Consider the following 121,896-nt stretch of genomic DNA (forward strand, 5'->3'; position numbering starts at 1 on the left):
TTGCAAGAAGGTTACAGGGAACGAGACAGAGGGCCTTCTCAGTAGTGGTGCCCACCCTGTGGAACGCCCTCCCATCAGATGTCAAGGAAATAAGCAGCTAGCCTATTTTTAAAAGACACCTGAAAGCAGCCCTGTTTTGGGAAGTTTTTAATATTTAATGCTGTATTGTTTTTAACACTCGACTGGGAGCCGCCCAGGGTGGCTGGAAAACGCAACCAGATGGGCGGGGTATAATTAATAAATTATTATTATTATATTATATAACCCCATTGTGTTTGCTTTGTACAAGCAAGTCTGGCTCAGCAATTTAGTCAAATTGAGTCCACATTTCAACGCACAGGATTTGTGTTCCCCAGTAATTTGTAGAGCAGTAATGAGACCACAGCACAGGACTAAAAGGAAGCTCAGTTAAGACGCAGGAGAGAAAGGGGGGGGGAGGACAAAAAGCATTAACAGAGTCGTACAAGACATCTATCACTTCATTCTCCCTTAAATTCAAGCCTCTCCCACCTCAGCAGAAAGGGCACAGGAATATAAAAAGTTTTGTTGGTAAGTCCACCAGGTCACAATGATTTAAAGTAAGCAAATGGTAATTTTTTAAAGAGTCTCTCAAGCAGCCAAGAGAAAGAATAGTTACTCTAGAACAGTTGTCCTCAAACCAGACCTTCAAAAATGCCAGAGGGTTGCTGCATGAACACATTTGTGAACCCAACCAATAATGTTTTACACATGTTTTAATAGTACCAAGTTTCCCTTTTACAGATCAGTTACATTTATGTTGGAGTGAGCTGAATAAAATCAGCATTTTCCAGATAGTTGTGTTAAGCTTCCGATGCAGTTATTGGCAGGCTTCCCATTTACATAAATATGATGCTGCGAACAGGATTAAGGCTGTCAGAGCTCTATTTACATGTTCATGATACTCCTCACTATACCATCCAGAACTCTGCACAAGTCTTCTAACTAAGCCAATACTGGACAGTCTTCTTCCCACTTCAACTTACTGAGAAAGAATCCCTTCTTTGGGAGACAGTGAGAACTTGGTTTCTATATCCTTGGCTGCAGATAGCAGGCAGAGCTGAGAACTGAGACTGGAGCCTCAGAGATAGAAGAGGTGTGTTTTGCTTGGCTACTGGTGATCAGAGAACAAGGCAGCACAGTAGCAACTGCAGCAAGGACTAAAATGATTCAATCAGAGAAAACAATAAAGTAAAGGTAGCTGTGTAGCCAACAATAAAAGCGCCAAACTATTAGGGGGAAACCTTTGTATTTAGCTGACTGCAGCCTCTGGGAGCTCCTGACAAGGACTTGTAAAACAGGGTTGTTTGTGAGGATGGCCCGGAGTTCAGTATTGTGCTGTCTGTAGGACCAAGAGACATGGTCGGTGGAGAAGCTGCTGCAGCGACCTGCCATGTTTGTCTTCCTGCTCAAGAATGTGCAAAATAATTACACCTGCAGCAAGTGCAAGCTTAGAGCAGAGTAGACCGTCATGGAACAGCGACACAGATGGGGTGCCCCCAGAGAGGAGGAAGATTGCGCACTGCAGGAGACAAACCCCTGGAGGAACATGACACACAGAAGCAGGACTTGTTAGGAGTCATGCTGTGCCACTGGAGCTGCAAAATTGATTCCATGCCCTCACCTCGGACAGATTCTGGGCCAGAAGAGCAAGGATAGCAGTTGCAGAACTCAGATTACACCAAGGTGGCTGTGGAAGGTACAGCATACAGAACAATTCCTGCCACTCCCCAGAGTAGGTAGAGACCTGTGGTGGTAGTAAGTAAGGACGTCACAGGAGGTGTCCTGTCTTCCAGGTGCAAAGGTTCATGTGACCGAAGTTGCCAAGTCTTATAAAGCCCACGACCATAACCTCTTCTTTCTGATTCTTGTGGATACAAACGATATTGCCGGACACAGCCTTTGACGTAAACCAAGGAACTATGAGACTGAGCAGGAAGCTGAAAACCCTTAAGAGTACAGTGTGATATGGCAGGGGGGGGAATCTAATGTTATTCTAGGCAGCTTCAGATCAAGGGAAGTACCAGAACTTAGTCCTGCTCTCTTCGTTCTTGGTCGGACCACACTGTGTCCAGTTCTGGGCTCCACAATTTAAGGATACTGACAAGCTAGAACTTGTGCAGAGGAGAGCACTACCAAGATGAAGAAGGGTCTTGAAACCAAGCCTTATGAGGAATGGGTATGTTTAGCTTGAACAGGAGACAGGATATGAGAACCATCTTCAAATATCTAAAGGGCTGTCACATGGAGCATGCTTGTTTTCTCCTGTTCCAGAGGGCAGAAACCAAACCAATGTCTTCCAAAATGCCAGGCGATTCCAACCAAAGATCAGGAAGAACTTTCTGATGGTATGAGCTGCTTGACAGTGGAACGGACTCCCTTGGAAGATGGAAGACTTTCCTTCAATGGAGGTTTCTAAGCAGAAATCGGATGGCCATTTGTCATGGATGCTATGGTCGAGATTCCTGCACTGCAGGGGGTTGGACTAGACGACACTCATTGTCCCTTCCAATTCTACAATTTTAGGCTTCTATGAGCAGCTAAAACAGCATGAGTTTAATATTCTATCAACCATGAAGTTCACTGGGTGACCTAGGGTTGGTCACACACAGCATAGTGGATGTCACAGGGTTTTTTGTTTGTTTGTTTGTTTGTTTTTGAAGATAAGAAATAAAAGTCAGCACCATTCTGTGCTTCTTGAAGAAACAAGATAAAAATATAACAAAATGTTGGTGCATAATTCTCTGCCAGCTGCCAATGGTATTATTGATATAGGAATTAAAAATATGAGCAGGGGCATATATGAAGTATAAAATTTCTTTACTACCATAAGTATAGGTCAAGAAATGCTATATTTGTGTAGGCCCAAAATTAAGTCTACTCAAGGGATTATGTTGGTATCAAGGATCCATATATTCACACCAACTTATATTGGTAATTATGTTTCATTCTGCCAAGTGTTGTGTTTCTGTTTCTCAATGCTAGAAACTCAGATATACAATCTAATCACCAAATGGCACCTTTAACCTAGGTTATGGCTGCCACAATGGAATGTCCATGCGCCATTTCCCCCTGCCACATGGAATAATAATTATTTGTATCTTCTCAAAGCTGTTTACAACACATTAAAACAACAAATGAAACAATCCAGAATGAAACAAATTCAAGCTTCAAGGAAAATATTTCAGATCCATATCTAAGTGACATTTTGCTTTCCCCGTATTTATTGATCTACTTGATTGATATAGCTGTCCCATAGCAGACATACTCTAGGAAGCTAATGTAGTGTAGTGGTTAGTGTGTCAGAGTAGGACCTGTGAGATCAGAGTTCAAATCTCCACAGTCATGAAGCTCACTGGGTGACCTTGAGCCAGTCGCAGCCTCCTAACCTACCTCAGAGGGTCGTTATGGAATTTACTGGTGGGGGGTGTGAACCATGTACTCCTTGGAGAAAAGCCCAGTATTTAACTGCAGTAAATAAGCTCTTCTGCTTACCTGCTTTAGAAAGCTGAAGGGGCCAGCCAAATGGAGATGTCAATTGCCAACCTGGCATACAGAGATCTCCACATGGTCTTAAATTGGACCCACGAGAGTCACAAAACATGTCTGGGGGATTTCTGACACTGCGCCTTCTGTGTGTGAAGCAGCATGTGGACACCCTCCTACATGTTTTCTTCAAAAGCACAGAGCAATGAAATGTGCCCTTACTGATGCTACACTGATTCTCAAAAGATACTTGCAACACTTCTTGCTGTTTGAGTCTTAGCGCAATAGGGATATAAGCTCCCATCTCTCTTCTAAGCTGCGGAGAAAGGCATAGGCTCACTTGTTGCATTTTAGCTCAGCATTTATGCCGGAAGACACAGTTCTCCCCCTCTTGGGCAGTAGGCAGTCATTCAAATTAACATTTTAATAGACTAACAAAGCCAGCCAAGATTTCTTGACCATAGGTAGGCAATATTGAGGACTTTTTGAAGCAGGAGGTGGTGGCCAGCAACACTGCTGTGGATTATCTGCAGTAGACACTTCCTGGTGCTGCAGAAGCGTTGCATTTTCGCAATGGAAAGTTGTGAGCATGGTATGTCCAAAATACAATGCAAAGGTTACCCAGGATAAGCCTCCCTAGGGACATAGGAAGCTGCCTTATGCCAGATCAGACTATTTGTCCATCTAGCTCAGTGTTGTCTACTCTGCCAGATCTTCAGAGCCTCAGACAGATTTTCCCTATCATCCGCTGCCTGATCCTTTTAACTGGAGATACTAAGGATTGAACGGGGTGTCCTACGCAGAAAAAAAGTGAGTGCTCTACTATTACTACTAAGCTGTGGTCCTGCTATGTAAAGATTAAGAACAGACAATTGATGGCGCAGGAAGTAGGGAGCTAAATCCAGCCTGCCCCTCCTCTGTTAAGCACATGAGCTTCTTTTTCCAGACTAGCAAGCAGAGAAAGGAGTATAGATTTTCTTTTAACGTAGTCCAGTGTTAACTGCAAGACACTTTTGACACAAGTTCTCTCCTTAAGCACCTTACTTGTTCGTTTCCATTTGCCTAGATTTGTGGTGGTGTGTGGAAATCCACTGCCTCAAGTTAAAGAATCTGTTGCTGGTCAAGCAGCAGAGGAAAATATTAAAGAGCCCTTTGCCTGTCTCTGCAGAAGAATATTCAGGTGAATCCAGATTGCTTGCCCTTCATTCCATGCAATATTCAAAATATGTTCTTGCAAAAAAATGAGTTGCTGACCTAAACTAGACACTACCTAGGATGTATGGTTTCTTTATCACCATGAGACTGGCTTAAATTAAAACCAAGTAGGAATTCTGTCTTAAATTAAACTGGCTTAAATTAAAACTAAGAAGGAATTCAGAAAACCTAGCCTAAGTTCAGGTTCAAAACACAACTGCTTACTGTCAATCGAAGTGTTATTAATTCAGAAACACATTGCTTTTGATAAACAGATCTGAGGGACTAGGACTCTGCTTCAGCCAGCTACTGTTTCAACAAGATGCACATCAGAGTATTAATCCTATACTAGGGAACTGGAGAGGAGACAGAGCCTGATATTTAGCTAAACGCAGAAGACAGCAGTTCACAATTGAGTGCATATCAAATCTATAAAGAACGCAGAATCAGTCCTCAATCACACTTTATGTGGGCTGATGCAAGAGGCAGGAACAGTGCAAGACTTAGCAGGATGGAGGACCTTTAAAGGAGAGACATACAAGCTGAAGGAGGTGGGGCTACATTCCAACTGCCTGCAAGGTAAGGGAAGCCAGACAGCATACAAAGCTATACAAGAGAACAATGGCTGGCTGCTGCAGACAGCCATCTCCCTCCTGAATCAAGCACAGCAAGATCAGGTATCAGATAAGCTGCACTAAAAAAGTTTATTTTCCCCTCCCCCAAATACTCCTCTTGCTTGGCTGCTGGGCTTTAGTATTAAGACACACAAGGGATTTCTTAGCCTTGGACAAGAAAACATAAGGCTAACATCTGGTCTACCATATTTCTTTAATTAAGAGAATACGTAGCTCCAAGAAGCTGGTGGGGAATTGAAGTAGAATGGAGTATACATGCAGCTCACTGCCCCCCCCCCCCAGTGCAGCCAGGTAGTCAGCTATTAAACCCTGCACATCCCAGCCAGGTTTTTCAAGCTCTTTTCTTCGGCTCTAGCAGCAGAGAAACATATCAGCAGCTGACTATGAAGGGCAAGGCCATAACAAAACACATGCAATTCTGCCCATCTACAAGGCCTGCCTTGTTTCCTCAACCTAGAGACTTGGACAGTTTGTAGCCAGGTCACAACTAACCATCTCAGCCGAATCAGGGTAGAATCAGTCCCCTACCAAACACTTGTCAGTTGCACACAATCTTAAGCTCTAACTTCTACATCATGTTCCAGAGAATACCATGCCTTATGAAAGATGTGGACAGCCCAGCACTGGCATCCAAGATGTTCTAAGCCCAAACAAATGCAAGGAACGAACAAACCCGTTTTCTTTACAGGTGTTGGGAAAAGAAAAGAAAAAACCAAGGAGTGAAGCCTCCAAACAAAATGGAATAAGCAGGGAGGAAGGGAATTCCCTTTGTGAGAAGAAAGGCTTTCAGAGACCTTACTATGAGAAAGCTGTCTTCAGCGTGATATAACTGTCTCTTGCCAAGAAAGAAAAGGGGTGAAGCTGGGGCCACCCCAAGGCATGACCCACAAGCTAAATGCCTGTGCCACCTAGTGTGCCAATCACCAGCAACAACCTACAATCCCCTTTTCCATTTACAGATTCCAAAAGCTGGAGAAATTGAAAATAACACAACAAAATGCTTTAGGGGATAGGAGGAGGAAAAGCAGCCCCTCAGACATCAGCTGCAGGAACCTAGGTCACTTTCATCATTATCAAAGGCCCCAGAGAAGCTTTCTAGGCCCATGCTATTAAAGTTTAGAAGGGGCACCCCAACCCATTAAGTGAAGGGGAAACATGGAGACATTTCCTTGGCTCTCAAAAGTAGTGAGGTGAGAAAGAAAATAGGAACCACACATCTTCCCCAAGTCAAAGACATGAGGGCCTCCAGGTGAATAAAGTAGTGCCCTTACATACTTGGCATTTTACAGGAGACTAGACATTCTCATTTCTACTCAGTTATTCATGCAAAGTCTTGAAAAATGACAAGATATGACGGGAAGAGAAAATGACGATCCAGAGACCACAAGTGGATGAAATAAAGCTGCAAAGACCATCTTTTCCCAAGCATACCCTCAGACCTGGATTTTGAGGCACACTTTTCCAGACTAAGTCCAGTTTGACCAAACTGCAGGAGGCAGTGGAAGACAGGAGTGCCTGGCGTGCTCTGGTCCATGGGGTCACAAAGAGCTGGACATGACTAAACAATAACAAAACCTACATATAGAAGCTACAAAGGCTGCAGAACACATTCTCCTCCTGGTAATGTGGGTTTTCCATAAAATGTTCACTCCTCATTTACCTATGCCCTAAACCAATCTGAATCAGATTAAACATGTGTAGATGATGTGTACTTTCCTTCCAGCAATTTACAGATAACCAGAACATGAGAATGGGTATTGCACATGGATTTTTCCCCCAAACCGGCCCTGCTTCCTGATGAAGTTTCACAACACTGAAACTGTGTAATATAGCTGGCATCAAATTTCTCCTATCTATTCTCACAAAGCACCACATTTTTAAAAATGGGAAATTTTTCCACAGAAAAATATAGGAACAGAAAATTTTCCACACCACAGCTGCTTCCCATAAAGTGAGCTTGGAGGACTGGAAAAAGGCAGCAGCCAAAGTTATTCAGAGAGTATGCAACTTAAGGCCTCCAGTTTGTACATCTTTCTCTTCAAAGTCAGCAGGACGCCTATGCAAGTAGAATTAAGCTCGCCTACTCTTCTGTGAGAAACAGCAAGAGGTAGGAAGTGTGTCGTAAGGAGTTGCAGCATCTACAAAGGCTGTTTTTATAGAGCAGACTTTCTCAACCTTCGGTCGCCAGATATTGTTGGACTACAAACCCCATCATCCCTGGTCACTGGTCCCTTCTAGCTAGGGATGATGGGAGTTGTAGTCCCAAGGTTGAGAAACGCTGTCCTATAGGGGTAAAGATGCAGGTATCCCAAGATATATTCCTTACTTGTATTAAAGAACAAAGCATGCAAGAAGACCCTTTTTCTACCTAGGCACAAGTCTAGCCAAGAGCCTGGGAAAGATGCGTGCGCACACACACACACTGTTTAAAAAGAAAGAAAAAACCCACAAGGCCCTCATGAGCAAGGCACCTCTTCCCTTGTCCAGACATCCACCCCCCTGCACTGTCTGGCTTGCAATTTGCAATCTTCCCCACTAATGGCAAAGTATATAAATATCAACTCTACATTCTTTTCTCTTTTAGCACCACGGGGTTTGCAAGAAAAGAAAAGGCAGTACTGCAAGCAAGCCATTTACAGCCTCTCCGTGGGGAGACGGCGGGGGGGGGGGGGCGAATGGGGAGGGAAAGAAGCAAAGACTGTTTGCAAAGGAGGCTGAAGCGTTGCTCCCCCCCCCCCAATGCCTACCTCTCCTTCCAGCTTCCCACCAGGCCCTTCAACCTCAATTTCAAGAGCAGCAGCAACAGCAGCAGCAGCAGCTCCTCCATCTATGAGTAGCCATGTTTTTCTGGGTTGCTGTTTTTCTTTCCCCTCTCCCATTTTTTTTTTTAAAAAAACCCCACTGCCGAGCAAATAAATTAGGACTATTTGGGAAGCACACGCCCCCTTTAAAGCTCAGCTGCCTCCCTCCTTCCCCCCGCTGAAGGCAGACAACAAACCGCACCCCCTGCAAATGAAAGAAAGGAAAACGCTGGAGGAGGGAGGAGGAAGGGAGGGAGGGGGGAAAGGGAAAAGAAAGGAATTCGAGGTAACGCGACTTTTCCGACGTCGGACCCGTTTCTCTCCTGGGGGGGGAGAGCAAGAGGATGGGGGCCCCACCCACCGCCTCTCCTGGCGCCCCCCAACCCACCCCCACCCCCTTTTATTCCTTCTCTCCCTCACGCCCACCCGCGCACACGGGCACGCGCGCTCGCCCCCCCCCCGCGGCTTGTGAGAGGGGTCTTCGTCGGCCCCCTACCCACCCTTGGCCAAGGCGACGGTGGAGTTGTCGGTGTCGATGGTGTAGAGGATGCCCTCGTAGCGGATCTGCGCCTTGGAGATGAGGCTGATTTTGCTCCCGATGTACGGCGTCCCCGAGCTCATGGCGTCGCCGGGCTGGGCGGCCGCGGGCCTCGGTGGGGGGAGCGCCGCAGGGCAGGCGCGGGAGAAGTCTGGGCTTGAGGGCGGCCGGGCCGACACCCCGCCAGGGACCAGCACTCTCGCTCACAAGACCGGCTGGCTTAGCCAAGGCCCAGCAGCCAGGCTCGAGTTAGCACGGCGTCGGCGTCTTTATTGTTTACCGCAGCTCGACCTCTTTTTTTTCCTCTCTCTCTCTCTCTTTCTCAATTCCTCTCCTCAGCAACGCCCGAGCCACTCGCCGCTGCGGCGGACTGAGGAAGGAAACCCCGGCCGGCCGCTCCTTTTATAGCCCCGGAGGCAAGGCGGCGATTGGGGGAGAGGGGCGCGCGCGCGAGGCAGGCGGGCGGTGTGAGGGGAGGGGGGAGAGAGAGAGAGAGAGAGAGAGAGAGAGAGAGAGAGGGAGGGGGGGAAAGAGAGAGCGTGCGGAGGTGGGTGGAGAGGGGTGAGTGAAGGGCGGAGCCGCGCAAGCGCACTTGGCAATGCGCGCGCGCCGGACGATTCGCGAGGGAAACGGGGGGGGGGAGGCGGTGAGGGCGGAGAAGGTCAGAGGGAGGGAAATGGGAGGGGAACGCGCAGGGAGGGTGGGGCGCGCGGCTCGGGCGTCACGTGACGGGCGGCCTGTTCCTCCCTCACGCGCACGTTATAAAACGAGCGCCCGTCAGTTATTGGACGGAGGAGTAAAACTTCGACGCTGCGGTTGTTGTTGTTCCTCCTCCTCCTCCTGTTTTTGAATAAAGGGCTTTACAGTATGGCCGACCCAAAAATATTTGTGCTGTGTTGGCTGAAGAGCAGCAGTATTTGCAAATGGTGCCCTCAGTGACCAAAAAAGCTCTCAGGGCACTAGGTTAAGGCATGCAGCAACCCTCCCCCCGCGTCCCTGACAGTAAAAATATATAATAATAAGTAAAGGATGCAATGTATCACCTTTCTCAGGAATGTTATGAGGCCAGCATCTGCCGGCTGTTTGGTCATGTGATGGTTTGTTTACATAACCCGTTTTAACCAAAGGCTCTCAAAGTGGTGAATGGCACAGTAATACAAATATATATATATATATATATATATATATATATATACACACAGTATTTTTCGCACCATAGGGCGCACCGGACCATAGGGCGCATCTAGTTTTGGGAGGCAGAAAACAAGAAAAAATTATCCTGAACCCCAGAAGCCAGAACAGCAAGAGGGATCTGGCTTCTGGGATACCGTGTGGCTGTTCTGGCTTCTGGGGTAACCGCGCCAAGCCTCCTCAGGGCAGCGGGATGAAGGCTCCCCCTGCCCAAAGAGGCTGCGCAGGGCTAAAGCAGAAGCCAGGACAGACGCGTCGCTGAAGGGGCACTGTGCCTTCTCTCTCTCTGTGCAGCGCCCCTCCTTCACAGGAAAGGTGCTGCGCAGAGAGGGAGAAGGCGCAGCACCCTTCAGCGAAGCTGGAGAAGGAACAGAAGAAGACCCTTCTGTTCCTCCTCCGGCTTCGCTTGATAGGCGCATTGCTCAAGGGGCACTGCGCCTTCTCTCTCTCTCTGAGCAGCGCCTCTCCTTCACAGGACAGAAGCCAGGACAGACGCGTCGCTGAAGGGGCACTGTGCCTTCTCTCTCTCTGTGCAGCGCCCCTCCTTCACAGGAGAGGCGCTGCGCAGAGAGGGAGAAGGCACAGCGCCCTTCAGCGAAGCTGGAGAAGGAACAGAAGGAGACCCTTCTGTTCCTCCTCCGGCTTCCAGGACAGGCACGTTGCCGCAAAGCCAAGGAGCCTGCATTCGCTCCATAGGACGCACACACATTTCCCCTTCATTTTTGGAGGGGAAAAAGTGCGTCCTATAGAGCGAAAAATACGGTATATATATATGCAATCAATCAACATGAAATAGCAAAATGACAATATGTCCAGCAGTCAAACAGGACATGTATTCTCAAGCTGCATTTGTGCTCTTGCTCGAAAGCCAGATTCCTCCCAGCTGTAAGCGCATCTGGAACCGATTTGCCCACATTCTCGCAGTGGGCAGCCAGATGCCAATGCAAGGCCTGCAAGCACGAGGGTACTCTCCACACCTGCAATTCCCAGCAAACTGGCATTCAGAGAAGCATGCAATTTGCAGTATAATAGCCATCACGGCTGGTAGCCATCGATGGTCTCACTCTCACCCACTACGGATTTGTGTATTCAAAGCCATCCCGATTGTGGCAATTGCTACATCTTGTGCTAGCGAGTTCCATAGCTTGAACCATGAGCTCTGTGAAGACCTTGAATGACATCCCCAAACGGCTGCCTCACTCTGCCAAGTGGTAGGGCCAAGCCTGAAATGCTTGTAGAGGCATAGTCAACGTCCGTTTCTGTGGTTGGTCAGATGGTTATGCACTGCTTAAGAATTACCCACAGGTTCTCTCCCTCTGCGATTGCTCTTTCTTGATTTGTTATCGAAACATGAGCATTCTGCTCGCTGATATTTTGGTTTATGCTAAGAGATAGAAGTCGCATCCACATTGCGCATTTAAAGCATTCAAAAGATGCTGGGAATTGTAGTTCTGTGAGGGGACCTACCAAACAAATCTCAACACCCTGGCAAATTATTTGCACCAAAGATAGCATACTGTGGCATAGCCCACTATAAAATTAATATTTAAAGGAGGGATGGGGAACTTGTGGCTATGCAGATGTTGCTAGATGGTAATTCAAAACATCCTCAAACAATTGGTCATGCTGACTGATGTTGATCAGAGTTCGAATCTTAACACGGACTGAAGGGCCACAGGTTCCTAACCCCTGATTTACTGCTAGCAATGGCAGCAGATAAAGCTTTCTCTTCCATCACCCTAGATGTTAAGTGACAGAGGGAAAAAGGTCTTGTTCAGAGTATTGTCTCTCCCTGATAAATTCCGTAGACCGTGCCTTGGGCAACTAACATCTCATGTTAAGCATGACTTGCTGGTCTTCTTTTGGCTAAAAACTCAGGGTAAGGAAAGCTCTCTCATGTCCAGTTTATATCAATAGTTGCCTACTGATCCATATATTTACTGATTTGGAAAAACTGGGGCAGCTTAGAGTTGGATCGGTGCTTAAAATAGCTGGTAAAAACCAGTAAGGTTAATATAGGACTACTTGTGGATCCTGAGGATCTTGATATGTATTGTCTGGTCCTGGGTCCCGTTGACGCTAGCAACTACCTAAGACGAGCCTGCAGGATCAGGCCAAAGGTCAGTCAAGTCTAGCACTCTGTTCTCACAGTGGCTGACCAAATTCCAAGCAGTACTTGAGCATCACAGCACTCTTCCCACCTGCCATTCTCAGTAATGGGTATTCAAAGGCATATCGCTTCTGACCGTGGAGACGGATTCGAGCATAGTCATTGCGCTACGAGCAAGCAACTGATAACTTTATCCTCCGTTAATGGGTCTGATGCACTTTTAAAGTTGGAGGCCATCACTCCCGTTTGTGGGAGAGAATTCCATAGTTTAACTAAGTGTGCGTGTGGAAAAGGTATTTTCTTTTGGCTGTCCTGAATCTTAACTACCAATCATCCATTTGGGGAGAGGGGTAGTAGAACATGTTGTTCATTTCACAGCTCACTTAGACCACATCGGTTTCCATGCTGAAAGAGATGGTCTGGTATACTTTGGTGCCTGAGAACATTCCAGTGGCATCACTGTGGTTAAAAAATAATATGGTAAGTGAAACAAATGATTTAATTTTTTTGGTCCTTTAAGGATGCCTCAAATATGCTACCTGAAGCGGGCTACCTCTCTCAACCTAATGGTAGGGCTGGGCTAGCCCAGTTTTCCAGAATTGCATTAGCTCTGGCATGGTGCAGATATTTTCTGTGACTGTGTTGATTAACTACATCTGGAAACGAATGATGGAATTCTACAATCATGCTAGGCAGGGATCTTTGATACCAATGATCATGAGGTGTTAGTGATGCACCAGGAAAGCATAATCAGAACTACTCCCCTCCCCTCCCCTCCCCTGCACCAGGGTATCTAGAGAAAAGAGGGCCTGAACGAGGTTCCTGCCCTCCTGCCCGCAATTGCCATAATAATTGAGAATATGCATGCATGTTTATATAAGCTCCCATTTTCTTTTGTGTGGCGTCTTCTGCGTAAAGTATGCATGCAATTTTTCTTCATACGGCATCCTGGGTTGCCCCAGGTGATGCAGGTGGTGTATGCGTTGCCATGGGGACCAAAGCCTGTATCACTAGGTGTCATCATCGTTGTGGGTATTTTCCATCCACGTCCCAGTGGATGCTCTTGTGTATGTGCTGCATTCGCATGGCTTTGTTGTGGGTGCTTTTAGTGGTGTCGCTGGTGAGGCCTAATCTAATTCAATCTGAGGATTTTGCAACTCCCCTACAAATTATGTAAAACAGAAAATGAAGGGGAAATATTGCTCTAGTGGCCTCTGATATACAGGGTATTTCTCTTCTCTATCTCACATTTAAGAAGCATGTCAGTGGTTTGAATTTCACTACAAGTAAGATAATTAGTTATTAATTATACCCCCCCATAATAAGATTTTCAAAACTAGATTTGGCTTGATATTATTAAAAATAATCTGTATTGTGTTTTTTAAAAGCATTCTTAATTATATTTCCAATCTTACTACTTTCATAAACGTTATTTCCTGTATTAAGTGACAGCTGAAATTCCTACAGATTTGACTTCTAAGCTATTTTTATTATAAAAACTATTCCTAATATTTATTGCAGTAAACCCCAAGAAATCAGAAGAACAGACCAAGGTTTTTCACGCTAGATATTGTACACAGCAAAGCACACCAACAGGGAACAATGGTTAACTTTTATTCTTTTTTTTTAAAAAAATGAACAAAAAACAATGCTTTTTTTACATCTCACCCAGCCATGTAATGCTCTGCAGCTGGAAGCAGTTATGGCAAATCAGAGACCTGTATCCAAAAAAATAAATAAGGAGGTTCTGCATAACGATGCATAAGCAGTTTGTTGGGAGACCAGGAATGGAGGTAAGTTCTAACTGTTCAAGCAAGTACAGTAAGATAATATTATATAAAATTATACTTCTGCAGCAATTTAATTTTGTAAGTTTAATTATATAATTTTGTCAGCTTAGTATGTCTAATACTTCAGCCTTGATTAGTGAAGACAATAGGAAAATATCATTTGTGATCGTTCTTAGACTCAGCTTTAGGTCAGGGTGATATTTTTCAGGATCCTCAGATCAACTTTGTTTTTTTACTGCAACCTCAAGATCTAGCAACCAGAGCCAGGTGCAAAAAGCTACATAATTAGAATTAAAGGGCAATGCTCCACTGAGGACATTCTGAGTCTGTGTCCACACTTACCCATTTGCAGCGCAAAGAATAGCTTTCCTCAATACGGAATAATACTTGTTTGTCCTCAGTATTCCACTTTAAGTCCAGATTGATTCTGGATCCTTTTATTTGGTTAATTGATATGCATTTTAAACCTCTCCACTTAATTAGGTTATCTATGCCTCCCTCCACACTCCACATGCCCACAGCTAATTAAGAAGGAGGTGGTGATTGTGATTCTGGGAGCGGGTGCCGAGACCACATAACACTGGTCTTGAAAGACCTACATTGGCTCCCAGTACGTTTCCGAGCACAATTCAAAGTGTTGGTGCTGACCTTTAAAGCCCTAAACGGCCTCAGCCCAGTATACCTGAAGGAGCATCTCCACCTCAATCGTTCTGCCCAGACACTGAGGTCCAGTGCCGAGGGCCTTCTGGCGGTTCCCTCGCTGCGAGAAGCCAAGTTACAGGGAACCAGGCAGAGGGCCTTCTCGGTAGTGGCACCCGTCCTGTGGAACGCCCTTCCACCCGATGTCAAAGAGAAAAACAACTACCAAACTTTTAGAAGACATCTGAAGGCAGCCCTGTTTAGGGAAGCTTTTAATGTTTAATAGACTATTGTATTTTAATACTCTGTCAGAAGCCGCCCAAAGTGGCTGGGGAAACCCAGCCAGATAGGCAGGGTATAAATAATAAATTATTATTATTATTTGTAGACTTCCCATAGGCATCTGGTTGGCCACTGTGAGAACAGGATGTTGGACTAGATGTGTCATTGGCCTGATCTAGCAGACTTATTTATGTTCCAGGTACAATGGATAATAAAACAACTGGGTGAGGATTACTATTCTGATCACCTGGTTGATGGCTGGAGGCCAGCCATCATGTCCTAGCTGCACTTGTAGCATCTGCTTGATGCTCACATCTTGATTGCGGAGATTGGTCCATGAGGGTGAACCGCCCCCCAGCCAGCCTTCCTACTTGCAACCAGCCCAGTAAGTGGAACCTTCCTCCTCTGTAATGGTTGCCCATGTAGAACTCAGCTGGGAGGAGGATGGAGATGATAGACACCCAAAAGTTTCCATGGCATATAGTGTAAAATACGCTACTTACAAAGTCTGAAATATTGGACATTTTTAGGTCTAATAGTTGAAGTACACACTTCATAATAGGAAGCCAGTATTCTGGCACACAGCCAATCAAAACACATCTACTTATGAACAATAGTTTACAGTACTGTATTAGGATAGTGCATTAAAATTGTGGGTTGAACCCCCGGCTGGGGGTGATGTAAGCGAGGAGTCTATGTATGAAAGGTCAGCTGGAAAGGAAGGCTACTAAGAGTCAGAGAGCTGAGTTTTAGAACTCGGGAAAAGACTAACAACATCTTGAGATGTTGGCTGTAACCCTGAAGATATGATGGGGGCACAGCAGATTTTTGGGTGCTTGTTGGAGTGCTATACTGTGAGTTTCCACCAGTGCTTAATCTGTATATGTTGTGTAAAAACACTATCCTCACATGTGATTCCAGCAACAAATAATCAGAAGTATACTGTCTCTGACAGCACAGGTGTAACATAGCCTTATCCCCCATTAATTTGTCTAATTAATTGGAAAGCCATGTAAGTTAGCGGCAACCACTATGTCTTGTGCAACTGAATTCCATAGTTTAATTATGCACTGTGCAAATCACTCCTTTTACCCTGCAGATTTGTCTGTTGCTTTATGTTGGGTTTCTTCCTTGCACTTTTATTACTTTATGTTTTTACTGTAAACTAGCCTGGGTAATCTTTGTTTGAAGGGGCTCTGCGGAAATCAATGAAGCAAACATACAAACAAAACGAAAGGTTCCTAAGAGGTCCCTGAAACAATTGAATTCTAAGGACAAAACTAGATATTACATCTTTGTAAGTTAAGTGTCCCGGCACTGGAAAAATGCAAATAGCATGGGCGAGGGGGTGGGGCATGATAACAATCAGGATCATAGCAGTTGTGGAGGGGGGAATTAACCCTTTCCTTCCACACTGGGGCCCTGAGAAAAATCCCTCTTCCAAAGCTTGCATTTGCCTGTGGAGGGGGGGAATCCCCAATTTGGTGCCAATGGGGGATTTCCTCTCCTTGTAAATTGCAACCATCATTAGATTTCCCACTTTGCTGCAGTCCTGAGGAAAAAGAATGAAATTGCTCTTCTACGCCTGCTGTGAATCTGATAATTACCACCCACTCCCCAGCTGATGCTATTTGCTTGTTTAAAATTCTGCATGTTAAAGGCAAAGAGACATTAATGTCAAGTAGAGATTCACTCTCACCTCATCAGAGCTGGGCTCAGGCAGTCCTACTTAGGTGAAGTATTGCTGTGAGTTTGGGGAGTGGGGAGGACATAGGTTGTACGTGAGATCCTTCTAACCTCTGGATCCAGCAAGCCTTAAAATATAAGCCAGACTAGCTTCCTGTGTTGAGGTGATAGCTTGGGTGATGGGCCTTTAAAAGACACAAAGAAAAGGGTCTTTGTGTGAAATGGCAAATGGGTGTCCCCACCCCCAGCAAGCTCATGGCTAGTTAGAAGGACGAAGCCAAAGTCTGGAGTTGAAAATGCAGTGATGTGACCTGGAAGTAAGGTAGCAAGCTGGAGTGAGTGTCAGAGAAATGTTTGATTTGTGTTTGCTGTGGTTATGGGAGAAACAAGACCAAGCCAGGGTAGGTATTTGGAGCCCCTGGAATCTCTCACCGCTCAGAGACTGGGGTGGCAGGTAACATCATTCCAAAAAAATGTCTCTGTGATTGAACTGGACAGAAGTGAGAGGCTGTCTCTTTTATTGGCTGTAGCCTCTGCTCCTCCTCGTGATCTCCTCCCTCCATGAAGCTTTTAAAATATGTGTTTTCATTTTTAAGGGGAACTTTCACAGCCAGTCTCTTTGGATGCTTACTGATGGGTGGCTTCTGGCAAAACCCATTTATTGCTTTCCCATTGTAACCTACAATCAGAATTGCATCTGAATCTCTACACCAGATGTGTGAGGAGGGGGGATCAGTAGCCCTTCAGATGTTGCTGAACTCCCATCGTCCCTGGCCATTGGCCATTCTTCCTAGGACTGATGGGGATTGAAGTTGAGCAACTACAACTGGAGGGCCAAAGGTTCCCCACTCCTCCTCTACACTAGCTTGAGTAGTACTGTACTTTTTCTCTGTGTACATCCAGCTAAGTTCCTTCCGGGTAGAAGCTGTGCAAATTCAACAGTACGGGCAGTGTCCAATGTAGTTTGTCCATTAGTGCATGGGTTACTATTTGCACAACAGAACTTCCCCTCTCCTGGAGGGCTGGAGGAAACCCCAGAACAGATCGAAGTGGTAATACATAAGGAAATGAGAAGGAAAGGAATTTAGACAGCACAGCTGGAAGTCCTTGCACTTAAGTTAGGTACAGTCGTACCTTGGTTTTCAAACAGCTTAGTTCTCAAACGTTTTGGCTCCTAAACACCGCAAACCCGGAAGTGACTGTTCCGGTTTGTGAACTATTTTTGGAAGCCAAATGTCCGATGGGGCTTCCATGGCTTCGGATTGGCTACAGGAGCTTCCTGCAGCCAATCAGAAGCCGCACTTTGGTTTCTGAACATTTTGGAAGCTGAACAGACTTCTGGAATGGATTCCATTCAACTTCCAAGGTACAACTGCACTTCCTTGGATAGCACCCCATGGGGTTTTTTTTGGGGGGGGGCAGAATGTGTGCATTAAATACCCAAGCCTTAAATTGTGAGGAGGAAGTATGTGGATCGCTCTCGTCTGGCACATTCATTACATATCTTTAGGCACCTGGTAAAAATGTTTCTCTTCAACCATGACTTTGGCTGATTACAAAATTGATGGCTTTTAAAATGGGGGGGGGGGGTGAGGGTTACTTTTTTGCTGTCGTGTTATACATTTTGTGTGTTGGTTTTGGCTTTTGAAGGTCGTAAACTGCCCTGTGATCTTTGGGCGAGGGGCGGAATAGAAATTTAATAAATAATAATAGTGTGAGAATGGGAACGGCATAAGGATTTGTACTATAAAAGTGACACTGTTGCAGACAAAAGAGAAAGAAATTTAATACAATAGGAAGGCTGTTTTTACAGTGTCACAAATTTCTCTTTCTGCTGCTACAGAAAGCTACCCTCTAGAATCTGGATACTGTGCGTTGCATTTTTTTAAAAGGGATAAACTTGGCAGGTGAGAGTAAAAACAAAGGAATGAGTTGGAGTGCATGCGTACACGTGTACGTTAACCATTTTCTTTTCAAAAGAGGATCCTGAATGGCAGTGGTGTGTAATTATAATTACAGTTTTAAAGGGGCAGTGGATAATGACAGGCATTTTAAGGACGGTAATTATTGTGTTAGGCTTCCTAGTGAGACAGTGTGTTTCGAGAGCAGCTTCTCAGTGCCAAGGCAAACCTGAATTACGGTTTGACCCCCAATCAGATATTGCACAGATGCACCATGTGTTAGTATTCTGGTGGTGAGTGTTTCCATATAGCAATTGCCAGGGCTTTTTTTCAGCCAGAACTCGGGTCCAGCACCTCTCAGGTGGGCGCCATTGCCATTGTAAGAGAACAAGTGAGGTGTTCATGGTGAGTTCTGGCACCTCTTTTTATAGAAAAATAGCACTGGCGATTGCAGCCACTTTCTCACTGGTTTAAGGTTACGCATCACCATGCTGGCACTTAAGAGCAGCAATCTCAAAGTAATATCAAAAGTTGCATGTGGTATTATGATTTCAGGCTGTGAGGATAATAACCATTCACTCAGCCAACGCTGACATTGCAGGTCCAGAATCGCCACACAGGAACGATTGGTATACCATTACCAAGTGTCTTTGATTAGGAACGGAAGTCTTTACTTTCTGGGGAAGGGGACGCATTTATTGGCCATGAAACTGTAGCAGCTGTTCTATCCTCTTAATTTCGAATAAGCTGATGCTACGGAGTCAAAAACCCATATTCCAAACCAGCCTAGTAATCTGTAGAACTATGCAGCATAAAATTGTTTATGTTTTTATTATGCATTTGCTGTTTTTTTTTTAATACTGTGGTACCTCGGTTTAAGAACAGCCCTGTTTACGAACTATTCGGTATACAAACCGGAAGTAGTGTCCCGGTTTACAAACTTTACCTCAGTCTAAGAACAGAATCCGAATGGTGGAAGGGCACTGGCGGTGGGAGGCCTCATTAGGGAAGGCGCCTTGGTTTAAGAATGGTTTCGGTTTAATAACAGACTTGCAGAACAGATTAAGTTTGTAAACCAAGGTACCACTGTATTGTGATTTTATGTTGTGAATCACCCAGAGATTTATGGGTTTAGGGCAGTATAGCAGCAGCAGCAGCAACGTATAGCTGGATTATAGTGGTACCTCAGGTTAAGTACTTAATTCGTTCCGGAGGTCCATACTTAACCTGAAACTGTTCTTAACCCGAAGCACCACTTTAGTTAATGGGGCCTCCTGCTGCTGCCACGCTGCCAGAGCACAATTTCTGTTCTCATCCTGAAGCAAAGTTCTTAACCCAAGGTAATATTTCTGGGTTAGCGGAGTCTGTAACCTGAAGCATATGTAACCTGAGGTACCACTGTATAGCTTTCAGGCTTGGCAGGGTCTAAAGGTAAAGGTAAAGGGGACCCCTGACCATTAGGTCCAGTTGTGGCCGACTCTGGGGTTGCGGCGCTCATCTCGCTTTATTGGCCGAGGGAGCCGGCGTACAGCTTCCAGGTCATTTGGCCAGTATGACTAAGCTGCAGTATGACTAACCAGAGCACCGCATGGAGACACCGTTTACCTTCCTGCCAGAGAGGTAACTATTTATCTACTTGCACTTTGATGTGCTTTCAAACTGCTAGGTTGGCAGGAGCAGGGACCGAGCAATGGGAGCTCACTCCATTGCAGGGATTCGAACCACTGACCATCTGATCGGCAAGTCCTAGGCTCTGTGGCTTAACCCACAGCGCCACCCGCATCCCTTGGCAGGGTCTACATTTTGTTAAAGTGCGGTGAAAATGTGCTTTAGGATTAACTGAGCTCACAACTCTTTCTGACCCAAATCCCCTCTTAGTTGCCCCCTGGACCTTTCTTTATTTCAGTTGTCTGATTTAGAAGAGGGAGGGAAGCTTTTTTGTTATTGTTAAATAATTGGGTGCCAGAAACCCTTTGATGATTTGCTGCAAATTGGAAATAAAAACAAGTAATGGATATGAATCTATCTACTGCCCACCCGCTCCTCTTGAAGTATGGTATAGCAAAATTTCCCAGTTTACAAGAGGTTATTTTTCCATTGCTAGCAGTGGTTTCTTTTCATCTCATTCTCTCTCATTAGCTATTGACTTATGGCACTGTGTGGTTGTCAGTCAACTATTAGCACAGGCCCAGTTCAATAATATGAGATTTAATCACAACATATACAGACTGATCCTAAACATATTTACTTAGAAGCAAGCCGCACTCAGTTCAAAAGGACATAAAGGGCAATCCTAGGCATGTTTACTTAGAAGTAAGGCTCACTGGGCTCACTAGGGCTTGCTCCCAAGTAAGTGTTTATATAGAATTGCAGCAGAGATTCCTTGTAAGTATACTTAGGACTGCTGCTAAAGGTAAAGGTAAAGGGGACCCCTGACCATTAGGTCCAGTCGTGACCGACTCTGTGGTTGCAGTGCTCATCTCGCTTTATTGGCTGAGGGAGCCGGCGTACAGCTTCCGGGTCATGTGGCCAGCATGACTAAGCCGCTTCTGGCGAACCAGAGCAGCACATGGAAACGCTGTTTACCTTCCCGCCGGAGTGGTACCTATTTATCTACTTGCACTTTGACGTGCTTTCGAACTGCTAGGTTGGCAGGAGCAGGGACCGAGCAATGGGAGCTCACCCCGTCGTAGGGATTCGAACCGCCGACCTTCTGATCGGCAAGTCCTAGGCTCTGTGGTTTAACCTACAGCGCCACCCGTATCCCTAGGACTGCTGCTCGCAGCAGTTAAAAAACCAAGCCAAAGATACGTGGGATGAGCTTTACTTCCACAAGACCACTGAAATTAATGAGGATACCCAAAGTAATATCTTAAGCATAGGTGTTGAAGGATCACGAATTTAGCTTTCCAGCGAACCCCCACCATGCATTCTTAAGACTCTACAAGAAATTTAGCAAAATGTTACTTCCTTTCATGCAGGCCTTGCCTTGGCTTATAGACAGTCCCTCCATGCTAGTTATAAGTCACCACTAAACAAAGATTCTCAAACAAAGGCTGACCCTTAGGTAGGGATGCTGTAAGAATGGGAGTGTAAATTGCCACAAACTGCATGTTCATAGGAAGTCTGGAATGGAAATCATGCAAGCAAATAGCAGTGGTATTGGCTATGGTGTTTTTCCTTTAAATCTGCATCATTAGGTAAATAATTATTGTCATGTTCTGATGTTTCCTTTCCATTCATACATGATGAATTACATCAGTTCTGGCATCGACATAGGTTTTAGAAGAAGCAAAACTGTAGCAGAATGGCAACAGTGCTGATTGCGATGAACGAAGGGCAGTAATCACTGCCTCCTTAAGTCCCAGGCCTTAGAACACATTTGCATACCAACTCTGCCTCCATACCTGTGCAGGGCAAACTGTAGGAGTGAATAGTATCAGTAGTACTATTAAGGACTTCTTTGTTATTGTGAATATTCAGTTTTGGGCTGGTTTACACTTTGTGCGTTGTACTTCGGCTCTGTATACCTGAAGGAGAATCTCCACCCCCATCATTCAGCCCGGACACTGAAATCCAGCTCTGAGGGCCTTCTGGCGGTTCCCTCATTGTGGGAAGTAAAGCTACAAGGAACCAGGCAGAGGGCCTTCTCCGTAGTCGCGCTCACCCTGTGGAACACCCTTCCGTCATATGTCTAGGAAACAAACTGACTCTTAGGAGACATCTGAAGGCAGTCCTGTATAGGGAAGTTTTTAATGTTTGATGTTCTACTCCTACTGTGGAGGTAAAACATACCTGTATGGTTAGTATCTGTTGACAGCCTTATCGAAGCTTCTGAGGGTGCTGGAACAACCAAGAGGGCACCCTCCACCCATCTTAGCACCAGAGAGGGTCTGTAGGGAAGGAGGCGGTCGTTTGGCCAGACACTGCCAGTACAGATCCCATGAGTGTATATGCAAAATTAAGATTCTTTTTGTCCCAATGTGCCTCACTTTACACTTGCTTGCATTAACGTGCTGTTGCGATTTTACATTCATTCACTCAGTTTGGAGAAGCCTTTTGGAGGTCTTTACAATCCCTTGTAACTTGACTACTTCACTGCTTACCCTTAATCTAAATCAGCTTGCCGAACTTTTCATGTTGGTGACACACTTTTTCGACATGCATCATTTCGCGATACAGTAATTCAGTTTTACTAGCAAACTGGACGTTAAATTAACCCCTTTCCAGCCATTGGAGGAGCACAAGGAGCGTTCACGTGACACACCTACACACTGTAGCCGACACACTAATGTGTTGCAATACATAGTTTTAAAAGCTCTGGTCTAGATCAACAAGCTGAAAAGGACTCCACTTTCTACATCCCTCTGGTTGGAGAAATATCCATTTATTCCTACTCTCTTCCTGTTTCTGCAACAGTTACTGATCCATAAGAGGAGAGTTCATTTTCTCCCATGACTGCTAAGCTTACTCAGGCGTCTTTGGTACGGAGTTGATTACAGGACATCAACTTTTAAAAGCTTGAATCGGATCCCTTTCAAAACAAAAGACAATAATTGGGACCTGTTTATATTGGCAAACACAAAGCCATTATATCTACAAGAATTTTTAAGGACACAAGAATCAGGAAAACCACTTAGATGATGAAACCAATATTCTTAAATGGCTGAAGATGAATTTTTTTTAAAAAAATTATTTAGTTTGTTTTTTATTGGACAGTATGCTGAAAAGTTTCAATAAAACTTTTTCAAAGAAGAAAATACCCAGCAGTAAGGGATAGGTTGCTATTAAATGAGCTGCGGTTTTGGGGCAGGAAGTAATGCAAAATCAACAAGCACATTTGAAGAATAAAAATTGGAATAGTGTAAATGCAGCAAACATGCTTGCAAACACTTTAAGTACCAGAAACTTCTCCAAAAGTTAATCACTTCTGTATCCTGGAATGGCACAAGAGGGGAGGAAAATGGGTGTAAATTTTACACACCCAACATGGTTGGCTGTTAGTAACACAAGGCCCTCAAAAAGGTGAGATTCAATATGGAATTGGGAGCCAAGGTGGATAACTTTTTTAGACTATCCCATTCCATTTTTGATTGGGCATTGTTTAAATGACTTTAAAAGTAAAAAGCTGAACTGTTTATCTGAGGCCCTTCTTTGTGTGCCTACATGAGAGGTCCGAAAGGTGGCAACACAAGAATGGACCTTTTCTGCAATGGCTCCATTTGTGAAATGCTCTCCCAAGGGAAGTTTACATATATTTAGGCACCAGGGCAAATGTTTTTCTTCAATCAGGTGTTGATTGAACATCCCATGGCTTTTTTTTAATGTGTTGGGCGCTATTGGTTTTTATTATGTATATTGTATTCTCATTTTGTATTTTTCTGTTGTGAACTGCCCTGGGACCTTCAGATGAAGGGTGGTGTACAAATTTTAAAAAGTAAATAAAAATTAATGTGTTGAGGGCAATAAGAGTCAAAATATGAGAACTCAAGTTTTTTTAGGTATGTGTATTTGGTGCAAGAACCCAATTTGGCATTGGATAGTGACAGCTGGTAGTATCAGCAGCAATCTAGGCTACGGGCTGGATTCAGCTACTTGGTCTTGTTAGTGGAAGCCAGCACGACGACTCCAGTAGGGCTTTCCCCACCCTTTCCTCCCATGTACCTCACAAATCTGTTCGGGGGGGGGGGGTCAGAAACTCCAGAACAGTTTGTGGGGAGAGGAGAGGAGATGGTTCTATCATGCAACCAAAAATGCTTATGCTTACTGAACAACCTCCTTAGTGCCATGCTGATTTCTACCCAAAGTGTTTATCTATAGATCAAGTATAAGTTTGATTCATTGTAATTGTGGTCACAAAGTGTTTGCAGTGACTTAAAGAACTGTGTAACCTGGCAATGTATCTTCAAGACAGCTGGAAGCAGCAGCAACCAAAACCATACATAAACTGTTGTTCAGAAACTGGCTGCTGTAGAAAAGTAGCAGCTGTGTTGAGAAGTCCACTAGGCTCAATGGCTTGAGACTTAAGATGCAATGCTTTCTCCTAGACCAGGCATGGCCAGACTTGACCCTCCAGATGCTTTGGGACTACAATTCCCACCACCCCTGACCACTGGTCTTGTTAGCTAGGGATGATGGGAGTTGTAGTCCCAAAACATCTGGAGGGCCAAGTTTGGCCATGCCTGTCATAAACTCTTTCAAACAGACAAAATGGCACAGTTGTAATAAAGTTACATGGAAGCAACATGGGGACAATACAGTTTTACTTGATTTGTTATATTAATATCCAGTAGCTCTTTCCTCCCAAGTGTTGCATGACAAGTGGAATGTGAAGTCTATGAAACCCGCAAAATTCAGTATGCGGTGTCTACGTTGCAATTCAATTCACATTTTTCCCATGCTGCAACTCAAACTTGTCACCAACATTCATGTGAACCTGCACAAAAATCTGAACATTTCCATTCCAATAGAAATGGAAAATTCAGCCATAAGTAGAACTTGAAAGCTGGAGTCAAATTTCAAATCTGGATTTGGAATTTCAAAATTAGAATTTTGCATTTTAAATGATCATGCGCATATTTGAACAAACACTTTGAAATTCATTTCAGTGCTACTATTGCTTTAAAAATCCTTCATTCATCCCTACCCTTGCCCAAGTTCTGTTCCTTGAAACAATAAAACTGCTTTTTTAAAAAAGGAAATATATTAATTGAACTCAGGAAACACTTCTTACGAATCAAAGGACTTGAGCAGTCCCATTTCCCCCTAAGGAATATTCCTTATCCAAACATACAAGCATTGAATATGAACGTAAACAGTCTTCATTTATTTATTGCTTATACCATGTGCTTCCTCTAAAGACCTCAAAGCAACTTACAGATGGTTCCCAGGTGGTCTCCCATCCAACACAGCTTTCAGAGCCAGATTATAGCATTTATTCTATCCAATGTTAGGGAAGGATAGCAGCTTTACTTAATAAAAAATAAGAAATCAACAGCCTACTTGAGGTTTTCAGAGAATGTAGTGAGAACTTATGATGACACAATATCTCCTCCCCCTTAAATTCAATAACTGCAGGATTTAATTGTAATTCAGGAGGTACTTTCTGCATTGCCTGCTCCAATGTCTTCTTTAAAGGGCTTTTCTGGATACTACACCTTCAGGCAAATGTACTGGAAGTTATTGGGCTTATGATGAAAAATAGGCGAGGCAAAGTTGAATGCACTTTTGAGACAACTTTAAAAGAACTAGGCAACAAGGCCTGAGGTTGTAGAATGCATAAACTGGTCTTTATAACATTTTTTTTCCAGAACCAGCTCAACCACATGAAGAAACGGGCTTTTTGTGCCTCCATTGCTCTTGGAATCTACTGTATACTGAGATGATTCAGGCAAAGATGTCTGCAATGAAGCATCTTGTGACTCCTTAAAAAACTAACACACCAATATTGTGCATAAAGGTATTCTAGCCTAGAGTTCTCTTCCACAGACGCGTGAAGTGTTGTTCTCAGATGGCTGATAACTGCCAACTGAGGATAACATTTCATGCATCTAATGAAGTGGGATCTAAAAGCCTATGTCAAAACACCCAATTTGCACATAAGGAAATTTAGCACCAAGGCTGAATCTATATTATTATGATTAACCACCCTTCACCCTAAGGTCCCAGGGCATGTCACAGCATAAAAACTATTTAAAACAACTATAGTTTTGGGTGCCATTAGATCTGTGATGGCTGTATTATGCATACAAACCACCCATTTTATTATGGTCACCAGGTGATGAAAATGTGTGCAGGAACTCGACTTTGGACAACAGGCAGAAAAAGCGTGTTGAAAGCCAACCTTTTATTTTGCTGTAAAGATATCTGCATTACAAGTATAAAGGTTAGAAATTATGGTGAACATATTTGAAACTACCATCTCCCCCAGTACTGTTAAACAGCTGTGGTTCTGCCGTGCCTTGCATCTCCTTGTCTTGCTGCCCAAGATCTATTTAGGCGGTGGCACGGGTTCTTTGTGGGACCCTGTGCATGCATGTGCTCTACATCTCAGAACTCAATTCCTCCTCTAAATGGCTGGCAGATCATCAGCTATTTACCCAAATACGTATTGGTGTGGTTAACTATTAAAATAAAAGACCACAGGCTAAAGCAAAAAAACCCAACCAAACCCCACAAATACAAAACATCTAGCTTTAAAATATATTTCATCACAATAAGAACCAATTAAAGACCAACCCGCAGGTTAAAGGGCAATATTGAGTTCACCTCAGACCAAAGGTTTGCCCCCAAAACAAAACTGTTATAGAACTCAAAATTCTTGTATGTGAGGCGATTCATGTGTTACTTTCACCGCCTTCATGCTTGGCTGCGGAAATTTCTGGAGCAAGAAGATATACCTGTCAGTAAAGCCGTACACACTTTAACTGCTTGTAGCACAAAAATGTAGTGTTTCTCAATCCAGAAGCATTCATGCTTGTATTCAACATGCTGCTTTCCATTTAGATTGATTCTAGATCTTGCTATACCTAAGGGTGGATGTAGCTACTTGAAACATGTTCTAAAGCCCCACCCTTTCATTAGGTTTCCCATGCCTTTTGCTCTTTCACATGACTCAAGCAAATGAAGTGGTGATTGTGGCTTTTGTATATGCCCACCTACAATGTAACTGGGGCAGGTGTGGCTATGCCCCCCACTGACAGGGCCCTCAACATCTGCTTTCAAATGGATACATTTGGGGGTAGGGCAGACTCAATCTGCAATGAGCTTTTATTTTTAGAATGAATCCGGTTTCTCTAAAAGTGCTTTTCGTGGGGGGGGGGGGAATAGGGAGAAGATCTGGATTTTGTGTGTATAATACACAGGGATAAATGTACTCAAGTCTCTACTGATTCTATAATAAAATGTGTGCATGCAGCTGAAAAATGTCATGTGTACGCAGCCTAGAAAGTTGTCTAGGTTTGCAAGGTTATAACAGACACAAAACACTAGCACAAAATGCCCCTATGTAAGAAAGCCACAAAAACAGCCCACAATTCAATTCAGCATGGAACAAGTTTAACTCTGCTTATTTTGATAAGGTTAAGCAAACTTCAATAAGTTTCAGCTTATTGAAACTTAAACTCTATTGATGTATGGAAGTGAGAGCTGGACCATAAAGAAGGCTGATCGCTGAAGAATTGATGCGTTAGAATTCTGGTGCTGGAGGAGACTCTTGAGAGTCCCATGGACTGCAAGAAGATCAAACCTCTCCATTCTTAAGGAAATGAGTCCTGAGTGCTCACTGGAAGGACAGATCGCGAAGCTGAGGCTCCAATACTTTGGCCACCTCATGAGAAGAGAAGACTCCCTGGAAAAGACCCTGATGTTGGGAAAGATGGAGGGCACAAGGAGAAGGGGATGACAGAGGACAACATGGTTGGACAGTTGAAGCTACCAGCATGAGTTTGACCAAACTGCGGGAGGCAGTGGAAGACAGGAGTGCCTGGCGTGCTCTGGTCCATGGGGTCACAAAGAGTCGGACACAACTAAATGACTAAACAACAAGCAAACTTTAATGTTAAGATTATGGCTAGTGTGTAAATTGGCACTTCGCAAAAAAATTCTTAGAGATAGAGATTCCCCCCCATTATGGTTCAATGAAGATGCTGCTATGACCTAATGTAAGGGAATCCATAGGGAAGTCAAAAAATCGAAACTGGAAAGAACTAAATTATGGCCTCTTATTTTCAGCTTTTTGTCAGCTTGCAAGTGAAATGAGGTTCCAAAGCTTTGGACTGTATCACTTCTGGCTTCATGTTGGGGGTTGCATATTTTAAAATAATTATTTCCCCATATATAACTTTCCTTGCATATACCATTGTATCAGAGATATCCTTTGATGTGCTACATACAGGAGTCTTGTGTGAAAAAGCATTTAACAACTATGACTCTCCCCATACCTACACTCTGAAATGCAACAGTCCAAAATTTTACCCTCTTTATTTTGCATGAGGATATAAACTTTCCCCACTTATACTGAGAGCACGGGACCAAATACAGCAGGCTCCACAAACCGGATGCCTGCCAAATGTCTAAAGACAATTCCCAAGAGTCTCAGCCAGCAAAGGGGGCAGCAGGTGGGTGAAGGCTGCACTTCAGCATGGCTCCTTCGTGTGACGCTGGTACAGTATAACACAGCATGTCCTGACCTATATAGGAGAAGCTCAGGGTGTAAAGTGCAGCAGCTGGATTTCTTCCATATATCTCAGGGTGTTTGTATGGGAGCAAGCTATGTGGCAGCAACGCACTACCAACATTAACAGAGGGCCTCAGAAGCCATGTTGCCCACCACTCTTTAAAATATTGCAGATTAAATATTTATCTTACTGGATTATCCTCAATTTGCAAAAAAAAGTTTAAAGTAATTTTATGATGCAGCAAGATTATTTTAACTCAGCATATTCTTCTTTGCGAATACACAGGAAACCAGATTTGTTAACACATTTACTGTATTTACATTTTTAGGTAAAACATCTTATGTGAACATCTGCACATGTGAAGTAGCCTGTAAACCTTGAATTGAGTATTATTTAGAACAGCCTACTTGTACTTTTAGGGACGTGGGTGGCACTGTGGTCTAAACCACTGAGCCTTGGACTTGCCGATCAGAAGGTCGGCAGTTCGAATCCCCACAACAAGGTGAGCTCCCGTTGCTTGGTCTCAGCTCTTGCCAACCTAGCAGTTCGAAAGCATGTCAGTGTGCAAGTAGATAAATAGGTACCACTCTGGCCAGAAGGTAAACGGCGTTTCCGTGCGCTGCTCTGGTTCACCAGAAGCGGCTTAGTCATGCTGGCCACATGACCTGGAAGCTATCTGTGGACAAACGCTGGCTTCCTTGGCCAGTAAAGCAAGATGAGCGCTGCAACCACAGAGTCGTCCGCAACTGGACTTAATGGTCAGGGGTCCCTTTACCTTACTTGTACTTTTAGGAAACTGCCTCAGACTAAGCCAGGGATAGGCTGACTGTGGTTATATGTGGTCTACCGGGGTGTGAGGTGAGTGTGTGTGTGAAGAATACATTTATTAAGGGAGCAAACAAAACAATTAATTAAAAAGCCCCTCTAAAAACAATTATATAAACTCATAGTTAATATTTGTAAGGTTGCTGGGATCAACATATTTCAGCCTGGGTGAAGAATCTTGTTTTTAATTTCCTCCCAAATGTTAAAGGGGGACAGATATATCTCACCAATGTGGGCATTCAGTAAATACGGAATTGCAACCAAGGCGACCCTTTCACGTGTGAACACCTACAGTATTTCACAGCCCCCGGGAGGAGTACCACCAACGGCCTCACCTGCAGATTCTAGGGCCCAAAATGGTTGATGATGAGGGAGATGTTGATTTAGGAACTTGGGCCCCAAGCTGTTTAGGGCATTGTACACAAATGCTAACATTGAATTGGGCCTCGTAGCTCACTGGCAGCTAGTGCGGTGCTTTCAGGACCAAGTTACACATGGTTCCACTGGGCTGTAAATGTAGCAGCAATATATTTTGCTAGCAGCAGCTTCTGGACTGTTTTCAAGCGCAGCTCCTACGTAGAGTAAATTGGAGTAGTCCAGATGGGTAGTCAACAGAGCATGGACAACTGAGTCCAAGCCATCCGAGTCCAGGAATGGCCGTAACTAGCAAACCAACCCAAGCTGGTCAGGTTGGCCTGGGCAGTTTTGGTGCGAAAAGCAGACCTGAAACCAGTTTGAGTCTAGATAATCTGCTTCTTCCAGGCATACCTGATGCCAGATGGCCACCTTGCCCAGGAAGGGAATATTAGAAACTGGTAGTTTCCTCAAAAAACTGTATCTCAGGAAGATCTTTTCAGGCGGGGAATGGGCATTCTTCCCATTCATTTAACCATCTCATACTATATTTTGCTAGTCAAATGAGTTGGGATCAAGAGGACTATAGTCAGTCTCACTGCTGCAAGTGTTCCCTACACTTCTTCAGGCTATACAACAATGGAAATAGACCCCACGGGCTGTAACAATATGATGGTCTAGAACCTCCAATGGAACTGCACTAATTGTGGCATCAAGTTCGGCACAGATCCGAGCAATTTTGATCTCAAAGTGCTTCACATACCTCTCACAGCTGGCTGAGTGGTTGGTTGTTAATTATGAGATACTGATCTGAGCCAGCCAACTTACTGTTTTACAAAGCAAGAGCACACTTAAGAAGGGCCTTGCAGCATGTTATTAAGGTCCACCTAGTCCAGGCTTCCTCAAACTCGGCCCTCCAGATGTTTTGAGACTACAATTCCCATCACCCCTGACCACTGGTCTTGCTAGCTGGGGATCATGGGAGTTGTAGGCAAAAAACATCTGGAGGGCCGAGTTTGAGGAAGCCTGACCTAGTCCATCAAGAATCCCAGGAACGAGCAGGCACTAAGCACTGTTATCAGATACTGGTTAGCGGTCCACTGACAAGACCATATACTACCTTGTTCCCATCTCTGGACTAAGCCATACTGGAAGTGGCTTGCACTCTTGGACAGCAGTTCTAAGCATACACACTGGCAAGTACAGTAAAAGCCACTTAAATCAATGGTACTGCTTTGTAAACATGGCTATGATTGGTCTGTTTGTAAAGTAGTTTGCGTCACATAAACAGTGCATTTTTCCTCCTTGAGGAACTGTTTAAGATTTTAGTGCAAACTATTCTACTTGCTGCACAGATCATAGAAGTGGCAAGGTTTTTCCCCTCCCTCAGAGGTGATTAGGCTCACTAGTAATTTTGCTGCAAGAGAGATAGACAGGGCAAAGGTAAAAGGAAGCAGAAGCACGACATAATAGGCAAGAATGACTAGCAACTTGTAACTATTGCTTCCTGACAACCTGGACTTTGGTAAGTAACATGCCACCCCTTATTGCCATTGCTGTCTTAGAGGCGTTGGGTGTTATGATTTAAAATATTAAGTCTTTTCTGTTTTGTAAGCTGCTTTAAGTTCTTTTTTTTAAAAAGGCAAGGTATGTTGTACATTTCTGACCTGGCTCTTTCCATTTATTTTACTAAACAAAAAACCTCTACTACCTGTTGTGAAGGCAGCGATTACCAAGCAGTATGTGTTGCTATCCAAAAGACAGGCAGGATTTAGGGTAGGGTAGGGTAGTGTAAAATGGCCAGATTAAAAGGACAAAGGGACAATTATATGACGGACATTAAGTTAATTCATATTAAGAGTCTTACGTTCAAACTTGGGAAAACTGGGTGTCTGAAATGTGTAAGGGAAGCTGGTATGTCTCAGACACCATCTCTTGCAGTGGTGATCAGAATCAAGGGCATGGCATGTGTTCCCTCTGTCAAGAGAAAGGAAAGCATGAAGCAGATTTATTTAGGTTCTTTTTTTCTAGCCTATGTAAAGGTTTACAGCTTTTCCTGAGACATGAGGGGTTAATGACTTAGTTATGATGCTCTCAAGCCATCCTTTCCCCCTGCCTTTTGATGCTGAACTTTGAAGGGCAGTCTGAATAGCTACTGATCATCCCCCCTCTTTTCTTTTTCTCCCAAGGCTTTAATATAAAAAACCCTTTCTCTGTGTATTTACGTAGCTTGCATAAAGAATGGGGCTATCAGTTTGCAAAGTTTTCTAAATTCAAAATCAAGAATTTCATTCTTTTTTTTTAAGAAATTCTTGACATAGGTTAGCAGCTTCCATGTATGCTACCCATTTTCAGCACTTCCTCAGCTAATCCTTAATTGGGAACGAAACCAGTTACCTGCTGCAAGGAGTGCAAGACCCCCTCCAGTTGCCCAGAGAGGCACCTGAAATACCTGCCGGGCACCGACACTGACTGATAACAGGAAAGCTTAGCCTTCTTAACTCCTTAAAACTGAGATGAAATATGCTGTAAAGCAAAACATAACCCCTCTGTCTTAAAACCGGGAGTTGTTCAAGAGCTTGACGCCTGGTATTAAAAGCCTTGGTATTGGTGGATTCTTTTAATTGTCAGGTTTAAGTAGATGTTTCCATCCCCTCTAATTTTCACCATTCTAAAAGTCTCATTAGAAGTATAAATTATAGAATAAAGTACTGCCACCCATCCTGAACCCTCAGGATGGGGTGGGCTAAGCACAGAAATAATTAATAAAGGGCAACAGCAGCATAAGGTATCTCGGCAAGGGAGACGGTGACTAGCACAGCCTGACAGTACATGCTTTCCAGATTAAATTGGTTAAAGAAGGCAGGGAGAGGAACACAAAGAGAATTCTGAATGATTCCATTTACAACTGACTGGCGATAAATTGTGATACGTAGCGGCACACATAGCCTGCACCTCTGCCAGTCTGAGGAAGGAGAGCTCAGAGATCTTCACAGGCAGCTTTACGCTGCAGCCCAACCACACTATGACAAGGGCGGCACTAACAAATGTGACTTTGCAATGCAAAAGGACCACTATTGGAAGCTTTGGTGAGTTGTTTTGACCAAAAAACCACACCAAAATCTGATTACAAGTGACTTTAAGCCATGTAAAAGGGGGGGGGGGGAGATTTTAAGAACATTAAGGATAGCATTGTGGCGGGTTGGACTAGATGACCCTTGGGGGTCCCCTTCCAGCTCTATGAAGTGACACCGAAAGAGGAATTGTACCCATCCCCAGATTTGGGGGTGAGGTCCTACATTCCTTCAGTCTCTGCACTTTAAAGCCTCTCTGCTACCCTTCTCCTTTCAACTTACTTTAGAAACAGGAGTTGTCTCCTTCAGAGAAATTCTTTACATGCAAAGTGGAGATCTCTCCTCTCTCTCTTAAATAGCAACTTAGAAACTGGAAGGTATGACGACATGGCTGCGATGTGAGCAGCCAGCTGCTCTCAGGACAGCATGAAATAAGAAAAAAAATAACGTCTGCGAGGATCAATTATACTAGAGAATTTCCTAAATGGAAAGGCGGCGGCTTGACGCGGTGGGGGAAAAAAAGATTCCTTGCCGGCCTCGCAGAGAGAGAGAGAGAGTTAAGGAAGCGATTTGAAAAATAAAGGCGGGAGAGGAGGAGGGCGCCGATTTTGACACTGAAGAGGACTCTTTAAAAATATTTTTAACAATAGGGAGGGAGCGCATTTCAACTGGGGCGGGGAAGCCTATGCGTGTGTCTGCAAAACGGGGAGCCCCATGACAAGGATTGGGGGGTGTCGAGAGGGTCCCCCCCTGGGTTGCCGTGTGAGAGATCTCAAACTCTGTTAGAAACCAAGGCTGAGGGTAGGAAAGAGGCGGCAGCCGGCATGGCCAGGAAGCGAGCGCGGGCCCTTCTTCCCCCAAGGCCGAGGCGAGCGGGCGAGACCTCCCGTCTCCTCAGCTAAGAGGCGAGGCCGGCGGGCTTCCCCGGCGGGCCGAGGCCCTTCTCACCCACAGGCAGGCGGGCCGCCGCCGGGTCGAGCCCGGCCCTCTTCCTCTCCCCTCCCCGCCGCCCCTTCCCGCGGGTGTATCGGTTACAGCAGCTGGCACAGGTGCGGCGGGGTTGCCCTTCAGACCCGCTCCGCCGAGGGAAACCTCAGGGGCGCGCAGGCAGGGAGGGAGAAGAGCGGGAGCCGCCGCCGCCGCGGAACATGCAGCCATTTTGGGCTTCGCCAGACAAAGAACTGCGACGGCGGCTGCTCGCCTCTGAGGCGGCGGCGGCGGCTGTCAACAGTGCCGCCTCCGCCACGCTCGCAAACCCCTCTCCGCCAACCGCGCGCGCACCCGCCGCTCCTCCCTTCCCCCTCCCTCCCTCCCTCTCCTCCTCCTTCCCCCCCTTCGCTAGGCCGCAGCCGGGCCCGCCGCCGCCCGTCCCCTCACTAAGCACTCGCAGCCATTTGCCCGAGCTTTTATAGCGACCGGCCGTCCAATCGGGAGCCGGCGGAATCCCTCTCCGGCCGCTGATGTGATGCCTCGGCTGCCGGCCCGCCCCTCCCCTCTTCCCCCCCTCCCTCGCGCGCATGCCCAGTGCGGGAAGGCCGGGGCGGGAGGGGAGCTGGGTGTATGTGTAAAATGAGTGAGTGAGGGAGAGAGGGGAGGGGTGGCGAGCGCGAGGAGGGCGGGGGGAGGGAGGAGTGAGAGAGGAGGAGGAGGAGGAGGGGGGCCGGCAGGCGGTCGGTCGGGCGGGAGCCTCTCACAGGAACCCTCCAAAAAAAAGATGGCGGCGGGCTCGGATCTGCTGGATGAGGTTTTCCTGAACCCTGATGTGGACGAGAAGGTGGTGAGCGACCTGGTGGGCTCCCTGGAGTCTCAGCTGGCGGCCTCGAGCCACCACCACCAGCACCACAGGGCGCAGGAGCCCCTCAGGGCCGCTGGGGGGCTGCTGGGGAACCATGTTGTGAGCAGCAGCAGCAGTAGCAGCAGCCCGAGCCCGAGCCCTGGAGGAGTAGGAGGAGGTGGCGGCGGCGGAGGAGGAGGCGGAGGAGGAGGAGGAGGAGGCGGCGGCAGCAGCAGTGCTCATGTCCACACCGAGAGCCCCGGCAGCGGCACCGGCACCACCACCGGCGGCGGCGGAGGCAGCGGCAGCAGCAGCGCCGCCGCCGCCACCAGCGCCGCCAAGATGGGACTCAGTGGCCCCGAGATCACCAAGCCAGGTAACCTGGCGAGGCGACGGGGGGTGGGGGTGGGAAGGGGCTGCCCCCTTTCCTCAGGGGGCAGAGGGGGCTCCCCTTCTCCCCTCCCCCCTGCTGCCCCCTTCCTTCCCCCCTCCTGCCTCTTCCCCCCTAAACCGGGACTGCTGGCTCCCCTCCTTGCTCTTTTCTCTTTCCTTTTCCTCTTTCCCATTCTCTCTCTCCTCCCCCCCCCCCCAGTTGTTGTTATGATAGGAATTGGAGTGTGCAAGGGGGTGGCTGGGTGGAGAGGGTCGGGGGCGAGGGAGGCCTTCCTAGAATGCCAACCTCTCAACCTCCAACCCCCCCCTCGCTCCCCTCCCCGCAACATACTATTTTTGGCTGGGACTGGCCTCTCCTCCCCCCCTTCCTACTACATCTAGAGTGGAAATGGATTATTAAGGGGTTTTGTTGTGGTTGTATATGTGTGTATGTATGGCAGTTCTCCTCTTTAACACCGTCTCCACCCCCCTCCTTTTTAATTATGTCATCCCTTCCCCCCCCCACTTCAATCTCCTGGTAGCTGGGGTATTTGGGGTGCTCCTGATTGATCGGGAGGGGAGACCCTTGGCATTTGACTTCTGCGCCTCCTCCCCTCCCCCCTACCCACTGCCTTGTCAAAGAAATAAGAAATTGTGTTGTTTACAGGGGAGATTCTCCCGTCCTCTCTCTCCCTCTCCCTCTGTATATATATATATAATGCTCTTCTGGAGCTGTCTGAATTGTTCCTTGCCCTCCCCACTCTCTGTAGCTGAAGTGCAAGGATTTTTGTGGGGGGGGGGCATTGTTATTAATCATGACACCAGCTTCCCTTGAGAAGAGGAAGTGATGGGGGGACGTCGGGGTCAGGAACCCTTTTTAAATATACCTCTTTGCAAAGGCCGGTCTGTTTGGCTGCTTCTCCTTCCGTTGTCGTCGGGGTTATACCTCAACCTTTTGAGTATCTTCTTTCTCCTTAAACAATATGCCAGGCTGTGTGGTTTGCTTCGAATCTGAGGACAAGCCCCTCTTGCCCGTGGGGTTGGGAGAGATGACAGCCCATCTGTGAATGTTTTCCCCTTTATAGCAAGACAGTGGACTGTGAGGGGTATCATAACATTTGGTCCTGTCTTTCATTGCATGGCTAGAGGAGCATTGTAAGGGAAAGAAAACAGTGCTTCTCTCCCCTTCCACCACCATGATTTACACTCCCCTCCCCCTCTATATATTTTTCCCTCGCTTTTGTGTGACTGAAATATTACAGGGATGCTGTTGCACGTAGGACTCCAGGTTAGTAAAGGGGGATCTTGGAGGAAGAACCCTCCGGTAGCCCTGATTTGTGTGACATTATCTATCTGATTACAGTCCTCCTACTTGTGTCTTCTAAATACGGGGCCTGTAAAGTCAGGGATGGTGTAACACATAATGCCAGACTTTGCTAGGGTCAGTGGGTTTTCTGGGTGCAAAAGAAGCATCTTTGCTAGTATTTGTTTTCCTTTGTAGGAGCGGCAATCAAAGCAGCAGGGTTTAATGTGTGTATGTTTAAGAGGGAGGGTGAAGTCCTCTAACACTGCCTTGCAACCTCTTGCCTTCTATCATCTCTCTGACAGCTGCTGTTCAGTCCCACTTTTCCACGTTGTTCCATTCAACAGGAAACATTTAGCCACTAGGTTTTCCTATAGCAGATGAGGGGATTGTATGGAGGGGGTTGAAGCCTCTGGGCTGCCCCCTATTTACTTTTCTCTTTTTTTCTCCCTGCAACTGCTAGAGCAGGCTTGCAGTAGAGTATTATCAAACACAGTGCTATAGTGTCCAAAGAAGGAAAAAGAAACACATAATCAATCCCCTTAGGAGCTGATTTATTGTGTGTGTCATATATATATATATGGCTTTGGTTAATTATTAAGTTTACCGTTTGTGGGGGGATGGGAACAGTGAGATGATTTTTTTATTTTCCGCTCTGGAAATATTTTCACCTTTTTCATGTCCTTCAATATAGAGAGTTTAAGACAAAGGAGAAGAGTCCCACTGTTTTAGCAGAGTTTGGCAGATGTTTTCTTCTTGGCTTCTCTAGTCAAAAGACTTCTTGGCTTCTCTCTTATTTTTGTATGTTCTTGTCATTTAATCGCCTTTGTTTTATTTGCAGGAGCTGGTGGAGTGCAAGGGAGTGTTATCAATCATAACGCCAGGTCCCAGGGTTCTACTTTGGACGGGGCCACCACAACCAGCACCAGCACCACTGCACCTGTCCAAGGCGGATCTGAAGCTGCTGTCACCCCAGGGACCCTTAGCCAGGGTAAATCAGTGGTAATCAGCACCATGGCAACAGCTTTATCTACCAGGAATGGTAAAATTGGGACCACGACAGTGCAGACCTTGAATGGGAGTAACGTAGTGATGAATTCTCACGCTGCTTTCTCGGCCACGCCTGTAACGGCAAACCCTACCGTAATCCCTGCTGTCACCCCTCTTGTTAACAATGGACCTGGAAATGTGGGGAAAGTCAGTACCGTTAACGCCGTCTTGCCATCCGCTTCAAATACCGTCATCCAGACTTCTTTCCTTGGCACTGGGGTGTCCTCCGCCTCTTCGCCCTCCCCAACGGTGATCTCCTCACAGCAGCCCCCAAGTATTGGAGCTGGGGGACCAACTGTAGCATTGGTGAGGCCACCCATTCACACGGCAGGACCCTCCGTGGCTGCAGCCACCCAGAACGGGAGCAATACTGTGATCAATTCGACCATCAACGTGGGGAGTTTTCCTCCCGCGGCTGTCGCTGCAGCCACCGTGGGGTCTGGTGTTTCCCTCCAGACCACCCTCGTGAACAGCCAGCCAGGTTCTGGGGTACCGGCTGCACCCACCACGCAGGTCATCAAATCGGAGTCTCCTAAAACTATTGTGCAGACGGTAACTCAACAGCAGACTCTGGCTGCTGGTGGCCAGCCCAGTACTACAGGGGGTAATATGATAATCGGGCAAACTATGCAAGCTGGCCTGCCCAACGTGGCCCCTAATCCTGGTGGGGTTCCTCCTGCGCCTCCAGGCACCCCCACAGGCCTGGCTAAGGGTGCAGCCAACACAGTGGCGCAGAGCCTACCAAGGACTCCGACGGCAACTACAAGTGGAATCAGAGCAACTTTGACTCCCACTGTTTTAGCACCTCGTCTGCCTCAGCCTCCTCAGAATCCAACAAATATTCAGAACTTTCAGTTGCCACCAGGTAAGGAAAGGCTTGAAGGAGTCCCCCCTCTTTCTTTTTCTGCGCTATTGGTGCCTATCGCTTAAAAAGAAGCAAATGTTCCGGATTTTACTGTAAATGCAGGGTCGGACAGATTGTACTGTGAAGGTCTCTTTGGACATGGAGTTACATGTGCTCTGTTCTTCATATCCCAATTCGTTGTAATTGGCATTATGCAGGTAGCTGTTCAGGAACCAGTTGATGGACATTTTGCAGCATCTGTAAATTTGGAATTGTTCTGGGTAGATTGCGCTGCTCTGATTGCATCTAGTCTGTTAGCAGCTTTTCCTTCAGGCTTTCCTCTGCCACCATGAGGGCTAGAAACACAACTTTGCTAAAAGAAGCAAAATCTGAGATTCTTTGGATTCCAGCAGAAGGTTTATGAGTTGCACAGCTTTAAATCATATTGATGTTTTCCCCAGAGTAGTACATTACATCCACATGGAGTTTGGTGTTTCAAAGGACCAGAGCATGCTGGTATTGAACTCTAGGAGAGAATGCACTGCTAGGTAAATTTTTACTTGAGCATTAAGTGAGCAAAGCAGTAAACCTGCAGTACAGCAAAGTGCTTTACTACTGTGCTAAGCAAAGGAGATATGTCCTAGCATATTCCTACTTCTCCTCCTCTGTTTCAGCCTGCCACTGTTGTCACAGAAGCAGCAAAAAGCAAGTACAATTTGGGAGCAGATCTGCTTTCTTTTTTCTCTTGATTAAAATGACACAAAAATGCTGTGCTTATGGCCCTTGATGGTTTTTAAAACTGGCATGTCTGGAATAGCATTCCAGCCTCATTCTGTCCTCACATCACCCTGTTGTGGGTAGTGCTGAAGCACATGTAGTAGCTAAGATCATGTTTTGGTACTAAGAGGTAACGTGGGAAGGAGCTTCTCTGGTCCAAGACCTAATACAAGGCTGGATTAATTTCATTCTGCTTTTCCTTCCTTATGATCCCAAAGTAGTATATCCTAAGGCTTCAATAGCTTCAGTTTGTGACTTTAATTGAGATGTTTTAAATAATTAGTAAAAATGGTGTGTCTAGCTTTCTCTTCTTACTGAGTATTACATGGGCAACATTCTCTTCCAGATGTTGCCAGCCTTTCACAGTGATGCACCTTTTCCCTGACATTCTTTTGTGGTGTAGAAATATGACAGCAGTAATCTGAACTGGCTGTTTCAGACCTTTACACCTGTCAATTCCACCTGAATTCCACATGCCTATGAGAATTAAAGGTAAAGGTACCCCTGCCCGTACGGGCCAGTCGTGTCTGACTCTGGGGTTGCGTGCTCATCTCGCTCTAGAGGCCGTGAGCCGGCGCCGTCCGAAGACACTTCCGGGTCACGTGGGCCTATGAGAATATGCAGCTCTAATTGACACTTACAGTTGAATATTAGTATTCCCCCCAAAATAGTATTTCTTATAGCAAGGTGGTATTGCTACTGCACAAAGCACATCTAATTATTATTATTTCCTATTGCTACCTAATGAAACAGTGTGGTGCATGTGTTCTGTGTGCTTCATTTCAGTGGATCTCTGAATAGCAAAGCCAATATGTTGGTTGAAACATACTTGGCGAACTGCTTAGATTGATATGTTTATCACATAAGAGAGACCAGCGGCCCTATTATATTGCTGTACTGTACTTTTCTTCTACAGTAGCATTTTGTATGCAGCAGCTGATGCTCTTGCTCAGTTCACTGAAGGCTGCCTGTTAGATCCTCTATAGAGGCTGGCTAGATATTCAGAAAACTTAGGGTATTTGCATTGGACAGAAAGATACTGCATAGTAAGCTTAATTATGTCCACGGTTCAAGGCAGTCTTGAACTGTGCAAGAAAGCTTTCCACACCATGTAATTGCTGTTCTTCATTGCATTCTTAATTTGAAAGGGGGTGGGGGAGTATTCACCCTGCCTCTCCAAAAGTTCTGTCTTCATTTTCTTTCACCTTATAAATGGCTTGTATAGAACAAGTGTGCTTAGCTGCTAAAAGAAGCAAAGTTCCATTCTGATAACAGAATTGCCGGGGTACAGTATAGAAGGTAGGGAACATAGGAAGCTGCCTTGTACAGAGTCAGACCATTGGTCAATCTAGCCGAGTGTGGTCTACACTGACTGGCAGCAGCTCCAGGATTTCAGACAGGTGACGCTTGCAGCCCTACCTAGAGATTCAGGGGATCAATCCTGGGCTATTCTGTATGTGAAGCAGACACTGTACCATGGTGCTATGGCCTGTCCCTGTTCCAGTCTTCCCAGTCAATGTGTTCCAGACCAAATGTATCCCTATATTTCTGGCCCCACACAAAACCAGATAAACCTGGGCCTTTGTATTGGGGATGAACAATGCATCATGAATGTATTGATTTTACTGCCACAAGATGTGGAGACAGCCACTAGGTTTCATAAGGCATAGATATACACAGGTTTTAGCCACGTGGTTCTGAATCTATATTCATTTTCATTTGTTTTATCTAGCCACTTTGATTAGTGCCTTTCAGAGGGGAAAAGCGAGATTTTTTTGGTACTATATAAATTTAAAAAATGGGGACAAGAAGCAGGGTGTGATTGCTATCTTCATGCCCAGCTCTGGGGGTGGAATCTAACTGACCACTGTTGGAAACAGATTGCTAGACTAAGTGGGCCTTGGTGTGATCCACTTGTTGTGCTGCTATTATGTTCTCATGCATGCCAAAGGCACAAACCCATTTTTCCTAAAAAGAGGGTGGCTCATTGAACATCATTTCATTTGACGTCATTTTCCTAGTTAGTAGGAGTTGCAAACATATTGCAACAAATGCCCTCAAAACACAACAGCTTTTTCTTAACTGAAATCTTCAAGGGCAGGCCTTTGAAGCTTTGCTGAGGACTTTGCTGCCACTCTTTTTAGTTGCCTATTGAAATGTGAAAAGCTGCCCCTGTGGGGCTACTAGTGTTGCAGAAAGAAAATCTTATCTAAAAACAACTGTTGTGTACCTTTTTGATACATCCGTTTTGCGATTTTAAAAAGGCTGTCCATTTGCAAAAAATACACGTGCTCCAAATCATGACAAGTGTGGCTTGTTCTCTAGAAGATTTGGACTTGTGGTTACAGCAAAATCCAAAAGTGCCATGCCACGCCTGTCTTGTGGGAGGAAAATTATGACTTCAGTTCTATGCACCCTTACTTGGAAGTAATCTCTATTGTACTCAATGGGTTTACTGCTGTATAAACACCCACAGGACCAGGCTGCAAATCACTGAGATGCAGTTCTTATACTGTACTCATGATTTTTATAGTGTAAAAAAATACTTTGTACGCATACCGTACAAAGAGGCAGTCAGTTTCATTGCTTAAATTATTTACAATATTTAATCATCACTTTTTAATGAAAATGCCCAAAGTGACATATAACCAAAGATTAGAATACAACAGTATGCAAGCACTTAAAAAGATAGAACCATTAAAAAGTTGCAATAAAACACAATTGCTGCTAAAAGTCAGATGGAATTAAGTCACCAAAATGTTTTTCAGCAACTGCCAGGAAGCATATTAACCCCCCAACCCTACTCTGCTAAGCAAGAAAGCCCTAAAGTTTGGGGGTTTGCCCATAGCTCAGTGTCAGAGAGCATATGCTTTTCATGCCCAAGGTCCCAGGTTAAATTCTTTGCACTAACAGTTAAAAGATCTCAGGTGGAAGGGCTTTGAGTTTAGAAACTAATGTCAGAAATGGGTAATGGTGTTTTTTTCTTCTTTGGTGCTTGTGCATATGCAATCATGAAGGGGAATCCTGTTGTCCTTTAGGACCATAAGGGCTGATGTACTGAGAGACGGGGGGGGGGGGGTATGTAATGCAAGTTGCAGTATCAAGAGCCTATGGCAAGTTTGCTCCCAGGTAGAGGAATCTTCAGTATTTTATATATTTATTTGTTGCATTATTTGTTGCATTTAAATCCCACCTTTTCCTCCAAGGAGCTCAAGGTGGTGTACTCTGTCCTTATTTAATCGCCACAACAGCCCTGTGAGGTAGGTAAGACTGAGAGGCAATGACTGGCCCAAGGCCAATTAGCAAGCATTGTTAGAAACTCCAAAATAGCCCTTAAACTAAGGTTACGGTTGCCTAAGACGGCTCTAAAGTCTTATTTTTCAAATGATGGACTGACTGTGATTGGTTATCTGTTAAACATCTAGCTAGTTCAGATGACAACCTTGAGCTAGGTAAAGGGCTTTGAGAACTTAAAAAAAAAAAGGTCACTTGATCCAGGGACAGTCCACATATATATTGGCCTTTTCCTGCCTCTTTTTTCTTAATAGTGATAGCTGCTGCTCAGGCTGCACAGAAAAAGCGTTTTGGTTCCTGAAATTCATTCCAGTTACACAGATGAAACATAACAGAGAGAATTCTGCAGGATGTGGTATTTGTGTGTGAAAATGCGCCCGATCCAATGATCCCAAGACATGCACCTCCAGATGGTGGAGATGTCAGGCATCATCCTGGCTCGTGGGCATCTTCACTTGGTCGCAAGTGGTTGATATCCAGGTGCAGAACATGCCTGGCTAATTTCGAACACTGCAAGTGAGGATTTGAACCCAGGTCTCTCACGTGTCCTAGTCTGATGCTCTGCTACCATTATAACATACTGTCCCTGGTACATCCTCTGACATGGCCGTTTAGTGTGCTGAATACAGGATTCCTCAGCCAGGTGCTCTTTTGATGTTTTGGACTACAATTCCCATCAGCCCCAGCCAGCATGGTGAGCAGAGTTGTGGTCCAAGTCCTTGGGAGGGGTACCAGGTTGAGGATGGCTAGCCTGAAATCATAAATGGCATAATTACCATATTACCAAGCAGAGAGGCTCCCTTTAATGAGAACATGAATTATTACTAAGTTCCATATTGTGAAGCACCTGCTCCCAAGGAAGGCACTGAAAATCTAGCTGGAGTGGGATTCAGAAAAGGGGAAAATGTAGCTGTTTTGCCTACCTGCCTACTACAATGTGCTCGCTAAGTGTAGCAGTGCTCCTTGATGTGGGAGATAATGGGCCCAGAGCTACTTGGAGCTGAGTAGAGTGCATTGCAGGGTAGGTGGCACACTTCTTTCCCCCAAATGGAACAGGTACTTAAACACCCTGAAGAAATTATGTGCTGGGAAAACAATAATGCTGATAACTTTTTCACTAGTTGTCCAGAAAAGCTGCATTCTTAGGGTTCATTCCCCCCCCCCCACCAAAGGGCACGTCAAGCTAAGGAATACTAGCTACTAAGCATCAATAAATCTAAAATGCAAATTGGAAGTTATTTCTGGAGGCTAGAAATTTTAAACTCCTGGAATACTATCCCCAGAGCAGATCCAGGTAGACAGAGATAAATCATACATATATAGAATAGTTTTTTCCCCCAAATGGCACCTCCCCTTTTGCTTGGAAAGATTTCCCCGCTCCCAAAAAAACACCTTTGAGTATTTTTATCTTTACTACATCTTGAACTATTGGATAGAATAGGCTTGTAGCTGAGATAGTGTTTTCTTGGCGAGGTTGGGAGGTTTCATTTTGCTTTATATGGTACCTAACTGGTCATGAGATCAGAACTGTCAGTTAGTGTGTGGTTTGTTTGAAGTCTTGCCTGGACCAGAGGATTTAGCTGATTGGCTCATGCTATTTGCATTTTGATTTATCAGAGACTGGTGTGAAGTCTTGGTTCCTGTACATTGTGTGGTACACAATGTGGGTTCTGGGTTAATATTTGGAGTGGCTCTGTTTTGCAGATGAATTTTTATCTAATTCTGAATCTTGTAGGGGGTTGGACTTTCATTCTTTACTGAGTTTTTGTGAAGTGCAAAACCGCAAGATACTTGGGGTGGCACATAATACTATAAATCTCCGGAGCTTCTGCATAATGCCTCACTTATGCAAGATATAGCCATAAATCTGCACAAAGCAGTGTTAAGGTTTTCTTTCTGAAAAAGCTGTCACTCACTTCTAGGGCTGTCTTTTGAGTGTCCTCTAGTCTCTTCTGAGAGTACAATAAATTTAGGGGCTTAGGTTCATTATTAACATAACAACTAACATTATGCATATTCCACTGAAGAAAGCATTTTTTGAAGTAGCAAGAAATTCTGAAAGATTGGACCCTGAAATATTTTAACATGGGTCAGTGAAGTTAGTAGAATGTTTATTTGCTCATTTTTTATCGGGAGCACTCATCTCTTACAGTAGTTGCTCCATGCAATTATATTTTCATATAAAAGTAGGCCCTAATAATATCCCATCTTTCTGTCCCCATTTGTCGCCATACCCTTGCCTCCTCCAATACTTATCAGACCTAGGCCTCATTTAAAAGTGATGTCCAAAGTAATAATGCAACCAGGGCACCAGCTGCTACGTGTGCAGATTTGGCCTACAGGTGTTATTCCTGTCTGGATTGTGGATTCCTCTTGTGCTAGCACAGTGCATGTGTAGGTAAGGATGTGAAGATCAAACACCACATTTCTTCCACGAAGCCTTTGACTTAACCCTCTTGACCCATATTTAACCCCCAGTTGAAAAAATACCTACCGGTATGTACATGTAATTGAATTTGTAGGTATTAATTTCTGTTTATTTTCTCTCTGTTCTTCCCTTCCCTCTGTAGTCTTCATCACTGTCAACACTGTAAGCTATATAGTTTCAAATTTGCCTTTTCCTCCTATTTATTCTGTAAAACATTGTTTGTGACTCTGTATATTATTATTAGCAGTCATTCTCTTCCCCGCCTCCCATAACGAATTAACAATCTTTAGCTCTTTTCTCCAAAAGAATTGGGGTTAGTTTTTAATATCAAATGCAGGTGTACGGAGAGATTAAGTGCCTGGTCTCTTGGGCTGCAAGAGGTTTCATGCTATGGTCTAGCAGTTGTTAATATTTTAATCAACTCAGTGAAGCGTTGGCTCCTAAAAATTTCAGAGTGGCTGCTAGGTATTGAATATATGTTTTCAGCCCCGAACAAAGAATGATTGTGAATATAATGTCTTTGGGGAGTTAGAGAAGAAAAGATTGTTAAAAGATTTGTCAGGTTACGCCAAGTAGAAACCCATTGTCTCATTTAGATGGCTTAAGTTGCATGGTGGAGTTCTGATGCACAAAAGGTATCGTGTTAAACAATGGTCCCAAACTGGAACATGCAAGACAAAGTTCAGACTTTTTGTGAGAGAGGATTCTATGTAAACTGGACACTTTCTATGGCTTCCTCAGCAGCACCTCTCTGTCTGTCTGTCTGTCTCTCTCCACCTAGCCAGGTCTTCCAACTGTCCTTGCCTCAGCTGAATCACCAAACTGCTTCTACAGATTCTTCGATGTAAAGAGCAATTTGTGTGTGCTTGGTATGGCGAGGGAAACTATGAATATGGGCAAGGAAGTTATATTTTGTTTCTAGCAAACTGTAAGCAGCATCTCACTTGGTGAACCTTTTAGTGATTTCTCTTACACTCATTGCTCCCAACTCCCCAAGTCTTGCCACTTCCCTGAGAAATTAGATGATTGCTCCAGTACTGTATGCTATTTCTTGGACGCTGTACTTAACATGTGCTTATGGTTGACACTGCCCTGGTTGCTGTTCATGCTATTCCTGGGTCACACGGAGGCTTCTGACCACATGGTTCTTTCTAATGGTGTGTTAAGCAATACACAGGTGAGAATCTTTGTTCACACTGGACTCTGCATGGGCGCAACCATTAAAGAGATGCTGATCATGGTGGTACCGTGCAGGAATGCATAAAGTGAGTCTAAGGTGCCCCTGCTGCATTTGTCTCTTGATAGTAGGAAGTCTACGACAGACTAGTGGTTGAATTAAATGAGAACTTGCTGGTTGACAGCTGCCTGCCTCTAGCTTAAAGAGGGATCTGCAAGAAACACTTTGAGGTCAAATTAATATACCCCAAGTAGGAAATGCTATGCAAATAATTTGCATAAAAGTCCTTGTAGTTGGTTCTCTGGTAAGGTAAAGCTAAAGGGACCCCTGACCGTTAGGTCCAGTTGCGGGCGACTGGGGTTGTGACACTCATCTCGCTTTACTGGCCAAGGAAGCCAGCGTACAGCTTCCAGGTCATGTGGCCAGCATGACTAAGCTGCTTCTGGCGAACCAGAGCAGCGCACAGAAATGCCGTTTACCTTCCCGCCAGAGTGGTACCTATTTATCTACTTGCACTTTGATGTGCTTTCAAACTGCTAGGTTGGCAGGAGCAGGGACCGAGCAATGGGAGCTCACCCCATTGCGGGGATTCGAACCGCTGACCTTCTGATTGGCAAGCCCTAGGCTCTGTGGTTTAACCCACAGTTCCACCCGCATCCCTTTGGTTCTCTGGTAGATTTTACTTAAACCTCATGGTAGTAGTAGGCCTGGTTTGTAAAAGGTGTGGATCAAACAAGAGTGTGTGGGGGATAGCAATTTTCTTAACTCTATATTGAAGGGTTTAATTTTACACCATAGCTCATTGATTTCTGAAATGATGAGGCATGGTAATGTTTAAAGTGTAGCATGTTGGGTTTTGAAATTATTCCTATGATGCATGTTATTGGATCAATTGTCTTGGACGGAATGAGTGATGAGTTGTCAAGTTGCATAGAACTCTGCTTTTCTGATGCGCAGGAATATGTTGCTGTTCAGCTTCAGAAAAAGTGTGTCTCAGACAAGCAGTATAAAAGGTATTAGAACTCCTTTGAGCCCTATTTACTTTTCTGTGGGTACCATTCAGCAGTCATACTTACAATTGCCGTGTTTGGTTTGGTTAGCAAGCTGATACTTCAATCCCACATTTTCCTCAAGAGAGTTCAAAGTGGCATAGGTGATCTTCCCCTTTAATCTTGACAACAGCCCTGTGAGGTAGTTCAGGTTGAGAAAGTGACTGACCCTATGCCACTCAGAGTTTGGTGGTTGGGTAGGGGTTTGGGACTCGGTACCTTCCCAGTCCGAGCCTGATACTCTAACCACTGTGTGACACTGGCTCTCATCTGTGAGAAAGCAGCTTTCTGAGTTTTGCCACCTTCTATGCACACACTTGGCTTCACCATTTGTAGTTTGTATCCTCCACTTAAAAAAAGCAAAGCAAAGCAAATTGAGGTATTAAATTGTTGTTTCTAGAGGCCTGGAGTTTGCTTAGCAAAATAATCTTTTTTAGTACTAGATTCACACTCTGAAAGACATGCAGATACACAAATTTACAAGCCAATCATTACCTCAACAATATGGGGACTAGCATCCTTGTGAGTTTCCCACCTGCTGGCTGTATCCTGAGGCAAAACTCAGTTGTAAGTTTGAGACCATTGTACAAGGAGTTTTCCCAGTTCTGATCCACACTAGGAGTGATCATCAATAGGGGCAGGGAAAAATCAAAAGGTGCGAAATCTGCTTCATGAAGATTCATCTTGTATCAAGTTTCCCCCCCCCATTTCTAGGTTCTAAGTAACCGTTAGCTCTTCTGGAACTTATACAGTGGTGCCCCGCAAGACGAATGCCTCGCAAGACGAAAAACTCGCTAGACGAAAGAGTTTTCCGTTTTTTGAGTCGTTCCGCAAGACGAATTTCCCTATGGGCTTGCTTCGCAAGACGAAACGTCTTGCGAGTTCTTGCGAGTTTGTTTCCTTTTTCTTAAAGCCGCTAAGCCGTTAATAGCTGCTAAGCCGCTAAGCCGCTAATAGCCGTGCTTCGCAAGACGAAGAGACTCGCGGGACGGATTAATTTCGTCTTGCGAGGCACCACTGTATACCAGAGGCGAACAACTTTTTCAGCATTCAGGCTTCTCAGAATTGTGCCTTAAGATGATTGCAATTTGAGTATTTGCCAAACATTAGACTTTGCAAATCATTTTTATGATTGGATGTGTCAAGTTTTAGACATATTGCCCATATCATAAGCTATATTTGTTTAAGTGGGGCATAAATGGGAGGGCAGGAGAGAACCCTACCTGAATAAAAAAAATAATGATAGTGAGGTGTGGAAGGATTCAGAATGGCTTTGATGTGGCAGCTGTTATGCGAATTGCCTTTAAAACATTGTTGTGGTAGAAATTACAAGGTGTGAGAAGGGCAGCTTGTTTGTCTTGCCTGTCTGATACTTGGTACTTACCGTATTTTTCGTTCTATAGGACGCACCGGTCCATAGGACGCACCTCGCTTTTTTGGGGGGGGGGGAAATGAATAAAAAAATTTATTCCCCCCCCCCGCGGCTGCCGCCCCAAGCCTCGCGTGCTTCGGGCTGCAGGCTACCGCCCCAAGCCTCGCACGCTCGGCGGGACCTCCCACCGGGCGCGCGAGGCTTGCAGACACTCGCCCGAAGCACGGGGAGCCCTCCGGAGGGCTCCCCGTGCTTCGGGCGACAAGCTGCAGCCCCAAGCCTTGCGCGCTGGGCGGGACCTCCTGCCGGGCGCGCAAGGCTTGCAGACACTCACCCGAAGCACGGGGAGCCCTCCGGAGGGCTCCCCGTGCTTCGGGCGACAAGCTGCAGCCCCAAGCCTCGCGCGCTGGGCGGGACCTCCTGCCGGGCACGCAAGGCTTGCAGACACTCGCCCGAAGCAAGGGGAGCCCTCCGGAGGGCTCCCCGTGCTTCGGGCGACAAGCTGCAGCCCCAAGCCTCGCGCGCTGGGCGGGACCTCCTGCCGGGCGCGCAAGGCTTGCAGACACTCGCCCGAAGCACGGGGAGCCCTCCGGAGGGCTCCCCGTGCTTCGGGCGACAAGCTGCAGCCCCAAGCCTCGCGCGCTGGGCGGGACCTCCTGCCGGGCGCGCAAGGCTTGCAGACACTCGCCCGAAGCACGGGGAGCCCTCCGGAGGGCTCCCCGTGCTTCGGGCGACAAGCTGCAGCCCCAAGCCTCGCGCGCTGGGCGGGACCTCCTGCCGGGCGCGCAAGGCTTGCAGACACTCGCCCGAAGCACGGGGAGCCCTCCGGAGGGCTCCCCGTGCTTCGGGCGACAAGCTGCAGCCCCAAGCCTCGCGCGCTGGGCGGGACCTCCTGCCGGGCGCGCAAGGCTTGCAGACACTCGCCCGAAGCACGGGGAGCCCTCCGGAGGGCTCCCTGTGCTTCGGGCGACAAGCTGCAGCCCGAAGCCTCGCGCGCTCGGCGGGACCTCCTGCCGGGCGCGCAAGGCTTGCAGACACTCGCCCGAAGCACGGGGAGCCCTCCGGAGGGCTCCCCGTGCTTCGGGCGACAAGCTGCCGCCCGAAGCCTCGCGCGCTCGGCGGGACCTCCTGCCGGGCGCGCAAGGCTTGCAGACACTCGCCCGAAGCACGGGGAGCCCTCCAGAGGGCTCCCCGTGCTTCGGGCGACAGGCTGCTGCCCCAAGCCTCGCGCGCTGGGCGGGACCTCCTGCCGGGCGCGCAAGGCTTGCGGACACTCGCCGGGGCTGCAGGCTGCTGCCTGCAAGCCTTGTGAGCCCGCGGGAACTCCCACCGGGCTTGCAAGGCTTGCGGATAGCTTCCTGAAGCCTGGAGAGCGAGAGGGGTCGGTGCGCACCGATGCCTCTCGCTCTCCAGGCTTCAGCGAAAGCCTGCATTCGCTCCATAGGACGCACACACATTTCCCCTTCATTTTTGGAGGGGAAAAAGTGCGTCCTATGGAGCGAAAAATACGGTAACTCATGATACTAAATAGTGCAGGGACACTCTTTGGTTAAAGTGGAAGCTGGGCATACCTCTTGTAGGCAGGAGATTCTGCAATTCTGCAGCACCTTGATGAGCGTGCCTTGAAGAGTGTACAGGAAACCACCCATGCAATGCCCCTGGCAGATGCTCCAGATCATCATCTGCCTGCAAGGAGCTACCCAGGTAGTGGAAAGACCACCAGCATTCCTAAGAGAGTGGCCACCTTTGGATGATCAAATCTCTGCTTATAAGCGCGAACATAATACACCCTTCACTCCCTACCTTGCTGTGTGAGTGGTTTTGCCTTTGAAGCAGGAAACTGTGATGATGAATGGTTTCTAAACAAGCCAGATTATATGAAGCCAAAAGGTTTAGAGTTGCTTTTAAGAAGCCGGCTTGTTTGGAAGCCATTAACTATTGCTCCTTTTTCAGATATGATGGGAAGCTATGGTCGATGGCAGCTTCCTGACATGTTTGCTTGCTTGTGCAAAGGGAAGAGTGAGGTGGGAGCAAAGGAGCTGGGTTTTTATTAAGATGAGCTTTGATTGTCAGAACGTGGTCATTGCGTCAGGTGTGGAGGTGCCCGGGGGGAAAGAGGTTGGTAGCTAAAAGTCAGTATAATCCCAGGCATGCACCTGAAAATCCTGGTAATTTACCCTGACCTTCACAGGATATTATTTACATTCATTGCTGTTCAGTGGTTTTGGTTCAGAAGGTGTCATCCTTTCTCAGAAAGAGATGCAGTATTGTATTAGCTGCATGAGTAAAAGGGCCACTAGGTGGTATTGTGAAGAGAATAGGAGAGGAGTTAACTTAATAGAAGTGGGTGTTTAAGTGAAATAAATTGCATGCGGGAGCAGGATCTTTGTGACATTATCATTAATTTCCCTAGGCCAGGGGTGCCCTCCAGATGTGGTGGACCACGGCTCCATCAGCGTTTGCCAGCATGGCCAGTGGTCAGGAGTAGTGTTAGAAACTTGGATATATAAGCTAATTGCCAAATGACACCTTTAACCTAAGTTACAGTCACCACAAGAGAACGTCTAGGTGCCTTTTTTTTTACAGTGAAATTTATTATTATTACCGTATTTTTCGCTCTATAACACGCACCCGACCATAACATGCACATAGTTTTTAGAGGAGGAAAACAAGAAAAAAAATATTATAACGAAACAGTGGATGTATGATTTTTGTGGTTCATGCTGTGGCCACAGACATGTGATCTGACGGTGAGTTTGGGGTAGCCCAATGCAAAAATCCTGAGGATCCATGTGGATCCATGCTTTGTAACCACGTTTTAGGTGGGGAGGGAAGGAAAAGCGCTCAAGGACAAGGAGCACGCAAGGGGTGGGTGGAGAAGGATGCTGCTAATAATGCAGAAGAGGGGTATAAGCGTAGAAGGCTCCTCTCCTCTCCCGCTTTGCTCCTTTAAAGCAAGCAGGCTCCCTGTCCCTCTCTCCTCCCCACTCAGCGGCTCTTCTCCTGCTTTGCTGTTTCAAAGCGAGCCACAGAGGAGGGAAGAGGAACCATGGATCCTCTGCTCACGACTGCAGCAGATCCCCCCGCCATCCGTAGGCATTCGCTCCATAACATGCACAGACATTTCCCCTTACTTTCTAGGAGGAAAAAAGTGAGTGTTATGGTGCAAAAAATACGGTAATTTCATTTCTATACTGCTTTATATTTTAAAGGGAAAAAAATCTCAAAGCGGTTTACAACACATTAAAACATCAAATAAAACAATCTAGGATAAAAAAATTCAAGCTACAAGGAAAATACTTCAGATCCTTCTCCAAGTGATATTTTGCTTTCCCCATATTTATTTACCTACTTAATTTTTATAGCTGGCCTCATAGCAGAAGTACTCAAGCCAGTGTGGTATAGTGGTTAGATTGTCGGACTTAGGACCTGGTAGATCAGGGTTCAAATCCCCACTCAGTCATGAAGCTCGCAGGGTGACCTTGGAGTCAGTTGCAGCCTTTTAACCTACCTCACAGGGTTGTTGTAGGGATTAACTGAGATGGGGGGGTGTGAACCATGTACTCTTTGGAGAAAAAGGTGAGAAATAAATGCAATAAACAAGCTCTTCTGCTTACCTGCTTAAGAAAGCTGGAGGAGCAAGCCAGATGGAGATGTCAGTTGCCAACCTGGCATTCAGAGATCTCCATGTGGTCGCAACAGGACCTGCACCAGTCGCTAAACACACCTGGCTAGTTTCTGACACTGGTACCACGTTGTGTACCCCTGCTGTTTAGGTTATTTTGGCTGGGCAGGGAGAGCAAAATAGGCTTTATAGTATTCTGCTGTTTATGTAAATAACTACATTGGGCTCTTACAAACATAATGGAAGTTATCTCTTTAGCCATGGTTAATATGCTTTTTATCGTCTGCTGTCTTCGATACAAGTTTTTCCCACTTACAAATACTCTCCTGAAGATCTCGGATATCGGGCAGGGATGTAATTGATCAGGTGGTCCTTGAGATATCACGGACCCAAGTTGTTAAGGGCCCTTTAAATTAATGCAAAGAACCTTTAATCTGGCCTGGTGACATGTGCAGCCAGTGCAATATTTTAAGCATCAGGCGTTTGCTTTTTAACTACAGTTAACAGAGGTGGAAGTGACACTTAAGGTGAGTAGGGAGAATTTGCCCTAGGTAGAAAGTATGCTGTACCAAGGCCTACTCCCAGTCTCGTAACCAAAATTAAGAGATCAACTCTGTCATATAAAGGAAGTGCATTTTAGGTTCATTAAAAATATGTCTTTGGTCACCATGTATATTTTCAGAGTTACTGGAAGCTTAAACTAGCTGGTGTTTGTGCCATATTTCCTGTTGCCCACCATAGAGAATCATAGAATTGTAGCATTGGAAGGGACTCCAAGGGTCATCTATTCCAACCCCCTGCAATGCAAGGATTTTGCCCACCGCCATCCCTGAGTGGGCTCGAACCGCCAACCTTCTGGCTAACAGCCACGTCAACCCATTGCGCCACAGGAGGGCTGGATCAGATTTGCCTCATCTCGTCTTGGTAAAACTATGCTAAAGTGCCTGACTTCCCTACCTGCAGGTTAAGTATGAAGTCTCTGTTTATATCAGATTCAGGTCTGGCAAGCTTTGTTCACAACAGCAGAATGGAAAATTTCAGTGTTAAGTGAAAGATTTAACTTCTAAACAACTTGATGGCTCTAATCTGACACTCCTGAGGGTTTTCAAAAAGGAAGGGCATCCCCCTCCCCCGCAAGCTTTGCTCATAGAGACTACAGCTTAAGATAGCACTTGAGTATCTGCTTGAATCCCCTTTTAAGCAGCAGTACTGTGGGCATGTCACTTCTTAAAATATGTATATGAATTCCTTTGTGTATGTATTAAGGATATGCTATATTTGTTCCCATAAGTTTTCAATCAAGCTGGAAAAGCCACTGATATATAATTTTTCTGCTTTGAAATATTTGTGAGCAAAGTTGCACCTATGCTGTGGATATGCCTAATATGGATAAATAAAAGAGGGGTAAACAAATTACCAGTCTTTTATATTACCAGTCCTTGGAGTTCCAGGCCGGGTGATGGTGGTGGGCAGGTGCAGGTGTGCTTGCCTGCGAAGAAGATTCACCTTGGACTTTAATCCCACACACCACTTCCTGCATGCTGCCTGGTGTGCAAAGGGCCTTCACCTAAGAGATAGAATCATAGCATTATAGAGTTGGAAGAGACCTTGAGGATCATCTAGTTAGTACAGTCCCCCGCAATGCAGCTGCGACCTTGCTGTTTTCAGCACCACACTCTACCAAGATGAACTTATCTTTCCTGAGTCATGAAGCACAAAGAAGGAGCACAGGATAAAAAAATTCAGTGCCCCCCAATTCACCCAATACTTTATTTATCCAAGGGTGGGAGAGGGGCAGCTCTTTATCAGGGGTCAGCAAACTTTTTCAGCAGAGGGCCGGTCCACTGTCTCTCAGACCTTGTGGGGGGCTGGACTATATTTTTTTTGGGGGGGGGTGGGAATGAACGAATTCCTATGCCCCATAAATAACCCAGAGATGCATTTCAAATAAAAGGACACATTCTACTCATGTAAAAACATGCTGGTTCCTGGACCGTCTGCAGGCCGGATTTAGAAGGCGATTGGGCCGGATCCGGCCCCCGGGCCCTAGTTTGCCTACCCATGCTCTTTATTAATTATTGTACTTCCCTTCCTGCAGTGTGCATATACTGGCAGTTTAAATAATCTATCTGTTTGATGACTTGGTTACACCTGTTTGATTACATTCATAGTCTAACTCAGACACATTCATGTACCCATTCATAGAGTTGTAGAGTTGGAAGGGAGGGACTAGCTAGGCACTCCTAGATGACCCCACGTGGGGTCATCTAGTCCAACCTCCTGCAATTCAGGAATCTTTTGTTCAATGTGGGGCTCGAACCCACAACCCTGAGATTAAGAGTCTCATGCTTTACTGACTGAGATAGCCTGAGTTTTTGCTTGCAAGTTCAAAACTACTAGTCTGCTGCTGGTGTCATTCTGGAAAGTTGCCTAGTTGTGTGTGGGTTACAAGTAGGGCTGTGGTGTACAAAATTTGCTATCTAACAAAACCTCAGCTTGTATTTTGAGGAATAGTGGTGGTTGAAGTCAAGTTTCTATCTCTTACATGGTTGCCCATAATACTTTCAAGTGTGAGTGGTATGTTGTTATTATTACATTTATATTCCCCTTTTCCTCCATGGAGCTAAAGGTGGTGCACATTGTTCTCTTCCTCTCTCTGGGATATAACTAAAAATTGCAAGGCAGCGATTGGCTGGAAGTCACAGCCTTATCTCTCCAGGTAGTATGTGTATTGGTAAGCAGCTTTTGAGGGATTCAGATAAGGACTTTCCAGCCCATAAGCAGAGATCCCTTTTTAAGTGGAGATGCAAGTGCTCCACAGCTCTACCACTGTTATGGACTTTCCCCCAACTTCCCATCTAGTCACGCGTGGACAGTATCAATATCGTCCAATACCAACTAGAGATGTGAATACTCAGGGGAGAAAAGAAGAAAAATGTGAAATACTGTATAGAGGAAAATCCCTCTTCTACCCATTTTTCTCTGCACCTTCATAACTTTAGTGCACTCGTTTATCTGATTATGGACTCTTATCTGGCCAAAACTGCACCATCCACACACAATAGTGAGGTATCTGCTTGCTGAACAGGAACACTTCATACTGCAATGTTTGGTTACAGCTCTCACGTGCCCTATTTTAAATACCAAGATTGAAAAACGGCAACACGTTTCCCTGATTGTGAGGAGTGTCTATTATTATTATTATTATTATTATTATTATTATTATTACTTGTATTAGTATTATTGTACCACCCTTCAGCTGAACATCACATTATATTTTACAATATAAAAACACAAAAGTACGCAACACAATAACAAACAAAAACAATTACCCCCACCACCACCACCCAGTTTGAAAGGCCATAAATTGTTTTATTTAGCCAAAGGCCTGGGGGAAGAGGAATGTTTTTTCCTGGCACATAAATATGTCTTAAGTACCTACAAGTAGAAATCCTCCGTTCTGACATGTCCCCCAGTTCATTCTGCCTTTTTCCTTTTGCGTCTTACATTCTTTCCCACCATGTTATTAGTGTCCCAGATCTATGCAGCTGCGAGAGGGCTTTTTTAGTTCCACCTGTGCTGCTGTGTCAAGGAAACAGTAGTGCAACGAGATAGCGGTCCCTCCACCAACCTGAAAAGGCGATTGGAGGACGAGAGAGAAGCTGTGCAACTGCTACTGTAGTTTTCCCAGACAGTAGAATGAACAGCTCTGTGCCTTGACTTTAAGGGCTGAAAAGAAGCTTTACATAGCAAAGGGACCATGGAGGTGAGGGAAAGGAAGGGTATAGGGGGAGAAAGAAGCAGCTCTCTGGGACTCTGGCAGTTCAACCTCAGGCCTCTTCCAAGGAATTACTTGTGCCACTTTGTAGACAGGACAGTGGAAAGTTTTAGACATATGCTAAACTTATCTTTAAAAAACCCCTCTCTTCTCTGCATAGCTGTCGTTTGTCCTCAATGTATAGTCAAGGTCTCTCTTGCCCCATTTTCACTCAAGATATCAGAACACACTTGCTGTTCTCCAAGAAATGTGGCTTTTGTAAAGCCATATAGTGAGTGCCCTTGACGCGCTTAGCTATTGACCTGAATGCGCTGTAAGGAATTTGTTTATCTCTCTAGATGTAAATGGTATGCAAAATATTAATAGAACACTGAATATTGAAATGGCATTGCACTCCTAATATTCACCTACCAAAGTTTATTCTTCTTTAGACTCCACATCTGCTCAGTGCTACTTGTGTCTCTGTCAAGTGTAATTGCTTTGAAAATAGCTTGCCCCACATTTTAAAGGCTTGACAGCTATGAAAGCAGCTCATTGTCATACAGTTCACCAGAAAGGTGTACTCCAGACATTAATCCTTCATTACAACAACCATAGCCTAGATTGTGTTAATTTAACTTAAAACCAACAACATTATAGTGGCAGCAAAATAAAAATAAAACCACACAGTGTAGTGGACAGAATGTATGACTTGGATACCAGAACTGGGAGACTTTGGTTCAAATCCCTGCTCAACCATGATGTTTGGTGGGTGATTTGGGGACAATCACTCTCTTTTGACCTCCTTCACAGCGCTGTTGTGAAGATGATGGGATGATATTTGTGTAAGGTAACATGAGCTTCTTGAAAGAAAGAATACAAATATGAAATGTATATTGCAATTGACAATGTGAATTTGGGAGCCATAAGGCGACTTCTCTTTGGTACAACCAATGGTCTTAATCCAGCAGGTTTGTACCTGGCTGCACCTGCATGTGTTGGGCAAGACCTTTCAATTTGGTTTCTGTACACCAAAACCGCCCACCCACCACCTTCCCCAAGTTTTTGGAAGTTTCTTTTAAAACTTGAGGGGGCAGAAACAATTGCTGCTCATGCTGCTCAGAAAGGAAGGCTGCTGTTTAGAAACAATTAAAAAAAGCTCCCCATGCAACACACCTGTAAGTCTTTCTGCAGATTTTTTTAGTTGAGGCCAGGAAATTGAGGAGATTTCTTCCTAGTCCAAACAGGAATGATCCTCGTATGGATCCTGCATTATGCACAGAAGGTTGCTGCTGGAGCTGGAGAGAGAGGGCTGTTGTATTCAGCAGAAAGCATGTACTGCAGGGTGGGTTCTGATCCAGGCATCACTCTGTGGTGGGGGGTGAAATCGGATGTAGATATTTCTGTACATCTCTGGATTAGGGGTTGTTACCGAAGCACAGTTGTTGTCCAGCCACAGCTGTTGTCTGGTGCCATCAGCTGTTGCACTGTGAACACACGCAGGGTAAAAGTGAAACAACTGTGGTCAGCTAATCCAGAATATTGTGCTGGCATGTGTTGCAGCAGGAGCAGCAGCCACCATTGCAAGACACGTGCAGTTGTGTTATGCAGAACTGTCATGTATAGGTCTGAACTGACTGAACAGAGTCATGTTTCAGCATCCTAGAAGCACTTCTGCCAGCATAGCCCTGATTTACAGTTGTGCAACTGTATGCATTGTCAGATCTGGCTCCTTTGCTTTCAAGGGCAGGATGAAGTAAAAGCCTGATTTGTATCTTGGCAAGAGCAGATCTCCTAGTTGTTCAGATGAATGAGCAAGTTTGACCCAGTAGCTTTTATAGAGGTCAGTTGTATTGGTGCAAAGAGATTTCCTTGGTTGGTGTGACTGGTCTCTGTAGGGCTAGACAGAATCTTTGCTTGACAGCCCTCACGTCTTCCAAGAGTTGCTGTGGTCTTGAGTCCTGACAGCACCTAATATTTTGCAGCAGTCCTTCACAATATTTTTACAAGTACGGTAAATTTAAAGGACCCCTGGATAGTTAAGTCCAGTCAAAGGTGACTATGGGGTTGCGGCGCTCATCTCTCTTTCAGGCCAAGGAAGCTGGTGTTTGTCCACAGACAGCTTTCTGGGTCATGTGGCCAGCAGGACTAAACCGCTTCTGGCGAAACAGAACACCGTGACGGAAACCAGAGCACATGGAAACACCGCTTACCTTCCCGCTGCAGCTGTACCTATTTATCTACTTGTACTGGCATGCTTTTGAACTGCTAGGTTGGCAGGAGCTGGAACAGAGCAACGGGAGCTCACCCCATCATGGGGATTCGAACTGCCGAACTTCCGATTGGCAAGCCCAAGAGCAGGGGTCAGCAACCTTTTTCAGCCGTGGGCCAGTCCACCGTCCCTCAGACCATGTGGTGGGCCGGACTATATTTTGAAAAAAATAAATGAACGAATTCCTATGCCCCACAAATAACCCAGAGATGCATTTTAAATAAAAGGACACATTCTACTCATGTAAAAAGACGCTGATTCCCGGAACGTCCGCGGGCCAGATTGAGAAGGCGATTGGGCTGCATCCGGCCCGTGGGCCTTAGGTTGCCTACCCCTGCCCAAGAGGCTCAGTGGTTTAGACCACAGCACCACACACGTCCCTATCTTTACTTTTACCTTTGCCTATTTTATTTATTCCTTTATCTTTACCTGTTTTTACAAATAGCAGACATTGTAGTAGGTAGGGTGGATTTTGCTGGCCACAGGATGTCACTGCAGCTACACCAACCTGATGCTCCCTGTGTGTGCTCTCGCTCCAATGTAGTTGGGATACTGGATCTGTTTAAATCAGTGCTTTGTTTATATTTGCATTTCCCTGTATGGTCAGAACAGCGTTTTCCCCCTTTTATGAATAGAAGAAAATATCTTTTATTTTGGGCTTTATAGTAAAATAAACTTAAAGCTCTTTTACAAGAGGTACACTACTTTGTGGCATTTTCCTTGGCCTTAGTAAAAGTATTACCATCCTGTGGCTTTGGGATTATTTCTGCAGGGGAAGGAGTTTCTGTGTTTTTCTGTCTGAGTCAACTGAAACTAGAAAGCTGCATGATGTAAATATTATTTAAGCTAGTTGAGGTCTGATGTAGAAATGTAGTTACAGTAAAGTCTGCAATCCTGTACCCACTTACTTACTTGGATGTTACTGCTGAGTTGACGTTTATCAGATTGTCCTGTGAGAGACTTGCTATGGTTTCACCTGTGAGAAGTAGTGTCTGCACTAATTCAGATTAATTAAATCTTAAACCAAGCATCCATTTTTTTCATGGAGGTTAGGCACTGGGTTCAAAAAGTCGAGAGGTATAGAGACAGCTTGTTTTATGTAACAAGATATAAACTGGTATTATGCATTGGCCATGCTGAAACAATGTGGAAAAAGTGTACTGTGTTTGAGACTGAATTTGTGGATGTTCATAATTACAAACTGGGAACTTGGAATAGTCACGTATCCAGCAAGGTCCATAGTTTGGTGATTGGAGCATGTGGTTAGAATGCAGAAGGTCCCAGGATCATTTGCATGCTTAAACGATCTTTGATAGCAAGACTGGGAAAGGAGTTACTACTGAATGAAGGAAGATGAACCAGTGTGCCAACTTGATATAAGAGTTTGTCTGCTCATATAAGCACATTTAGTCTTGCCCTAGGCAGACCTGCCAGGGATTCCATAACTTCTTGTTGGGCAACAACTTGTGTGAGGATGGAAGCTGCATTTACACAAAAAGAGGAAAGGAGGGCACTGTTTACATATGCTTTTCACTTGGTGGTACTTTTTCTCTTGAAAGAGGGTCATGCTCATTGACATCAACTGAAGGTACCTAGGGGACCTCCTTTACTCTTGTCTTCCAGTGAGCGAGCAGGGTCTCTGTACTGGAAATGGGTGCTTTTGGAATAGACACTCTCATGTGACATTTACACGGACTAACAGTTCACATAGAAATATCCTGTTCCCACATACTCCTCTTTCAAGTGAGGCCAGGACAGGAGTTAAAACACACTAAAAGATTTTGTGACTAGGGCTTGAGTGTTATTTTAGCTGTAGAAGCTGTTTTCACAGCTGTGGAAGCCTTAAGTAGTGCTAATAAAGGCAAGACTTTATGAGAGATGCATACCGTTGTCAGGAATTGACCCAGGCACCTGTAGTTTTTAATAAGATTTAATAAGAGTATTATGTACTGTAGGCCTCCCCCACCGCACTATCTGCACTCCCTCTAAGGTTGGTGAATTTTTGGTCTACAATATAGAGAAGTGCCAACCTTAGTGAAGGCTCTAGTCTAGTGCGTGAGATTTGGGAACAGAAGAACGTCGCTGGAAAAATGAAAAGTTCACCCACTTTATAGAGAATACATTTTCTGTTGTCATGTTACAATTATAATAGAAGTCTGAAAGTCTAAATACGTTTATGTTCAAAGAGAGTGTAGTGGGTTGTGTTTTTGTGTTTTTTTACCATTTTCCATTGTGAAGTTGGCCTTGAACAATTATTTTGATGGCGATGATTTACCCACTTTAATTTTGAGGAGCATGCAAGTGCTTCTGGTCAGAACTGCTGCTTAGCAGCCATGCAGACTGGCGGCTTTGTTTTCTGCTAGTTTTTCATCCAGTAAAAGGCATTATTTTCATGACCTAGCATGGCTGTCCTATGCACAAGAAACAAGGTTCCTTCTTTCAAAAGTGTGTATTGGACTTTGGAATGCCATCCCTGCCCTCTTCTAGTTGCTGACCAGGAACTTAGATCTTTTTGTGGACTGTTTGATCCAATAAAAGCAATTTGCATTCACTTTTAATAGATGACTTAAGGGTCTTTGCTAAAGTTAGCATGGCTTTTTTGTACAATTGCATCCCCACTCCCCAAAACCATACAACAGAAAAATGTCACTGCAGACCTAAAAGGAGAAGGATGATATGAAACAGAAACTAAATGACTGTGCAGTGAAATGTAATGTAATGTGCAATATTTCCAACCTCTTTAAAAGTATGCAGTAAATATTATCATGAAAGAGAGCTTTATTTTCAGGTTAAAAACAAGAGGGGAAGAAGAGAGGGCCTTCATAGAAGGATATGGAGCCAAGTGGAAGCAGTTAAAAAAATTAGAGGCCGAAGGAAGCCTAAAGTGAATAGGTATTATTCACAAATTGAACACATTACTGGTATATTTAATTGCTTTTTAAAGAAAACTGTATTGCAACTCGAGGAAGTAGAGTCTTGATTTTGGCACACACTTGCTACTTAGACTTACATTGTCAAAAAATGTAAGCTGAAAACCTGTCCAAAGCTATGTGCTGTGCAGGTTCATTTTGAAACTTAAAGAATTACACGTGCATAACCGTGCCTAGGATTTTAGCCATGGCTACCATTCAGAGTAATTGTTGGGCACCAGGAAAATTCTGCACTAGGATATTCACACTAAATAGGCCATAAGCAGCTAACTCATTCCACAGCCTGTGACTATCCTGCAACCTGTCAAATTGTTGAACAGTCTTTTCCTGAGTAATTACATACATTTATTTGATGGACCACCATATACTTTATGTATCCAGTAGTTCACTGCTGTCTGCAGGACAGCTCCTCCTTCCGTTCACAAGGATACCAGAAGTCTGCTCCACAGTCTGCTCCTCAAAGCAGGACTTTCAGTGTGGCTGCCCATGTTCTGTGGAACAGGATTCCTGTCTAGATACAACAAATGCCCACCACCCAGGAACAATAGAATACATTTTTGTTCAGGCAAGCTTTCCGTGTAGAATTTGCCATGGTTGTCCAATTTATATTGCTTTGTAGTTAATTTTCTGGGTTTATTCCCCCCACTTTAAACTGTTTTTAGCTGTTTCTATGTGGCAGGCAGTGTTAGAAACTCAGATACAGTGGTACCTTGGGTTAAGTACTTAATTCGTTCCGGAGGTCCGTACTTAACCTGAAATTGTTCTTAACCTGAAGCACCACATTAGCTAATGAGGCCTCCTGCTGCCGCCGCACCGCCGGAGCACGATTTCTGTTCTCATCCTAAAGCAAAGTTCTTAACCTGAAGCGCTATTTCTGGGTTAGCGGAGTCTTTAACCTGAAGCGTATGTAACCTGAAGCGTATGTAACCCGAGGTACCACTGTATAAGTTAGGCGCCAAATGGCTCCTTAAACCAAGGTTGCAGTCGCCAAAACGGAATGCCTACTTGCCATTTTTGACTAAGACGTCTTTAGGACATAATTTTCAAATAATGATCGGGGTGGATTATCTGTTAAGCATCTGATTAGTTCAGAGGACAACTTTGAGCTAGGTTAAGAGATCTGAGAACTTAAAGAAGAAAAGTCACTTGATCCAGGAGCAGTCCACATATATATTGGCTTCTTCCGACCTCTTTTTCTTAATGGCGACTGCTCCTTCTCAGGCTGCACAGAAAAATAAGATAAAATGTGTGAGAAAAGAACCATCCACTCTTCCCTCCTTTCCTTGGAGAAATGGCAGGATAGAAAGTTTGTAAGTATATACATAAATAATAAAATATGTGCACTGAAGCTCCCTCCTCAAGACTGCTAGGTATATTGTTGTGGAGCTGAAGAATGCTGTGAATGCCAGCTGCCTTGAAAATATACCTCTAATGGAGAAATAGAAAACGATTAGGCTTGGGATAAATTGCTAAAATGTACAAGGCTTAAAATTGGTGGCAGGGAGATTGCTGCTTTTATAAAAGTGCCCCCCCCCTTTCTCTTTAAGTACATTTGGTTATCCAGTATAGAAAATCATGGTATGCTTATATACTTAAGTTTAGATCTCTATCCTCCCAACATTCTTCTAATCTTCATCTCCATGTGTATTGCAACCCACAGAAATTCAGAATCTTAACATATTCATTATTCAATCTTACTGTTACTGAGACATGGTCAGAATCTTTCTGTTATTTGGGACCAGTATATGAGCATCAAACCACCATGAAAGCTAATATTTTAATGGCCAGCCTGCTCAAATGAAAATCACATCCATAGGGAAGTGGGACAGGAGAAGGAGTTACATTTTTATTGATAATGACAATCCTTGCCTTTTTTTTTCTGGCTTGAAACTTGGTATAAATAATTACTTTGGCCAGGATCCAAAGAATTGCACAACTAGTTCTGTGCGCTCAATGGGGGCCTGGGCTTGAATTTCTTGAATGGCCGCCTCCCCCTCTACCTCCCATTCCACAGAACGGGCCACTTTTGGAATCGAGGGGACTTTCCAAAGCCCCATGTGACCTGGAATTGAGGACTGCAGATCCTAGAAAAAGACAGTATTACTCGGCATATCAAAGCCTATAGGGAGTTCTCCCCTTGCTCAGCTCTTGGCTTCTCGGGCCATCGTTGTTACAACGGAGTAGTATAGGTTCCTTCCTCCAGATTGAAAGAAGTCTTCAGGTATCTTGTAGTTGAATATAAAAGTGCCATCTTGCCTGCATTATTCAGAGAGTTTGTTCTCCTTGATGTGACTGCAGCTTGCCTTCAGGTAAGAGGCCTCTCTGGATATGGCATGGTAGAATAGGGATTGTGGGCCAACAGACTTGCCACCCTTACCTAAGGTAAGAGCCTGGGAGAGGGAAAGTTTGTTTTGGTGGTGGTCCTCCGAGCAAGAGACAGGGAGAAGTGTTATAGTGACACTACAGTCTTCTGTTCGACAGTGTGGGATGTGCTTAGTAAAGGTAAAGGTAAAGGGACCCCTGACCATTAGGTCCAGTCATGGCCAACTGGGGTTGCGGCACTCATCTCGCTTTATTGGCCGAGGGAGCCGGCGTACAGCTTCCGGGTCATGTGGCCAGCATGACTAAGCCGCTTCTGGCGAACCAGAGCAGCACATGGAAACGTCGTTTACCTTCCCGCCAGAGTGGTACCTATTTATCTACTTGCACTTTGACGTGCTTTCGAACTGCTAGGTTGGCAGGAGCAGGGACCAAGCAACGGGAGCTCACCCCGTTGCGGTGATTCAAACCACCGACCTTCTGATCAAGTCCTAGGCTCTGCTTACTTTTGGCTTATTATCTGTGGCCCTAATCTCCCAGCTGTATATTGTGATATTGAGCGATGGTGCTAGGTTGGGTGAGTAGCAGAGAGTTACGAAGATATGGTGTGCCAGTTTTACTGGCGTTGCGCAGATTCTAGGTGTTTTCTACTGCCAATTGGATTCAGTCAAATGTTATGGTGAAACAGAGCTGAGTGCTACCCATGTTCTAATGGCACCTTGCCCCAAATAAATAGCATTGAGGGTAAAATAGTGCCTCCAGCGGGCCATAGCATAATTGTCAGGAGGCCAAAAAGCACTTTCCCAATGCCACTCTCTGGGCTTCGTCCTGTTGGTGGGAACAGCACAGAACCCCAATCCTCATTTCATGGAGCCAGTCTAGGATGATGATGATGATGATGATGATGATGATAATAATAAATAATAATAATAAATTTCATTTATATCCTGCCCTCCCCAGCCGAAGCTGGGCTCAGAGTGGCTAACAATCGCATACCATTCACAGCATTGGGTGGAGATATAAGAATTTGGCTTTTAGAGAGTTTTAATTTTTTTTAAAATGGAGAATACAGATTGAGCTAATTTTGTTTGTGCTTTTGCCTAAATATTTCTTTTTGGTCTCTCCCCACCCTCATAGCAACAGCAAATATGAGGGAGTTTTGTTTGCCACATAGATATCCAGCCTTTCTTTTGAGGAGCTCAGAGTAGTGCACATGGTTATCCCAGTTTATCCCCACAGCAACCCTGAGGTTGGACTGAGAGAAAGTGATTGGCCTAAGGTCACCCAGATTGCCCCATGTCTGAAAAGGCATTTAAAACTGCTTCTCCCTGGTCCAGGATGATAGGCATTTGTCTGCTTACTAAGGAGGAAGACTGTCCCTGTAGGTGGCCAACACTGAGGAAATTTTACAGTGCAATGAGGCATTTTCAGCTTACCAGAAGCGTTTGATAAGTGCAAACCATTGTTCCAACATTTGAGAGAAGCTGAAGAAGAAGAAGAAAAGAAAAAGGAAGAACAAAAGGAAGTTATGCCACAGAGGAGTCATCAGACATTGCAGACTCAAACTTAAGAGGACTGAGGAGCCATCCAATATTTTGGAAAGGGGGTGGGTTCTCCCCCCTTCCCCCTTTACCACTTCCTCCTGTAATTCTGATCTGGCTTGAGCTAAATATACGAACACTCTTGCATTGTCTTAAACGTCTTTTTATTATTGTATTGTACTTATGTGCCACAATGGTTTATGGTGATATGTATGGGCGTTCGAGCTAGTAGAAATTGCTGATGGCTAGTCATTTTTGTGAACTTGTAATTGGTTGCAGAAACAGGAATGAGTGAGGGGTGGGTGTAATAATTTATAGTTGCAGTACATTGGTGTTGGTGTCCAGCTTGGCAGGCCCATCATGGCAAACTAAGATGCTGCGTGGACTGTTCTGGCATGTTTGATCACAGTGGGAATATGCTCAGAGACTTCAGTGTACTGCTGATGGACTTACAGTGTCGAAAAGGCAAGTCTTCTTTTTCCAAGTCTAGCTTTGAATCTGATTGGCAGTGGAAATCGCTGAGCCAGAAAGGTATAACTTGGACTCTTTATTCACGAATCAGATTCCATAATAATGCACACTGTACATTGGACACCTCATCTGGGTCTGTCATAACCACGCTATCCCGATTGCCACAAAGACAAGTGACTTTGTCCTCAGAGTGCCTTGCAGGCTTCTGAGAGAGAGGTCCAACATTACTCTTGGCTGGGGTGGATGTTAGAAAAATCCTGTACCATTCAGAAAAACTGCTTGGTGGCTATTTGGGGATGGAATGGAGGCAAAAAACTACAATTTCTTGTCATCTTTGTTATGAGTTTGGTTCTGTCTGTGTTCCAGATGTCCTCTGGCTTGTTTCATTATCCACAGCTCTCCAGAAAACCAAAGAGCAATACTGTGTTAGAGAGGGCACTCAGGAGCAAACATGTTCATAGCACAATACATCTTTCCAATCTCTTGATTCCAAAATTATATTTTGCTGTCATTTTTGGTTTCAGGCTTTCTGTTCTCCCAGGTATTTTAAAACTAGCAGTGTTCAAAATTTTTAGTTCTTTTAAGCTGCCATGAATTCTTATTGGTTGGTGTTTTAGTCCTGTACTGCAGTTTTGTCATTTATTTATTTATTTATCTAATTAATCTGTATGATGCCCGGCATCCAAAGATCTCAGGGCGGTTCACAGCATGTTTGTTAATTGTCATATTTGTATTTTGGGAGCACAGCCGTGGGATATGATTTTTAGAAACAATACTAATAAATAAGAACATTTTGGCGAGGTGATAAAGCTTCTGGCTTGAAAGGCTATGCAAGATAAAGGGAGGCAGTCTTGTTTTGTGTTAGTAAATGTGCTTGTTGCAAGGGGGGGGGGGACTGTCAGAGGGTCAGAAATAGTACCTGGCCTCCTTTTCCTCAGCATTCGTTTTATGCAGTTTTTCTTCACTTACAGGAAGTGGCAGGTGTGTGAGTGCCTTTCCAGGTGGCATGGCATATTCTGTATTTCAGCTGTGCATTTAAAAATGTAACAAGGGAAGGTTGCAAGTGCCTGTTTACCAGTATTTATATCATGAAGCTGAATAACCAGGGAACAATTTGTTTTAGAAAGTTGGGTTAACAAGTGGTAACTTCCATGGCCTCATCATTTATTTCATGTATTGCACATATTTTTCACTTTAGAGCAGGGGTTGCCAACCTGGTCCATTAGTGGTGGGCGGTAGGGGATTCTATGGCACAAGCTGAATCCTCCTTCCATCGAGCACTGGTGGGCGGTAAGGAAACTTTACCATCAAGAAAAATGCATTAGTGGGCTGTAGGTATAAAACCTACACGCGGGTGTAGGACTTGCCGATCAGAAGGTCGGCTGTTCGAATCCCCGCGACAGGGTGAGCTCCCGTTGCTCGGTCCCTGCTCCTGCCAACCTAGCAGTTTGAAAGCACGTCAAAGTGCAAGTAGATAAATAGGTACCGCTCCGGCGGGAAGGTAAACGGCATTTCCGTGCGCTGCTCTGGTTTGCCAGAAGTGGCTTAGTCATGCTGGCCACATGATCCGGAAGCTGTCTGCGGACAAACACCGGCTCCCTTGGCCTATAGAGTGAGATGAGCACACAACCCCAGAGTCGGTCACGACTGGACCTAATGGTCAGGGGTACCTTTACCTTTACCTTTTAAGTATAAAAAGGTTGACTACCCCTGCTTTAGAGTGTTCAAAGTGCTTCACATATGAAGTATTGGTACATAAGTATTGACAAGTTGTTCAGTATCCAATCTGCTGGTTTTTCAATGCTCGCTTTCCTCCCCATTAGCAGAGACCAGCTAGGCATAGTATGCAAAACTCTATGGCAACACTATCTGAGGTTTGTAGGTTCTCCAGTGTGGTCCATAGCAACAGTCGCCACACCACACACAAATTGCTGAGCCATCTTCAGCCTGACAAAGCAGTGCCCCAAGCGAAGCAAAGGGGCTGGCTTACCCGTGACTGCTGTTGTGAGTCACAGCATCAGCCCCTCTCCATTCCATTTAAATTAGCAGCTCAGTGCCCCCAGCTCCCAGCCCCTCTAGACGGTCCAGAAGGATGTTATGGCCGATGATGTCAAAAGCCTCTGAGATATCCATCAGAACTAGAAAACAGCTCTCACCTTTGTCCCTAGCCTGCCGGAGATCATTGACCAGAGCGACCAAGGCAGTTTCAGTCCCATGAAGAGGCCTGAATCCCGACTGGAAGGGATCCAAATGGTCCGCTTCTTCCAGGCGTGCCTGGAGTTGTTCAGCAACCACTCGCTCAATCACCTTGCCCAAGAATGGAAGATTTGAGAATGGGCGATAGTTGGCCATATTGGCCGCATCTAAAGATATTTTTTTAAGAAGCGGTTTGATGATTCATTTTCCCAGACTGTGTACTGCATTGCGGTGCCTCTGATAGCCACAGAAGCATATTTTTCTTCCTTCTGCTCTTCCCCTAATAAAAAGTATTAATCAGTATTGCAATTGTTGCTTGTTCCATTTCAGCATTTATCCTCTGGTTTGCCAGTCATTCTTCTCAGAACTTCCTGAGAAATGGCCGTATTTATAAGAAACTTATTTAAAAAAGAGAGAGAGAGAGAGAAATGGCCGTTGTGGAGGCTGCTAGGTATCAAATGGGCTGAGCTAAAGCTGCTGTTATTTATTTATTTATTTATTTATTTCTCTGCAGAACTACCCTGCTTCGAGTTTACTTTCCATTCTTCTAAAATAAATCTTTGTTTTGTCACTTGGCTTGAGTTGCATGGCACATTGACGATGCTGATGTTGTATAACTGTGGGTGATCTTACGTACAAAAGTTGTCGCAAGCCATAGAGATGGAAGTGGCTATAGACTGCCAAATATTTCGGAAATGAATGTATATCCCCACACCCCTGAAAAATAATCGGCTTACTTGGGATAAGTAAGGGGGAAATACGAAGGAAAGCACCATGAATGTTGGGTACAGAACTGGTAACCATCAGTTCACAAGTATGTTTCTCAGAGTCTTAAGAGAGACCTACCTCGCTGTTGTTGGTTCTTAGCAAGTCATAGTATCATAGGATTGTAAAGTTGGAAAGGGACCCTGAGACTCTTCTAGTCTGCAATGCAGGAATCTCAACTAAAGCATCAATGACAGAGGGACACCCAACCTTTGCTTCGAAACCTCCAAGGCAGGAAAGTTCACAGCTTTCTGAGGGAGTCCATTCCAATGTCAAACATGGAAAAAGATGTATCTCTTAGAGGCCTTTCTGATGATGATCCTTTAGCCTAGCGCTGACCTTGTATGTGTAGATATGAGAACCAATTTTGTCGTCTTGGTAATGAACGGTGGGCCATACATTGCAAATAAAATGAAAATAAGTAGCCAGTTATGGCTGAGTAAAACACTTGTTTTCACAACTTTGTTTCTTTTTAAGATGTTGTTCTTGTAACATATTTTGGGGGAAATGATGAATGGAGGTGTTTGAGATATTGCCGCAAGTAGCGTACAGGAAGTACTGTAAAATATGAGAATTGTTGTGACAGAATGCAAACGTCTATAATTAAAATGAAGGACCATTCCTGACCAATTTGGGTAATTCTTTTTTAACGGTGAGGCTATAAATTGGCATTAATTCAGACTAAAGAACTAGGCTTTTAAAGTCTCCACTGTGTCTGCTTCATTCTAATGGAAAGAATCAATTTTATAACTAATTAAAAACGTTTTCTCTCTCTTATGCTTGCTTTAAAATGGAGCTGGGGAAGAAAACTACTTTAGTGCTCACATCTTAAATTCAACAAATTTGTGACACGCATGGACAGTACCTGAGACTTGGTTAAATGTGTTGCATTTTAAGCAATTACTGAATAGAACAAGCACTAAGTATGTCTCCGGGATGTTTTTTATTCAGAGCTAATAGGAACAAAAAGGGATTTTTTTATTTCTTAGGGGGTGGTATATCTGGAAATTATTTTTGAGAACGGGGTGAACAGAGAAAACATTTGGGAATGGCAGCCTTAACGTTTTGATCTTACAACTGCGTACTTTGAAGTCAGTTCTATTTGATTCCAGTGGCACTTGCTCCAAAGAAAGGTGTAGCCTAATATGCCTCAAACTGGATTCATAAATTTTATGACCCAGTCCTAAATATGTAAACTGAGACTTATGTCTGAGGTTCATGTGCACAGGACTCTGGCCCTAGAACTTCAACCACACACTACATTTTAGTCATAGAACAGAAAAAGTGTATGGCAAAAGATGTAGAGAGTCAATGTGACATGTTTTCAAACAATTATATAATATAGGGTACTCATCAAGGAAGGCAGGATTGGATGATCTGGTGACAGACTTGTGCTTTGTTCTTCATAATATGTAAAATAGCTCTTGCTGTCACTGAACTTGGTTCTGCTTAAAACCAAATAATTTGGATTAAAATAGTTCATCATTTGGACTGTAGCTTCTTTGTTTGGGTGTGAAATATTATCTGGAGTAGCCTTGCACTTGCTTTTTATCAAGAAATTAAAGATTTATTATAAAATGTAGTAATAATAATAATAATAATAATAATAATAATAATAAAATAAAATATATTACTTATACCCCACCAATCTGGCTGGGCCTCCCCAGCCCCTCTGGGTGGCTTCCAACAGGATATTAAAAACACAAGAAAACATCAAACATTAAAAACTTCCCTAAACAGGGCTGCCTTCAAATGTCTTCTAAAAGTCAGATGGAAATGCCTACGGGTGGCATGCCTACGGATTTTCCTACTCTAAAAACTACGTGCGTGTTATGGTCGGGTGCGTGTTATAGAGCGAAAAATACATTTGGTGGGAGGGCGTTCCACAGGGCAGGCGCCACTACCGAGAAGGCCCTCTGCCTGGTTCCCTGTAACCTCACTTCTCACAGTGAGGGAACCTCTAGAAGGTCCTTGGCGCTGGACCTCAGTGTCCAGGCTGAATGATGGGGGTGGAGACCCGACTTTCCTTTCCTTTCTAAAGCACATTGCAATCCTTTTGCGATGGGGTGGGGGGCAGCAGGAACCAGCGAAGTGAAGAGCTTAACTTTGGGGATGCATGTAGCAAATTCAGGTTCAGTTTTCCTTCTGACCTTGAAGTTCACTGGATGCCTCTGAGCAACCCTTTCTCTGCCCCACTTACCTTACGGGCTTGTGCTGAAAGTGAAATGAACACCCCATGTCAGCTGCCCACGCAGTTTAGAAGAAGAGGGATACAGATTTGGCGAATAAAAGTCTGAAAAATGAACAGTGATGGTTATCTGAGCAACTTCTAGTGAGTTAGTTGAGTGCACTAGATCTGTTTGGTAATTTGCTGCAGGAATCTGCATGTGCTCAATGTTGGTAGCAATTAATAAATTCTTTGCTATGTTATGTAAGGGGGAAATTGTGTGTGTGTGTATACTAGCATATATTGTGTGTGTAGTGCTATCCCTCTCTCCTGTTCCTAATTTCTGGACGTAAAATGCATCAGCATCATTCAGGCTGGTTATGTTTGACCTTATCCTAACCTTAAGTCAGCCAGCCTGTCCCATCAGTGACTCTTTGCCTTGATCCTATTTTACTTGTAACTCTCCACTTGCTCTTTGTTTCGCTTGGAGCCCATCCTAAGTTTGGAAACCTTATGCCTGCGATTGGCTTGGCTGTTAACCCTTCTTCCCATTGTGGTTATGGAGATTACAGTGATCAAGATTGTTTCCAAGTACTTCATGGGCAAAATCACCCCCCTTCCTCAAAATGTAACAAGTGATATTTTGAGCACCAGAAGATGCCAACTTCTGTGTTGTTCAGTGCTCTTCAAAAGGCAGAATGGCAAGGCTGCAAATTTCATCATAGATATTGTATCTTACGCTGGAATTTAATTTAATGTCTCTTAGGGAGTGAAAGTTGCATGAATAACAGGGTACTAATGCATATAGCAATCTGCAGCTGCAGAGAAAACAAGAGTTGTTAATAGGGGCATATGTTTTAAGTTTGGGACTATGGCATCATCAGCCACAGCGAGCATTATAGAAAGATACAGAACTGCAGTGATGGGAGCCTCTGGGGTTGCAAGATAGGCTTGGAGAGCTGCTTGGAGCATCTTGGCATGTTACTTTTTGAGGAATAGTGTCCAATGCAAGCAAGTATGGGGAGCACATTCACAAGAACATTTTACCCTGCAAAATTTGAAGTTTTGTGGTGACTTCTCCATTTCAGAAATCATAGAATTGTAGAGTTGGGGTTGTATGGTAAATTGTCCCTTATCTTGTGGGGCTAACATGGGACAATTTCCTGTGTCATATCATCACTGGTAAGGAATGCTAGTGATTTTTAAGCAGTGTAACCTGAAAATGGGTATTTTCTCTGCCTCCCTTTTCTGTGGAGCGCCCATATATGAAGAAGCAACTGTCAGTTGCTTCAGACGTCTTGCGAAGAATTATCTTTTTAACAAGGCTTTACGTGTTTTACACATTTGAATCCTGTGAATTTCTGTTTCTCCCCACTTCCATATGCTTTTATGTGTGTTTATACTTTTATTGGTTTTAGGTTGTCTGTGTTTTTTTGTTTCTCATGTTTTAATGATATACTATTGGGGGTTTTTTTAGACTGTACACAGCTTTGAGTCTTTTGAAATATGAAGTGGCTTATAAATGCTTATAAGTAAATAGAATAGAAAAGCACCAGCAATGCTATTTAAGGAGGATTTCCACAGTCAAACCTCCTTCTGAAGTAGATTCTTATCTTTGAAATTTAATGTTTTGTATCATATCCTTATATGGCGATAGCAGCCAATCCTTTACAAGAAGTTTCAAACACTTTAAATTTAACATCATGTTGAATTCATGTTCTATAATATTTTCTATAGGACTGTTTGAAGTGGGTAGCGGGTCCTGTAATTCTTAAAGTTATGAATGTAATTTTATAACATCAAGGTGTGTATGCCAGTTTATATCCTCCTCTTAATTCAGTCCAGGAAGAGCTTTGTTTTGACATACAATATGATATTTTTGCCATATATGACTACCTCTCCATCAGTGTTCCAATGCAGCTGAACCATGTATCAGCTTTGAAACAGTTTTCAAAGAAGAATTGCTCACTATGTTGAAATTAAAGACAAATTTTAAATCCATTAGTTAAATGACCAGTAAATCTGGATTGCACTCTTAAGCATTTAAGTAATTGAAATAAGTATTGCAGCATCACTATCTTTATTACAGTACAGGCCTAAGCATGTTTGCTTAGAACTAAGTTCCACTGAGTTAATTTACTACCCAGTAAGCGTGCTGAGAATCATGGCCTAAATGATTTAGTACAATCTGGATTAAATTAGTTGTTAGTGCATCCCAGTACTCCGTTGCAGGCATCTGACGCCCTTTTCCCATGGCCTGGAATATGCATATTCTAGTTGTGAAATTTTTTTCAACTAGTAGTTTTTAGACTCTGTTCTGGGGAATCCAGGGGTTCTTCAGTGAAAATATACCGTATTTTTTGCTCTATAAAACTCACTTTTTCCCTCCTAAAAAGTAAGGGGAAATGTGTGTGCATCTCATGGAGCGAATGCAGGCTGCACAGCTATCCCAGAAGCCAGAACAGCAAGAGGGATCGCTGCGCAGCAATACCTCATGTTGTTCTGCCTTCTGAGATTCAGAATATTTTTTTTCTTGTTTTCCTCCTCCAAAAACTAGGTGCGTCTTATAGAGCGAAAAATACGGTATCTTGGTAAGCTTCCTTGTTTGCTGCTATTGATCTTGGCAAGAATGCTAAAGCTGCGTTTCAGTTCACGCAGGGCAATGGTGAACTCCAGGAGTCCCAGGCAGTGGGTGAATCTGCCTGCACTGGAATATGCCCCATAATTCTTGGCAAGGTAGAGAAGTTTCATTGCTGACACTGAAGGTATCCTGAGCAGAAAAGGTGACACGGAAAGCTTGAAAGCTTGAAAAATACATCACTCTAGGGGAGCTGCTGAACCCTGAAGGCTCTGCATTGATTTCATATGTCCTAGACATGTACTGTATTTTACTATATGTTACTACACTTTCTAACTGGAGGCATTTGTGTTTTCCTCTAGCCCTGCCAATTTCACTTTGGGAGAATTGCTAATTCCTCTCTGAAGTCTTAGCATTGGTGACAGGTTTTTTTTGTTTTTGTTTTTTTAAGTGCCACTTTATATGCATTTTCCAGAGCAGCAGGTGTTTGTTTTCCATTTTTGAGTATGCTGAAGATCTGTGCTGATTCAGTGTTTCGTTTTAGGCTTAATGAAGGCAAGAATATGACAGAGAAATGGGCAAAAAGTGTTTGTTTGCTGACTGTGTCATATTTATATGTTGGAATAAAAACATCAGATTCTGGGGATGGCAGGGGGCGCTAAAGTTTTTATAGTTAACGCTTGTGATTTGTTGTACTCGAGGAGCAGAATCCAGGAAAAGTTCGGCACTTCCAAATCCCACAGATTTCAGTGGGATTCATTTAAGCATTTTTACATTGAGACCAGTGTGACTTAAAAGTGGTTAACTTTGCCTGGTTCATACCCTTTGTGACTTAATTACTAAGGGCAATTTTGATTTTTGCTGAGAAAGCTGCAGTGTATGCATATTGTATCATGATTAGAGAGAAAAACAAAATGATATTTGTTACCAATTAAACCTGGCTGTGGTTCAGTTTTCTTTCCTTCCTTTTTCTAAAGATTCTGGTAAGCATATTCCAGAAAATCCAGTATATTAAGGATGCAATCTTATGCACACTTACATGGGAGCCAACTCTATTGACCACAGTAGAATTTTATTGTCAATTACCAGTCTTGAAGATTTCAGAATTATCCCAGAAAAGAGTTAGGGGGAAGGTCATTCACTGGCCAAATATCTTCCTTTATAACTACTTTTGCATGGAACACATGCTTGTTGAAAATTATTCCCATTGCAGCTTTCTTTCTGTCATTCTTTTTTTAAATCAAGCCCTCATGGTTGCAGAGATATCCCCAAAGATATACTATGCATTGTTGGCATATTCTAAATGCTTAGGGCTTGAAGAGAAAGTAATATGAATCCTCCATCTAATATTTTTCAAATATTTGTTTCTATAATGTTTCCCTGAGTTTCAAGTAGACCATCTGTAGCATTTCTACATTACACTTACCGTATTTTTCGCACCATTGGACGCACCGGACCATAGGACGCACCGGACCATAGGATGGGGAGAACAGGGAAAATTTTTTTTTCTTGTTCTCCCCCTCTAAAACAAGGTGTGTTCAAGGTACATTCACCAGAGCTTGTGGGGCTGGCGGTGGGGGGAAGCGCTGCTTTCCCCCACCGCCAGCCTCAAAGATCCGTGAAGCCTTTGGAGCGCAGTGCCCCGCTGCCCTGCAGAGGTTTGCGCACAGCCGTCCCCAAGCTAGAACAGCGAGACGGAGCCCTCCGTCTTGCTGTTCTGGCTTGGGAACAGCCTTGCTAGCTTCTGCAGGACAGCGGGGTGAAGGCACCCCGCTGCCCTGGAGAGGCTGTGCGCGCAGCCGTCCCCAAGCTAGAGCAGCGAGATGGAGCGCTCCGTCTCGCTGTTCTGGCTTGGGAACAGCCTTGCTAGCTTCTGCAGGACAGCGGGGTGAAGGCACCCCGCTGCCCTGGAGAGGCTGTGCGCACAGCCATCCCCAAGCTAGAACAGCGAGACGGAGCGCTACGCAGCGCTCCGTCTTCCTGTTCTGGCTTTGGGCTTAGCGGCGCAGCCTGCATTCGCTCTATAGGACGCACACACATTTCCCCTTAATTTTTGGAGGGGAAAATGTGCGTCCTATAGAACGAAAAATACGGTACTCAATAGATGTTATAGTAAAACATCCCATTATCAGTGAATTTGCTTCATTTGCAATCATTCAGCATGTTGAGCTCGGTATGTTAATTGCATGTCATGAGGTGAGGGGGGAACGTGATGCTCGTGCCGAGTATGTTGCTTACCCCTAAATTAGTGGAAAATGCTTAAGGCTTCTGTTCAAACATTTCAACTTTATCCGAATATCTGCAAGGAACATAGCTAATGTTTCTGTATAGTCTGTGAAACTGATGGAGCTGATGGCTTTTTTTTTGCTGACAAGTGAAGGCTAATACAAATTTGAAACCTCCCTTTACCAATGCATGGCTACCAGTTTCAGAATATTGACTCAGAATGGAATGATTAATGCCACTTTTCTTCCTAATTGTTACCAATGATCAGCCTCTGATCAGTGGATGAGCTAATGTCCTGGAGATTTTTTGTTAGCTAAGGCAGGTGTTGAATTTTGATGAGTATTTTTGACGAGTAGAATGGGCTAGATGTCATTAGCTAAGTTACTTTCAAGGCTGGGGTGTATGTCTAGGTATGAATGGAGAAGATTTATGGTTAAATGATGTGGGTGCTGCCAGAATTTAGAAGCAGGTGGGTAGGATTTAGGAGAAAGGCATACAGTGGTACCTCAGTTTCGAACATCTCCGTTGACGAACGTGTCAGTTTTCGAACGCCATAAACCCATATTTTTCTGTGTATAACATGTCTCCATGTATAAGACGACCCCTATTTTTGGGGACTCAAATTTAAGAAAATGGGAGAAGTATAGTAAATGCTTCGGTTTTCAAACACGCCTCAGAAGTTGAACATGACACACGGCTTCCGTATTGAGTTTTCAGTTTTCAAACGTTTCAGAACTTGAATGGTCTTCTGGAACAGATTACGTTTGAAAACCGAGGTACCACTGTATTTAGTCATTCAAGCACAAAATAAGAATCACATGCCAAGAAAACCTGAATTATGTGACATGTATACATTATGCAAATTAAGAAAAATTGGGACTCATCCACACTGGAGTTTATTGTGGATTTGAAACTGCTTATTTATTTCCCCCTGTGTTCACGCAAGGTCCTCATTCAAGTGTCAACCCATACTTTACTTCTGCTAAATTCAGATTTTCCCAATCCGTGGATAATCCAGTAAGGGGAGAAAACCCAGTATAAAATTGCAATTTGCCCCCTTGAAAGAAAAATGAGGAGCAGCACTAAACAGCCAAAGAAAGAAGCAATGCCTCTGGAAGGTACTGGGGGATGATATGGATAATAATAAGAACACCCAACACGTTCTGATTAAGACCTTATTCAGCAATGTGGCAGCATAGTTTCCCTCGAAAGTTTGCCTTGTAAATGAGTCCACCAAACATACTAGCCTGCAAAGTTTTTTCACTAGCCTCCTGATAGTTAGCAGAGGAAGGATGGAGAGCCCTGTTGTTCCTGCAGCAGCCCACCCCCCTTCTATGCTGTGGGATGGGCAGGGGGAATCTTGCACATCGCTTGGTTTTTATGCTGAGCACAGAGGTGGGAGGAAGCATTCCAGCCCACTCACTTGCCTGCATGATGAAAATCCTTGTTGCCCACCTGGCTACCAGGAAGCTGCCTAAATACATTTATTTATAATCTGCCCTTCACTTGAAAGTCCAGGGCTGAAATATACACAAAAATTAAACCATAATTCAAGCAGTAAGATTGAAACAGTCTGGAACAAAATGCAGACTTCAGTTACAGAAAAGCTGGGAACGTCCCTTTCTGGGTCATCACCCTGTGATATTCTGTAGTGCCATAACTAAAATTTCCCAGACCACCTGAGTGATCTTCTAGGTCTATACAGTTCTAAGCAGCACTTTGGGCAACCCAGCCCCATGGGGACCTGGCTAGCCACTGTGGAAAGTAACAAGCTGGACTAGGTCTTTGGTTTCACCCAGCAGGGCTCTTACGTTCTTCTACATCAAGAATATGGAGGTGTTCCGCAGGCTTCTTCGAAAAGCCGAGTTTTAAAGGGGCTTGAAAGAGGTAAAGGAGGTGGCTATTCGAAGGCATTCTGGGAGGCAGTTTTAGATCTAAAAGCAGCAAGGACAAAAGATCGGGAGTCATTTGAGGGGGAAAGAGACTTTTGAGTGGCTGAAGGTCGTGGGGAGAAGAGGCAGGTGGGTTTAAAGGTAAGGATGAGATGCTTGTTCAGGATTTTTGAGTGGACCGAAGAGTAGTGTAGGGATTTAAAGAGGGGCATCACATGGTCAGAGCCACAAGAAAGATGAATAAGAATACCAAGTTAGACAACTTATCCTGAGCTTGGTTGCATCTAGAAAGTAATGTTAGACTTTTAAAATTTGGGCAACTTCCTGTAGTCAGAGATAAAGGAGAGGCTCTCTGCTTTTTTAGTTGGGTGGTGTTCTTTCTGTGACTTTTGATGGATATTGCTATTGGCTGTGCTGATTATTGTAGAGACTCTCCAGGCCCCATGGAAGATAGCATAAAACTACCCTGTATTGCATTATCTTTGTCCTCCATCTAACCCTGAACTGGCAGTTTGGGCTGATGGAAGCTCTCCAGAGACTTCCACCTTCCTTTAGTGCCTGAGATCCTTTGGTTGGGCACACGGAAGGATGAGCCCTGATCCTTTAAGTACAAGGGAGCATTTAAGCAAGACGGAGAAGCAGGGAGAACTCCCTTTAATACGTTAGGTTAAAAATGCTTTTAAAAAGTGAAATTGGAGAGCCTCGTGATATATTCTTTGTCAGATATCTTGTTTCTCCCTTCGATGTAGATAACACTTGTCAACAGCACAAACCATCCTTCTTCTCAGCCACGCTGAGCGTGTTTGTGCATGCATGCTTAGACACTGGTTTATTACTCTGCACTTGATTATTTGTGGCTGAATGTGTGAACTGGCTCCATAGAAATTTTGCCTTGTTTTCTGAGGTGATGTGCAAATTCTGTCTGTTAAATAGGGCTAGTTCAGACATGCATGCTCATCACTTGCTCCAATTATTATGTGTGAATGGAGCGTGACGTATTTCTTTAGATGAGTTTCAGTGAATGAATGCTTCACTAACTGTGTTGGATTTGTTACATCCTAGTTCTGCCCAAAAGAACTGAGAACAGGTGTGAATTTTGTTTTCAGCCCTTTCCCTACTGTAGCTGTTACAGCAGGTTAAGAGTGTAGATATGTGTGGTTAAGCAGGGAACGGCAGCTTTATTTGCCTCGTCTTTTTTATTTTTCTTTTGGGATGTAATTCAGCACTGTGCCGTCTGTTACAGATGCACTGGAGGCCAGTTATGGTTTTTATAACCACTTTTGTGACTAAATCTGTTATGGGAAATTAATTTAGAAGTTAGACAATTTGTGTTCCCTTTTCTGACGGAAACCTCTGTTTAATTGGTTGGTGGCTTTTAAGGCTGCCCTAATAGAGATTGAATTTAATAGTAGGTTTTTCCCTTCTGCTGTTGTTTTCACAAGTGAGTTACAGGGGAGAAGCTCAATGGCTTTTCTAGACAAGTAACTACATAAGTATGAAAACTCGCACAGTGTCCTAAACAGAATGCTAGACTTGGACCGGGGAGACCTGCATTCAGATCTTCTGAAACACTCTAGGGAACTTCTGAGACATTCATTGTATCTCAACCTAGACTACCTCTTGTTAAAACGAGACAGCACCCATGTACACTTGTGCTCCTTGGAGGAAGAGTGGTATACAAATGTGGTATGTTTTTTAAAAAACCTCTGTCAGAAGCGAGCTAGCAGGAAATCACACTGTTGCTGCTGCCAGTGCTGGGCCTGGTGGCAGCGTTGGCCTGGATCTGCAAGGCGTGGGGTGAAATCCTAGCCGAGCATGGTCATCTAGTGCTGTTGACTTGCATCTAGTCAGTAACTAAGTGCCTACTCAGAAGACAGCCACACTGAGTTCAGTGGGCCTTACTCCCAGGTAAGGGTGTGTGGAGCTACAGTGTTTTATCTAGGCAGCCAGGGCTCCTCTGGATGACAAGATCTTTTTGCACCAGGTCAGTGAGGACCACTTGCTTTTTAAAATTCTCCCATATATACAAAACTCCCTGTGTGTCTTTTGGACTGTATCTGTAGATTTCCCCCTCTGTGTCAAATATCTGGGGTCAAATAAGTGTTGTTTACTTTTTATAATACATGGAGGATGGATCTGCCTTGGGAGGTTCTTAACTCTCTAAATGAAGGGGCTGGGGATTGGATTTGGGTCCTTCTGCATGCAAGGCATGTACAGTGTCATTGGACCATGTTCCCCATTGTGCAGTCTGGTAATGGAAATATTCTTTGGTTAATTTGAGCTTAACTATCCTGGGAAAACAATGCCAGAATCTCATTGAAACTCTTTTCACTGAACGGTGTCCCAAGTTGCATCTTCATTGATCCCGCATGTGGAATGACTTCCTGTTTCCCAAGGCAATCCTGACGGGCACTTTCTTCCCTCCCTTTCAGGCATGGTTCTTGTGCGTAGCGAGAATGGCCAGCTACTGATGATCCCTCAACAAGCTTTGGCGCAAATGCAGGCCCATGCGCAGTCCCAGCCTCAAACCACCATGACTCCTCGCCCTGCCACCCCTACCAGTGCTTCTCCGGTCCAGATCTCGACTGTGCAGGTCAGTTCACTGAGAAACGTAAGTAAAATAAAATCTTAAATTTCCTTACATTTGAGGGTATCCAAGCTGCCTGCCTCCAGGTGTTTCCCCTTGACATGCCCTGCGTTGTATTCTGCGTGCCTGCAAAGTATGTCTGCGCTGACTCTAGGTGGCAGGATTCTCAGTCCACTGAGAGACCCACATTTACCCACCAGCCTTCCAGTGAAGCTTTTATTCCCGAAAACAAGCAGCTCCTAGTTATATCCTTTGCAAGTGCTTCCCATCCTAGAGCTTCACCCGCTGTGTTAAAAGCGGTCCAGGTTTCCCTGAATCTCGAATTTCATAGCTGAAGCGAATGATCCAAATGTGGCAAATTTGCAAGGATTTGCTTAACATGCATACATAATATTGTTTGCATAGCTCGGTATTGCATTCGGCTTTTCATACTGTGAGCCAGTCGTAAAGGAAAGGGGAAAGAGTGTGTATCTGGAGACATGCATTTCCTGGCTGATAGTCGTGTCATGAAAACTCCCAGCGCCTTACGAGTGGAATTCCTGTCCAGAACTTTGTTTACGGCAAACACTTTCACCATGTAGAACCCTAAAGACTAGCAATGTTGCTTTCCTTCTTTATTTGTTTGCAAATTAAATCTGAGGCCTACTGCAGACTTTGTGCTTGGATAGTGACCCACTTTTCTGTAGTTAGATGGAGATCAGTTTGTTAATTTCATCCTCCGAATCACTCCTTTAAAAAAAAGAATGTGGAAGTTAATGGTCTGAACATGAAATGTGCATGAATATAATTGGCTACTGTGGTCAGAAGCAAGCATGAGACATCAGGACTCCGACTGAGACCAATGCTAGATGCTTCATGGGTGGTGCATGCAACTGTGTTATCAATGTGCTTTCTTTTGTTTGGTTTTCAAACAAAAAGAAAAGGCCGTAGGAAGTTGCATTTGGAAGTGGATGAATGGTAGAGAGGTGCTTGACCCTCTCCCCTCCACTGTGCTTTTTGCTCAGAAATGCCCCCTAGGTTAAGGCTACCAGATTTTTTTCAATGAATCTGGGGGCCCTTTCATTAATTAATTAATTAATTAATTACTACACGTTCTGGATGTTGATGCTGCAGCGACGGCAGTGACAGAGGGGCAGCCGTCGTCTTGACCTCAACCGCCACGTTTCCCCTTCCTCCGAGGCTTCTATCTCCTTTCTCCATGAGCCTGGGCAGCCCCTGAGTTGTTGGTTCTTCGGTGGTGGTGGTGGTGGGGAAGCGGTGCAGGGTGGGTCAGGCATGGAAGGTGGAGAAAGAGGGCTGAGAGCGGCAGCTGCGGCGGTGGCGAGGCTTGGGCAGTCCGATGCCTCCCTTCCCATTGGAGCAGCCCCATTCCCATTCCTACTTGTGTGCAAGCAGGAGGGGGCGGGGATCCCTCAGCTGGGAAGCGAGGCTTCACACTGCCTTTCGGGGCAGCCCCATCCCAACTCCTACTTGCCAGCGTGATGCTTCCCTTCCCATCGGAGCCGCCCCAATCCCCTTCCTACTTGCATGCAAGCAGGAGGGGGCAGGGATCCCTCAGCTGGGAAGGGAGGCTTCCCTTTGCCTAACTGAGAGATCTCTACCCCCTCCTGTGAAGCCTGCCTTCGCAGCTCAGAGATCCCCGCCCTGCTCCTTCTTGCACGCAAGTAGGAGTTGGGAGGCTGCTCTGATAGGCAGCATGAAGCCTCCCTTCACAGCATCTTCACCGATCAGAGTTTTATCTTTTTTCTGTGCTGTATTCAGTGCTTCTGTAAGATTTTGTTGTTATTGTTTTGTAAGCAGCTCTGGGAATGCTAGCTGTGATATAAATTACAAAAAGAAGCAGCCCTACCTGCTGCCTCCCACAGCTGCCTTTCAGTAAAAGAAAACAAAAACCCATTGGTGATTCTTAGCTTGGCCCTGAGCTTCAGGATTTTGTGCCGGGTGCCACATGGGGTATTCTGAGGCAAGCTGAAACCCCTGGCCTGAGTTTAGTGTTGCATGATTTCTGTTCACCTCTGGTTTTTTAAAATCCAGATTATGTGCTAGCAAACTCACATTCCTCAATTAACCTGCTCTTAATTGTAGAGGTGTGCTTGCCTTAATTTCCATTTTTACAATCCACTCCAATTGCAGTATTTAAAAGTCTGGGTGTTTGGCCATAATTAAGGATATTGGATATGTGGCCATAGTTTAGGGATGGGTAGATAGGAACTTGAAGTTGAAGCAAGGATGGGGAGGTGGGGCTACTTTAAGGATCTGAAAGTCTGGATTTGGATAATTAACCATCTCATGTTTTCTGATTCTACCTCAACTAGGTAATAGCTATTAGAGCAATGCTGATTTAGTCTTAGAGCCGTAACATTTTTATGCAAATTCAGACAAGTGAATTATAACCATGTGATTTTTTAGTTTATTTTTTAAAAATAATAAATTAATACATTGCAGCTTCAAATATTAGAATTAATGGAGGATTTTATCCAACAGAAAATCAGCCTTTATCTCAAGGTTTTTTATTAGAGGCTTGGAGACCTGACATATTGCTTTTGGAATTTTAATAATAAAATAGCCTAATTAATAATGCCAGTTATCAAGTTCAGACTTCTCTGCAGTTACATCCTGTACTCTTTTAATCTTCACAGTAACTTTTGATGAAGATGTAACTTGCCATATCAATGTTGGGATCAAGATAGTAAGAGAAGCCCTGTGACTTTTCTGTGATTCAAGTCCTATAGCCCACAGAATCATGTAGAACATTGTCCAAAACTGGTTTGAAGTCCATATCATGATACTGGTGTGTGTGTGTGTGTGTGTGTGTGCATTCGTACTCGTGTGCTATGCAGAAATCACAATGTGGGGAAAACCATGAAGCCAGTCAATGCCTTTACATAGCTCCATCCTTATTTCAGACATTGTGATATATATGATGATTAGCTGGTGATATAGCACAATGTTGAAAACCAGATATTGTGCAGCCCTAGTGGGTTATAAACCTGTTGGTTTAAAAAAACAAACAAACAGAAAACCATGAAAAATCTAGATTAGATCCAAAGTTATGAAGATGTGCAGTTGAAACAACTCAAAGCTATAACTATTCAGGACTGGGTGTGGATTTGCTTTAAAGGATGCGGAACTGAAGAAAGTGCTGGGACTTAAAATTTCAGCCCAGCTTACCTTAGGTTGGATTCTAGGTTAAACTGGGCATGCTATCTATTTATATGTGGCTACTTCTCTGTGAACTTACCTGGGATTCTTTGTTGCAGGCTCCTGGAACGCCTATCATTGCGCGGCAGGTGGCTCCAACCACTATAATCAAGCAAGTGTCTCAGGCACAGACAACTGTACAGCCCACGACAACGCTACAGCGGCCCCCTGTAGTTCAGGTAAAGTTGCCAACATACGTTTGACGGCTAATCCTAAAACAGAACATTGGCTGAGACCCAGGGTGCTGTTTGGGTGCCGTTCATTTATATGAGAATAGATGATGGAGATGTAAAACTAAGTCACACTGGGGCCAGTGGGGCATTCTCCCAAGTAGGTGAGTGGACTCTATCAAACACGGTGGAGTTTACGTGTAGCTTGTAAAGGAAGAGTAAGTACAATAATAAGTGCAAACAGAAATTACTGAATAGTCCAGCCCTTACTGAGGTTTAAAAAGCTGGTGCATTCAAATGATAAAGTGTCTTAATTCAGAAGGGGTGTGGACTTTCTGCAGGAGCTGCACAACTATAGCATCACTGAAGATTCTTTACACCTCTGAAATTATGTTACAGGTGGCCCAGATTAGTACTTGTGGATAGTTATTGCAGCTACTTTAGACTTTTGGGAGTCAGCGGATAGGTGGAACCAGCAACGACTTTCTCTTTCAGTGACTACGCTTCTAAACATTTCCCCCTGATAACAGCTTTTAACTGTGCAATTTTTTCAGTGTGTTTTGATTTGCACCGATTCTTCCTTGACATATGTTGACTGTGTGACTGATGTGGGATGCAAACCATAGTCTCTCTCTCCCCCCCCCCCCCCAAGATTTTACCCTCGTGCTTGTTCTGTCTGCATGCACAGTGCCCTTATAATAATTGGGAGTGATTATTAAGAAGCAGAAGCAAAATAGATTTATTTCTCTGCACCACAAGGTCTGTAGCCCGTTTCATAGGTCCTGTGTTCTGCCGCCTTCTACCTTTTGCACCAAAAACACATGCTTTGTTTAATCAACTTCCAGTGTCTTGAATTCTGAATCCATAGGGCTTTGTGCCACCTGGTGGTTGTTTCATATAACTGCGCCAGACGGGTGGCCAGAGCAAATCTATCTCTTTTTTGGAGCCTGTTTTAACATCACTGTAAGGAGGATATTGCGTCTGATAAAATGCATCCTCCCTTCATTTGCAGCTCTGTATAATTGTCTGATATCTGTGTATCTTTGCAGCCTCAGATTGTTCTGGGTAATCCTGCACAAACGACAGCATTAGGAACAGCAACTGCTGTGCAGACTGGAACGTCTCAAAGGGCGGTGCAAGCAGCCGCAATAGCCTCAGCTGCGGCCACAGTAAGCTCCCAATGACTGTTTGTTGCAAGTCAAAAGCCAAATCTTGCCAGCTTCCAAGAGAGGAACCCATTAACTTACCACCAAGTGTTCAGTGTAGGACATACTGACTACTTTGCTGGCACAGTATTGACACTCCAGTTTGTACCTTATGGGTATGAAACTGCTAAGTGAGGCAAATGTGCTGTGATCGTGTAAATGTTTGTGGGAATTATGGTAAACTTTACTGTGCCACACACATGCTGTAAAACAAAATAAGTACAAGTTCTGCACCAAAATAACCTAATTTCTGTGTTGGGGACAGCTGGATTAAATGATATAAGCAATTTGCTTATTTTGATCTTACTTTGCACAATTTATTCTACTCCTAGTGGTGATGGGAGAGGCAAAGAACTGGGCAGGACACTGAAATCGCTCAGCTTCTCCTTCTAGCTTCTAAGATTCAACAGGCATTGCCCCATAAGCTATGAAACATATTTGTAGTAACAAGGGCCATAAACTTTCTTTAAGACAAAAACAAGGAAGCCAGGGTCCTTGAGAATCTGGCATGTTTCCATTATCACATCATGTGTTTTTTATGCATGGGCACAGAATAGCCACACCCCTGGCCAAATACAATTTGAATGGCAGTGTTGCCAATCGATAGGGTTGAAAGGGATTCTGTAGTGTTCAGATTGAATTCAAATACATTTTTTTTTTTTAAAAAAAACCTCTCCCTTCTCACTTTCTTTTCTATCTTTCCCTCCAATAGGAAACCATGGAAAATGTGAAGAAATGCAAGAATTTTCTCTCCACGCTAATAAAACTGGCCTCTTCTGGAAAGCAGTCTTCCGAGACTGCCGCTAATGTGAAAGAACTAGTTCAGCACCTGCTGGTAAGACAGACACCGGTTTAGTTCAGATCCTCCTCTGAAACATAGCTTGGCTGACTGAGAATGAGTCTCTCCCCTCTCCTTTGCCTTTGCATATAAGAGAAAGAGAACGAAAGCTTCTGATTTAAAATAAACCACAGTTCACATGTTGTCTAAAACCCAAGGAACAGTGGTTTGTTCTAACTAAAATCAGTTAATAAGTCAGGATCTGAAACCATAGTTTAATCATTTGTTTTTAACAACTTCGCTTGGAACGAACCACTGTTCCTTGAGTTGAGGTGCGGCACAGCACCACAATTTGTTCTAAAGCAAAACTTCCACTTCCCTCCTTGCATGTATGAAGGAGAAGATGGGGATGGAGGCCTTGGGAGCATGAGTCTTGCCATATCTCATCTCCAGTCCGCTGGATTGTCTGAACCAGGCCACAAACATACGGTTATGAAACATAGTTTGAAAATAAGAGGGTAAAATGTTGACTTTCAATACTGTTAGGCGAATCAAAGATTTGAGAAGCAGTAGACATAACAAGATACTTTTCATGCGTTTACTCCTTTTGCTTATGAAGAAAAGGGTTAATCCTTTTAGAAGCATAGCATACAAGCACAGAATTGTAGAGTTGAAAGGGACTGTGAGAGTCATCTAGTCCAACCCCTTGTGATGTAAGAATCTTTTAGCCCAATGTAGGGCTTAAAGCCATGACCCTGAGATTAAGAGTCTCATACTCTACCGAAACTTGGATGCTGACGTACTCCCAACTCATCCTTGACTATTTGCCATGCTGGCAGGGTCTGATCAGAGTTGGGAGTTCAGCAACACCTGAGGACCACAGGTTAGCTACCCTTGTTGTACTACCCAAAGAGCAAATTCTGAAGTAATGTACAAGGTGTTATGGATGTGACTCAGAACATCTATTATTAGATATAAGGCCAATGAGCAGGGAAAGCTACAGAGAAGCAACCTGCTTCTCCACAGCAACCTGTCATAATTTTCCAGCGTCTTATTGCTATCCATTCATTTAAAACGTCATCTTTTTTTAAGGTGAATTAAGGAAGTAATTTCAAAACATTAAAAAGATTGACTGCTTAAAATGAAAATATAGGAATTTTCCTCCCCACCCAACTTTTTTTTTTATTACAACAGTCACATGTGTATGAATTAACAAAACTTAGGCAACAAAACTGAACTTGCTAGCAGATGTGTTATTTGTATTTTTATGTTGGATGAATATGTAGCATTCTTCTTGCAAAATGCCTTAAATAAATTTACCCAGTTAAGTGCAGTGGTACCTTGGTTGTCAATCTTAATCCATTCTGGGAGTCCGTTTGACTCCTTGGTTCAGAAACCAAGGTGTGGCTTCTGATTGGCTGCAGGAGCTTCCTGCGCTCAACTGGAAGCCGCATTGGATGTTAAGCTTCCCAAAAACGTTTACAAACTGGAGCACTCACTTCCAGGTTTGCGGCGTTCGGGACCCAAAATGTCCGAGTACCAAGGCATTTGGCAACGAAGGTACAACTGTATCTTGTTAAGAAGATATGTTGTTCTTACACGTTTAAATGGTTGAGGGCTTAATATATGGATTTCATTATCTGGAAAATCTGAATCTGAATTTTATTCTTCAGGATGGAAAAATTGAAGCAGAAGATTTCACCAGCAGACTGTACCGGGAACTTAATTCTTCACCTCAACCTTACCTTGTGCCTTTCTTGAAGGTAACAACCTCTCTTCATTCTAGTTGCATCACTTGGCAGCCTCTTGCCCTTCTCAGTAAAGAAGCGGGAAACACTATTAAAAATTGGTACCAAATAAAAGTAGTAAAGATGGCTGACTACAAGAACAAAAAAATCTCTTTCTGTTCCTTCATAAAAGGAATCACAGGGGAATTTTCTTGATGTAAAAACTATAGCGTGCCGCTGTGACAATATTCTGTATGCAGAATACTGAATTACTGTGTTCACACAATCACTGCTGGAAATCTGGTAGACCTGGTGAGATGATGTGTGATCCTGGGTATACACATGCATTCTTGCTCTCAGCATCCCTTCCTCCTAAAAAAGGTGTATATGGAGGAACTATAGGAATTTAACATGTGTGAATCCCAAGTCATGTTGTATTGTGTGTGCAAACGTGCATTTTCAAGCTCGATATTATATCGCTTGTTCTGATTTCCAACTAGCAATTATTGTGAAAAGCCCTGGGTATGTTGTGAACCGCCCTGGGATCTGCAGATGAATGGCAGTATACAAATTTTAACAACAACAACAACAACAATAATAATAATAGGAAGAATAAGAATTCTATGAGCCAGTTCCATTGGTTAACTATTAGCCAGCTTCATACTGTTGGTAACCAAGGGTACAAATAAAATATTATTATTATTATTATTAATAATAATAATAATGCAGTATACTCTGCGTTTTTGTTTGGTTCCTGCTGATAATGTGGTAAAATCCACAGTATTTCCAGTCCGTCTTAGGGGATCTGCACAGAAATGTCAGATTTTGCACTCATGAGGCACTCCTTGTCTCAGACGTCAGTGCTTTGAGCATTCCTGTCAAGCCTGTGCAGTCAGGAGTTGCAGACTGTAGATTTTATTTCCTCTTCAAGGATGGGCTTTTCCCTGCTTTGAGGCAGATTCCCAAGTACTATTTTCATCCCAGGGTATTAAGAGGTACGCACAACTCGTAAGTTGCCTTTAGCGCTTCTCACGCTGCACAGGCATCTTTACAACAACTCTGCAAGATGGGTCAGTATTAATACCCCCACTTGCCCCTGCAAATGGGGGCGTCACTGTGGTCAATTCAGTAATTGAAATGAATTGAAAGGCAAAGCCGGCACAGTTTTGGGCTATTGATTTGCCCCTCTTGTGAAATATTGTAGCCAGGTTGTTCGCTCGGCTGGAGTATAGAGTTTACTGTTCCACAGAGAAAGTTTGTCTCCTTTGGACAAGTAAGTGTTACAAATACAACCTGGAGTGTCTGGAGGCGGTTGGAGGATGGATGGCGGCTAACAGATTGAGGTTGAATCCTGACAAGACAGAAGTACTGTTTTGGGGGGACAGGAGGCGGACAGGTGTGGAAGACTCTATGGTCTGAATGGGGTAACTGTACCCCTGAAGGACCAGGTGCGCAGCCTGGGAGTCATTCTAAACTCACAGTTGTCCATGGAGGCACAGGTCAATTCTGTGTCCAGGGCAGCTGTTTATCAGCTCCATCTGGTACACAGGCTGAGACCCTACCTGCCCGCGGACTGTCTCACCAGGGTGGTGCATGCTCTAGTTATCTCTCGCTTGGACTACTGCAATGCGCTCTACGTGGGGCTACCTTTGAAGGTGACCCAGAAACTACAATTAATCCAGAATGCGGCAGCTAGACTGGTGACTGGGAGCGGCCGCCGAGACCATATAACACTGGTCTTGAAAGACCTACACTGGCTCCCAGTACGTTTCCGAGCACAATTCAAAGTGTTGGTGCTGACCTTTAAAGCCCTAAATGGCCTCGGTCCAGTATACCTGAAGGAGTGTCTCCACCTCCATTGTTCTGCCCGGACACTGAGGTCCAGCGCCGAGGGGCCTTCTGGCGGTTCCCTTGCTGCGAGAAGCCAAGTTACAGGAAACCAGGCAGAGGGCCTTCTCGGTAGTGGCGCCCGCCCTGTGGAACGCCCTCCCACCAGATGTCAAATAACTACCAAACTTTTAGAAGACATGTAAAGGCAACCCTGTTTAGGGAAGCTTTTAATGTTTAATAGGTTATTGCATTTTAGTGTTTTGTTGGAAGCCACCCAGAGTGGCTGGGGGAACCAAGCCAGATGGGCGGGGTGTAAATAAATTATTATTATTATTATTATTATTATTATTAACCTAAGATTCCTTGTTTGATAGGGATTTTTATCTCTGGATAGCAAGGCTTAAGATAACTTCTGATTATTGACTGTGTTCCTTGTCTAACAGTATGCTACATGGGGGTGTCACTCACCACAAACTACTGCGCATTTCCGATGCCTCTAGGGATAACTGAAACTTGATGCTATTTTTTTGGGTGTGGGTGTGTGTAAGCATTAGCTTACACACAGACCAGTGTGACGTCACTTCCTCTTTTGTTCCCGTAGCGGAGCTTACCTGCCTTGAGACAGCTGACTCCAGATTCGGCGGCTTTCATTCAGCAAAGCCAGCAGCAGCAGCCCACGACGCAGCCCACGACGGCCCTGACAGCGGTGATGCTGAGCGGCTCAGTTCAGCGTACAGCAGGAAAGACCCCTGCCACCGTCACAAGTACCTTGCAGCAGCCCGTCATCAGCCTAACGCAGCCGACGCAAGTTGGGGTTGGCAAACAAGGGCAGCCCACGCAGGTGGTGTGTAAACCAAAATGAATCAATCCTACACTTTACCTCCCAGAAAACTGAATCCTTTCCTTCCTAACACCAGTCAGTAATGGGCATAAACTGAACATAAAACCAGATATCTTGTCGATATTTCATGCATGTTTATCAGTTGGTACAAATGTGTGTTGCTCTGTAGTCAATGGTCTCCTTTTCCTTCCTCTCAGGAAAAGCATATTCAGGAGGTGGGCATGTAAAGCATGTGTGCTTAACCCTCTCCCTACCCATTTTTCTGCTCCAAATTGCTCCCAGCTGGATTTCAGCTGCAGGGAAAAATAGCTTTGGTGTGGAGGGAGGAGGGGCGAGAGCAATTCAGAATGGAAAAGCTGTAGATGTAGAAAGAGTCAGTGATTTCCACCCCGCCCCCCCCCCAAAAGCTGTTTCTCTGCTTCACATTCCCTTTACCCATACCTCCTTTTCCTTGATAAAGAAAAAGCTCTATCAAGGATATATTACAAACTTTTGTGCAGTGGCCCTGAGCTGCATGACACAACTTCTATCCTTACCCTAGCAATCGCTGTATGTTGTTGCTATCGCAGCCTTTCTGAAAACAAAGATTTTATTGGCAGTAGGTACAGGAGAAATTAAAGGGAGGTACTGCTTTGCATAGGCCAAAAGCAACTTCTTGGATTCATTTCTGCAAGATAGCCAGTAGCAGCAGGTAGCTTTTAAAAGTTCATGGAGAAAAGTTCTTCAAACTACAACAGTTAAAACTTGCATGTTCAGAATCAGCATACAAATGATTTGCCAGAGGCTAGGGGCAAGCAGTAGGGGATAGCCATATCCATTGTACCATGATTGCAAGGTTCCTAGGAGCATTAGGCTGGCTACTGATAAGAGACCAAACAGCGCACTAAATGAATGGCAAGGCATCTGTTGCGTATGTGCATTGATAACCTCTCCGAAAGAGGTTCTGTAAATGACAGTATTCTTTAGTTTGATTTTGCTAGTGTCTAATGATTCAAACCTGTATTGGATTTGACTACCCGCACTTGCCTGTCAGCATTCCTGCTCTTAGTTACTTGAATAACTAAGCTGTTTCTCTTCCTGTACTTGCAGCTGTGAGGATGGGCTATTGTTAAACCCACTGCTCCTGTACTGCAGGGGAATGGGGCTTTATGGCAAGATACACTCATGATCCACAAGGTGTATCTAAATTATGCATTAAATGGGGAGAGGCTTCTGACAACCTTGTATCCCAAAATCTGGCAGAGCAACATCACCCACTAAAAATGGAATGGTTTTCATTCTTGAATAACTTTGGATAGGGCTGTAGTGTTTGTATAAAACAAGGGGCCACTCCAGGGCTGCATAAAACAAATATTTTATCGTGCATCTCTAGACCCTATTAGGTTGATGTGGAAAATACCTTTTTCACATATGGCCTGCTTTAATTTGAGAGACTAGTGGCATGGTTAAAGGCAGTGCTATTTTTCTAGAAGAAGAGGTGCCAGAACTTACCATTAATGTCTTCCATGTTCTCTTATAATGGCAATGGCACCCACCTGAGAGGTGCTGGAATTGAGTACCAGTGAGTTCCTGCTGAAAAAAAAGCCCTGCTTAAAGGGTTCCAAAAGCTGTCAGTTGAATTGGCATTCTTAGTCAACTGCAACTACTCTCAAACTTTTTATTCATTTCTTACGTTTCTCTGCCACCTTTTCCTCCAAGGAGCTCAACGTCAGTGTTCGAAACTCCTATTGTTCTAGGCTCATTTTGCGACAGGGAATTTAATTAGCACGAGCAGTTTCTGAGTTCTGGGTGCAGTACTGCGCCTAAGATTTCAGATTAAAACTGCAGAGTGGAAGGAAAGGACCCTTTTCTGCCTCCCTGCTTCTAGCTACTCTCTGAAGACTGGAGAAGAGACCCTCTTAAGAATATTAGGGGGGTGGGCAGGGGAAGGATGAGGCCATGTGAAAAATGGACATAATATTTTTGCTGCAATTCATTCATTTCCAGCTTTGTATTCATGTTATAAAAAAGAGCACCTAGGCTTTCTTGTTCTTAGCCGGTTTATTGAAACGAATGTCTCTTCAAATGTTTTCAGGTTATTCAGCAGTCTCAAAAGCCAGGCACGTTGATCAGGCCACCACAGGTGACATTGACACAGACCCCTATGGTAGCCTTGCGGCCACCGCACAACCGTATTATGCTTACTGCTCCTCAACAAATTCAGCTAAACCCACTTCAGACAGGTAAGAGAGAAGCATTCTTGTTATTTATTATAACGGGGTTTTTTTTCTCCATTTAAAAAACCAGCCGTCTGATGCTGTGTCATAACATTGCACTTGGAAAATAATGTTTTCAATCACGGGCCCCCTTAAAGGTACGTGACTGTTTTGGAGAAGTTTTTTTTTATCGGATTCTTGGAAGTCAGAAAACCTGCACAGGAAATATACATTCTTTCTGAGCCAGCATCTCAGGTAGCAGATTTATCAGGTCATGGGGCAGGACTATGCATACTCTATGCTTAACTCCCTCTCCTCTTAATTCTGCTTCAGGTAAAGACTTTGCACCATTCTGCTGGTTTTGGTGTGTTTGTGTGGATTCTGAATTACAGAGCATTTTTCTTGATTTCCTTTCCTTGCAGTCCCTGTGGTAAAACAGACAGTATTACCTGGAACCAAAGCTCTTTCTACACTTTCAACTCAAGCAGCTGCTGCTCAAAAAAACAAACTCAAAGAACCTGGGGGAGGTTCTTTTAGGTAAGTAATCCTGTGCATTAGTGCAAAGAGATTTGCAGGAGGGGGGTAGAATCCTGGAAATGACACCTGTCCCTGCGACAGATACTTTGTATTTGTGTGTGTGTGTTTTGGTTATGCTTTATGTTGCTTTCTCAGTAGCTGCAGATTTGCAGCACCCAGGGAATAAATACTGATCTTTTAAATATCTTCTTATCTGGATTAGCAAATATAGTAGGCTCATTCTGTCTTCCATGCAGAATTGCATTTCTGTATTTATTATACTGCCCAGTGTCTCTCAAATCTTTCTGGAATCCGGGCAGGCGGACCCCTGTGCAACTTCTGAATGCTTCCCTCTATATCAGGGGTCAGCAAACTCTTTCAGCAGGGGGCTGGTCCACTGTCCCTCAGACCATGTGGGGGGCCGGACTATATTTTTTGGGGGGAAATGAAAGAATTCCTGTGCCCCACAAATAACCCAGAGATGCATTTTAAATAAAAGGACACATTCTGCTCATGTGAAAACACCAGGCAGGCCCCACAAATAACCCAGAGATTCATTTTAAATAAAAGGACACATTCTACTCATGTAAAAACATTATAATTCCTGGACCATCCGTGGTCCGGATTGAGAAGGCGATTGGGCCGGATCTGGCCCCCGGGCCTTAGTTTGCCTACCTATACTCTATATGCCTCCCCATGTTTGATAGGTTAAAGCACAGAGATCCTCATGTGTAGACACCTTCTGGCAGCCTACTTTGATGGACTAGGCTCTGTCAATTTGAGCAAAGGGGTTCAAAGAATGCTGGATCAGGACCTCTTGGTTTCTCCTTTCTTACATCTCCTCCCACTTCTGTGAGGCAGCAGCGAAGGGGGAAATCCTGGGAAGAACCTATTCTCTGGTGGGGGAGCAACGTATCCTGCCAACATACCTTTTAAAAAAGAGAAGGAGAGATGAAATGGTCTGAAAGCCCTTCCTGATTTTAGGGGGAACAAAGAGAGAAGAAACCCCAAGCGAGAGGGGAACCAATGAAGCATTCTTCTTTTCTACTCCTCCATCTCAATACACCACTAATTTCCCCTCCCCACAGATATTAGGGGTGATGGAAGTGGTCTTCAGTTTCTACCAGGTGGCTTAAGTATGAGAGGGAATAGAGGAGCCCCTATCTTAAGTCTCCCATGAAAAGGTAGACTTACATGCATTGGGTATAAAATGCACAGCTGGAACCAGGGAGCAGCACATCTTGCTTATTCTTCTTTCCTGTGGGAAGGAAAGGGCAGTAGTACCAGCATACAGGAAGCTAGGCTTGACCTGGATATCCTTTATATTTTATTTTGTTGCTGGGCAACAGCACCCCCTGCTGGACCAGGAGAAGTCAATGAGCTGAACCACCCCATCTCTTCCTCCTTGATTCCTGACCCCCAGTCTGTTATACCGTTCTTTCTTCCAACTGTCTCATTCCCTCTGCCCTACAGTTTGAGAACGGCTAATCTAGCCTGTGGATGCTGAGCTCTGTCACCTTCTGTCAGTGTCCACATAACATTAATGTTGTGGTTGTGGTTGTTGTTGTTTAGTTGATTAGTTGTGTCCGACTCTGCATGTCCCCATGGACCAGAGCACGCCAGGCACTCCTGTCTTCCACTGCCTCCTGGAGTTTTGTCAAACTCACGTTGGTCGCTTTTGTAACACTATCCAACCATCTCGTCCTCTGTCGTCCCCTTCTCCTTGTGCCCTCCATCTTTCCCAACATCAGGGTTTTATCCAGGGAGTCTTCTCTTCTCATGAGGTGGCCAAAGTATTGGAGCCTCAGCTTCAGGATCTGTCCTTCCAGTGAGCACTCAGGGTTGATTTCCTTCAGAATGGATAGGTTTGATCTTTTTGCAGTCCATAGGACTCTCAAGAGTCTCCTCCAGCACCATAATTCAAAAGCATCAATTCTTCAGCGATCAGCCTTTGTGGTAACAATCATGTTGCCAGATCCCAAAACAATAGAGATTATGAACCGTGTGCAAAAAGCAATAGATGCTCTTCAGTGAATTATTTTTTTGAATCCCAATAATTCATGTAACCCATGACTCACTCCTTTTACTCTAGCAGGATGCGTTAGAGGAAAAGTGATGCTATTCTTGTTGGCTTATAGGAAGAAGAAAAATTCAAAATATCTGCATTTAGGGCAATACCTTTATTAGGCCAAACTGTTCTAAAATAGCGTGCAAGCTTGCAAGTCCGGCATTCTTCATTGGGCTAGATGGTAAAGAAGGGAGAGGGAAAATAGTTAGCTGCTAATAAAGCTGATACTATACCTTGTCTCAAAGTGGAGTGTGAGGGAAGGCTCTGTGAAGATTACACATTTTTGCCTGTTTGCCTGCATAGATGCAAACTCACAGCTTTACCACCAGCCAAATCTCTCTCTCCGCCCCTCTGATTTTCTCTCCCACCCACCACTTACCTTCTAACATAGCCTTTGCTAACTTGCTGCCCTCCATAATTTTAGGCCATAACTCCCATCAGCACTGAAGGGAGTCGTAGTCCAAATTGATGATGGCAGATCTAGACTGATGATTCCTGCAGTGCTTGGACGTTTTGTGACATTTTACTTGGCCTATTGAAGGTGTAGCTCCTGTATGGATTTTAGAATGATACGTTAGGTTACCCCCTAGCTGAGAACCCCCTAGCTGTGTATTTTCTCATCAAATTTATAATCATGTTACTATCCATCTTCTGGATAGTAGACACTATCGAACACACAAATAGGCATTGCACACACGCCCCCCGTTGTTGTTGTTGTCGTCATTATTATGGATTGTCTTTCATTGTCCCCCAGCCCCCCCCCAATTTATTAATGGGAAAATCTACTGATGCGTTAATGCCTTATTTGCATAAATTTGAACCATGCCTTTTGATTATTCATATTCGTTAAGGTTTCTTCCTTCGACAACAGTCTTTACTGATGTCAACAAATGTCCACATTTCATCTTTCAATGAAGTTCTGTAGTTTTGTTGGATTCAGCTTACTTTTCTTTGAGTTTTGATACTCTCAATATTTTACTGTGGGTTGGATCCAGAGATAGCCAAGAAGATCTCCTTTCATGCAGTGGGGCTTTCTCGGGTCTTCTGTCCAATTGCCATTCCCACTTGTCGAGGGAGTGCTGGAAGCCGCAATGGGGAGAGTGCTCCTGTGCTTGAGTCCTGTTTGCTAGTTTTCCACAGGGATCTAGTTGGTCACTGTGAGAACAGGATAGACCATTGGCCTGATCCAGCAAGCTAGTCTTCCATTCTTAAGACCAGGCTTCCTCAAACTTGGCCCTCCAGATGTTTTGGGCCTACAACTCCCATGATCCCTAGCTAGCAGGTCAGGGATGATGGGAATTGTAGTTCCAAAACATCTGGAGGGCCGAGTTTGAGGAAGCCTGCTTAAGACCCTCTGGAATGTGATAAAATTGGGAGAGAGCCAGAGTTGCCTTGCACCAAGTGGCAGTGTCTCAAAAAATATCCAGATTTGAGCCAATACAATCACATTTAAATTCCGTATTGTTTTGCAAAATGCCCTTCACTTTGTTTTTGCTGCCCCTGCCCTCCCAGTATCTATTCAGCTGCTCATTGAATACAGTTCGCTGTTTTGCAAATTCCTGGCATTTTTTGAAATTTCCAGATAAAAAAAAAATACTTATTTTGAATCTACTGTTCCCTCTTTCTGAAGGGATGACGATGATATCAATGATGTCGCATCGATGGCAGGAGTTAATCTATCAGAAGAGAGCGCACGTATATTGGCCACGAATTCTGAGTTGGTGGGCACATTAACAAGGTCGTGTAAAGACGAAACCTTTCTTCTCCCGGCACCTTTGCAAAGAAGGATACTCGAAATAGGTGAGTTGCTGTGAATCTCAGCAGCATAATGGCCTGATTGGTGATACGAAGCGACTCCATCCTTTTATGGTTCCACGTGATGATGTTACTGGTCCAGCAGTGGCGGCCCATATTGAGCACAGCTTAGATGTGACACACAGATTCATTCTATTAAGCAAAAGTGGATAGAGAATGAGGGGTGGATGGGACAAAGGCAACAGTTGTCTATGTGCTATCTTTAAAGGCCACTGAGAGCCATCTGCATTAGGTACAGTGATTCGGAGACTCTTTTTATATAGTAGCTTTAAAAATATTCCCATGTTTTACACACCAGAAAAGTAGCTTCTGTGTTTCAGACATCCTGTTTTTTTAAAAAAACATGGACAACCTGGTTTCAAGCTATCAGGAACCCAAATTGGCTACAGCTTCCCTGTGGAGGATATCAATATGGGATAACCTGTATTTTACTGCTGCAACTTTGTGACTTGCCCTGTACAGAACAATTGCACCTAACAGGCAGCAAAGCAGAATGAATTTGTGCACACAAGTACAGACACACACACACAAACACACACCATTTCCATTAGATGTTATGTCATAGCTGTGTATCAATCATCAGCTAAGCATAATTATCAGGCTTCTATAGCAGGCTACCAAGTGTTCCTTCCGTCTTTCCCTTTCTAGCAAAAGTTATTGCCTGTTGTAAACAACTTCTCAGACTTGGAGAAATAGATTGTAAAGCAGTGATTAGAGTTGTAGGCTTGGGCCTAGGAGATCTAGGATTAAATTGCTGCATAGCCTTTGAAAAAAATCTGTAAGCTGCCTCGAGTCCTGTCAGGGAAAAAGGCGGGGTATAAATATAATACTAATAAATAATATTTGGTTAGGTCAGTCGCAATATATTTGCCATCTTTAAAATGAGGGTCATAGTGTCCTTCCTCACACACTTCTTTTCCAAAAAGCAGCACAGTGAGATTCATGAAGCCCATTGCAAATAAAAGGAAATGAAATGAAACTAATTAATATCACTGTTAAGTAGTACACATACTTCAATAGGTGCACAATCCACTTCGTTAGGAAACCCAAAAACATTAGCTGTGTTGGTGCCAAGTACTGTAGTAAATTGCTGAGCTTTGTTTGAGAAAAGCAGCTGCATGGGACTCTTGGGTGGTAAGTCACATTATGTGAATTGTTTTGGGGGGCTTTTTGTGCATGCATAGCCATTGCTTTGGGGGCTGCAGTATCAGGTGGTGTTAAGTAGGTAGGAAAGGGCCATCATAGGTCAGACATCATGGGTAGAACTTTTGAATCACCATAAACTCAGTGCTTTCCAGTAGAGTCGTTTCACACATTCAGTGGCAAGTCAACCAACAAGAAACCAAGTAATGTGATTCTTTACATGAACTCGGCTCTGAATCGGCAATGGCTGCTTAGGTTTCTTACTGAATGCCTTTGCTTTTGTTGGAAACACAGGTAAGAAGCATGGAATAACGGAAATCCACCCCGATGTAGTTAGCTACGTATCGCACGCAACGCAACAAAGGCTACAAAACCTGGTTGAGAAGGTATCGGAGACTGCCCAGCAAAAGAATATGTCTTACAAGGTAAATAGTCTTACTGACAGTGAGAAGGTTTGGCAACTTGGATTCTTTTGAGCTCTGGTTTAATGAGCTCAGACGCAATCCCAGGAATTCTGTTTCTAGCCCGTGATTTACAGCTTTTGTAATAAATTATTATTATTATTATTATTATTATTATTATTATTATTATTATTTATACCCCGCCCATCTGGCTGGGCTTTCCCAGCCACTCTGGGCGGCTTCCAAAAAAATATTAAAATACTATAATACATCACACATTAAAAGCTTCCCTAAACAGCCTTCCTAGCAGCAGAGAACCTCATTGTGGTGAACAAAAGCAATCCAGGCCTGAAGAAATCAAGTGTGTCTTGTAGACACAGTCTTTGCTGTGACAATGGAGGCATTATGGGAATAAAGCAACAACAGGAATGTTTTTCCTCTTTAATAACTATGCCAGGGCTACTTCTTGGGACATAAAACACTGTTGCATGGATGGGGGAAAAAAGGAAAAGCTACTTTGGGTTATTGAAACCTGCTATCAAGTTAAAGTCTTAAATTTCTTTTAAAAGTCTGCATGCCTTTCATTAAATAGATAAATAAATGGGCAGATTTAAGCAATCGTTGGCTAGGTTTAGCTCCCGTTTGGTCCTTTTTGTTGCAAATTTTTGCACTTTGAAATGAAATCAATGGAGGTGCTGTCAGGTATGATGACAAATCAGATATATTTATCCACTGCATTAAGAAGAGGGCAGTGCAGGGTGGATAAAATTGGGAGAGGGTGGTGATGATTCTGAATTTTCTCCTAAAGTTTATATTTATGTACACACCCTGGTTTAATCCTGGCTTGAGGGCAAACCATAGTTTGATATATTCTGCTGAAATAGCAAATGAGAAGTGGATGCTTCTAATCTCCTCCCCTCACATACAAAGGAAGCAAGAAGGATATGAGGGAGTACACAAGCCTCACAACCTCGTAATGAAAAGCCATGGTTTGTCATTCTGGGTGAAGTGAATCTCTAAGGGATTTCTTTCTCACTGGCCAGCCAAATGACAGATTTTGTGTAAAACCTCCCATTGATGGATATTCTTTTGGCAGCTGTGTTACCTTCAGCTCCCCCCCCCCCCCAATTCTCACAGTTCCCTGAGTTGCAGGTGTATAACATGGTGCCGTTTTCAAAGTTTCATTAACTATGAACTGTTATAGTCTAAGAGGGAATAGAATGGGTGTGTTGTTTGGGGTGGCAATTTTTAAATTTGCTTTATTTCTATACCCAAAATTGCCTGGTTAATATTGCCTCCTGTAGTCCTGCCCTCCCCTCTGTTCCCTGCCCCCCCTCCCTAATACTGCATGACGCTGAATGGTGGAACTTATTGCTGCTGGAATTACTCCATGGAAAGGACTTAGGGCAAATACAAATATAAAAAGCTATTGGCAGAGAAGGTCAAAATTGGACTTACTTATGGTTAGAGTATCTCTAAACTTAATTTGGCTCAACACTGGACTGGACAGGAGATTAGGGAATGGTTGTCTTGATATTTTGTGCCATTACATGCTTTCTCAAAATCCACCTCCAGCCGTTATCAGACACAAAATAGAGGAACTGATGAACCATTAGCCTGATCTACTGGCTGTCCTATTTTTTCCGCCTTAGACCAAGCTCTGGAAATGAAATTGTGTAATATATTAAAAGAAGGATAGGTTTCAGATATTCTTGAGTTGATTTGACAGGTTTCCATGACCTAAAGAACTGGGCTTTTAGGGGAAAAGAATCTTTTTGAAAAAGGAAGCTGAAAATATCACTTGAATGTTAATAGACCCTGATGAGATCATAGAAAAGATTGTTGAATTAAAAAAACAAAACAACACGTTTTTAGCCAGCTGTATGAGTTTAAAGATTAACTTGCTGTTTGAAGAAGATTAAGTGAACATTTTGAGCTTGTGTGTGTGTGTGTGTGTGTGTGTGTGTATACTCTTGTTTAGCTGTGCAGTACAATTGCACCCCCCCCCCATTTTTTCCTAATGAAAACCATTTCCCCACATTTTTTAGGATGATGAAAGATACGAACAAGCAAGTGATGTTCGGGCGCAGCTCAAATTCTTTGAACAACTTGATCAAATAGAAAAACAGCGGAAAGATGAACAAGAAAGGGAAATTCTAATGCGCGCAGCAAAGGCAAGTGCTTTGTTGTTGTTTTTCACCCCTAATAGATTGACAAGTGTTGCATTTGACGTTGAAAGAGCCGCGGTTCTTTTGTTCTCCTGGCTGTGAAATGAGACGGGAGGCTCTTCTTCTAACCCTAAATGCCACACAGTGTGATGCTGCTCTTTTGCATGCTGTCTTTAGTCCAGAACCACAAAAGGACTGTATGTCGAGCTTCAGCCACACAGTGCCCCCCCACCTTTTTGGGGGGAGGGTGTGTTGCTGTCCATCATCACCCAGAAGCCACTCCCAGCAATTTTGGAAATCGCCCCCAGCAGCACTCTGGTAGAGCATGAGGCTCTTAATCTCATGGATTTGAGTCCCATATTACAAAAAAGATTCCTCCTGCATTGCAGGGGGTTGGACAGGGTCCCTTCCAACTCTACGATTCTGTGAAAACAGCTGGGGGATTCTGGTGTGGATGGGAAAACTTCCTCAGGTCTAAGCGGGCTCCTTGGATCCCAGCCTATAACTGTAACCCGGAAACTGAAGTGGAAAACACTTTGTACTCCCTTGAACGGGGAGATTGAATCGAATAACATTTTGCACTCTCAATGATGGCTCAAAGAGAAGCAAAATGCCCTGTGCAAATGCGTTTTGTAAAACCAGGCACAAAAGGGGTAGCGTAGAACCTCCTGCTTTCTCCTTATGGAGGCGCAAATCCAGTGAGAGCTTTGCTGCTTAGTTTGAATCTGGACTGAGCCACAAAACTCCCTGGGTGACTCTAGGCCAGTCACAGTGGGTGATACCCAGCACTGCGTTAGTAGAGTTCCACTTGCACCGTGCAACTTGTCTTCTCCTTTCCCTGCGCTGCCCCCCAGATCGTCCTGCAGCCCCCAGGAACAGATTTTGTGGGTGTGCAGGGCCTGCAGAGGAAGAGAAAATTCCATTGCACAACTGGAAATTTTACGCATGTTTCTCAGCCCACAGGGTTGTGAGGATAATCAATAATAATAATATTTTCCCCAGCCGCTCTGGGTAGCTCCCAACAGAATACTAAAAATATGATAAAACATCAAATATTAAAAACTTCCCTAAACAGGGCTGCATTCAGATGTCTTCTAAAAGTTCGTTGTTTATTTCCTTGACATCTGATGAGAGGGCATTCTACAGGGCGGGCGCCACTACCAAGAACGCCCTCTGCCTCATACCCTGTAACCTCACTTCTCACAGTGAGGGAACCACCAGAAGGCCATCGGAGCTGGACCTCAGTGTCCAGGCTGAATGATGGGGGTGGAGACGCTCCTTCAGCGGATAACCCCCTGTATGCCACTCTCGGATCCTTCACAGAAGAGCCAAGATACAAGTGTGAAAAATAAGTAACTGCTAGACTTCATTGCTGTGTATAATGGAGAGCCCAGCAGCCTGTCTCATACCGAAAGCGTGAGACCCATTGAGTTCCACAGTTTGCTAGGAGATCAGAATACCTATATTAGGTTCATTGGATCTGAAGTCATCCGGACACCAGAAATCACCAAGGAATTCTCAAGAGGAAGGGAAAAACCCTCCATTCAGACTCCTTTCTTTCTTAAATAGAACTATGCCAGAGCTTGAGGTAGGTGCCTGGGTATTTGGCTGGATCCAGTCTGTTTCTTCTTCACTCTCCCAGCCACCAGGGTGGTAGCTCATCGTGTTAAATTTGAAAATCTGAGCATGTGCTAGTGTTGGACTAGGACCTAGGAGACCAGGGTTCAAATTCCCACTTGGGCATGAAGCTCCGTGAGTGGAATTGGGCCAGTCAGTGCCTATAATCCTCAGCTTTCTCACCTACCACACAGGGTCGTTGTGGAGAATAAATGGGGGGGGGGGGACCATGCGTACCACCTTGGGCTCCTTGGAGGATTAAGTGCAAGATAAATGCAATAACTAATAACTCATTAGTCTTATGTTTGGAATATAGTTAAAATACGAAACATATGTTATAGCCAAGAACACATTTTTAAAATGTCTCTGATTTATTCTCTTTTTTCCCCCTTACTTTGTCTCCCCTCTCCTTCTCCCTGCTGCCACTTCGAAATTCTTCATCAACAGTCTCGATCTAGACAAGAAGACCCCGAGCAGCTTAGGTTGAAACAGAAAGCCAAGGAGGTATGTTTTTTCCCCAAACCGCCTGTCGTATTTATCATCTCAGTGCTGCATTTGTTACATTTTCACCTGCGTAATAATGACTGCGTTCCAAAACAAGCATAGGGGAGAGTAAAAACATAAAGGAAAATGGTGACTTTTTCTCTTTTGCCAAACACAGATGCAGCAACAGGAACTAGCACAAATGAGACAGAGGGATGCCAACTTGACTGCCTTGGCTGCAATAGGACCCAGAAAGAAGAGGAAAGTGGATTCCCCGGGCTCTGGATCAGGGACAGAGGTACAAGACTACAACTCTGTTTGTACATCATTGGATCCTAGACTTCTGATGGCTCTGGTACCGCTTCAAACTAAACTGAAATTGGAAGCACATTTCACTCTTGCCCAACACAGATTTTCTTGTTGCGGGTGTGAGAGTTAGAATTAGCCACCCCAAGTTTAACAAAGTGTGTACCACCTATGCAAGTTGCAAGTCTCATTGCTGGTACACTTTCCTGCACCACTGCTGCACATCATTTAATTACCCTTGAGTGCCTTATGCTATATATCTTAAATTTCTTTAAACCTATCTGCCATGTTCTTTCTTACAACTGTGTAAGTTCTGACAGGCACAATATTTTAAGAGGCTTTACTGTTAAGTTTATCTCAATGTCTTTGGACTGATAATTTCAAGATGTGTTGGAGCAGATTCTTCATCTGTCTTTTCTTAGTGGTGCAGAATGTGCAAAAAATAATAATCTTTCTTGATGTGAAACAGGATATAAAGTTGGCATTTTGTGTATGAGATGTAACCTCTGGAATGCTTCATAATGGTTGTAGTTCCCTTAAACAAAGGGTTGGAGCCTCAATATATCCGATCTGCAATTCCAGATGCCTCACAGAAAACCTTTATTAATATAAAAGCAGATATCTCTGCCAATTTGTTTTCTTTATTGCTGTAGCAGCAGTGGAAGAAAATGGGCTTTGAAGTTCATCTTCTTCTGCATAGCTCTTGACAAAAATGATTTTCATGTTGCAGGCTTTCCTGCGAATAGCAATTTGGATAACACTCATTGAAACAAGTTTCCATTTTCTCTTCTAACAGAGGCTTTAATTAGAGGCAGAAATTGAGCAGATGCACTCTTCTAGTTCTGTAGTGTGTATTAGTGGAACCTGTTGAATTCCTGCCTGGGGCAGAGCGACAGTTGCACAGTACTAGACAGTAGTAGACGGGGTGAGCTCCTGTTGCTTGGTCCCTGCTCCTGCCAACCTAGCAGTTCGAAGGCACGTCAAAGTGCAACTAGATAAATAGGTACCGCTCCGGCAGGAAGGTAAATGGCATTTCCATACACTGCTCTGGTTCGCCAGAAGTGGCTTAGTCATGCTGGCCACATGACCCGGAAGCTGTACGCCGGCTCCCTCAACAAATAAAGCGAGATGAGTGCCGCAACCCCAGAGTCGTCCGCGACTGGACCTAATGGTCAGGGGTCCCTTTACCTTTACCCCAAAGGCCAACAAAATTTATTTTGGCACATGGGGTAGAAAATCCCATAAGCAGCTCTTTCCCCTCCCTGCAGTAAAATATACAACAGCAATGAATTAACTAAATTGTTGCCCAAAATCAGCTGCTTGAGGTAGTAGTCTCACTTTTTTTTTTACAGTAGGACTGGCCCTGGTTGAAGGCACAAAATGAAAGTGCAGAAGCTGATAAGCCTATCTAGAAATATCTCTGCAAAATTCCCCCTTTCTAGAAGCTGCAAGTTTCTCTGGCGTGTGTTTATATTGTTACTAGTAAATATTTTATAAATCTTACATAGCTTTTATAAATCTGAAAAGCATTTACATAGGTTTTATAAATCCATTTGAGTCCAAACACCCATATCTAAAAGGGCACTGCAGTGAATTCCATGGGACTGTTGTCTGTGAAGTCCTGGGGAGAAGGGAATTGAGTTAAATCAAGCTCAAAGCTTACTTAATTTTAAAAACTTAAGTTGCGTTCTGAACAGTAGTAGCACGTAGACAGATGTGGAAAAATAGGGAATGCAATAAAATTATCATTACTCAAACTTGGAGCAGTGATCCAAAATAGCATTCATTGTGTCTAAGTCCATTAGGTGTGCTGAGCAAATTTAGAAGTAAGCTGTGTTCAGTTGGGCTTACTCCCTAGTTAAGTCATTTTAGGATCGGAGTCTAAAACAACTTACTTCCAAACCTTACCATTAAACTTGCTCTCAAACCCTATCAGTCAGAATAATTATTATTATTATTATTACTATTACTACTACAATTTATATACCACCCTTTAGCCAAAGATCCCAGGGCGGTGCACAACATTAAGAACATAATTTATGCAGCATAATAAAAAACAGAATACCCAGCATAATAATAAAACAATCGTGATAACTGCCCCCCCCCCCCAATATACATTTAACAGACCATAGATTATTTAATTGCCAAAGGCCTGGGTAAAGAATAATGTTTAGTTTTTATTGAGCAATAGCACCTACTCCCTGATTAGAGGTGCAGAAGTGATCTTCTTTTCTAGTTCGTTCAGGATCAGGGTTTCTGCCTACCGTTAAAGAGAAGGACTTCAACATACCCATTGCGTCATTTTGGAAGTCTGTGTCCAGCTGCTCCATGCTGTAGGCCACATTCCAGTGGTGGGTGGTGCCAGGGGCAAAAATGGGTGGAGCAATGGATGTGAAGCTTGCTTTCTCCTGTACAGTATAAATGGGAGATTAATGTTCACACATCTCTTCGTTTGGGCAAGCAAGAGTCTTAGCACAGTGCCAGCCAGGCAAAAGCAGCCGAGGACCCGGAGCAGGATTGTCTGGGGGAGGGAGCATGGCTTAGGAAGAGTCAGAGATTGCTGGAGGGTGCCTTTGGACCCTGGACCGGAGGTTCCCCAATACCTGAGTATAGCATTGGTCCCCCAAGTACATTGTATCATGAAGCCCTAACATAATTGTTCCTCTCCAGGGGCAGGTCACTGCTAAGTGGACCAACATTGCTGTGTCTGAAAGCAGTTTCATTTAGTTCCTACATACAGTGGTACCTCGGGTTAAGTACTTAATTCGTTCTGGAGGTCCGTTCTTAACCTGAAACTGTTCTTAACCTGAAGCACCACTTTAGCTAATGGGGCCTCCTGCTGCTGCCGCACCGCCGGAGCACGATTTCTGTTCTAATCCTGAAGCAAAGTTCTTAACCCGAGGTACTATTTCTGGGTTAGCAGAGTCTGTAACCTGAAGCGTATGTAACCTGAAGCGTATGTAACCTGAGGTACCACTGTATTTATCCAAGGTAGATTTAAAATACTATGCGGGCTATTAGGATCACACACACACAAACCTTCAGGCATACAGTGGAACCTCGTGTTACGCACCGTCCTCCTTGCGAACGCTTTGGGTTACGAGCTCCGCTAACCCGGAAGTAGATGCTCCAGGTTGCGAACTTTGCCCCGGGATGCGAGCGGAAGTCACGTGCTGGCAGCACGGCAGCAGCGGGAGGTGCTATTAGCAAAAGCGTGCTTCATGTTGCAAGCGGTTTCGGATTAAAAATGGACCTCTGGAACGAATTAAGTCCGTAACCGGAGGTACTACAGTGTACATGAACATTTAACTTCTTATGTCCTTCAGTATATGGAATCTGCTTTTCATTCGTTAGAAATTCTTGTTTGCATATCAGCAAACTGTGATCAATTTAGTTACCTTAGTTCAATCTGTTACGGGATAGCCAAATGTCCTAAATCAAAGCTTTTGTTTGCTTAATTAAGAACCAGCTGCTTTGGATCTAATTGACTCGCAGCTGTGCAGCTGCTGCTGCTGCTGCTGCAGTTGACATTTTTAAACTGAGCTCCCCTTGTCTCTCTCTTGGTGCATGCACACATTGTGGGGGCGTTTTTCTTGCAGTTAAAACAGTATTACCAAAACTGGTTCCGATCAGACTAGCGTGCTGATATCAAAGGAATGTCGGACCTTAATAAGTCACCTGTAAGCAAAGCAAAAAAAGGAAAAGGGGGGGGGGAGCCAAGAAAATATAACTGCACAATTAGCTTGCGGATATGATGTTCAATATCCGAGATGATGTCAAAAGCCCAGGTTTTACCTGGACAAATTAATTTGTTGCTCTAATTGTGCAAATTCAGCTGTTTGAGCATTTCTGGGAAGCTTAAAAATGTATTGTGACAAGATTGCCTGATTAGCTTAAAGGCTCGCATAATATACCTCATGGCATTCTTGGCCATGACCCAGTTTGACCCCACACACTCCCTAGAGTTATTGAGAGGAGCCGTCAAACAGGATGCTCCGTCTGCAAAGTTTTAGCTCATACGTGAGGAGGCAGCCCTTGAGTTGGTATTTGGGCAGATATATGCAATGTTTCTCAAGGCTTTTGAGCTTCGTTTCTGCTTTTAAGCATGTTGCTTTCTGGAAGGGGATGGTCCTGTCTAAAGCAAGGGGCTTGGAGTGAAGAATTTGGCAGGGATAGATTTGAGGTGTGTGAGCCTTTGGTCCCACTGTTAGACGAGGCTGCACACTGAAGAAGGAGGGGGCAGATGGATCATGATCCTGGGGGCTGGAGTGGGGCACTACAGTGTATCAGGAAAGGAAGGGCTGAGAATCAAGAAGGTCAAAGAGTGGGAGGACAGTACCACTGTGCACTAAAAAAAAAATCCCAATATTTTTCTCAAATATGACCCTGCTAAGGCAAATAATACTAAACTGCAGCTGCTCAGTTTGTGCAAACTGCAACTTCAACTTGTACACCAATTAGCAGTCTTTCCAGGTGGTATATCTCCCTTGGTTCTTCTTCTTTTTTTTAATATAGAAAAGTCAGAGCAGAGACAAATTCTCTGGTCTATATATGCCACCTGCTGGTCTCAGCTCATTACTGCCTCTCCACATGCATTCCAAGACAATGAGGAGATGCTGCAAAACCTCCTGTCTCTTCTGATGCGATAACTCACTCCTATTATATGTTTTTGTTAAGTTGACTTGCCTTTTAGTAATTATTTTACAAAACAAAAGCTATGTGCTGCTTCTGTAGTCTTAATCTGCAGATGAAGGGCGGTATGCAAATTCAATAAATAACAACTACTACAACAACAACTACAACTACAGCAACAACACAATATGAGAAGTGATGTAATCTTAGTATATGACTTCCAAAACTGTGCCATTATAGCCCCAGCTGTTCCTTTCACCCCCTTTTAAAAAATACAGAGCTTTTGCTAAATAGTATACTGTTAAACAAATTCGCCCTCAGTCATCGATAGTTATGTTTATTGTGGGTTGGAGCAGTTGCTCCTGCCTGACATTTACCGTATTTTTCTGTGTATAAGATGCCCCCATGCGTCACAAAAGCCAAAAAGCATCTGCTCCACAGCCAGCAAGCACACGCACAATTCCGCAGCATAAGCCAAGCCACAGCAGCCCTTGCCGCAGCCACCAATCACCCACCCAGTCGCCGCTGTCAATCTTCTGCTCACGGCTGCAACCAATCGCCCGTCTCCCTCTTTGCACTACTCATGTATAAGACGAGCCCCGATTTTGAACATTATTTTACAGTAAAAAAGTTTGTCTTATACACGGAAAAGTACAAATAAAAAAAATCCTTCCAGTAGCACCTTTAAGACCAACTAAGTTAGTTCTTGGTATGAGCTTTCGTGTGCAAGCACACTTCTTCAGATACACTGAAACAGAAGTTGCCAGATCCTTCTATATAGTGAGAAGGTGGGGAGGGGTATTACTCAGAAGGGTGGTGGGAATGGGAGATTGGCAGATAGCTGGGATGAGCCTGCTGATGACTCTTAACGACTGTAATAGGTCTTACAGGAAAAGGCAAGGGGTGAGAAATGGCTTAGTCATGTATAATGTATAATAAGCCATTTCTCACCTTCTCACCCCTTGCCTTTTCCTGTAAGACCTATTACAGTCGTTAAGAGTCGTCAGCAGGCTCATCTCAGCTATCTGCCAATCTCCCATTCCCACCACCCTTCTGAGTAATACCCCTCCCCACCTTCTCACTATATAGAAGGATCTGGCAACTTCTGTTTCAGTGTATCTGAAGAAGTGTGCTTGCACACGAAAGCTCATACCAAGAACTAACTTAGTTGGTCTTAAAGGTGCTACTGGAAGGATTTTTTTTATTTTGACTATGGCAGACCAACACGGCTACCTATCTGTAACGGAAAAGTACAGTATTTGCAGAATGGTCATGCTCTTAGCCAGAAGGGCTGCGCTCATAAAAGGCTGTAAACATGGGGCACCAACTATTTGAATAGTTTTTTCATATCATAAGCTGGTCACTGAAGCTGGCTGTAAACTACCTAGGTTGGTTGAAAGTGTCCGGTTGGCTGCCCGGGATGTATAGAAGCTGAGATGTGGGTGGAGGCCAGGGACTGAGGGAATTTTTTGCACCTTCCCCAAACAACTGCTTGTGCCTCAAGCTCGCCTTGTGCTTTGTGGCTTTTACAAGCACATCTGCGTCGGCTTCGAATGGGCTGATATCTTACAGCACAGGTTCAATGTCTTGCCACATCAATACATTCAGTTTATAATGCCAGTGATAGCGATAACCAGAGCTCCCCAGTCTCTGACCCTTAAATGACTCGGGCACTCAGCTTTTTACTGCCACTGTAAGATTTGCAAATCTTGGGCCCGCCGCTCCCTATTGGTGTTTGCTTAGGCCAGCCTTCGCCAACATGGTATCCTTGAGATATTTTGGACTACAACTCTCATCAGCCCCAGCTTGAATATAGGCCTGACTTCTTTGGAAGCAGAAAGCTGAGACTCTTGCAGCGAGCCAGATATCTTCTGTTGTCTTCAAAGACCTCCTTCCTTGGAGGTTTCTAAGCAGAGGTTGAATTGGCCATCTCTCATGGATGCTTTAGCTGAGGTTCCTGCATTGTAGGGGGTTGGACTAGATCAGGCATAGGCAAACTTGGCCCTCCAGATGTTTTGGGACTACAACTCCCATCATCCCTAGCTAACAGGACCAGCGGTTAGGGATGATGGGAGTTGTAGTCCCAAAACGTCTGGAGGACCGAGTTTGCCTATGCCTGGACTAGATGACCATTGGGTCTCTTCCAACTCTACAATTCTATGATTCTAAGTGCTATAGATGCACTCATAGGTAGGCCTTTGCTGGGCGATAACATCATGAAGCATTCTCACTATCAGGGTGGCGGCGAGGGGAATCATCCAGTAGTTGCAGGACTCCATTCCCTGAAGACCTGGAAATTGTTATGTGGCCTCATTTACCTTGTACATAATACTACAAAAATGAATGTTCAGTGCTCATTAAAAAGACACCCCAGAGGATCTAAAATCACAGAATGTGCCTTAGTTTTCCTCCGACTCCTGTGTGGATTCCGTGTTCCCATGATGCTTTGGGTGTCTGGGGACAGAAGTCCCCTGGATAATGCTGCCCCCATGAGTGTGTCTTTATAATGACTTATGAAACAGATGTTGGTCCGCGGATGCTAAGGCAGACTAGCATCATTCTAAGAATGGTTCAGTTCTATGCCAGCAGGTATTTAATCTGTGCTGTTCATGTCTTTAGCGTTCTGCAAAATTGCATTAGCCTTTTACCTGCTGTCTCTATTCCCCACTTTATTTCTGTTTTAATGCTTTTAATTATTTCGCATCACTCTTTTTATTGTTACAAGCCACCTTGCACATCTCTCTTGATACACAAAGTTCAGGGTAGAAATTACTCCAGTAAAACAAACAAACAAACAAACAAATTGACCACTACGCAAGGTGGAATAAAAGTCCAGAGGTCTTCTAAAATGTTGATGGATGCTCACGCACCCTGGAGCCAGTCTGGTGTAATAGTATAGTGTTGTTTGTTTTAGGTAGGGCCAAGCTGAAACCTGTCCATTTAGAGAGCCTTGAGCCAAGTCATTTGTATTACCATAAAAGTCATGCAGAGAGTCCTGCGGTCTAATCACTTTACTGGGTTGTTGTCAGGATAAGAAATGAAAGCTACTTTACTGAAAGGGGGCTGCAGAAATGGCAAGGAACCTAGAAGGCATTTGCATAAGAGGCAGCAAACAGGAACTGCAGGTGGGAAGAACTAGCTATAATAGCTAACAACAGCAACATATTTATAAGCCACTCATCTGACTGAGTTGCTCCAGCCACTCTGGGTGGCTTCCAACAAATTAAACACAGTAAAAATTCAAACGTGAATAATAATAATTTTTTAAAATTTATATCCTGCCCTCCCCAGCCGAAGCCAGGCTCAGAGCGGCTAACAACAGTAAAAGTAACACAGTTTACATAAAATCACAATCAATTAATTGAAATACATTCTAAAATCAATTCATTCTAAAATCAATTCAGAATCAAATTAATGGCAACCATTGGGCTAGAGTTCTATGAGTTAAAAACTCCCCTATCCAGTCCTTCCTTCAGGTGTCTTCTAAAAGTCAAGGATTGTTTATTTCCTTGACATCTGATGGGAGGGCATTCCACAGGGCAGGTGCCACTACCTGTGTGCCTGTATGTTTCTGAGCACAATTCAAAGTGTGATGCTGACCTTTAAAGCCGTAAACAGCCTCAGCCCAGTATACCTGAAGGAGCGTCTCCACCCCCATCGTTCAGCTCTGACTTTTAAAAAACATCTGAAGGCAGCCCTGTTTCGGGAAGTTTTTAATGTTTGATGTTTTGTTGCTTTTTTATATATATTCTGTTTGGAGCCACTCAGAGTGGCTGGGGAAACCTGCCAGATGGGCGGGGTATAAATAATAAATAAATTATCATCATCATCATCGTCGTCATCATCATCCCGAGAGGGCCCTCTGCCTGGTTCATTGTAACTTCACTTCTCTTAGTGAGGGAATTGCCAGAAGGCTCTCAGAACTTGGACCTCAGGGTATGGGCTGAACGATTGGGGTTGGAGATGCTCCTTCGAGTATATAGGGCTGAGGCCATTTAAGCTTCCCATTCCTGACATAGAGGGAACTTTCTAAGAGATTGTTGTTGTTGTTTAGTCGTGTCTGACTCTTCGTGACCCCATGGACCACAGCACGCCAGGCACGCCTGTCTTCCACTGCCTCCCGCAGTTTGGTCAAACTCATGCTGGTAGCTTCGAGAACACTGTGCAACCATCTCGTCCTCTGTCGTCCCCTTCTCCTTGTGCCCTCAATCTTTCCCAACATCAGGGTCTTTTCCAGGGAGTCTTCTCTTCTCATGAGGTGGCCAAAGTATTGGAGCCTCAGCTTCAGGATCTGTCCTTCCAGTGAGCACTCAGGGCTGATTTCCTTAAGAATGGATAGGTTTGATCTTCTTGCAGTCCATGGGATTCTCAAGAGTCTCCTCCAGCACCATAATTCAAAAGCATCAATTCTTCAGCGATTGGCCTTCTTTATGTAGCTCTCACTTCCTAACATCACTACTGGAAAAACCATAGCTTTAACTATATGGGCCTTTGTTGGCAAGGTGATGTCTTTGCTTTTTAAGATGCTGTCTAGGTTATTCAGCTATACTGCTAGCTCAGAGAACTAACCCATTGCCCTGTTCACACACACTGTATTCCACACAGCTTCCGCCGCCACCGCCGCCAATGCTTCTCTGAGGGCTTGGAAAATAAACTAACTTCTCTTCTTTCTGTTTTCAGGGATCCAGCACGAGTGTGGCAGTGCCAGGCAGCTCTGGAGTCGGAACAGCCAGGCAGTTTACACGGCAAAGGATAACGCGGGTGAACCTCAGGGACCTCATATTATGTTTAGAAAATGAGCGAGAGACAAGCCATTCACTATTGCTATACAAAGCATTCCTTAAGTAAAAAAAGTGGAGAACATCAAGGTATTTTTGGCGGAGAAGACACCTGGGGACACTTTTTTTTATATATATTTGCAGATTACGCCTTTTTGTAACGAGCATATGGGATACTGTTTAAAAAAAAACACACCCCATCAACAAACCATCACCACCACCACTCTGAGACAACCACCTCTTTACAAGGAACCGTTTTCTAGTCCCATTTATTATAAACTCTTTGGTGTAAGAGAGAGATCCCTTTCTTTGACAGTAAGGAGACTTGCAAAGGCCTGAGGAGTCGATAAGAGGACAATTTAAAGTTTAACTCATCTCTTTGATTGAGTGGCCTTCTTGCCAAACAAGCCATATTATAGAGACTGATGGAACCGTTTAGCAAATAACCAGCTACTCTGTGTCAGATCCTGTAGCAATTTCAACATTAATTGTGCATTTTAGTTCAGTTTTACTTAACGAAATCGATTATATAGGTATATGTCTACAGCAGATGACCTCATTTTATTTTAGCTTTTAAATGGAGTCAGTTAGCAAAGCGAACTGATTTTAATAAATATTTATCTTTTCCTGCCCAAAATTGTTCAGATCCTAGATTACACTTAATTTTAAGCGTAACCTCAATTCTTTTAATCTTGTTATTATCGCTTATTAGAGGCAACCCCCCACTCTGAAGGCCCACAAAGGAGGGTTACTTCTGAATGTTGTATCAGCATCTGTAAAAATAGAAAAAGAAAAAAAAGAAATGCATTTTATTTGCTATAGTTTGTAAAGCTGTAAAGTTTAAAACAAAAAAAGGAAAAAGGAAAAAAAGAAAAAACCTTTTCAGCATAAATATATTTTACTTGCACTGTGTTTTTTAGCGAAAGTGAAAGCTTAGATTAAATAAAAATCAAAGTTGAGAGGAATCATCAAAAAAGACAGTTTCTCAGTGTGAAATCAAGTGTTGAAAAATGGTTGGTGTATTTTGTCAGTAAATGTACATAATTTTTGGCACATAACATTAAAAAAAAATGGCTATGTAAACTATAATTATTTTGCTAAAAGACTGTATGCAAGCTATGGGCTTACTTTAAAGACGTCCAGAGCAAAATTCCCCTCTTTGTACCTATTTTTTTATTACAAATATACTAATTGGTTCTTTATATTTTCAGAGGTTATTGTATTAAATTGTCTATTGATAGTACTTTTATGACTGTAAATATGTCGGCTTTCTTTGTGTGAACTCTCATGTTAGATTTTAAGGGCAGGGGCCACCGTGAACACTTTTTGCGCAAATCCTGTTGAAACGAAGGGAGCTCTGCGACATGAACTGGCATTGGGTTTCAAGGGAGCCTTGTGCGAGAAGCGTTTCCGGTGGATTGCACCTTAACTCTTTTTGTGTGTAAACTGAATGCTGATCAGTATTTTTATCAAACACCCTACAAACTGTTACACCTTTTTATTTCGTCTTTTAGGGAATAAAAATCCTGTCTTTCCATTTTATTTTCATGTAAATTTTGCACAGTTCCTTGTTCATATGTAAATATTTTACTTTCAGAAATGAAGTTTTTAATTGCTATTGTTTTATATAGGATTGAAAGAAAATTAACTCCTTTATTAAAAACAAATTTATCTGTATCTGTGTATGTATTTTTGCTCTATAAAAATACTTCTGTTTCTGGATTTATTTAATTTCTCCCCATCCCATCCCTACACTGCTACCCCCCTCCCCTTAAAAAAAAAACATTCGAAGAAATAACCTCTCTTGGTTTTAAGCAGTGTTGGGAAGATAACAATTCTTCAGGGTGATCAGTGCCTGAAATAAAATTACAAACTGTATGCCAAGGAAACTCGGCTTCTGCACTTGGAATAAATTATGCTAGTTATATAAACCTGCAAATATGTACTATGCCTAATCAGTTCTGCGTCTAAGATTCAGCTACTGTGGTATAGTGGTTAGAATACTGGATTTGGGAGAAGGAAAATTGGGTTCAAGTCCCTATATCAGCCTTTCTCAACTCCAGCTTGTAATCTGTAGACTGCATTTCCAGTTGAAGTTTCTGAATTGTAGAGCACATTTACAAAAGTCCAATTCAGATGTCATCGGAGCATGCAGTATTTGCTGTACTGCCTGGGCTTTGGGGATTTCTGGTTCCAAACAGCAGGCTGGGCATGGCTGCCCTGATAAGCGACCTTGTGCCAGCCCCGTTTTTCCAGCAGAATAGTTGGGGAAATATTTATGCCAACCTGAGCTCAGGGTGCAACGGAGGGAGATAAATCCAATAGGTAAGTTTGGCTGCTTGTTTATTTATATGATCAGGAAAGAGCATGCAAGGGGAGGAGGGGGAGAGAAGCACGGAGATTGGATAGAAACACGTAGGCTTCAAGCAAAAGAAAAAAAGAAAAAGGCAGGGAAACAAATTATAATTCTGGGATTTAAAAAGCTGAATCCTGTGTCAGCTATGTAAATGAAGTACATTTGCAATGTATGCCAATTTTCCATAATTTTGGTGGATGTTGGAAGGATATAGTGCAATGGAAGGCCACCACCACCTGGGAAATGTGGCTTCTGATATTTTCCCAGGTACTACCTACATGATTGCAAGTTTACATTTATAGTTTTAGAAACTGTTGTTGTTGTTTAGTCGTTTAGTCGTGTCCGACTCTTCGTGACCCCATGGACCAGAGCACACCAGTCACTTCTGTCCTCCACTGCCTCCCGCAGTTTGATCAAACTCATGCTGGTAGCTTTAAGAACACCATCCAACCATCTCATCCTCTGTCGTCCCCTTCTCCTTGTGCCCTCCATCTTTCCCAACATCAGGGTCTTTTCCAGGGAGTCTTCTCTTCTCATGAGGTGGCCAAAGTATTGGAGCCTCAGCTTCACGATCTGTCCTTCCAGTGAGCACTCAGGGCTGATTTCCTTAAGAATGGATACATTTGATCTTCTTGCAGTCCTTGGGACTCTCAAGAGTCTCCTCCAGCACCATAATTCAAAAGCATCAATTCTTCGGCGATCAGCCTTCTTTATGGTCCAGCTCTCACTTCCATACATCACTACTGGGAAAACCATAGAATCATAGAATCATAGAGTTGGAAGAGACCACAAGGGCCATCGAGTCCAACCCCCTGCCAAGCAGGAAACACCATCAGAGCACTCCTGACATATGGTTGTCAAGCCTCTGCTTAAAGACCTCCAAAGAAGGAGACTCCACCACACTCCTTGGCAGCAAATTCTACTGTCGAACAGCTCTTACTGTCAGGAAGTTCTTCCTAATATTTAGGTGGAATCTTCTTTCTTGTAGTTTGGATCCATTGCTCCATGTCCGCTTCTCTGGAGGAGCAGAAAACAACCTTTCTCCCTCCTCTATGTGACATCCTTTTATATATTTGAACATGGCTATCATATCACCCCTTAACCTCCTCTTCTCCAGGCTAAACATGCCCAGCTCCCTTAGCCGTTCCTCATAAGGCATCCTTTCCAGGCCTTTGACCATTTTGGTTGCCCTCCTCTGGACACGTTCCAGTTTGTCAGTGTCCTTCTTGAACTGTGGTGCCCAGAACTGGACACAGTATTCCAGGTGAGGTCTGACCAGAGCAGAATACAGTGGCACTATTACTTCCCTTGATCTAGATGCTATACTCCTATTGATGCAGCCCAGAATTGCATTGGCTTTTTTAGCAGCTGCGTCACACTGTTGGCTCATGTCAAGTTTGTGGTCAACCAAGACTCCTAGATCCTTTTCACATGTACTGCTCTCAAGCCAGGTGTCACCCATCTTGTATTTGTGCCTCTCATTTTTTTTGCCCAAGTGCAATACTTTACATTTCTCCCTGTTAAAATTCATCTTGTTTGTTTTGGGCCAGTTCTCTAATCTGTCAAGGTCGTTTTGAAGTGTGATCCTGTCCTCTGGGGTGTTAGCCACCCCTCCCAATTTGGTGTCATCTGCAAATTTGATCAGGATGCCCTTGAGTCCATCATCCAAGTCGTTGATAAAGATGTTGAATAAGACCGGGCCCAAGACAGTACCCTGTGGCACCCCACTAGTTACTCTTCTCCAGGATGAAGAGGAACCATTGATGAGCACCCTTTGGGTTCGGTCAGTCAGCCAGTTACAAATCCACTGAGTGGTAGCATAGTCAAGACCACATTTTACCAGCTTCTTTACAAGAATATCATGAGGCACCTTGTCAAATGCCTTGCTGAAATCAAGGTAGGCTACATCCACTGCGTTCCCTTCATCTACCAGGCTTGTAATTCTGTCAAAAAACGAGATCAGGTTAGTCTGACATGGCTTATTTTTCAGAAATCCATGCTGACTATTGGTGATCACAGCATTCCTTTCTAGGTGCTCACAGACTGTTTGCTTAATGATCTGCTCCAGAATCTTCCCTGGTATTGATGTCAGACTGACTGGGCGGTATTTATTTGGGTCCTCTCTTTTCCCCTTTTTGAAAATAGGGACAACATTTGCCCTCCTCCAGTCTGCCGGGACTTCGCCTGTTCTCCAGGAATTCTCAAAGATGACTGCCAGTGGTTCTGCGATCACATCTGCCAGTTCTTTTAATACTCTTGGATGCAGTTCATCTGGCCCTGGAGACTTGAATACATCTAAACTAGCCAAGTATTCTTGTACTATCTCCTTAGTTATTCTGGGCTGTGTTTCCTCTGCTGAATCATTTGCTCCAAATTCTTCAGGTCGGGCATTGTTTTCTTTATCGGAGAAGACTGAGGCAAAGAAGGCATTGAGGAGTTCAGCCCTTTCTGTGTCCCTTTTACTATACGGACCTTTGTTGGCAAGGTGATGTCTCTACTTTTTAAGATGCTGTCTAGGTTTGTCATTGCTTTTCTCCCAAGAAGCAGGCGTCTTAATTTCGTGACTGCTGTCACCATCTGCAGTGATCATGGAGCCCAAGAAAGTAAAATCTCTTACTGCCTCCATTTCTTCCCCTTCTATTTGCCAGGAGGTGATGGGAGCAGTGGCCAAGATCTTCGTTTTTTTGATATTGAGCTTCAGACCATATTTTGCTCTCTCCTCTTTCACCCTCAATAAAAGGTTCTTTAATTCCTCCTCACTTTCTGCCATCAAGGTTGTGTCATCTGCATATCTGAGTTTTAGAAACTAGATACCTAAAAATACTAAAAGCTTTCTAGGACATTTTCAATGATGCTGACCTTTGGCCTAATAATATAGCCTGGATAGCTCAGTTGGTTAGAGCATGGTACTGATAATGTCAAGGTTGCAGGTTTGATCCCCACATCCGCATATTCCTGCGTTGCAGAGAGCTAGACTTGGATGATCCTCAGGGTCCCTTCGACTCTACAGTCCTGTGATTCTATGTGTTTGTGTGTACGTATTTATTTCTGTGCTTCAATAAGTGTTGGGGAATACACACAAGTTCAGGGCAGAGGTACCTGACAGATGGGGATGAATAGCAAACCATATGATTGCTTGCATCTGAGCTCCGTAAGACTTTCTTCCGAGTAAACCAGTTGCTTGAAAGGAACTAGTTCTAATTCAAGTTCTAGTTCAAGCTTATCCTGCCCAAAAATGAACTAGTTCCTGTTCATGTTCATCCTTTTACAAAACAGACTAGTTTTCAGTTCATGTTTGTCCAGTGAACATTTTAGTTCATAAAAAATTCATTCCTGGCAAAACAGTTTCAGCCTTCATAATTTTACAAGCTGCTGTGCAGAAGTGTAAGGTCCAAAGGCGTCCTTTTTAAAAAAATTGTGCCAGATGTACAGCTGTTAAAAGTACAAGACATTATTTTTCCTACAAGAGCATATCCCTTCAGCAAGGAAGAGACAGGAAATGCTTCACATTCCTTCTGAATTCTTAGCAGCAGTCATTAAGTGTCCTTGGTGACAACAGCATCTCTGTATCTGTCTAATAAGGCCTAGAACATTGCCTTCACTTTTTGCTTTCTAACTTTATACAAGTCTGATTCATGCTTCTTTTTTAATGAAAGCTAAGATTGGGCTTCCTCCTTTGGTGGTGGAAGAAATTAATGCAAAGATGGACTAGAAATCATTCAAAGTTCTGCCCCAAAATGAACTTAGTTGCCAGATAGACTAAAGGCAATTATTTTCATTTTTTTAAAAATTAGTTTTCCAATATTATTCCAACAATAGCCCCATTATAACAATGCCAATTCATATCTAATTAATACAATTATTAATACAAATTAATCAAATACCGGATTATACATTTTAGTTAAAGTGGCCCCGCCCCATGTGTTACATTTGATGGCTTTAGTTACTTGGTGGCTTCGCATGTCTTCAGACCCTACCCTGAGACACACGGGATATTAGGTTATGCCAGGCATAGACAAACTCCAGCCCTCCAGATGTTTGGTACTACAATTCCCATCATCCCTAGCTAACAGGACCAGTGGTCAGGGATGATGGGAATTGTAGTCCCAAACATCTGGAGGGCCGGAGTTTGCCTATGCCTGGGTTATGCAGAATGAGGGATAGGCTATATAGCTTGAAAGTAGAACAACTGTGTCACATGCAACAGGTAAATTCCCAGCACCTCCAGGTAGTTGCTTCCTGAAACCCTGGCGAGCCACTGCCAGTCTGTGACAATATTCAGCTAGATAGATGTGCTTTTCTGACTCAGTAGAAGACAGTTTCCTGTGCTTTTCCTTCCTTGCACAAGGAGACTGGAATGGATACAGGTGAGTGGTGCATGTTATAAAAGGAAAGGGAAAATATATAATTATGCATTTAAAAAAGCACAAATCCAGTGGTCTGTATATGCCATGTATATTCTTTTTAATGTACCTAAAACTGCTAGGCACTCTGCGAAATGGAATGAGGTAAAACAACGTCTGCAGCTATGCTTATACTATGAAGTGAAGACACGGTAGGAAGGAAATTAAGGGGGGAATGAGTCACTTGAATGTAAAAACAAATGAGAGTTGGATGTCACCTGGAAATTTTATTCCTATGATAGGGAGCTTCAACAGTAAAGAGATGCAGGCAGGGGGTAGAGAGAGCAATCATGGGTTTCAAAAGACAGCAAATTGACTATAAACCTGCTTATTTTGCTAATTCTGCTAGTAATCTCCCATGTGGCAAGAAGCCTCCAGTTGACTGTAGCAGCTTAAGGTTTCAACAGCTGCTACAATCACTGTTGGACAGCCCCATCTCCTCCCTCACTGGTGATTTCCTGTAATAACACATTTACCTGTTCTTCTTCTGTAAGTTGTAAAGTCACAAAAGAATGGGAGAAAAGAAAGGAATAGGGGTGATTTCAGTCAAAACAATAAGCCACAAAATTTAGTAACTACTGTATTGTAGAATTCAGTATTCAGGCTTTCTAGCTCCCATGGCAGTGATGATAGCAGGATTTCTACTTTTGGGTGGGTGGGTAAGGCTTCCTTGTTGCTGTTTATCTTTTCTTTTTTGTCTAGCAAGGCTGCTGCGCCTGTTCAATCTTCACTGATTTGAAAAATTTGTTCCTATGCCTTTTGAGGCTAAGAACTTCCAAGGTTAAATACAATTATGAAAAAAAAAGCATTTAAAGCAATACAGTGGTACCTTGGTTTAAGAACAGCTTAGTTTATGAACAACTTGGATTAAGAATGCTGCAAACCTGGAAGTAGGTGTTTTGGTTTGTGAACTTTACCTTGGAAGCAGAACATGTCCCGCTTCCTGTTGAGTGTGTTCCATTTGTAAATTGAGTCCCCTGCTGTTATGGGAAAGCATGCCTTGGTTTAAGAATGCTTTGGTTTAAGTACGGACTTCCTGAATGGATTAAGTTCGTAAACCAAGGTACCACTGTACTGGAACAACAGAACAGCAATAAAACAGCATGTTTAGCGCACAGCTGAACAATGCCAAAGACTGCATCTCAGGCAAATAAAAAGGCCTGTATCCAGCCATCCACTTTCAACATAAGCTATGGTTTTCCCAGTAGTGATGTACGGAAGTGAGAGCTGGACCATAAAGAAGGCTGATCACTGAAGAATTGGTGCTTTTGAATTATGGTGCTGGAGGAGACTCTTGAGAGTCCCATGGACTGCAAGAAGATCAAACCTATACATTCTTAAGGAAATCAGCCCTGAGTGCTCACTGGAAGGACAGATCCTGAAGCTGAGGCTCCAATACTTTGGCCACCTCATGAGAAGAGAAGACTCCCTGGAAAAGACCCTGATGTTGGGAAAGATGGAGGGCACAAGGAGAAGGGGACGACAGAGGACGAGATGATTGGACAGTGTTCTCGAAGCTACCAGCATGAGTTTGACCAAACTGCGGGAGGCAGTGGAAGACAGGAATGCCTGGCATGCTCTGGTCCATGGGGTCACAAAGAGTCGGACACAACTAAACGACTAAACAACAACAACAGTGCTAGGCAAGCAGGGGCGGAGGAAGGGGGGTCCAGTGGGGGCAGGACGCCCCGGGTGTCACCACTGAGGGGGGTGACAAAATGCCGGGTGGCACTCACCGTGGGGCCTGCAGTGGGCCTGAGCCATGCGTCCCTCCTGGGAGTGAAGCAGTGTCTTGGGCGCCTGCAGGCTCCACGCTGTCCAAATGGTCCGTCCGTTGACTCCCCCTCAGCTGTAGGGTGGCAGAGTGGGAGGAGGCAGGCAAACTCTTCAGAGGCCCTGGGGAGCGTCCTGCCCTGGCTGGCCCCGCCCCTGGGCACAGGGCACGTGCGCTGCCCTAGGTACCTAATTGGCTTGCTCCGTTACTGCAGGTGAGCCTCTCTGGGGAGGGCACTCCCATGATGGGATGCCAAAACCCAGAAGACCCTTTTCTTCATTTCCACCCATTCAACCTCTTGTTTGGGGAACAGGGCACCTCAAATGACCATTTCAACAATTAGGTTTGTTAATGTGGGGTCAGAAGGTCCTTTTGAGTATGGAGATACGTCAGCTGTAGTTCTCCCTGTCTCTGCATCTCGGCAACTGCAGCTGTTAGGCTCTGGTAAAAGGTAAAGGTACCCCTGACCGTTAAGTCCAGTCGCAGACGGCTCTGGATTGTGTGCTCATCTTGCTCTATAGGCCGAGGGAGCCGGCGTTTGTCCGCAGACAGTTTTTCCGGGTCATTTGGCTAGCATGCCTAAGCTGCTTCTGGCGAACCACAGCAGCGCACGGAAACGCCGTTTACCTTTCCGCCGGAGCGGTACCTATTTATCTACTTGCACTTTGATGTGCTTTCGAACTGCTAGGTTGGCAGGAGCAGGACCAAGCAATGGGAGCTCACCCCATCGCGGGGATTCGAACCGCCGACCTTCTGATCAGCAAACCCTAGGCTCTGTGGTTTAGACCACAGCGCCACCCGCGTCCCTATGTTAGGCTCTGGTACTGGTGTGCAAAGAGCTATAAAGCTCAGGACCAGGATGATAGTGCTGGTTTCTGCAGCAGAGCTCCTTTTACTTTTTCCTGTACAGTGGTGCCTCGCAAGACGAAATTAATTTGTTCTGCGAGTTTTTTCGTCTTGCGATTTTTTCATCTTACGAAGCACGGTTTCCCAAAGTCTTCAAAATCACCAAATTCTTCAAAAACCTCAAAAAAGGCTACCACACCGCGTGCTATGAGTTGCTCCTCAAAGTCACCCTGGGTATTAACGGTTTTAAGAAAAAGGAAACAAACTTGCAAGACGTTTTCATTTTTTTCGTTTTTCGTCTTGCAAAGCAAGCCCATAGGGAAATTCGTCTTGCGAAGCAACTCAAAAAATGAAAAACTCTTTCGTCTTGCGAGTTTTTTGTCCTGCGAGGCATTCGTCTTGCGAGGTACCACTGTATCTTTTACTTTTTTACAGCAGCAGCAGCATTCCAGCTCTCTCTTAGTGAAATTCCCATTACAGGTATAAACACCACTGGGTTCTGTTTTTCAGAGTCTTTATTATTTACAAAACTTTACACTGGTCATTAATAAAAGGAAAAAAACCAAAACAAATAGAGGAACATAATCTTTTTCGCTTTTTAGCCATCTGGCCAGAGAAATAATGCTGACTCATTCACATACAGTGGTACCTCGGGTTACAGACGCTTCAGGTTACAGACTCCACTACCCCAGAAATAGTACTTCGGGTTAAGAACTTTGCTTCAGGATGTGAACAGAAATCGCGCGGCAGCGGCGTGGTGGCAGTGGGAGGCCCCATTAGCTAAAGTGGTGCTTCAGGTTAAGAACAGTTTCAGGTTAAGAACGGACCTCCAGAACAAATTAAGTTCTTAACCCGAGGTACCACTGTACTCATTTACACTGACCCAGACTTAGTTGATTGCTTGCCATGATAAGGATACCTGTTGCTGGGGAAATTTTCTGTTGGAATATTTCAGCATTGTCTTACTCCTTCTGTATCCAACTGCTCATTGTGCTCTGTAGGGGGCGGAGGTCTCCTGCAGATAGCATCTCAACAGGAGGTCTGCTCTAAATGTTAGGCGCCCACCCTTTGGAACTCCTTCCCATTACACATCAGACAGCTGATGTCTCTATTATCTTTTTGGCAGCTATAGATGAATTTCCTTATGTATCTGTACTGCAGGCTTGGGGAACATT

General features: G+C 44.2%; 2 protein-coding genes and 1 long non-coding RNA gene across 7 annotated transcripts in view; 1 reads left to right on the plus strand and 2 right to left on the minus strand.

The window, feature by feature from the left end:
* LSM14B (LSM family member 14B) overlaps positions 1-9,129 on the minus strand; it is a 19,073-nt gene extending 9,944 nt beyond the window's left edge. The window contains exon 1 of one of the 3 annotated variants that reach the window (XM_081011417.1): positions 8,635-9,129. In XM_081011417.1, the coding sequence (XP_080867543.1) occupies positions 8,635-8,755 (121 nt within the window). In that variant the 5' untranslated portion in view covers positions 8,756-9,129. The remainder of the gene's footprint in view (positions 1-8,634) is intronic. The other 2 variants (XM_081011418.1, XM_081011416.1) reach the window with 2 other exon arrangements.
* A 16,971-nt stretch (positions 9,130-26,100) lies between these two features.
* On the minus strand, positions 26,101-32,978 carry LOC308480256. Its single transcript, XR_013987957.1, has 2 exons — positions 31,496-32,978; positions 26,101-26,651 (listed from the first exon to the last, which is right to left on the minus strand). It is a non-coding gene; the product is annotated as an uncharacterized lncRNA (long non-coding RNA).
* A 1,377-nt stretch (positions 32,979-34,355) lies between these two features.
* On the plus strand, positions 34,356-113,019 carry TAF4 (TATA-box binding protein associated factor 4). 3 transcript variants are annotated; one of them, XM_081011057.1, is made up of 16 exons: positions 34,356-34,852; positions 36,993-38,066; positions 79,314-79,492; positions 82,729-82,848; positions 83,889-84,008; positions 84,757-84,879; positions 86,496-86,585; positions 88,981-89,223; positions 91,295-91,442; positions 91,838-91,952; positions 95,630-95,799; positions 97,252-97,382; positions 99,407-99,532; positions 101,591-101,647; positions 101,805-101,924; positions 111,245-113,019. In XM_081011057.1, exons 1-16 carry the CDS (start codon positions 34,417-34,419, stop codon positions 111,410-111,412), a joined length of 3,420 nt encoding a protein of 1,139 aa, XP_080867183.1. In that variant the 5' UTR covers positions 34,356-34,416; the 3' UTR covers positions 111,413-113,019. The 3 variants fall into 3 exon arrangements, with proteins under 3 accessions (XP_080867183.1, XP_080867184.1, XP_080867185.1); XM_081011058.1 differs by having other exon boundaries at positions 79,314-79,474; XM_081011059.1 differs by lacking the exon at positions 34,356-34,852 and having other exon boundaries at positions 36,996-38,066.
* The last annotated feature ends 8,877 nt before the right edge of the window (positions 113,020-121,896 follow it).

Source organism: Podarcis pityusensis (genome assembly GCF_964106645.2).
Source record: "Podarcis pityusensis genome assembly, chromosome: 6".
NCBI classification, from domain to species: domain Eukaryota; kingdom Metazoa; phylum Chordata; class Lepidosauria; order Squamata; family Lacertidae; genus Podarcis; species Podarcis pityusensis.

What these genes read in the sequence shown, in the direction of transcription:
- TAF4 (XM_081011057.1), top strand. Translation starts at nt 34,417, where the DNA reads ATGGCGGCGGGCTCGGATCTGCTGGATGAGGTTTTCCTGAACCCTGAT. An exon ending in AAGGGCAGCCCACGCAGGTG is followed by an intron (nt 89,224 to 91,294) that starts GTGTGTAAACCA and finishes AAATGTTTTCAG; the next exon opens with GTTATTCAGCAGTCTCAAAA. An exon ending in GCTAAACCCACTTCAGACAG is followed by an intron (nt 91,443 to 91,837) that starts GTAAGAGAGAAG and finishes CTTTCCTTGCAG; the next exon opens with TCCCTGTGGTAAAACAGACA.